The sequence below is a fragment of the Macaca fascicularis genome, chromosome 7, assembly GCF_037993035.2.
Source record: "Macaca fascicularis isolate 582-1 chromosome 7, T2T-MFA8v1.1".
In the NCBI taxonomy this organism is placed as follows: domain Eukaryota; kingdom Metazoa; phylum Chordata; class Mammalia; order Primates; family Cercopithecidae; genus Macaca; species Macaca fascicularis.
In genome coordinates, this window is record NC_088381.1 from 96,639,835 (window position 1) to 96,784,013 (window position 144,179).

At 36.0% G+C, this 144,179-nt stretch overlaps 1 long non-coding RNA gene across 2 annotated transcripts; it reads left to right on the top strand.

Moving 5' to 3' along the window:
* Positions 1-10,781: 10,781 nt before the first annotated feature.
* LOC102139533 (uncharacterized) lies at positions 10,782-79,430 on the top strand. 2 transcript variants are annotated; one of them, XR_012416300.1, is made up of 5 exons: positions 10,782-11,140; positions 12,637-12,720; positions 59,939-60,028; positions 73,778-73,878; positions 79,309-79,430. It is a non-coding gene; the product is annotated as an uncharacterized lncRNA (long non-coding RNA). The 2 variants fall into 2 exon arrangements; XR_006699495.3 differs by lacking the exons at positions 73,778-73,878; positions 79,309-79,430 and adding an exon at positions 61,092-61,637.
* Positions 79,431-144,179: the final 64,749 nt, after the last annotated feature.

Genomic DNA, 144,179 nt, shown 5'->3' on the forward strand with positions numbered 1-144,179 from the left:
GATGAACCGAGAGAACCTTATAGTATCAGAAACTAAGAAAGTGCTCAAGACACACACACACAGACACACACACACACACACACACACACACACACACACTCACAGAGTCAGTCAGTCAATGATGGGGGTAAGTTAAAAGGAAACATAAGAGTTCCCCATGGCCAAAGCTGGAATGATTTCAGCGACAAAAACAAATAAAATAGCATTGGATTATAGCCAAAAGTATAAGATAAATATCCAGGAGTCCATATTGATATAAATAAATGAGTAAACAAACAAATGAAGAATAAACAAATCTCCTGTGCTAATAATTTATGCAGATACTCTACCTTCAAGGAGATGGAACACAACCCTTTCTCAGTCCTTAAGTGTGAACTGTGCATAGCGACTTCCTTCCAAGGGGTACAGTATGTAAACGGGAGCAAAAGAGTAACTTTATAGCCAAGAAACCTGACAAACAGCCAAGTGATCAAGATTAACAGCCACGTGATCAACATTAACATTAACAGGGACAACTCATGTTGATAATACCTACTCTTGATATGATGTAATGAAAAAGGCAGTTCTATGCTCTTCCTCTCCAAAACACATAACTCCAGTACAACTGTAAGAAATATATAAAGCAAATCCCCAAAGGCAGACATTGAAAAAATACCTAACCAGTACTGCTCCAAACTGTCAGGGTCATTGAAAACAAGGAGTCTGAGTAATTGCTGCAGCCAAGAGGCGCCTGAGAACATGTGACAAATTTCTTCGATGGACTCTCAGTCCCAAAAAGATCATTTGATGAAAACTAAGGAAACGTGAATAAAATATGGATTTTAGTTAATAATAATATATCACCATTTATTTATTAATTGTGATAAATGTATCCTACTAATAAGATGCTTATAGTAGGAGAAACAGTATGAAGTATATGGGGAGTCTCTGTATTACAACTCTTTAGTAAATTTTTAAACTATTCTAAAATAAATAGTTTATTTAAACAATTCCTTATTAAGCACTCTACTTGCTACAATTCCTGCATTCTACAATGCCAGACTGAGTTTTCCAATTTTTATTTTCAGTAAACTTCTATTACTACAGGTCTGGCTCAGTCAGAATCAACTCTCACTGGCTTAAGAATAATGTGAGAGCAACTTAAGCTGACAGAAGCAATTGCTTCAGGTTGTCTTTGCAAAAATCCCTGGTGTTATGTATCTGCCCTGTCTGTCCTATTTGTCTACCTCAGCTGCTATATAACTTCTTATTGCTTATTTAGTTGTCATAGAATATTTGCCAAGATCTACATCTACAGCTCAAATAGTGACTATTTGCAGACTTTAAATGCATCATAAGTTTTATTTAAGTAGGAGTGTATGTGTGTGTGTTTGTGTGTGTATGCACAGATGCACACACATGAGCATTTTGCCAATACTTTATTTTAATTTTTGTTTTTATAGATTCAGGAAGTGCTTATGCAGATTTTTTATAAGGATATATTATAGAATGGTGAGGTTTGAGTTTCTGGTATACTCATCACCCAAATAGTGAATACTGTATCCAACAGTAATTTTTCAACCCTCACCTTCTTTCCGCCCTTCCTCCTTTTGGAGTCACCAGTGTCTATTATTTTCCTCTGTATGTCCATGTGTACCCTTTGTTTAGTTTCCACTTATAAGTAAGAACGTGAGGTATTTGATTATCTGGTTCCAAGATATTTCCAGTGCTTTATTTATTTAAAGTAGGTCTCTCTCCAACCTCGCTCCATGACAAACCCCCACCAACAATTTGAAATATTTTGTTCTATTTTTTATCATCTCAACTTTGCCAAATAGATTTGTATCACTCTATGTTTTCATATAAAACTTTATGCTATAGTTTATTAAATTTTTGATATGAAAGAGAAGAAATTTAATGCAAGTACTGTCTGCCCCAAATATTGTTTCACTTCAAATTATATTTTTTAGTTTTATTATGTTATTATTATTATCACAGTATTATTTACTACACTGACTGTTGCTATTTGTCACATATTTGTAAATGACTTGATACCAATATATTTTTAATTTTTTCATTTGGAAATAACTTCAAATTTACAGCAGTATTGCAAGAATATTACAGAAAATTCCTAGATATTCTTTACCAAGCCTTACTGATTTAAGAAATTTTAATAATTGCATCAAAAAGAATACATTGGTTAAGAATTAATTTAATCAAGGAGGTGAAAGATCTGAACACTGAAAACTATAAGATATTGAAGAAGACGTAAATAAAATGGAAAGCTATCCTATGTTAATGGCGTGGAAGAACTACTATTGTTAAATGTCCTTACTACCCAAAGTGATCTACAGATTCAATGTAATCCTTATCAAAATTTCAATGCCACTTTTCATAGATATAGAGAAAACAATTCTAAAATTCTAATGAAACCACAAAAGGCCCCAAATAGCCAAAGCAATCTTGAGAAAGAATAAAAAAGCTGGAGACGTTATACTTCCTGAATTCAAACTACATTACAAAACTATACTAATCAAAACAGTATGGTACTTCCCTCAAACAGATACACAGACCAATTAAATTGAATTGACAGCTCAGAAATAAACTGACACGTATATGATCAACTAATTCTTGCCACAGTTCAAAGAATACACAATGGAGAAAGAATAGTCTCTTCAAGTAATAGTGTTGGGAAAACTGGATATCCACAAGAGTGAAACTGGACTCTCTCATCTTACACTATCCACAAAAAGGAGCTCAAAATGGATTACAGATTTGCATATAAGACCTGAAACTACAAACTTCTAGAAGAAAACATAAGGACAAAGTTTCTTGACATTGGTCTTGGTAATAATTTTTTTGGACAGGACAACAAAAGCACATGCAATAAAGGCAAAAATAGGTGAGATTACATCAAATTAAAAAGCTTTTGCACAGCAAGTGAAACAAACAATGGGATGAAAAGGACACCTACAGAATGGAAAATAATATTTGCAAACCATGTATATAACAAAGAGTTAATATTAAAAAATACAAGGAGCTTATACAATTCAATAGCACAAAAACAACTCATTTAGAAAATGAGTGAAGAGCATGAATATACATCTTCTCAAAGAAAAAATACAAGTGACAAACAGGTATATGAAAAGGTTCTCAACATCAATGAGCATTAGGGAAATGCATATCACCTCACACTTGTTAGGATGGCTATTATAAACAAGACAAGAGATCAAAAGTGTTGGTGATGGTGTAGAGATGGTATGTTTCCCTTGTACACTTTGATGAAAACATATATTGGCATAGTCATTGTGGAAAACACTATGGCAATACCTCTAAAATTTAAAATAAAACTATCATATGGTCCAGCAATTTCACTACTGAGTATATATCCAGATAAACTGAAATCAGTATCTCAAAAAGATATCTGACTCCTGTGTTCATTGCAGCAATATTTACAATTGCCAACATATGCAAGCTACCTAAATGTCTATTGATGGATAAATGGAAAAATATATTATGGTACATATTGTATATACAATTGAACATTATTGAGCCATTAAAAAGGAAATCTTGCCATTTGTGACACCATAGATGAAACTGGAGGACATTATGCTGTGTGAAATAAACCAGTCAGAGAAAGACAAATTGTATTTTCTCATTTATATATTGAATTTAAAAAACTCAAACTCACAGAAGCAGAGAATAGAATGGTGGTTGCCAGAATTTGTTTGGGTCAGAGGTGGAAAAAGTGAAGATATTGGTCCAAGTGTACAAACTTTCAGTAATAAAAGGGATCTAATGTATTGTGTGATAATTATAATTAATAATACTGTATTGTTTACATAAAATATGCTAAGACAGTATATCTTGAGTGTTCATACACAAGGTAACTGTGAGATGATGAATGTATTTATTAGTTTGACTGTGGTAATCATTTCATAATATATAGGTATATCAAATTATCACATTATACATCTTAAATATATGCAGTCTTGTCAATTATACCTCAATAAAACTGGAAAAAAAGAAAAATACATTTTAACATTTTAGTACATTTATTAAACTATTAAATATAATCTTAGAACATGTATTAGTATTTGTACAATGAGTAACACTGCTTTCTCTATCTGTAGAGATATATGTGTATGTATAATTTGTATTTATATGTGATTTAGTTTTCTTTTTTGTTTTTATAACTTTTATTTGAAACATTGTTGATCTTTACTTAAAACTTTTGTTTTCCAATTTAAGAAAATATTCTCTTTTAAGCTATGTATAGTTACAGCAATTTGGTAAAGTATAGTTTTGTGAAAAAAGGTGGAAGCGTTTTTTGTCCTGATTGCTTCAAAATTTGAAAACCATTTATGAATATTCTTGTGGCAAGATTGTTTATCTGTGTAAGTCCAACAAATAGTTGTGATTTAATTTTCTAACTAATTTGAGAGTCAGTTGCATATATTAACCCTTTTTCTCCACTTAAAACTTCAGTAGTTACAGTTGATATCCTGAGAAAAAGATATTCTCTTATGTAATCAAGGTGTAGCTATCAAATTCAGAAAATTTAACTTTGATAGAAAATTCCTATGACTTTTAACAAAATGTTCCCAATAATGTATTTTGTAGTTTTTTTTAAATTCAAGTACAGTATCTAATCCAGAATTATGTATTACATTTAATTATCATTTCTTTATTTTAAGCTGGAAACTTTCTCAAACTTACACAAATCTTTCATAACATGGATTTATCTATTTATTTATTTATTTATTTAGAGATGGAGTCTTACTTTGTCACCAGGCTAGAGTGCAGTGGTGCGATCTCAGCTCACTGCAACCTCCGACTCCCTGGTTCAAGCGATCCTCCTGCCACAGCCTCCTGAGTAGCTGTGAGTACAGGTACGCGCCACCACGTCCAGCTAATTTTTGTATTTTTAGTAGAGACAGGGTTTCACCATTTTGGCCAGAATGGTCTCAATCTCCTGACCTTGTGATCTGCCCTCCTTGGCCTCCCAAAGTGCTGGGATTACAGAGCCACCGCGACTGGCAACATTGACTTATTTGAAGAGTGCAGGTCAGTTATTTTATAGCGTGTTCCTCAGTTTAGATACTTTCTATGATTAGACTCAGGTTAAACACACTTGGCTTGACTAACGCAAAAGTGATATTATTTTTATGGCATCATGTCCATAAATATGTCCATCATGTCCATAAAATATTATTGATATTAATTTTGATCCCTTGGTCCAGATGTTGTCCAGTCCTCTACTTTCTGGTTACTCTTTCCCCTCATGCAGCTAATATGCATTCTGTAGAGAAACATTTAAAAACCATGTAAATAACCTGCTTTTCATTAAACTTTTACCCCTAGGTTCAGCATCCATGATGATTCTTGTCTGACCCAATTTTAACTGTGATACTTGAAAAATAATGATTTTCTAACTCTATCAATCACTCTCTTCATATTTCTTAGTCAAAGCTTACTATAATGAAGATCCATTTCTTCCTCTTTCCTTCCTTCTATCTTTCTTCAGTATAGACTTATGGATTCCTATTTTAATCTTTGGGTTACACTCTATTACCACCTTATTTGTTTTGATGCTCAAATTTTCCTGGATTTATTCAAAGGAAAACCCTATAGGCTGGCTTCTATGGGTTGTTGACATCACTTTTTAAGCACTATCCCCCTGACACAACAAGATTATCCAGACTCATTTTGTACTTCCCCTGACCCTCCCCTGGTATCTTTAGTGGAAAATAGCATTTAGAAAACAAGATCTGGGCAGAAATCATGTTCATTATTGGTGTGTTATTACTTCTCGATCTCTCCAACAAACAGAGCTATGATATTTATATACATGCGTGTATGTATATATCTAAGTAAAGTAAAAGTTCATACTAATGCTTTCAATTGCAAACCAAACCTACAAGATTTTTCTGTATTTCTATCTCCCTGCCTCCACAGTGGAAACCCTCACTCGCAATGACATCAACTCATTGTTCAATCATCTGTACAACATGAATAACAAACCTACTAACAAGAGTTCAAGATTTCTTAACAGTTCTTTTTTTTTTTTTTTTTAACATGGATTGAGAGTATATAATCAAAATACTTGTGATCAAAAGTTACTTGTATTAGTTCTTTTATTTTTTTTTTCAGTGTATTTAATATTTTTTATTTGGAATTACAGTTGGGTTCATTTGTTTTTGTTTGCATTAGTTTTAGATCTTTTACCCATTCTTGTTAAATATTGATTTAGTTTAAGTTTTTGAATATGAAGAATACTTCCAAAATGAAAATGATTCAAAAAGACATAGTCAGAACAGTGTTACTTCCTTTCATATCCCTTCCATCTGCTTCTTTACACAACTAAACACAACAGATTTTAATGTTTTCTTTATATTATACTTACGCTGTTCAAACTTTATCTTATACTTACTCTATATGGTTTCTTTGACATGACTGAACCCTGACTGATACGCTTTCATAGCAGAGTATCTTCAAATAATATTATACTATTTCCCACCTACCCTTTCTTGTGCCATTTTTGTCTCACATTTTATTTCTACATAAAATTTCAATCAATTTTGTTTCAATATTTGCCTTACATACTCAAGTTTAAAGAAATTAAATAAATCTTTAAAAAGAAAAGACATTCATCAAAATATTTACCCTTTCAAGTACTCACCATTCTTTTACATAGGTACAAGTTTCCATTTGGCGTGTGTGTGTGTGTGTGTATATATAGATATGTATATATTTGCTCTCTGAAATTATTTTTTTTAATTTTTATTTTTTGATACGGAATCTCGCTGTGTCACCCAGGCTGGGGTGCAGTGGCCGGATCTCGGCTCACTGCAAGCTTCGCCTCCTGGGTTCACGCCATTCTCCTGCCTCAGCCTCCCGAGTAGCTGGGACTACAGGCGCCCGCCACCTCGCCCGGCTAGTTTTTTTGTATTTTTTAGTAGAGACGGGGTTTCACCGTGTTAGCCAGGATGGTCTCGATCTTCTGACCTCGTGATGCGCCCGTCTCGGCCTCCCAAAGTGCTGGGATTACAGGCTTGAGTCACCGTGCCCGGCTGAAATCTTTTATTAACTGAAAAAAATATACATTAACTCTTTGCCTGAAGAAATATCCATTTTCCCGTTAATTTTGAAGGATTTTTTTTTTTTTCTGGGGATATAGAATTCTAAATTGAAATGATTGTTTTTTCTTTCAGCAATTTAAAATGTTTCACTGCCTTCTGTTTTGAATAGTTTCTGACTGGAAGTCTGCATTCGTGTTTATCTTTGTTCTTTTGTATGCAATGTGTCTATTTTCCTCTGGGTGCTTTTAAGATTTTCTTTTTATTACCGGTTTTAACAACTTCCTCCTGTTGTACTTTGTATGTTTTTCTTTGTGTTTATCCTACTGGAGTTTATTAATTTTGTTCCCGGAAGATTTCTTATTTTTATTAAATTTGTAAATATTTTGGCTATTATTTCTTCCAATATGTTTTTCTGACCCTCAGTGTCTCACCTCTTCCATGAATTCCAATTATACTCATGTTACAGCAGTTAATATCATTTCCCAAGTCATTGGGACTTCAGTACCTATTCTTTTTTAGACTTTTTTCTTTCTGGTCTGTATTTAGGATAGTTTCTACCACTGTCTTCAAGTTCATTGATATTTTTCCTATCATGTCTAATCCACTGTTAATTTCATCCAGTGAATTTATTCTTTAATACATTTATTTCTCTAGAAGTTTGACACTTTTTGTCCCACATTCTATGTTTTTCTTCATTGTGTTCATGTTACTCTTTAAATGCTTGAGCGGTTTTTTGGTAGTTTTTTTTAGAAGTTGGTGTCTGCTAATTTCCTCATTTCTGTCACTTGTAATCTATTTGTAGTGACTGATTTTTCTCCTAGGTGTGGATTTAATTTTCTTGCTTTTCCACGTCTATAACAGTAGTTGATTGAATGCTGGACATTACGAATTTCATGCTGTTGAGTGTCATATTTTTTGTCTTCCTTCAAAATATGTTGCACTTTGTTCTGGCAGGCAGTTAAGTTACTTCCAGTCCAGTTTTGTCCATTCTAGCCTTTCTCTGAGGTTAAAGAACAATCTTTACCGTATGTTACTATAGTCCTCTTGGTATTTCTATAGAAAGTTCCGAGTATTCAGTGAATAATCTATACTCTGGCTTCTGGGAACTTGAACTTTTCCCAGACCTGCGTAAAGCTGAAATTTGTTGACACACAGCCTCCTTTTTGCCTTGGCCTATATATGCATGACTTAGTGTTTAACAGGTGACTCAGAGATGATTGTAAAGATTTCCTGATTTACTTATTTATGTGTTCTCTCCTTTCCTGTACTCTTCCATACAAAATCTCAGCCTCGAAAACTCTAAGCACTCTGATCTCTGTCTACACAACTCAGCGTGACCACCTAGTTCTGCTTGGAATCTACCTCCTGACAATGTGGTTCAGAAAGTTCTTCTGTGGAGAAATCCAGTTTGATTATAAGACTCACCTAATTTTTTCTTCTTCTCTTACTGACTATAATCATATAGTACTTGTAGGATGTCTGCAAACCCTTTATTTGCATTTTTTTCTAGTTTTCTAGTTGGTTATAGTGCACAATTAAGTCTTGCTCCATTCACCCTATCATGACAGAAGCATAAACCCCTTGTACTGTACTGAATTCTGTCATAATCAGTGACAGCATTTTTTCTTCTAATTCCTTTCCAAATCCTGCCAGTTTGCAATTTATTTTCTTTTATTGTTTTGCTGTCTATTCTTTGAGTTCTGTCTTTCTGCTTTGTGTCTTCCTTCACAGTGGAGTTTGCTTTATAAAATATTTTAAAATGCTTGCTAAAATATTTGCTATGATTTTACTTTCTCTGTATCACTTTTTCCTGTTGAGTATTCTTCTCTTTTGTTGCCTATACTTTACTTTCTTCCTCCTTTAATGTCTTGCTATTTTTCAGTATCTATTGTTGAATGATTTTGTATTTCTTAAACTATGTGCAAGAGATTTTTGTGCTGGAGAACAGTGGGAATCGATATATAAGTTTTCTGGCTTTCACAACATAAAGTCTCCTTTCTACTCAAATACCACAGAAAAATGCCTTTAGAACATGTGCAGTGTCTGTGTCATTATTTGTATATTATTGCTTCCTCTATTCGTGGAACCAGACTGGGGCCAGTAATGCTGTTGTTGCCAGCCTATCTTACCCCAATTCATGCACCTATAGCAAAATTAATATGATAGATTTTTTGCTTTTTTGCATTTCTGGGCCTATCCCTCCTCTTCAGGAAGTGTATCTTTTGCCAGAAAATTTTGAGATTTGTTATTATAAACCACCCTCTTTGCTTATATTCCTCTCTACAGTTTTTAATTTTTGCTTTATCCCATATAGCTTTTGTGATCTCTTTCATCAATTTGGAAGCTATAGATTGTAAATGTCTTCCAATTTGCCAAAAATTGGAGTTCTGCATGATTATTAAAAACTTTTTCCTATTGAGTTTCAATTATTTTTGAGAAAAGAAATGCAGAATCCTGATTTCTGCAGCTATATTATTACCAGAAGTAACATTATTTTATTGATTCTTTAATGCCTTTAGAGTGTCATGCTTTAATGCCTTTATACAGTTGCAACTTGGAGGATTTTTACCTCCGTGGAACTTATAACTTGAATATACTATAGGTACTGGATGATCAGTGCTGTGAGATTAAAACTATAGAGTCAAATATCCCAGATAGAGATTTGTAATCATTTGTATAATCAGGATGAGTACATTGTCAAAAATGAGGGAGAATGTCAAGGATACTGATTAAAGAGGAAGCAGACGTGTCAGAGTTGAGTGACTGCTTAGAGACTGAGAAACATGCAGAGAAACCAGTTATTCGGATCGAGCAATTAATCCAGGGCAGGTAAGAGACCGAGACACTATGCTAAAGACGAGAGAATCTTGGCCAGACGCGGTGGCTCACGCCTGTAATCCCAGCACTTTGGGAGGCTGAGGTGGGCGTATCATCTGAGGTCGGGAGTTGGAGAACAGACATGACCAACATGGAGAAACCCTGTCTCTACTAAAAATACAAAATTAGCCGGGCGTGGTGGTGCATGCCTGTAATCCCAGTTACTCAGGGGGCTATTGCAGGAGAATCGCTTGAACCCGGGAGGTGGAAGTTGCAGTGAGCCGAAGTCGCACCACTGCATTCCAGCCTGGGGGATAAGAGTGAAACTCGGGAAAAAAAAAAAAAAAAAAAAAGACAAGAGAATCTTAAAACCAAGAGAACGCCTGGTCTCTCTCTCTCTCTCTCCATATATATATATGTGTGTGTATACATATATGTGTGTATATATATATTCTTTTTCTTTGAACAGCTATCTCGCTCTGTCACTAGGCTAAAGTGCAGTGGCACGATCTCATCTCACTGCAACTTCCGCCTGCCCGGTTTAAGCGATTCTCCTGCCTCTGCCTCCCGAGTAGTTGGGACTATAGCCCTGGACCACCACACCCGGCTAATTTTTCTTTTTATATTTTTAGTAGAAACGGGGTTTCATCATGTTAGCCAGGATGGTCTCGATCTCCTGACCTTGTGATCCGCCCGCTTCAGCCTCCCAAAGTGCTGGGATTAGAGGTGTGAGCCACCGTGCCTGGCTGAAAGCCTGATACATCTTTCTACCATGGCAAGAACTAGCAGCACTTTACCCAGTATGAGACCAACACAGGTCAGCCTTTATATATATACACACACATATGTGTATACACACACACACACACACACACATTAATATATATCTGACATTCCTTTTTTTTTTTTTTTTTTTTTCAGAGGGAGTCGCTCTCTCGCCCAGGCTGGAGTGCAATATCGCGATCTCGGCTCCCTGCAAGCTCCGCCTCCCGGGTTCACGCCATTTTCCTGCCTTAGCCTCCGGAGTAACTGGGATTACAAGAGCCTGCCACCACGACTGGCTAATGTTTTTGCATTGTTAGTAGAGACAGGATTTCACCGTGTTGGCCTGGCTGTTCTCGAACTCCTGACGGCGTGATTCCCCCGCCTCGGCCTCCCAAAGTGGTGGGATTACAAGCGGGAGCCACCGCGCCCGGTCAACACTCTTGGCAACAGTCTTGTGCTAAGAACTTGGGGGACTTCAGAAAGTTCCTGTGTCCATGGTAGGAAAACATTTTTAAAAGAACCTTTTTATTTATCTTTTCATATATTTATTTCACTCTATCGTAACAATAAGCTGTATACTTAATAGGTACATGTCAGTTGCTTTTTGGTCTAATTGTCAGACTAATACAGTCATATCAGATTCTTACCTTTATGATATTGCTCAGGAAGATTAGCTGAAGTTCAAGGCAGGAACAACTTAAGTAGGACAGATCTTTGAAAGATTTTTTCAAAACCCGTAGGAACAATAACTCAAGTAAGGTAAATCTTTATAAAATTCTAGAAGATGTGTGTCCATAATTTAGGAGGCCAAAGACACTTTTAAAAGAAGGAAATGAAACTCTATAAAGTTTGGAAGCCTCAGGAAGAAAGTCTATAATTTCAATGTGATTTCTTAATAATAGTATTTTAGAGAACCAGTTTACAGCTACCTTTAGACAACACAAAAGAAGCTCACAAGTAATCTCCCAGGAGGTGATATTGAATAGATTGGGACACCAAGGAAGATACTTAACTTTAACGAGTTTAAGTATTATACATATTTACTTTCAAGGTGTTCATTTCTTTAAAACAATGTGATGAAAATGTAGCATAATAGGAATATATGCCCTATTTTAGAAGTATGGCAAAGCAGGCTGTTCAATGCAAAATTGTGAGTGAGATAATTTGAAGCTAAGAAAACATAAATACAGTATGAGCCCACATACCATGAAAAGTTAACAAATAGGGAAGGGAAACAGCGGGGAAAACCCCAGAGCATTTAATCTTATTTTATGGTGGCATTCATGTACTGAAAAGAGTGAAAGAACAGCCCCCACACTTCCAGAAATGAGTCAGTTTCATGTCTCAAGCTGATTATAAACCATTCAAGGGCGGCAGCCTCCCACAGCTGACTTTAACTGTGATTAGAATAGAGGATGGTCGTTAGTTTGGGCATGCCATATGTGCCCTGAAGTCTCAAAGCCTGATCATCAGGTAAACTTGAAGTTTCTCTAGGACCAGCTTACAAATAACTTTTCATATATGTATCCTGAAAAAGACAGCTCATCAACAGGCCGGTCACATATGCTTAAACCATACTCCAAACCATTTGGCATGCACTAGAGCAATTTTACAAGTTTAGAAACTCCATCTTAATTTTAAACCACTTCAGTTCTCCAATCCTTTTCCCATCACAAAGAAAAGTATTCCATCTGATGAACGTAGGTCATACTGTTTCGTACAAATCCCCAGACTCTTGTGAGAATCAGAATTTTTATCAAACAGTATGGATTCAGGACTACTTATGGTCTGAAAGAGGACAAAAAAAGTCCTAGTTAATGTTATTGTCTTTGATTACAAAGCCCCGAGCGGAGGTGCTTGTAAAAATGATTTTTTCTTATTTTTTTCTTCTTTAATAACACAAGGGATTTAATACTTAGAGATATCCTTTTAATTCTTCCATTTGAACAGAAGTTTATTTATAATACCTGTAATTTAAAATTTCTGTTTGCAGGGTGAAAAGATTTTCTACATCTTTCCTTGACTAGAAGCAGAAGTCCTGAAACAAGTTATTCCCAGTTATGTTGCACATTTTCAGGTATTTAGATGCAGCTATGAAATAACTTTTTTTATTCTGTGATCAACTTTGATTAAAATAATTGTGATAGTATCAGAACCACAAGACAGTGTGTTCTCTCTCAGCTGGCAGACAATTAAAAACAATAGATATGGGATATTTTTATATTAGGTATATCCCAGTATATACAACAGTTTACTAAAATTATAAATTGTAGATTTAAAACATTGCAGGCTGTGATTAAAGAAAAAAATTTCTTCTTCACGAAGTTATCATCTTATTTAAAACAAAATGTGGAAACATTTCCCAGTATGACTTCCTATTAACAAACAAATACACTTATTTGTGGAAAATTAGTTGAAAAAATGCAATGTTGAATTTAAGATAAATAGAAGTTAATATTTTAAATAATTATCTTTTTCCTGAGCTCAATTTAACCTGTTAAACCTCATTTAAAACTGATACATTTAAAATAATTGTAATGGAGGATTTGGAAAGAAAAATCCTTTTCCTCCCACACTTACAAAGAAATGCAAACCAAATTAAAAGAGCATGTAACCCAAAGTTGCATAGTGATATATTCAAAAGGAAATTTCAAAATTTGAAGATGTGGATCATAATACCGGAGTATATGTGTTCATTTTTCACAGTATCTCCTTAGCTTTGCTCTCAGAGAGACAGATTTTAAAAGTAAGCTGAATTATTAAGGCTCCAGGATGTTTCCCACTCCTACCTCCACTATCATGACAATAATGAAATCTACTCCAATACAAATTCACATTCCGTTTTTTCCTGGAATGTTTATGGCAAAATTAAATTTTAACTTATTTTTCATGTGAAGTAAAAAGTAAGAATGGTCACTATGCCACTTCATTTTTCTTCCAAAGAAAAACAAATACAGAACATAATTAATCCAGGACAAGTAATCCAGGATTAACATAAGTGGCACTCCACATTTCTGAAATGTCCTCCAAACTAAAGGTTTATAATGAGTGAGACAAGAAATTATAATTCACTCTATCAAAAATCTGAAGAGGGAGGGAATATTTTTGCTATGCACAAGCTGAATCAAGTTAATGAGGCATCTAACATTGCAAAAAGAACGTTGTCTATAAATAAATTCAGTCTGATTGGGATGTATTAGTTGTCTGATAATATTCTGTAGCCTACAGATGCTTTGGGTGGAATGTAGATTTCTTAAAAGAGAAAGGCCAACGGAATTACTTCAGCAAAACTCCAGGTCATTTTCTTTAAATGGCATTAAAAGAACATGTCCCTTTAAAACATAACTTTGCAATCACAATAATATTTTCAAAGTAATACATTTAGCATAAAACAAAATAGGCTCATCAGCTGAAATCCACCGGCACTTTAGAATCTGGAAAACGTATCTTCTCGCTCACTCATAATTTTTTTCCACTGAACTCTCTCTCTTAAGGTACTACTCATGGGCAACATACCTAAACTCTAGAGAAGCGGAAGAACATGCACTTAGAGTCTCTGCTGTTGCTCAGCCTAGACCTAAACCTAGTACATGTACTCACGCTTATTGTTTATGGGAGGGCTAGACTTTCATTAATGAGTACAAGTTATTTCTGACTAGTTACCAGATGTTCCTACAGAGTGGTGAGAATCTAATGATTCCTTTGAAATTTAAAGTTCAGGTTAATGGAACTTGTTTTTTTAATAGGATTGTAGAGTCTAGAAGTGGAATACATTTTATATTGTCTATTCTGTTACCTCCTCCTTAGAGAACTGTTAATTTGCTCATTTACTCAAATTTATAATAACTCTGAAGATACGTCTCCTTTAAATCCTTTTCCATATATTGAGCATAAAATTACTTTCATTTTTATCCTTCTGAAATTATTTTTAAAATGTAAACTGTATGAATCTTTACTGAAAAAAGCTCAAAGAGTAGAGAAAGGTATGAAGTGAAATTAGAAGTACTCCCTTTTCTACACACCTAACCCATCTCCTAAAATTTTCAACTATTAACACTTTCTTGTGTATTATTTCAGAAATATTTTCAGAATTCTGTGGATTGTCAAGGAGCTTATTCTCATGATCATTTCCTCACATCCTGTTTTCCCTTAATTAGTTTCCATGCCTCATTTTCCCAGGCTTCCTTGTGTTTTAGAATGAGTCCTTGTCGTAAAGGTCGGCTGGTTATCTCTCCATCTACATGGAATCAGGGGATGTATGTATCAACTCTTGAAATTCTCCCTTAATTTTACTGACAGATTTTACAGGTTTTTGACTTGCAGTTCTGGGAGTTTTATGGACTTTATGGATGGTATTGTTTTTCTATCATTTTATTATTTTTGTTTGTTTTATATTAGTGTCAGATGGGAGTAGAATAATATCTTCATACTGACATCTTACACTTAATAATTACCTTTATTTTCTTGGATAAAAGTTTGCCAAATTACACATTTTTGTTGTTCAGAAGTTCTCTCTAGCTATACTCAACTCACTTACTCTTTTCTCTCTTAAATGCTTTCCAAATGAAACCCCAGATCTTAGGGTTGAAAGACATTTTTAAAGTATACAATCTAGCTTTCAACCGATGAAGAAATCCTTCCTATGATATTCTCCATAACTGTTTTCTATTCTCTGTTGGACAACATCAAGTGATGAGAAATGCACTGCTTCATGACATGTGCATTTTATTGTCAGCTTCTCAATAACTACCTCTTAGTGCTCCTAGGACCACCTTCTTGAGGCTTACTTGGTGAGTCTAATTTGTCTTCTGGCACCACTGTGAATTTGAAGGCTTACGTCTTCTCTGATCGTATGTTTTCTACATGTCAGGGTAAAACATTTCTATTTATTTTAAACATTTGTCAAATGTAATGGCTGTCTATCCCTTCATGATTTCAATTCATTCAACAAGTCCTTCATTGAGTAGCTACTATTTGAAGGGTCTATGCTAGGTGTTAGGTCTATAATGACCATAAAATGATTCGAACCCTGGAGAAGTCCATCTTGGTCACTAACAGTTCCCACCTTCCGGTCTAATGCAAGGGGCTCAGTAGAGTGTAAAGCAGCATAACATGTTTATTTAAATATTATGAGAATAAATAGGATTGTGGCCAAATACATTTATTGTCAGGCCGACTATTTCAATGGCTTCTGTTTCTATTTAGAACAAAAATCCAAATTTCTTTTGGTGATCTATTAATTCCTGTTTGATAAGGCCTTTGTCACCTTCTATAACCTCATCTCTTACTGTTCTTATGCCACCACTACACTTCAGGACTATTAGCCTTTTGTAAATTCTTCTAACAAGCCAGCTTTTTCTTGACTTGAGGCTTTTGCATGTGCTTTTTCTTTGGCCTAGAAGACCCTGAATTTGCTGAGAGTTTAATGCATATTTGTTGAATGAATGAAGGAATCAATCAATTTAAACATAATTTTCTCCCTTTAAATCCAGGACTTCACAGAACTTTTAGTATGTAACTAGACAAGCTAAATTTCTAAGAGAATGATATAGTATGTAATGACTCCCAAATTTATTTGACCATAGTTTTTTTCATGCAAATCTCTAAGGGCAATTTATCATGTAGAGACTTTAGGAATTATGGCAGAGTGAAAAATCACATTTGAATCCTGGCTGCCACCAACTAATTGATGTAATCTCCGGCAAGACACTTAATCTCTCACAATCTCCTGTTTGTGCCTCTGACAGAGATCAGCAGAATCCTCTTTTATTTTTCCAGGTTTCTGGAAAAAATAATAAATAAAATAAGTGCCAGATAGAAATTAAAACATTTTATTTCTAATGAATGTCAGTGAGAGGACAGAGCTTAGCGTGAAAGATAAATGAACCTGCAAACTGGACCCCAGAGACAGGTATTGATGGACTATTTCAGGCTGCGCACAATTTTTTCATTTATGAAGTATTCTATCTGTGGCTGGAGAATATTGCCCACGGGAAACTCCAGCCCAAGTGAAACGTTTTACACCATTGCAAGGAAAGAAACTTACTAATGGGGAAGAGACATCCTATTCTGTTTTCTCATGTGTACAATGTTGAAACTACCCTATCATACCTGTTCTGAAGACTAGGTAATTTATGTAGAGGACCTGGAATACTTAACAGAGGCTACTTTGTAAGCATCAGTTCCCTTTCCTTCTGATTTTACACATTCAAATACCTCTCTAGGTACAAATTGAAGAACTCGAAGCCTTCAAACTAAGTCCCACTCATCAAATACTGAAGTGTTACAGAAAGTAGGTTAGAAGCCATTAGTAAATTTAAGTGTAGTGTCCAGAATTTTGTAGTTTTCCATATATCTGGCATCTGATCTCTCTAATGTACACCCTAGGCACCAAAGTTCCAACTAATAAACAGCTTTTTCTCACCTTCCTTGGGTTTACCCAATTTAGACAATTAAGCTTCTGTTTTATATCTTGTTTAGCACATGATTTCCATTCTAAAATTATTTGTCCTGGTAGATTTGTTATTTAATGTGATCTTGATCTTGTTAATCTCCATATCTGTGGATAGTTAGAAAATAGTTTTGAGGAGGAGATGACATAATTCAACTGTGATGTTGAATTATGATGAACTGGAAAAGTGGTAGCTGGTAGATGCTGATGGTGAGTAGTAGGTCTCTATTCAGAAGTTATCTCTTCAGAAAGGCATTTATGAACATCCTATCTATAAAAGCTCTACATCTTAAATCACAGTCTACCTGCATGCTCTGTTTTCTTTTCTTTTTAAGAAGATATTCTCTGCCGGGTGTGGTGGCTCATACCTGTAATCTCAGCACTTTGGGAGGCCAAGGCGGGTGGATCACCTGAGGTCAGGAGTTCGAGACCAGCCTGGCCAACATAGTGAAACCCCATATCTACCAAAAATACAAAAATTAGCTGGGCCTGGTGGTGGGAGCCTGTAATCCCAGCTACTAGAGAAGCTGAGGCAGGAGAATCGCTTGAACTTGGGAGGCGGAGGTTGCAGTGAGCCGAGATGGCACCAATGTACTTCAGCCTGGGCGACAAGAGTGAAACTCCGTCTAAAAAAACACAAATAAAAAGAAGATAATCTCAAGAAACATATTTTATTTGCTTTAATTTTTATATCATAATCTGAGAATATATTATGGATTTCTTTGCTTATTTATTATCTCCTATTATACAATATAATGTCGTGAGGCCAGAGGCTTTGTCCTGCCTAATGTGTTATTTACAGACTGAATAAAAACACCTGAGTCCTGATAAGTGCTCATACGATTGGCTCGATAAAAGAATAATAAATGAATTGGAAAGGGGAGACAGTGAAGGATATAGGAGATGTACCTGATAGCAACTTAATGCCTCTCAGCTCAAAATTCACCCTTCAATACCTTTTCTACACCAATCGATAGAATTCCTGTCAGCATTTCTCTTTTACATTCAGCACAATGTTAAGCTTCCTCAGCGGAGGACCCTAGATGGACATTGCAGGAAGAAGGGACTTCCCCTGTTGGACCGAGAGGTTGTACCATCATTTTAGGTGGGAGAACATCCAATGGCTCTTTGCAATAGCCATGTGTCTATGAAGTATAGTTCCTCAGCAGTCTCATTGCCCAATCTAGGCTTGGCAATCACTCTCCTGTAGCCTTATCAACACATTGCTCCAGGCCTCACGCCCACATGGCACCCTCTCACTCTGTATGTCCTCATACCTGACTGATTCATCTGTGCCTCATGAATGATTCCTGGTTGTCTAGTAACTATAGATCAGTTCTGTCTTTGGGAAATCAGAAAACTTCCGTGCCTTCCATTGGGATGCTTCTATGCCTTTTCCAGTAAAGTGTGAAGTGTATTTTTGTGGATAGAGCTCCTTTCCATGCTTTTCCTTATTTTGGTCCTCTCCGTCAGGCCTAGGGAGACTTACGATATTTTTAAAAATCTTATAGTTACTCGTTTGTCATACCTCAGTAATTATTTATATTAAACTTATGTTTAAATCACTGCAGGCATTTTTTTTTCCTGAGACAGGGTCTGGCTCTGTCATCCAGGCTGGTATGCAGTGGCCTCAGTCATAGCTCACTGCAGCCTCCAACTCCTAGACTCAAGGGATCCTCCTGCCTCAGTTTCCCAAGTAGCTGGGACCACAGGCATGCACCACAGCATCCAGCTAAATTATTATTATTATTATTATTATTGTAGTAATAGAGTCGCACTATGTTGTCCAGCCTGGCTTGAATCCCTGGACTCAAGCAATCCTCCCACATTAGGCTCCCAAAGTGCTTGGATTACAGATGTGAGCCAATATGCCTGGCTGTTGTTATAATCTCCTGAATAGATCCAAACTGATTCACATTTGGTATCAGAAGTGGTTGGGTTGCAAGAGGTAGACCTTTGAGAATGGCATTTTGAGATTGTTTGGCCATGCCCTTGAGCTTTAGTATGGTGCTGAGCTTCCTTTGCCAATGGGAAGTGGGTGCAATGGCATCACACTTAAGCTACTAGCTGTGGATTGAGATAAAACACCAACTGAAGCTTATGCTTTGTGAATTCAAGTGGTTATTAAACATGACCGAATGGCAGGACTGAATCCGATAATGACAGGAATGTGGGATGAAATTTTGTTTTGTGTGCACTTGAGTGCTTATAGAGTGAAAACACCAATCCCAAATCCATTATTTTTCAGCTTAAATCACAGCCTGAGAACTAGAATGCTTTAATGATATTTCTAAAAGCATCTTATTTCTTATAGCCACAGGACTGATATTGGTGACACCAAACACAAAATTTAATTGTGTGCAAAATTACATTGTTAAATTATAACGATAGGTAAATCTACACTACTGCTAACTTTCTCATGTAAAAGTTAGAACATCTACAGGAAAAGAATAGGATTCCAACATTTGCAATGGGGACATTTGGTTGGAACCAAATGAAACTGACAATCTTGAATCCACATACCATCCCGAGCCTCTCTTTTCAGTGAAAGTGGCTTGTCCTCCGGTGTCCAAGGAGACTAACTTTTTCCTGCTTGAAACATCATGTGATAACCACACTTAGATGCCTTGGGAGGGGATGCTTATTCTCGCTCAGGCATTAACAGTAGTGAGAGGAGTACCTACAGCCTTGAAAAGCTTTGTGCTCGGTGTTGTTTTTAGACCCGATATGACTGGAAGGAATTTTAACATTGGGATGGGCTCCCTAATTTTTTTTTTTTTTTTTTTTTTTTTTTTTTTCTGAGACGGAGTCTCGCTCTGCCGCCCAGGCTGGAATGCAGTGGCCGGATCTCAGCTCACTGCAAGCTCCGCCTCCCGGGTTTACGCCATTCTCCTGCCTCAGCCTCCCGAGTAGCTGGGACTACAGGCGCCTGCCACCTCGCCCGGCTAGTTTTTTGTATTTTTTAGTAGAGACGGGGTTTCACCGTGTTAGCCAGGATGGTCTCGATCTCCTGACCTCGTGATCCGCCCGTCTCGGCCTCCCAAAGTGCTGGGATTACAGGCTTGAGCCACCGCGCCCGGCCGGGCTCCCTAATTTTAATGGGGATGATGTGGGCCCAGAATAGCAAAGCCTAAGGGGCCACACAATTGTCAAAGACAAGGTGTGGATGTCAACTCATAAAGGGAAGCAGAGACTTAAAAAAAAATTAAAATGTCTTTGCCCATAGAGATCTTTGGTAGTGACTAATTGATCACAGAGTTCCTAGGAAACAAATAGATAGGCATCCTATCAGACTATTTCTTGAGCTATGTAATGGGAAAGGTTCTAAGTCTGGTATCCAAACATCTGATTTGAGTCATAGTTTCTCACCCAGTTTCAAGAAAGAAGTCAGTTAACGGATTCAGAAGCCCTTAATTGAAAGATAAGCCTGCTCCCTTTGAGGAAGGACCCTGCACCACTGCTACAAGTACATACTGTAAATATCCCTCCGAGTTTTCTCCAAAGGGACCAGCAGCAAAAATCCCTTTAGAAAACTCAAAGGTTACATATTTGAAGAACCAGAGGACAGAGTTTAGGGCAACCATGGCCACTGGAAAGTAAGGAGAGAATGTACTAGAAAGAAGGCAGCTGGAGAGGGTAACCCCAAATCAAATTTTGCATAAAATTTGCATAAATCTTTGGCTGATCCAAGCACAGGGCAAATTCCAAGCAAAAGGAGACATGACTAAAGGAAGAAATAGACAATTTCATAATCATAGGTAGAGATTTTAACTCTCTCTCAGCAATTGATAAAAAGATAAAAATTAGTGAAGACCTAGAAAATTGGAACAACTCTATCAATTGCCTTTATCTAATTGCTACAAAACAGGGGTGTCATACACATTCTTACTACTGTACAGAATATGTTCACCAAGGCAGACCCAATGCTGGGATATAAAAAAAAGTGTTAATAAACTGAAAAGGATAAAAATCTTACCAAGTATGTAAATAAGGAACTATGTAAGCAATGTGCCTAGAACATTTTGGTACTTAATTTTAAAAAATCTGTTGATTGAGTGAATTTATGCATGAATAGATCAAGGATCTTGGTTATGTTAATTAACCTTTTGGCACAATATAAAGACACAATATAAACTGTGGGAGATTTGGTAATAGCAGCCATGTAGTGGATGGTATGAAGTGATGCCAAGATCCCCCTTCTGGAATGAAGGCCTTACTCCCTCTGCTGCTATAAACGCTGCCAAGAAAAAAAAAAAAAATCCCTCAAGAGATCACCTCCACTGTAGAGAGTAGTCTTGTTCAAATTCTGATAAACTCAATGACTATTTGAAGTGACTATTTGGGTTTAAAGATCCTAACCCTTCACCCTGTCTCAGAATAATTCAGATGGGTCATTCAGCTTCAGAACTCCCTGTAGTTTTCACTGAGGCTTCCATTTAGACTCCATTAGAATTCAGTTTCTCCTACTGATCAATTCTGCTTGCTTCAATTGCCTTCTGCAGTGTGGTTACCAAGAGTACTCCTAATAAACCTCTTGTACAATAATCTCCATCTCTTTCTTTCTTTCTTTCTTTTTTTTTTTGAGACAGAGTCTTGCTGTCACCCACACTGGAGTGCAGTGGTGCGATCTTGGCTCACTGCATGCTCTGCCTCCTGGGTTCACGCCATTCTCTTGGCTCAGCCTCCTGAGTAGCTGGGACTACAGGTACCCGCCACCACGCCCAGTTAATTTTTTTTGTATTTTTAGTAGAGATGGGGTTTCACCGTGTTACCCAGGGTGGTCTTGATCTCCTGACCTTGTGATCCACCTGCCTCGGCCTCCCAAAGTGCTGGGATTATAGGCGTGAGCCACTGCGCCTGGCCACTATTCTCCATCTCTTTCTAGAGACAACTTGCAACAAACCCTTACAGAGAAAACTGCTAATTGACAGAATTAGTGTATCTTCTTGTGAATTATTTTCCATTTTCCTGGCCATTGTGTTTTTGTTGTTATCGTTGTAGATTCTTTGCTTCTGCTCTAGATCCTTGAAGTTTCCAAAGAATCTTCTTAACAAGCCTTGGTGTATTGGTTTTCGATCATTGCCATAACACATTACCACACATTTAATGGATTAAAACAGTATGCATTTATCACCTCACAGTTCCATAGGTCAGAGGTCTAGTGGGCTCAACCAATTTCTTGGAATTCACAAAGCTGAAATCAAGGTGGAAGTCACTCCTTAGCTGGAGACTCTTCCCACTAAGAATCCACTTCCAAGCTCATTTGGGATGTTGGCATAATTCAGTTCTTTGCGTTTCTAGTAACGAAGTCCTATTTCCTTTGTGACTATCAGCAGGAAGTCTCTTCTTAAGGCTACCAGCATTCCTTGTCATGTTGCCTTCTCCATCTTCATATTCTGATTTGTCCTGTTGCATTTCCTCTGACTTTAGCCAGAGCAAGTTCTTTACTTTTAAGGACTCATGTGATTAGATTCGACCTACTGGAGTAATTTAGGATAATCTCTCTATGTCGAAGTCTGTAACCTTAATTACATCTGAAAACAATCTCTTTTGCATGTAAATTAACATTTTCACAGGTTCTGGAGATTGGGGCATTGATATCTTCCTGGGACCGTTATTTGTCCTGCCACTTGGACTAGGTGCTTATAAGCCACCTCTAAAATAATGTATAACTTGCAATTTGATCAGTGATTTACATAATGTGTACGTTTTTTCTATTTGCAAAGGCATATGGCAAGGGAGTAAAGCCAAACTTTTAACCACATGGCAAAAATTATTGTATTTTGCAACAGACTAAAAGCTTAATAGTATACAGACTTTGGGTTGGTGGAGTTACTTGAGGATTTACTCCAGCAAAACAAAAAAAGAATGAAAGAGAAACATAAAAATGTGAAAGAAACAACAGACCTATTCCAGAAATGTAATGAAGAAAAGCCACAAAGTTTGACAACTATATATTAAATTTACAGTCAGTCCAAATTAGAATGGTAGTCAGATTGATATGAGAAGCACATTTTCAAAAAGATGTACTACACCAAATAATATGAGTACAAAACTCTGGATGATTTTAGTAATAAAGTGAAGACACATATTTCCTTTGACAATTTCAAAAAAGAAGAAAATGAATTGGAAACTCCAGTAAACTGTAGAAAAGACAAAATGCTCTGTAAGAAGTAATTATCTAAACGAGAGGTGAAGCCAGCTGGACTTCCTGGGTTGGGTGGGGACTTGGAGAACTTTTCTGTCTAGCTAAAGGATTGTAAACACACCAATCAGCGCTCTGTGTCTAGCTAAAGGATTGTAAACTCACCAATCAGCAGTCTGTAAAAACACATCCATCAGCACTCTGTAAAACTCTGTGTCTAGCTAAAGGTTTGTGAACACACCAATCAGCACTCTGTAAAAACGCACCAATCAGCGCTCTGTGTCTAGCTAAAGGTTTGTAGATGTGCCAATCAGCACTCTGTAAAAATGCACCAATCAACACTCTGTGTCTAGCTAAAGGTTTGTAGAGGCAGGAATCAGCACTCTGCAAAATGCAACAATCAGCCCTCTGTAAAATGGACCAATCAGTGCTCTGTAAAATGGACCAATCAGCAGGACGTAGGTGGGGCCAAATAAGGGAATAAAGGCTGGCCACCCGAGCCAACAGCACGACCTGCTCAGGTCCCCTTCCACGCTGTGGAAGCTTTGTTCTTTTGCTCTTCACAATAAATCTTGCCACTGCTCGCTCTTTGGGTCCGCACTGCCTTTATGAGCTGTAACACTCCTAACACTCACAGCGAGGGTCTGCAGCTTCACTCCTGAGGTTAGTGAGACCATGAACCCACTGAGAGGAACAAACAACTCTGGACTAAGAGCCGTAACACTCACTGCAAAGGTCTGTGGCTTCACTCTGGAAGTCAGTGAGACCATGAACCCACTGGAAGGAAGAAACTCCGGACACATCTGAACGTCTGAAGGAACAAACTCCGGACATACCATCTTTAAGAACTGTAACACTCACTGCAAGGGTCCGCAGCTTCATTCTTGAAGTCAGCAAGACCAAGAACCCACCGGAAGGAACCAATTCTGGGGACATCAATATGCAGCAAAATACAATATATTATGATTTTGAGCAATTGATGAATATGTAGAAAAATTATTCAATCCTGATGTTTGAAATATGCTACTTTGAGTAGTAGCCTCATAGTGACCTAAATGTATTTCTATAGATAAAATTGAACTATGTGGTACTATAGTGAATAATGTGTTACGATATATTAGCATGCACAATTGTATATATGAAGTTTAGAACACTTCTACATTTTAATATATGTAATATGATTATACTTATATATGTGTAATCTGATTTTAAAACATAATAAATGATAAATGTTATTGTTTGTTGTCTTTCTAGGAAGATTGTGAGTTTTTTTTTTCTTTTGGAGTCCAACTCCATCACCCAGACTGGAGTGCAGTGGCATGGTCTTGGCTTAATGCAACCTCTGCCTCCTAGGTTCAAGTGAGTCTCATGACTCACCCTCCCTACTCTATTAGCTAGGATTACAGGTGTGTGCTACCACACCCATCTAATTTTTTGGTATTTTTAGTAGAGATGGGGTTTCACCATGTTGGTCAGTCTGGTCTCAAACTCCTGGCTTCATGTGATCCATCTGCCTCGGCCTCCCAAAGTGCTGGGATTAGAGGCATGGGCCACCACATCTGGCCGATTGTGAGAATTTAATTAGGCCACTGATATTGATAAAATTTAATAAAATTGATAAACTAAAAGTAAATTAGAGTTTGTTCAATGTCAGAATCAATAATACAGAGGATGAAAACACATGGCATAAGTTAAGGAATTTACTAATTCTGGTAGGGGCTTTGCTTTGAAAGCTTCACATTTCTAGATTGAAACTCCAATTAGAGGAAAGAAATATTTTGGTTAGTATGAAAAAGTGTTGATAAAATTAAAATAACATTATTGTGTGATTTAAAATGCTCACAGAATTATCAGTATCTGATTTAGGAATGAAAGGAAACTGCTTGTGCATGAACTCTCCTTGAGTGATCATAAAGCCACTTGGCACGTGAGTGTATGGGATTAGGAAGGTTAAGAAAAGGGCAATCTCATTTGCTTCAGTTGAGGTTGAAGCTGGAAACTGATTATGTTGGTGAATGAGATAAACACTGGTATTTGAAAAAAAGAAAAATAAATTCATTTAAAAACTAAACCCTTGAATTATTTTTAAAGTATTCATGGCACTAACCATTTTTCCTTTTTTTTTCTTCTTTTCTTTTGGCTTATAACTTCTCTAAAATAAGAAGCAATAATTTCAAATGAAAAAGTTGCTGTTTGCAATAGAGGAAATATAGCACAGTCTGTTGGTACAATGGTATGTACTGTTGACATAAATCAGTGCAACTTCATTCTTTGAAACAAAAAGCCCTGATGGTATTTCTCAATACAGGTTAAGAATTCTTAATTTAAAATCTGAAATCTGGCCCACATAGCATATTATGGATTTACCAGCCTCCATAATAGTGTGAACCAATTCCTTATAATACTCTTACACACATACACACAAACACACACATATACCCTGTTGTTCCTGTTTCTCTGGAGAACTCTGTTTAATAAGGAAGGTCATATAGGTTCTTGACTAGAAGACAATGCAGAGCAATTTTTGCCCATTATGATCATCACCTTCTTGAGGTTGGCAATTGATGTTTTTCTTCCTCAAGTTTTCCTTTTATTATTTTTAATGCTCCAGGCATCAGCCTTCCAAAACCTCTATGATAAATACAAGAGTAATGTTCTGAGGTCAAAAAAAAAAAAAAAAAACCCTTCCTTCCCCTCCCTCCCTCCCTCCCTCCCTCCCTCCCTCCCTTCCTTCCTTCCTTCCTTCCTCCCTCCCTTCCTCCCTTCCTCCCTCCATCCCTTCTTTCCTTCTTCCCTTTCTAACTTCCTTCTGATTTAGTTGTTTTAGTTTGTTTTTATTTAGCACTCTGAGATGACAAGGTCTTATTAATTTTCTATTACCCTTTTTTTTCTACAGAAAGAAATCATTTTAGTGGGTATTGATAGCTTATATATAATAATGTATATAGACAAAATATATTCTAAGTATGTGCCTCCTTTTACTTCCTGCCTCATACATCTTTGTTTTCTTCTTCAAAACTTTAGGACAAATGCCTTGGACTCATTCATGATTTTGAATTACCTGAATTCAAAATAGACTGAAACAAATTTTTGTGTTTTTATTTGTGTGATGAGATACTGCTTTGCCTGGGGTGCATATAGACAGGAGGATGAGGGAATATGAAGAATGTGGGCAAAGAAGAAAGGAACAGAGAAGAGTTAGGAAGAGATAGACAAGCAGGCAATTATAAACAAAAACAAGTTTGAAATCTATGAAGCAAAAAAAGGGTATGTGAGTTAGAGATGAAGAGAGACAGTTTATTTTTCTAAGAGAGGGTATCCCTTTTGTAGACATGTGCAGGCTATCCAGAATTGCCATGAGTATCCACTTGAATAAAGCCCCATCCCAGACCTCCTTCCCAATACCATAGACTTTTTCATAGATGCCTTTGAAGTTTTTTCTATACTATATAACCACCTCAAAATGACTTTATCCATTAAAGCGTTTATCCTTCAGTGTTGAAAGAAAAAATATGAATAATGATTAAAATTTTAATTTAGTCAAATTTTATGATGTGTAAATTCTTTGAGGTTTTTTGCATACCATTAGATTGCCCCCAAATAACTTGATATTTAAAGTGTATATCGAGGTCCGTTCCAAGATGGCCAAATAGGAACAGCTCCGGTCTGCAGCTCCCAGCGTGATTGACACAGGAGACGGGTGATTTCTGCATTTCCAACTGAGCCTCTCCTGGTGATACCCATGCAAAGCGGGTCTGCAGTGGACCTCCAGCAAACTGCAACAGAACTGCAGCTGAGGGACCTGACTGTTAGAAGGAAAACTAACAAATAGAAAGGAATAGCATCAACATAACAAAAAGGACATCCACACCAAAACCCCATCTCTAGGTCACCAACATCAAAGACCAAAAGTAGATAAAACCACAAAGATGGGGAGAAACAAGACAAGAAAAGCTGACAATTCTAAAAACCAGAGCACCTCTTCTCCAAAGGATCCCAGCTCCTCACCAGCAACAGAACAAAGCTGGATGTAGAATGACTTTGACAAGTTGACAGAAGTAGTCTTCAGAAGGTCGGTAATAACAAACTTCTCTGAGCTAAAGGAGCATGTTCTAACCCATCACAAGGAAGCTAAAAACCTTGAAAAAAGGTTAGATGAATGGCTAACTAGAATAAACAGTGTAGAGAAGACCTTAAATGACCTGATGGGGCTGAAAACTATGGCACGAGAACTTCATGACGCATACACAAGCTGATTCATATAGCTGATTCAATCAAGTGGAAGAAAGGGTATCAGTGATTGAAGATCAAATTAATGAAATAAAGCAAGAAGAGAAGTTTAGAGAAAAATGAGTAAAAAGAAACAAAGTCTCCAAGAAATATGGGACTATGTGAAAAGACCAACTCTACGTTTGATTGGTATACCTGAAAGTGTTGGGGAGAATGGAACCAAGATGGAAAACATTCTTCAGGATATTATCGAGGAGAACTTCCCCAACCTAGCAAGGCAGGCCAACATTCAAATTCAGGAAATACAGAGAACACCACAAATATACTCAAGAAGAGCAATCCCAAGACACATAATTGTCATATTCACCAAGGTTGAAATGAAGGTGAAAATGTTAAGGGCAGCCAGAGAGAAAGGCCGGGTTACTCACAAAGGGAAGCCCATCAGACTAACAGAGGATCTCATAGCAGAAACCCTACAAGTCAGAAGAGAGTGGGGGTCAACATTCAACATTCTTAAAGAAAAGAATGTTCAAACCAGAATATCATATCCATCCAAACTAAGCTTCGTAAGTGAAGGAGAAATAAAATCCTTTACAGACAAGCAAACGCTGAGAGATTTTGTCACCACTAGACCTGCCTTACAAGAGCTCCTGAAGGCAGTGCTAAACGTGGAAAGGAACAACTGGTACCAGCCACTGCAAAAATATGCCAAATTGTAAAGACCTTTGCTGCTAGGAAGAAACTGTGTCAATTAATGGGTAAAATAACCAGCTAACATCATAATGACAGGATCAAATTCACACATAACAATATAAACTTTAAATGTAAATGGGCTAAATGCCCCAATTAAAAGGCACAGACGGGCAAATTGGATACAGTTAAGACCCATCAGTATGCTGTATTCAGGAGACCCATCTCATGTACAGAGACACACATAGTCTCAAAATAAAGGGATGGAGGAAGATCTACCAAGAAAATGGAAAGCAAAAAAAAAAAAAAAAAAAAAAAAAAGCAAGGGTTGCAATCCTAGTCTCTGATAAAACTGACTTTAAACCAACAAAGATCAAAAGAGACAAAGAAGGCCATTATATAATGGCAAAGGCATCAATTCAACAAAAAGAGATAACTATCCTAAATATATATGCAACCAATACAGGAGCCCCCTGATTCATAAAGCAAGTCCTTAGAGACTTACAAATAGACTTAGACTCCCACACAATAATAATGGGAGACTTTAACACCCCACTATCAATATTAGACAGATCAACAAGACAGAATGTTAACAAGGATATCCAGGACTTGAGCTCAGCGTGGCACCAAGCAGACCTAATAGACATCTACAGAACTCTCCACCCCAAACCAACAGAATATACATTCTTCTCAGCACCACATCGTGCTTATTCCAAAATTGACCATATAATTGGAAGTAAAGCACTCCTCAGCAAAAGTAAAAGAACAGAAATCACAACAAACTGTTTCTCAGACCACAGTGCAATCAAATTAGAACTCAGGATTAAGAAACTCACTCAAAACCGCACAACTACATGGAAACTGAACAACCTGCTCCTGAATGACTACTGGGTACATAATGAAATGAAGGCAGAAATAAAGATGTTCTTTGAAACCAATGAGAACAAAGAAAGACACACCATGCCAGAATCTCTGGGACACATTTAAAGCAGTGTGTAGAGGGAAATTTATAGCACTAAATGCCCACAAGAGAAAGCAGGAAAGATCTAAAATTGACATCCTAACATCACAATTAAAAGAACTAAAGAAGCAAGAGCACACAAATTCAAAAGCTAGCAGAAGGCTAAAAATAACTAAGATCAGAGCAGAGCTGAAGGAGATAGAGACACAGAAATCCCTTCAAAAACTCAGTGAATCCAGGAGCTGGTTTTTTGAAAAGCTTAACAAAATTGATAGACCACTAGCGAGACTAATAAAGAAGAAAAGAGAAGAGAATCAAATAGACTCAATAAAAAATGATAAAGGGGATATTACCACTGATCCCACATAAATTCAAACTACCATCAGAGAATACTATAAACACCTCTACACAAATAAACTAGAAAATCGAGAAGAAATGGATACATTCCTGGACACATACACCCTCCCAAGCCTAAATCAGGAAGAAGTTGAATCTCTGAATACACCAATAACAGGCTCTGAAATTGAGGCAGTAATTAATAGCCTACCAATCAAAAAAAGTCCAGGACCAGACAGATTTACAGCCAAATTCTACCAGAGGTACAAAGAGGAGCTGGTACCATTCCTTCTGAAACTATTCTAATCAATAGAAAAAGAAGGAATCCTCCCTAACTCATTTTATCAGGCCAGAATCATTCTGATACCAAAGCCTGGCAGAGACACAACAAAAAAAGAATTTTAGACCAATATCCCTGAAGAATATCGATGCAAAAATCCTCAATAAAATACTAGCAAACTGTATCCAGCAGCACATCAAAAAATTTACCAACCAAGATCAAGTGGACTTCATCCCTGGGAGGGAAGGCTGGTTCAACATATGCAAATCAAAAACGTAATCCATCACATAAACAGAACCAACAACAAAAACCACATGATTATCTCAAGAGATGCAGAAAAGGCCTTCAACAAAATTCAACAGCCATTCATGCTAAAAACTCTCAATAAACTAGATACTGATGGAATATATCTCAAAAGATTAAGAGCTGTTTATGATAAACCCACACCTGATATCATACTGAATGGGCAAAACATTCCCTTTGAAACCAACACAAGACAAGGATGCCCTCTCTCACCACTCCTATTCAACTTAGTGTTGGAGGTTCTGGCCAATCCTAAGCAAAAAGAACAAAGCTGGAGGCATCACACTACCTGACTTCAAACTGTACTACAAGGCTACTGTAATCAAAACAGCATGGTGCTGGTACCGAAACAGAGATACAGACCAATGGAACAGTATTTGGGAACTGATAAATGTCCATGAAATCTTCCATAAGTGTCAGCTGACTGAGAAATAAAGAGAGACAGTACAAAGAGAGGAATTTTACATCTGGGCTGCTGGGGGTGTCATCACATATCGGTAGTACTGTGATGCCCACCTGAGCCTCAAACCAGCAAGTTTTTATTAAGGGTTTCAAAAAGAGGAGTCGGTGTAAGAACAGGGAATAGGTACAAAGATCACATACTTCAAAGGGCAAAAAGCAGAACTACTTATAAGGGTCTAACAAAGATCACATGCTTCTGAAGGAACAGGACAAAGGGCAAAAGCAGAACTACTGATAAGGGTTTATGTTCAGTGGTGCATGTATTGTCTTGATAAACATCTTAAAAAACAGAAAACAGGGTTGGAGAGCAGAGAACTGGTCTGACCACAAGTTTACCAGGGTGGAGTTTCTCCACCCTAGTAAGCCTGAGGCTTACTGCAGGAGACCAGGGCTTATCTCAGTCGTTATCTCAACCACATAAGACAGACATTCCCAGAGCGGCCATTTATAGATGCCCCCCCCCCCAGGAATGCATTCCTTTCCCAGGGTATTAATATTAATATTCTTTGCTAGGAAAAGAATTTAGTGATATTTCTTCCACTTACATGTTCGTTTATAGGCTCTCTACAAGAAGAAAAATATGGCTCTTTTTGCCTGAGCTCACAGGAAGTCAGACCTTATGGTTGTCTTCCCTTGCTCCCTAAAAATCATGTTATTCTGTTCTTTTTCAAGGTGCACTGATTTCATATTGTTCAAACACACATGTTTTACAATCAATTTGTACAGTTAACAAAATTACCATAATAGTCCTGAGGTGACATGCATCCTCAGCTTACAAAGATAACAGGATTCAGAGATTAAAGTAAAGACAGGCATAAGAAATTATAAAAGTATTATTTGGGAACTGATAAATGTCCATGAAATCTTCACAATTTGTGTTCCTCTGCCGCGGCTCCAGCTGGTCCCTCCATTTGGGGTCCCTGACTTCCCGTAACAGAATAGAACAGAGGCCTCAGAAATAACACCACACATCTACAACCATCTAATCTTTGACAAACCTGACAAAAACAAGAAATGGGGAAAGGATTCCCTATTTAATAAATGGTGCTGGGAAAACTAGCTAACCATATGTAGAAACCTGAAACTGGATCCCTTCTTTACGCCTTATACAAAAATGAATTCAAGATGGATTAAAGACTTAAATGTTAAACCTAAAATCATAAAACCCCTAGAAGAAAATCTAGGCAGTACCATTCAGGACATAGGCATGGGCAAAGACTTCATGACTAAAACACCAAAAGCAATGGCAACAAAAGCCAAAATAATCAAAAGGGATCTAATTAAACCAAAGAGCTTCTGCACAGCAAAAGAAACTACCATCAGAGTGAACAGGCAACCTATGGAATGGGAGAAATTTTTTGCAATCTACCCATCTGACAAAGCGCTAATATCCAGAATCTACAGAGAACTTAAACAAATTTGCAAGAAGAAAACAGCCCCATCAAAAAGTGAGCAAAGGATATGACAGACACTTCTCAAAAGAAGACATTTATGCAGCCAACAGACACGTGAAAAAATGCTCATCATCACTGGTCGTCAGAGAAATGCAAATCAAAACCACAATGAGATACGATCTCATGCCAGTTAGAATGGTGATCATTAAAAAGTCAGGAGACAACAGATGCTGGAGAAGATGTGTAAAAATAGGAACACTTTTACATTGTTGATGGGAGTGTAAATTAGTTCAACCATTGTGGAAGACAGTGCAGTGATTCCCCAAGGATGTAGAATCAGAAATACCATTTGATTCAGTGATTCCATTACTGGGTATATACCCAAAGGATTATAAATCATGCTACTATAAAGACACATGCACATGTATGTTTATTGCATCACTATTCATGACAGCAAAGACTTGGAACCAACCCAAATGTCCATCAATGAAAGACTGGATTAAGAAAATTAGGCACATATATACCATGAAATACTATGCAGCCATAAAAAGTTTGATTTCATGTCCTCTGCAGGGATATGGTTGAAGCCGGAAACCATCATTCTCAGCAAACTATCACAAGGACAGAAAACCACACACCACATGTTCTCACTCATAGGTGGGAATTGAACAATGAGAACACTTGGACACAGGGTGGGGAACATCACACACTGGGGCCTATCGGGAGGTGGGGGCTGGGGGAGGGGTAGAATTAGGAGAAATACCTAATGTAAATGATGAGTTGATCGGTGTGGCCAATATAGCACATGTATACCTATGTAACAGACCTACATGTTGTGCACTTGTACCTTTGAACTTAAAGTGTAATTTTAAAAATGTTGAAAAAAAAGAATACCTGTTTTGAAAACAAACATAAAAAATGTTTATCATTTAAAATGTTAAAAGGTAAAAAAAGAGAATGATTAAAAATTGAAGTTACTCAGATTGTAGGAATTACTATTTAAAAATGTATTAGTGCTTTGGATACTTTATGTATTCTTAAGACCACACATTGAAGCATATTTCTCCCTTTAATACTTACACACATGCACAGAGACTATTTTGTATAAGAACAAAAAGAGTGTAAATTTTTCTTTGCTTTGAACATGGTCATTTATATCAATCCAACTAAATACGGTGGTGTCATGAGAGTTATGTAGTATACTGCATGGGTGGAAGTGCATTCGGCTGGAAGCCTGCAGATTCTCTGGTGAGAGTCACGTGGCTGGGCAGACCTCTGCCTCATGCTATGTTGATCTGGTGAAACTAGCTGGATTCTCTTTCCGCTCTTCTTAACTTACTGTGGTGTTCTCAGGGCTTCTTTAACATTCCCGTATGCCCATGGTCAACTGATCATTGCTTAGGAAGGTCTTTGGTTTATTCCCTATTCTAGTACTTGATCTTATTCTGTCAGCATAGAAAGACTACATTTCTCTTTGGTTTTGTTGGTACTTGCTGGGAATCTCAGTTGCTGTGATATGAGGAGAGTTCCTGAAAATATTTCTGCTTCAGCAGAAGTATTGGAGGGAGGGTTAAATATGTTCTGTTTTTTTAGTATTTTAAAATATGCCTCTGGCCCTCGAGCAGGTGAAACTGTGATGATGACTATTTTCTCTCTGACATCCAGAACTTCTGCTGTGACAATGTTGATAGAAGCTCAACAAATCTTTTTAAATATTTTAATGTGTTGACCCATTTTTTCCCATGATGTCTCCCACAGCCCAGATGAGATGGAGAGATTCCAATATCCCATTCTGGATAGTAGTGATGATGAGGAAATGAGGGGAAAATGGAATGTAGAAGTTTTAGCATATATATATGTGTGTGTGTGTGTGTGTGTGTATATATATATATGTATATATACTCTCTTCCTCCTGTTCCAGGCATGTAAGATGTACCTGTATATATATACACACATACATAGTGTAGTGTATGAGGTTACTCCAGTCACAGAGTTTGAATACCAAAGGCATGAGATTCAACCCTGGGATCAGATTGACCTGTTGATAACAAGTAGCACATAGCTTACAAAGGTTTTATGCAGCTTCTTAATACTCTCTGCCTCATCATTGGTGTGGGACTCAAGGATTTTTTTCGGGGTTCAAAATGTTTGAATCCTGAAACAGTGTGGTTTTTATCTTGTCCTGGCATCATGTTCAATTTTCTTCAAGCATCTTTCTCTTTTTTTGATATATCTTTGGACAAGCATCTGTAGGATAATATTTTCAGAGGAATTTTTGCAGTTGGTTTGGTCTCATCACTTCCTTTCTGCATGATTTCAAGAATTGTAAGGCATACATCAGAGGTTCCACCTGAGGTGATAGTTTCACCATAACCATGGATACAGACAGGGTTTCCTAAATCTCAGAATTCTCATTTCTATAGATGCTAATCCAAGACAGGTTTGTTTAATACTAACCTTTTTCATCAAGTCCCGCTTTCTGATGATTGCAACAACCACTCTGTGGGGTCCATGATCTACAGAAGGGGTCTCAAACCCCTGGGCATGGACTGGTAGTGCCGGGCTATGGTCTGTTAGGAATCAGGCCACACAGCAGGAGGTGAGCGGTGGGCAAGTGAATATTACCACCTGAGCTTCACCTCCTGTCAGATCAGTGACAACATTAGATTCTCCTAGGAGTGCAAACCCTATTGTGAACGGCACATGCGAGGGATCTAGGTTGTGTGCTCCTTATGAGAATCTAACTAATGCCTGATGATCTGAGGTGGGACGGTTTCATCCTGAAACCATCCCCTACACCCTGTGCCCAAAAGGTTGGGGACCAGTGATCTACTGGGCAAAGAAATCTGTTTGGAATAAAGTCCTCCAGGAATATGATCTTGCTTCAGGTGTGGCCTTCATACTAGAAAGGAGCGTTTTACCCAAGATGTAAGAAATCTTGACAGACTAGTTCCAAAACTGATAAAATCTTTGCTTTTCAAGGTATACTTTTTATTTTTTATCTGTTGCATATATTATAATACCAATGACAATTTCTGTATTGGTACAGATTTGATTGACATTGTTTATTGCATTGAAAGCCATTGCAAGAGTCCATGCAACATGTCCTAATTCAAGTAAAGAAAATTTGTTTGTTTGTTTCTTTTTTGTTTTGTTTTTTTGAGACGGAGTCTCACTCTGTCACCCAGGCTGGAGTGCAATGGCGTGATCTCGGATCACTGCAACCCCCGCCTCCTGGGTTCAAGTGATTCTCCTGCCTCAGCCTCCCGAGTAGCTGGGACTACAGGCACCCGCCACCATGCCCGGCTAATTTTTTGTATTTTTAGTAGAAATGTCTTTTCACTGTGTTAACCAGGATGATCTCGATCTCCTGACCTCATGATCTGCCTGCCTCAGCCTCCCAAAGTGCTGGAACCATAAGCGTGAGCCACCCTGCCTGTCCTTGAGGATTTTAAAAACAACTTTAGTAGCCAGTCTTGCTGGTGACTGACTGTATTTCCAGCTACTCAGGAAGCGGAAGTGGAAGGATCGCTTGAACCCAGGAGTTCTGTGCTGGCCTTTATAACATTAAAAAACAAGACAAAAAACCTCCCAACATGATTGAGTTATAACTGATAAACAATTGACACATATTTACCATGGTTGATGTTGATTTAAGGTTTTTTTTTTTTTAGATGGAGTCTCAGTCTCTCGCTGCCCCAGGCTGGAGTGGAGTGCAGTGGAGCGATCTCGGCTCACTGCAGCCTCCGCCTCCTGGGTTCAAGCGATTCTCCTGCCTCAGCCTCCCAAGTAACTGCGACTACAGACACCCACCACCATGCCCAGCTAATTTTTGTATTTTTAGTAGAGACGGAGTTTCACCATGTTGACCAGGATGGTCTCGATCTCTTGACCTCGGGATCTGCTGGCCTCGGCCTCCCAGAGTGCTGGGATTACAAGCGTGAGCCACCACTCCTGGCCGATTTAATAAGTTTTAACATTGGTCTGCATCCATGAAACTATCACCACGGTCAGAATAATAAACATATCCAACACCATGTGAGGGAGGAAACATCACTCTAAACATTTCCTCATGCCATTTTTGAATCTAATTGTTTGTTCTTTAACTTTTCAGAGATGGAATAATCAACCTCTATAATTTCTCATGTAAGTCTACATTATCCAAGAAAGTCTTAATAGATCAAATGGCACAATTCTGATGGAGGTAGGTAGATTTAGCAGAACTCATTCTGCCAACAGCATCTTCCTTTACTTAACTTGGACTCTATCTTCTCTTTTGCCCTTTCTTCTTTCTTGTTCTCATTCTTGTTCTTAATTTTGTTGTTCTTCACTTTCTCACCCTTCTCTTCCACTGTTTCTTCTTCCTCTTCTTCTCCCCTCTTCTTCTTTTTCCACTTTTTCTTTCTCTATCTTCTCCGCCCACCTCCCATCCTGGCCTTTTGCCTGTCCACCGTCCATTCACTACACCTTCAGCCTGGCTATCTCCAGAACAACAAACCAAACCTCTTTCTATATTGACATAGTTTGGATTTGTGTCCCTGCCCAATTTTCATATCAAATTTTAATCTCCAGTGTTGGAGGAGGGGCCCGGTGAGGGGTGACTGGATCATGAGGCCAGATTTCCCCCTTGCTGTTCTTGTGATAGTGAGTTCTCATGAGATCTGGTTGTTTAAAAGTGTGTAGCACCCCCGCACCCCGCCTTCATTCTCTCTTCCTCCTGCTCCAGACGTGTAAGATGTACCTGTTTTCCCTTTGCCTTCTGCCATGATTGAAAGCTTCCTGAGGCCTCCCCAGCAATGCTTCCTGTATAGCCTGCAGAACAGTGAGCCAATTAAACCTCTTTGCTTTGTAAATTACCCATTCCCAGGTATTTCTTTATAGCAGTGGCAGAATTGACTAATACATATATTTTATACTGTAAGAACAGTAGGTGCTCAAATCTGTTTTCAAAAGATAAATTAAAAGTACCATGCTTCCCAGAAACAAGCACTCCTAATACTATTTTGAACAAATCGCGTCATTCTCTACACACAGTTCTGCAACAAACCTTGCTTGTTTCACAATATCTTGTACACTTATGTTTGTCACAATAAATACAGCTATGTCATTTCTAATTTTAAAATAGCTGAATAATGTTAATCAATTTTGTGTCAAATAGCTTTTTGCATTAAACAAAGCTGCTACTAATATATTAAACATATATCTTTGTATGCATATATCTATTGTATCCAATTCAAACCCCTCTTGAATTAAAGTTGAAATATTATATATTTCTTATCGATATGGCAGATTTTCTCTCAAAAATGTTGTACAAATGTGTACTCTAACAATATTTGTAAAGAATATGCAGTATTCCCTCATTTCAAAAAATATTGAACTTCATATGGTGGGTGCATCATAATAATTTCCATTAAGATAAAATATTTTGAATAGAAGAAAATGTTTCAATTATTTACAAAAGCAAGCCAGGCAGCTACTTCACTTTAACAAGCATTACATTTTTGAAAAGGCAGATGAGACCTTGGCAAACATTTCTACTCGGAGGTCTTAAAACATACCTAAATGCAGCCGGACGCGGTGGCTCCCACCTGTAATCCCAGCACTTCAGGAGGCCAAGGCGGGCGGATAGTGAGGTCAGGAGATTGAGACCATCCTGGCTAACACGGTGAAACCCTGTCTCTACTAAACATACATAAAAACAAACAAACAAAAAAATTAGCCGGGCGTGGTGGGGAGGCGCTTATAGTCCCAGCTACTCAGGAGGCTGAGGCAGGAGAATGGCCTGAACCCAGGAGGCGGAGCTTGCAGTGAGCCGAGATCGCGCCACTGCACTCCAGCCTGGGCCACAGAGCGAGACTCTGTCTGAAAAATAATAATAATAACAATAATAAAATACCTAAATGCTTTGGTTTTTCATTGTTTTGGTTTGTTTCATTTTGTTTTTTGTTTAGAAAAAAAGGAAATTGTGTTGTGGGCAAGTTTTATAAATGAATTTTAGCGAACAGAAAATGTTTAGCTTATGGAAAAAAGGTTTTGGTTGGTAGCGACAGTTGAACCAAAAGTCAACAGTAGGAATTTGATTGTGAACCATCACACAAAGGAAACAATAATCTTTGCAGGTGGGTTTGAATTTTCCAAACCTTGTAGCAAATATTCAGAAGTTCGTATTAGAAAGAAAAGGAAGCTGAAAGCCACTGTAGCTTTCAGCTGTGTTTCCTTTCTTAAGTTGCATTTCAATATATTGCCTGATTACAAGCAGCATTTCAAAATATGACAGAAGAAACATTTGAAAAGTCAATCGAAAGTGTTTTATCTGTTAAAATAACATATTAATAAAGTATATTATGTATGTAAGATAAATTAATATAAACATTAGGATAATATGATTTTCCTCTATGTTCCTCAGAATACAGGTGTAAACTAGGCAGTATTTCTGCAAGATTTCCTTCTAAATTACACATTTAATAAATAAATTTTGCCCTCAAATACACTCTATGCAAATACAGACCATAACAAGTGCCCAGTATAGACTTCATCTCCAGTTTCAAGGTAGAGAAATTTCTTGGAATTACCTTCTACACATTCCTTTAAATGAAAATACTACAGGAGTAAGTTTGCTTTATTTGAGGCCTCCCCACATTTCGGAATTGTATTCCTGTCCTGAATCTAGGTAGAACTATTATTTACAATTTATAGGGGCTATTTGATTAAATGTATTCACACCTTCAAACATGTTCACAGCCATTTACTGTGGGCTGAATTGTGTACCCTCAAAAATTTCATATGTTGAAGTCCTAACCCCTACTACCTCAGAATGGGGAAGAGGCTGCTATGTACTGGAGCATCTTCCAGGAAGTCTTGCTGTGGACATGAGAGAGCTAGTTCAGAATGCAATCTTGATCATTATCCCAGTGGCCATGTCACAGAGGCGATATGCAGAACTTGCCCAACCCCATGGTGGTGAAGGGATTAAACAAGTCACTGTGTCACTGGGACCCTTTCAGTGCTGGCTGGAGTGAAGACACAGATGCCTTTACTGAAACTAGGGTCATAAGAATTGTGTGGACCACCACTGTCTGTGTCTTCCTGTTTTGCTAGGGAGTTATCGGGGTTGGGTTCTGCCTGCCTCTGCAATGGCTTTGACTTGTCCAGCTCCATCCTGTTTGGCAGTGACCAGCTTCATCAAGTTCTGGCTGCACACATTAGCCACTCCTTGATGCTTTTCTTGAGCTCATCGCAGGACAAACAGGCAAGATTGCAGTCAGGATGCCAGAAGAGTGAGGCAGCATGGTACTGCCGGTGTTGAATGAACTCTCGCATTTAGCACATGGCTGTCAGCTGGATCAGATTGTCTGTGTTCTGGCAGTGCATCACCAGGATGCTGATCGTCTCATCTTAACACGAGGTTCTTTCTGATTTCTTTCAAGAATTATCCAAACACCACCTCAAACAGTTTTGGAATTTCTTTGTCTTTGTTTCCCAGAATTTGGAAGAGTTCATCTAGTATCTCTGTTAGGTAATCCAGCAGGTTAAAATCTGGCACAGGCTCCAGAACCAGGATCCAAGAGATGATGAACTGCCAGGCCTACTGGTTGTTGGACCAAATCCTCTCTGGCAACAAAAGATTGGAGCCTACTATGTCAAACTTGTTTTTCTCAATCACAATGTTCTTTTAAAAAGGAAGTGTAGGAGCTCAGATTTGCTTTTCATATTGTGTGTGATCAGCAGCCAACTTAGCCCATCAAAAAGAATGTTGAGTGTGGCTGCATGGTGCCTGGGGCGACCTTGATGAAGTTGTAGATGTACTAAGCTCCAGTTTAGTAGTGCAGTCCGCTGTCTATGTCATTGAAGCAGGTCAGCATCAGATCAATCAACTTCTTCATGTAGAACCCTGAGTTCCTATTCAGTGGCATAGAGCTGGTGATCAAAACAATGGGCCCCTTCTAGCTGTGGGGATGCTAAGACAGGGCAAACTCCTGGGGCAGAGGTGATCTGCCCTGTGTTCTGGGCCATGAACTCCTAGACGACCTTTTAGATCTCCAGTGCTGCTACCTTCTTCTTTTCGTACAGCTTGTCAATGAGGACTCACATGATGTTGGGTGTGATTGGTGTGAAGTCTTTCTCCGAGTTCATGGTGTCAGCTCACAGCACACCCGCAATCCCTCTCAGCAACAGCTTCCATCTTCCTCTGTGAGTCCCCAGTCTCTCTTCCTTTTTTTTTTTTAGACGAAGTTTCACTCTGTCACCAGGCTGGAGTGCAGTGGTACGATCTTGGCTCACTGCAACCTCTGCCTCCCGAGACAAGCGATTCTTCTGCCTCAGCCTCCTGAGTAGATGGGACTACAGGTGTGCACCACCATGCCCAGCTAATTTTTGTATTTTTAGTAGAGACGGGGTTTCACCACGTTGGCCAGGATGGTCTCGATCTATTGACCTTGTGATCTGCCCGCCTCAGCCTCCTAAAGTGCTGGGATTACAGGCGTGAGCCCCCGCGCCTGGCGCCACTCTTCCTTTTTTTATAAAAGTTGTTTCATCAGAATTCATATGTCCCTATTTGGTTTCTCCTGCCTTGAGCTTTATAACAATGAAATAATTATGTATATCATCTGCTATTTGTTTTTAAAAATTCAACATTATGTTACTCCGGGTTGTTTATGTTGATTTGTGTAGTTCATTTATTTTCACTACAAATACATTGTGTGAACCTAACAAAATTTTTTTATCCGTACACCTGTTGATGAACTGGTGAATTCATATTTTTCATAAATTTTTGAGAAATCTCAGCTGTTATCTCTGCAAATTGCCTCTCATCCATTCTGTCTTTTTCTAGGATTTCAATTAGATAAGTGATGTAGTCTCATTCTATCCATATTTGAAATCTTTCATTCATATTTTTCATAGTTTTCTCTGTACTGCATTTTAGATAATTTCTTCTGATCTATCCTTGCACTCACTAATTCTCACTTTAGCTTTATCTAATGTGCTATTAAACATATTTGGGTTTTTAACTATTAAATTGTATTTTCTATTTCTAAAATTTCTATTTGCCCCCCCTTTCAAATCTATGCTCATGTTTTTATTACTCTCCTGCAATATTGTAATTGCGTCTTCTATTTTCTTAAACATTTCATTTGTAGAAATTTCAGATTTTGATTCTCGTAATGTCAATATCTGAAATATTTTGAAATAAATCAGTTACTTGTTTTTTCTGTAGACTCACTCATGATGGCTTGTGTTTTTTTTTTTTTTTGCATGTCTGGGGATCTTTGATTGAGAGCTCATGTCTGTTTGATCTTAATTTGTGAGAATCTTGGATACCTCTATGCAACCATAACATGTTGTGAGTGTTCAGCTTCTCCTATTAGAGCAGATTGTATTCATGTCTCTCTGCTGTTGAAACCTAAGACTCTTCACAGTACCAACCTCCTCTTTCCTTCATTAAATAAACATTTCATTATTTAGGAGAAGATTACTGACCTGAGACTACTCTAGGTTATTCCTAGACTTCTTTTATAATATAAGAGTCTAAGTTTCGGGTCCCCTTCCTTGAAGTTAAATCAAGATTGTTTCCTGATGCAAGGAAAAGTATCAGTCTGAAACTACTTAAACTTTTCTCTAGAGCCTCTGGCTAATACAAGAGCCCTGGGTTCAGTACTGCTTCCTTAAGACTTGCTCAAGACTTTCCTGATAAAAATGCTAATATTGGCATTTACCTTCAGAAAGCTCCTCAGTTCTCATTTGAACCCAATCCAAGTTTAGCAAACAGATTTTTTTTTCCCACAGAAGAATGGCCTTGGTAATTTCCCTTACGTATACTGTGACCTTGCAATATATAGAAAACTTAAGTTTTTATGATGGATCTGGTTGCTTTGTAGAAGGAAGGTTCTTTGGGCTATTTTGGGGCCATGATACTGTACATGGACTTGGATTTTGCATTTTAAGTAAGTTCTTCTCCATATCTTACATATGCATACCAAAATATGAGAATCAGTGGTATAGACTAGGCATGAAAATGAATGGCCTCTTCCAGCAATGGTGAATGTTCCAGTCTGACAGAGCCCCAGCCTGTGTAGGAGTACATTAAATTGAAAATGTTGATTAGATTCAGAGGCTTGATGGACTTTAAATGTAATCCTAAGGAATTTGAAATTTTTCTGGCTATGGAAAGTAACTGAAGTGTTGTAAACAGAGTAATTATATTTAAAATTTGTGTTCTAGAAAGATAAGTTGGCTTAAAGAAAATAGAGACTAAAGGCATAGAAACCAGTTTGAAGTGTTTCTTAACTTTGGCTTCATGTTAAAATTACCTTGCAAACTTTAAAAAATACTGATTTCAGGGCGCGGAACTAAATCAGTGATTGTATTGTGCAACAATGGTTGTCAACCACTGAGCTAAAAGTCTACATGAGATTTGATGAGGAACATGGCAGCGAGAACCGAGAAGTGAGGCACACTGAGGAAGCATGAACAGGACTTTGTGACTGATTACACATGAGAGGGCAGGAGAAGTTAAAGATGGCTCCAAGCTCATACACTAAAGCTGTTATCAAGCAAGGTGTGGTGGCTCACACTTGTAATCTCAGCACTTTCGGAGGCCAAAGCAGGTGGATTACTGGATCACGAGGTCAGGAGATGGAGACCATTCTGGCTAACATGGTGAAACCTCATATCTACTAAAAATACAAAAAAATTAGCCAGGTGTGGTGGCACATGCCTGTAATCCCAGCTACTCGGGAGGCTGAGGCAGGAGAGTTGTATGAACTTGGGAGGCGGAGGTTGCAGTGAGCCGAGATCGTCCACTGCATTCCAGCCTGGGCAACAGAGCAAGATTCCATCTCAAAAAAATAAAAAAAAAATTAAAGAAAAGATAAAAAGATTTTCTTATGCCTGGACTATGTTTAACACTTCAATCATGACTTGATTATCTTGGGGAGAACTTTGTAATTCCCCTTCTCTCTCAAGAAATATAGTCCTACTCAGTTTATCTGTTTTTCATTGTGTGAGTTTAGCTAGCATTTCCAGTCTGATGTTTTAAGATTAGTGAGAGAAGACATACTTGTTTTGTTCCTATCTTTGGAAGAAAACAACTCATTTCTTACCACTGTGCTGTTAGCCATAGTTTTTTTTGTGTGCATCTGTCTACGTTCCTTATAAAGTGGAGGAAGTTACCCCTCTATTTCTGTTTTGCTAAGACTTAAAAAAATCATGAATGGGTGTTGGCCTTCAAAAAATGCTTTTTCTACATGTATTTAAAATTTTTGAAATAGTGTGGGTTATAAGTGTAGTTTTTTCTAACATGAGTGTATTGTGTAGTGCTGCAGTCTAGGCTATTAGTGTAACTGTCACCTGGATAGTATACATTGTACCCATTAGGCAATTTCTCATCCTTCATCTTCCTCTCACCTTTCTGAGTCTCCAGTGCCTATAATTCCACTTTTCATGTCCGTATGTACACATTATTGAGTTCCCTTATATGTGGGAACATGTTCTGAATGTATTAATAAGATTATAATAGGCTTTTTCTTCTCTAGCTTATTAAGGTAGATTACAGTAATTGATTTTCAAATGTTGAACCAGCCTTGCATACATGAAAGAAATCCCACTTGTTTGTAGTGTATGATTCTCTTTACATATTATTGGATTTGATTTGTTAATATTTGACAATTTTTGTATTTATGTTCATGAGAGTTAATGCTCTATAGTTTTCCTTTCTTGCAATGCCTTTGTCTTGTTTTGGTGTTAGAATAATGCTGGTCTCATAGAGTGAGTTAGGAAGTTTCCTCTACTTGTATTTTTTTTGGGAAGAGATTTTAGAGAACTGGCATTATTTCTTCCTTAAATGTTCGGTAGAATTCACTGATGAAACCAGCTGAACCTGATGATTTTTGTTAAGGAAGGTTACTAATTGTTGATTCAATTTCTTTAATAGATATAGAACATTCCATTTATTTATTTTTTTCCTTCTGTAAATTTTGATAGATTCTGTCTGTCCAGGAATTGGTTCATTTTATCTAAGTTATCAAATTTGTGGGCTCAGAGTTGCTCATAATATTTCTTTATATCTGTATCCATGGTATAAGTAATGATGGTCCATTCTTTTTTTCTTGCTTAGCCTGGCTAGAAATTTATCAATTTTGTTTATATTTTTCAAAGAACCAAACAAAAATTTTGTTTTGCTGATTTTCTGTATTAATTTTGTTTTTAAATTTTTGTTGATTTATGCTCTAATTTTTGTTGTTTCCTTCTACCTGCTTTGGATTTAATTTGCTCCTCTTTTTCTAGTTTTATTATGTGGAAGCTTAGGTTATTGATTTTAGATATTTCTTCTCTTCCAATGCATGCATTCAGTGCCACAAATTTCCTTCTAAGCATTGCTTTTGCTGAAATCCAAGAATTTCTGTTAGTTGTATTTTTATTTTCATATTTGATTTAATTTTACTATATTCATGTATGCTAAGAAAGTTCAGTCATTTACAAATTGTATTTCTAGAGCTGATCTGATTTTATTATGTGGTCCTGCCTTTGCTGGGTGTTGAATTTTTAAAAAACTCCTATATTTTATTCAAATATATAAGTGTAGTCTACTCCAATAATTTAATTCATTTTTATAGGTATATGCTTTGTTTCTGGTTGGTGGAATCTGGTAAATACTATTTGTGTGTGTGTGTGTGTGTGATCTTGGAGACAAGCCTTCCTCCTTATGATGGAGTCTAGGATTATTACTACAAGTATAGCCAGGCCTTTCTGACTTGGAATTATTTGGATCTTCATTAGATTTGGCCCGGATTCACTGGTCTAATCTTTGTGGACTAGGTCCTGCTGAGTCTCAAGCGGTGTCATTCTTGGGCATTCCTTCAGCCTATGTTATTGAATCCTGCCACTAGTATAACTTAAAATCTAGTCTCTTAGCTTGATCAGGACTTAGTGTTTCTCCTTGACTGCACCAAGTTTCATTTCAGTTTTTGCTAGTCCTGTGGACCTTTCCAATTCTGTGTCAAAGTCTCCATTCTTCTCCTGGCCTATGATAGCTGCACCATAATCTGTGTTGTGGAGTTACTTTGAGTCTCACCACATAGGCCCACTTGTAGGTGTCTAAGTATCAATTTAGCTGTTTTCTTTGTCCCTAAAGGGTTAAACGAAAGGAAAGGTTAAAGGAAACCCTGAGTACTTTCTATGTTATGCAGCAGCTCAGAACAGCTCTGAGGTATTAGCTCAGGTCTTTACTTCTATGTAATGCTAGCAAGATTTCTTTGTTGGAGCCATCTTAATACTGGCATACTTCCATTTCTTTTTAGACAAGACACTGGATAGAAACTCCAGATAGTTAAGGTGGCTAATGACATCTATATAACCTATACTTCAGTATTTTGTATAATGATGCTACAGAGTATGTAATATTTTTAAATGTCCTACTGTATGTTTCTCAGTTTATGTAGTATTTCTAATCTTGCCCAGAGAGGAAAGAAGAGGACACATGTCTGAGTACCTGCTTTCTCCTGCACTTTCTTCTTCATCTCACAATTCATTTGTGTGGGAAGAGGATGATTTATTCATAATCCTCCTATGAAGATCTCCTTATATTAACTTATATGGCCAAGTAGGCAGGCCTGTCTTTTAAAAAGCCAAGAGAGAAAATTGAAAAATTGATAAAACCTTCTCTTTCTCTTACTGTATTCATTTCAAACCTACTTTAAAACTTGAAAATAGCTTTTAAACACATTTTGAAATTAAAATTTTATTTTAGATATCATCAGCTGAAGCTCTTTCTCTATGCATTTCTGTTATTAAAGCTTTTATTTCTCATTGCTATTTTTCTGTTTATCTCTCTTTTCTCCTTCCTGCAGATGGCTGCCTTGATTCTACTGGAAAGAGATCATCTGCAGAAAAGTACAAAAGAAAAGAGCATATTAAAATATATTTTTAAAAAAACAACCCCGTAGTTTAAGCAGGCAAAATACTAAAATTTGTGTTCTCTGGATGTCATTGGTCCCCTAAACATTCTATAGAGAGAGTGAGAGGAAAAGAGAAGTTTTGGACATGTCATCATATATTTTTATGTGGTGAACTAATGATTTTATTCTGTAGCATAGACTTAGATTATCTCACTGTGACCCACCATGTTTTATGTTAGAAAACAAAGGAAATAATGACATAGACGAATGGGCTGCAAGATTAAGAGCAGCATTAGGTTTTTCTTTCTTTTTTTTATTATATTTTAAGTTCTGGGGTACATGTGCAGAACGTGCAGTTTTGTTACATAGGTATACATGTGCCATGGTGGTTTGCCGCACCCATCAACTCATCACCTACATTAGGTATTTCTCCTAATGCTATCCCTCCCCTAGGCCCCACTCCAACCCACAACAGATCCCAGTGTGTGATGTTACCCTCCCTGTGTCCATGTGTTCTCATTGTTCAGCTCCCACTTAATGAGTGAGGACATGTGGTGTTTGGTTTTCTGTATTTGTGTTAGTTTGCTGAGAATGATGGTTTCCGGCTTCATCCATGTCCCTGCAAAGGACATGAACTCATCCTTTTTTATGGCTGCATAGTATTCCATGTGTGTATGTGCCACATTTTCCTTATCCAGTCTATCATTGATAGGCATTTAAGTTGGTTCCAAGTCTTTGCTATCGTGAACAGTGCTTCAATAAACATATGTGTGCATGTGTCTTTATAGTAGAACAATTTATAATCCTTTGGGTATATACCCAGTGGACCCATAATGGGATTGCGGGGTCAAATGGTATTTTTAGTTCTAGATCCTTGAGAAATTGCCACACGGTCTTCCACAATGGTTGAACTAATTTACACTCCCACCAACAGTGTAACGCGTTCGTATTTCTCCACATCCTCTCCAGCATCTGTTGTTTCCTGACTTTTTAATGATCGCCATTCTAACTGGCATGAGATGGTATCTCATTGTGGTTTTGATTTGCATTTCTCTAATGACTACTGATGATGAGCTTTTTTCATGTTTGTTGGCTGCATAAATGTCTTCTTTTGAAAAGTGTCTGTTCATATCCTTTGCCTGCTTTTTGATGGGGTTGTGTTTTGTTGTTGTTGTTTTTTTTCTTGTAAATTTAAGTTCTTTGTGGATTCTGGAAATTAGCCTCCACTTTTTCTCCCATTCCGTAGGTTGCCTGTTCACTCTGATGGTAGTTTCTTTTGCCGTGCAGAAGCTCTTTAGTTTAATTACGTACCATTTGTCAATTTTGGCTTTTGTTGCCATTGCTTTTGGTGTTTTACACATGAAGTCTTTGCCCATGCCTGTGGTCTGAATGGTATTACCTAGGTTTTCTTCTATGACTTTTTTATGGTTTTAGGTCTTATGTTTAAGTCTTTAATCCATCTTAAGTTAATTTTTGTATAAGGGGTAAGGAAGGGGTCCAGTTTCAGTTTTCTGCATATGGCTAGTCAGTTTTGCTAACACCATTTATTAAACACCATCTCTAAACGATTTCTCTTAAAAAACAGAAACAAACAAACAAAAAAACTCAGAAAGGGAAAGAAAGCCACTTGTCAATCAATTTATATGGAACATGGGAGCAGACATAGTGGTTACAAACACATTATGGAGACAGAAGATTTGGGTTTGAATCTTAGCTTTGCCACTCACAAAATGTGTCACCTTAGACAAGTTATTTTCTCTGTTTGTACTTCAGTTTTCTCATCTGAAAAATTGAGACAAGTTGAGAAAATTAAATGAGCTTAATTTATGTGACACACTTAGAACACAGCCTGGCACATAAGTGTGTATGCACACACACAGACACACACACACTCGTATACACAGACAGAGCATCTTCAACTTACAATGGTTGACTTAATTTTCCAAAGTTACGACGGTACAAAAGCAATATTCATGCAGTAGAAACTTTACTTTGAGCACCCACATAACCATTTTGTTTTTCACTTTCAGTACAGTAGTCAATAAATTACATGAGATATTCAGCATTTTACGATAAAATAAACATTTTATAATAATAAATATTTCTTATAAAATAAATTAAATGTTGAATATCTCCTGTAATATAAAAGGCTTTGTGTTAGATTATTTTGCCCGACTATTGGCTATTGTAAGTTTTCTGAGCACATTTAAGGTAGGCTAGGCCAAGCTTTCAGGTTTTGTAGGTCAGGTGTATTAAATGTATTTTTGCCTTAAGTATTTTCAACTTACAATTGGGTTTATTGGGATATAACTCCATCATAAGTTGAGGAACATCTCTCTCTCTCTCTCTCTCTCTCTCTCTGTGTGTGTGTGTGTGTGTGTGTCCATGTTTGCAATGATTATTACTATTGCTGTCATAACGTAACAAGGGATTTGAGGGATTACTAATTGTGACAGCTAAATGCTAAAACAAGCTAAAGGGATTTTTTAAAATGATGCTATTAAAAATTGTGAGACATCTCTTTAATCTTTTGTTGTATAAATTTGGTTTATTTTAACTAGTAGGAAGAATTCAGACTAAAATCCCTCTGGGTACGACGCTCATATTTTCTTTATTTCAGTTACTTAAGGCATCCTGTTTACAGCACTGTGGATAGTATAATTTAAAGAATAGAGCACAACAACTCCGCACAGGTTTGTAGTTTGCAATCCTAGATTTTAACTCTACTATTTACCTAATCTTTGAAATCTCACTGAGGCCCACATTTCTCATCTATAAAATTGGAATAGCAAAAGACTCTACTTCCTAGAACCTTTTTAAAAATTAAGTGATTTAACATTCATAAAGCTCCAAGGAAGTACATGTTCATTTTATCTACAACACTAATTCTGCTAATAGCAGAAATTTTAATAGAGTTTATCAGAGACAACCTGTCAAATGTTAGTTTTCAAAATATTGCTCTCCAAAGTCAGAGTTTGAAGAAAGCTGCAGAAATTGAATGGAAAATTATTAGATCCATATTTACAAATTCAGTAAAACAGCTGCCATACAGTTATATAGTTTGTTTCCATAATGTAGTCTTCACATGGCCCATTTTACCTGCGTGTTAAGGAAATGCCCTTAGAGACCAGATCAACTTTTCGTATTTAGCTTCCTAAAGCAGGAGCTTAGCCCAGCTGGCATTCTGGGACTCCTTCCATCTTTGGTTTGACTTGATGATTCAGGGAAGTACATGCTGTTCTTGCATCAGAAGTAGCAGTGTTAATTTTTTTTTATGCCAGATACTTTAGCAGGAGCTCAGGCTGAGTTCCCTAGATGATAGCTTATTGCAAAGTCATCGAAGCAGCTGGTGGAAATGTCCACGCTGAGCCCTTTGAGACCTGTGCCTTTGCAAAACATTCTGAGTTTTTCTGTATTTCAGAGGAGCAAGTAACATGGTAGAAAACTACCAGCGAATCTTCTTTCGTTTTCACTGGCTTGTAGGAACTCCACGGATAGCTCTGTAGCATCCTAGATTAAAATTGACTATATAGTTTTTCATCTCAGGAGCACTGTTGAGAATGCCAGGGGCCATGGTTGATAATTAAGTTGGGACAATAGATTTAAACCGAGACTGTCTTGAGACAATCAGATTATATGGTCACTCTACTAGACTACAGTTCCTGATCTGATTATTCCTTTATATAGACCTTCTATTTCAAACTTCAGTAGCCCTGTTCCTCTACCTTCTGTTTTCTGTGCAAGAATGCATGTCCCAATAGCCTATAATTAGTTATTGCTTTCCTGCTACGGCCTTAGTTTTGCTATTGCAAAAGAGTATTAACAGTTCATGGTTCTCATCAGCTAGTCAAAAGAGTTCCCTCATTTTAAAAACAGTGCTATGAACATCTTCCAGTAGCAATCCTAAGCATTTATTTATTCCACAAGTATTTACTGAGTGCTTATTATGAGGCAAGAGCTGCTTTACGTGCAGGGAAACAATAGTGCAAATGACTGATAGTGTGCTCGCTTTATGGAGCTTACATTCTAGTGGGTAGACATAATCTACAATATAGAATAAAACACATTTTGGCTAGTGAAAATTATGATGTCGACAATAACACAGGGATGATGACTTGGGGGAAGGAAACCACTTGAGATGGGCTGGTCTCTGAAGGCCTGAGAAAGAAGGAACCAGTTATATAGGTATAATTGTCTGGGAGAAGAGTGTTGTAGGAAGGGCAAACAGTAAGTGCAAAGGTACTCGGGTAGGAGTGATCTCAATGTACTAAATAAATAGAAGAGAACGTGTGGAACAGTGCTGAGGGGTCAGATCTTGTATGACTATGTAGGCCATGATATGGAATCTGAAGGTTTTAACTCGAATTGCAGTAGAAATCTGTCTAACAGTTTTAAGCATGTGAGTATCAGAATCTGATTTACAGTCTCTAAGAAAATCACTCTAGTTGTCAGGGGGAGAATACATTGTAAGGGATAAGAGTATAGGGTGATTAGGTGAGATACTGTTGTAGTAACCCTAGCAAAAGGCTTGAACTAGGTTGGTAGCAGTGCAGAGGATAACAAGTGGTCACATTCAAGACGTATTTTGCAAATAATGCTTACAGGAACTGCTGCTGATTGGATGTGAGTATTGAGGAAAGGAAGAAATGAGGACTCAAATTTTTAGTTCGAGTGACTGCAGTGGCAGCTAAGATGGGGAAGGATGTATGACTGTGCATGCGCATGCATGTCTGCCGGAGGGAAGTCCAGGCCTCTTAGAATATATTTCCACTTCTACACCCATCTTTATAGTCTCAGAGGAGATGTTTCCATCCTAGTCTCTTACAAAACTTAATATAAAAGAGGAGAATTGGCTGGCCGGGGTGGCTCACGCCTGTAATCCCAGGATTTTGGGAGGCTGAGGCGGGCGCATCATGAAGTCAGGAGTTTGAGATCAGCCTGGCCAACATAGTAAAACCCCGTCTCTACTAAAAATACAAATATTATCTGGGCATAGTGGTATGGGCCTGTAGTCCCGGCTACTTGGGAGGCGGAGGCAGGAGAATCACTTGAACTTGGGAGGTGGAGGTTGCAGTGAGCCAAGATCTCGCCACTGCACTCCAGCCTGGGCAACAACAACAACAAAAAAGGAATCTACTACCCATGTGTTTTTTCCCATTCAAGCATTTTCACCTTTTTTCTGTTTCAAAGATGTCTGATTTCTTTATCTCTACAATTGTACTACAGTCTTTGTGATTCAAACTGGTTGATTGTTAACTAAACAAAAATTTAAGTAATCTGTCTCTGTCTCTGTTTCTTTCTCTCTCTTATAAACACACACACACACACACACACACACACACACACACGCACAGACATATCCTTTGATTCTTCCATATGTCTTCATTCACAAGTATTGAGGATTGTTTCCTCAGATCATCTCTCAGGTTTGCCATTTTCAGAGTCAATACACAACTATTTGAATCAAAAATACCTCTGTTGTTTAATTCAATAGTCTAAAACCAATCTTGTGCCCAATCATTTTTTTCCAAAGCTTATATACAAGTATTAACATAAACTCTGTCCATTATTCTGTTCATAATGCTTCTTTAGCACTTTCTTGCTTACTTTCAGTGCTTTCTAAATAAGAACTTCTCAACCCTACTCTGGTAAACACAATCTCATATTCATTCTCATCTTCCTTACTAGGTAAGTCTAATTTGTTAGGTGTGGCAATATGACCGTGAAAAACAACAAGGGCAGTATTTCCTGCAGTTAGGTGGCACAGTATGGTTCAAGGAGGTATAAAAGGAAGTCACAGGGTGCCTTTCATAAAAGCTCCTCAAAAGGGAATGAGAAAATAACACAGTCATATCTTGCTCTTTCCTTTTCTTTTTGCCTGGAATTCAGTCCCAGCACTGTATTGTGGGTTGAAGACATATTGTGATTATGAGTTCTAGAGCTTCACATTATGAATCATGGAGCAGAAAGAGGGAAGGAACCTGGGACATTGATGATATTTTGGAATTCTTGATTCATAGCTCTCAGGGCTGAAACTGTTTCTAGCTGCTGTGTGTGCTTTAAACATCATCTGTCATCTGGTGATCCGCTCCTGCTCATTTCATAAATGGATTCTTACTCTTCTATATGGAATCATTAGAGTAGGCAAACAAGTTTTTTTCATTCTCTGAGAATACTACCTGTGTTTCTGCTTGTGAGCCTTGACATATGCCATTGTTGTTTGCCTGTACGTTTCCATCGCTAGATGGAGGAATTCAGGAGGGCAGGCACAGTGTGTGTATCTTTTGTGTATCAAAGAAGCCCTGAGCCTCTGAGGATAGTGCCTTGCACATTGGAGACATTCAAAATTTGTTGAATGACGTTTAATTCCCTTCTGGTGAGCTTATTTAGTCCCTATCCTTCCCATCAAATAGTAATTACTTCAAAATCTGGCTTAAAACTTTTTTTTTTTTTTTTCCTGGAGAGTTTTCCATGATTAATCCCACCTGATTCTAATTGTGCTTCCACTTGGCATTTTATTGGTACTCATATAACTCCGGTTAGTAAAAGCGTTCAGCTAAGTCTTGATGTATATTCTCATTCTCCAATACGTACTAAAATGCTTTGTGGGCAGGTATCTGGCACTGCACCCACCTTTTATGGACAATTTCTATATAATATCTACATAGTATCCTATTATGAAATAGGAGCATAATAAATATTGTTGATTACATAAAACTGAGAGAAAGTTACTTGGGCAAATCTCCTACCTGATGTTATAATGTTCTTCCCAAAGGAATAGCTTCCTGTAAGAAGACTCAATTAGATAAACACATTTTTAATTTATAAACAAATAGTTCAACAAAAGTAACAATCTGTGATTTGGACATAATGGGATAGTTTCATTCTAAGTAAGTACCATATCCATGGTATTATTATTTGTTATTACGAGATAAATGTATACGTAGGCTGGGTGCGGTGGCTCACACCTGTAATCCCAGCACTTTGGGAGGCCAAGGTGGGCGGATCACGAGGTCAGGAGTTTGAGACCAGCCTGGCCAACACAGTGAAAGCCTGTCTCTCCTAAAAATACAAGAAATTAGCCAGGCATGGTGGTGGGCGCCTGTAATCCCAGCTAGTTGGGAGGCTGAGGCAGGAGAATCACTTGAACCTGGGAGGTGGAGGTTGCAGTAAGCTGAGATCACACCATTGCACTCCAGCCCGGGCAATGGTGCGATATTTCATTTAAAAAAAAATGTATAAGTATACCCATGTAAATATTGCCAAGGCGGGTGGATCACCTGAGGTCAGCAGTTCGAGACCAGCCTGACCAACATGGTGAAACCCTGTCTCTACTAAAAATACAAACTTAGCCAGGCATGGTGGCCAACGCCTGTAATCCCAGCTACTTGGGAAGCTGAGGCAGGAGAATCGCTTGAACCCGGGAGGCGAAGGTTGCAATAAGCTGAGATCATGCCATTGCACTCCAGCTGGATGACAAGAACTAAACTCCCACCTCAAAAAATAAAAAATAAAAATAAATAAATAAATAAATAAATAAATAAATAAATAAATCCCAAGGCTCATCACCTATACTGATGACATTTATATTAATTGGAATGTATATTCTTTGGATGAAGACTAAAATAACTGTATAGCATCATGTATTTGATATTGAATAAAAGAACTTTAAAAACAGTGGAAGAATGAGAACAAGCTGAAAAAGCAAAAATAGTTCATTTTGTTCAGGGTATGTGCAAAATACACTATGATCGGCTATAGTCTTTATTCACAGACAATTAATCATTAACTTATTTTAACTTTCTGAAGTTACTTGAACTAAGGGCAGCTACAGCTTTTAGTACATTACAGTACATATCCAATTCACTGGTTTGAATGTGTTTCAATGAAAAGGTGTAGTACAATGCAGAATAAAGGAAATTGAGGGAACAAAGCATCATTTCCACTTAACAAAAATCTAAAGGTTAAACAGATGAGAACTAAAGACTTGAATTCATTTCCCAGAACAGTGCTTTATTACCAAAATAAACTTGAGACCACCACTTAACTGCAAAGTGAAGTCAACAAAGATGTTTGATAGTCATTAATCATCCTAAATAAACAGTAGTTTTAAGTGTTTGATTGACACTGTTAGCATAAATTGTGTCCTTCTTTTAAAAATATGCCTCTGATTTTTATCATACACCTACATAATATAATTTAATACCTACCACTCTAGAATTTAACATCTGAGAGCAGACATTGATAGGAAACATTTTCTAGCCCTAAGAAGAGTCGAAAGTAACCATGAGGATGTTTTGTGGATGCTCTAGTTTGAATGTGAAAAAAAATGTTATTTTGTCCTTTAAGAGGCTCTTAGCAATTTGAAACATTTGGTTATTTTTAACTGACTAAAGCTACATAGAGGTAGCTTCAAAGTTTGTTTAAACAAACTGTATCTGCCTTGGTCTCTTTCTTAGTATACGTTTCTGTGGTAAATATAATGCCATGCTGCATACTTACTCAAATCAAATAGTTACATGATTGAAACTTTTTATTTTCACATGCAATCTTTAAGGAATGATATGAATTGCTTAATACTGTCTCATAAATCTATAGCAATCACATATTTTATAGCATTCTTTTTATATCCATATTCATGTTCACGAATGTTTCATAGGATTCTAAACTTTACATATTTACCACACAAAAGGCCTAGACTTTTATCCTTTCCCCCCTAAAATATCTAACCTTATATATATAGGAGTAATGTGACATTGCTTACTATTCTGTTTTTTATTCTTATTCATCTTATATTTCATTAAAGGCACAATATAGTATGTGCAAGAATTTGTGACTGCAATGTGATACTAATCTGAAAAGCTATCAACATCATTGCCATAAGTGCCAAGAATTAGTATAATCTGCTAAGATGCCATATATTGGCTATTTATGTCCTGAAAGTTTCAGTTAATTTATTTTAGTGCATATTTACTGAACACTCAATATGTGTTTAACGTGGGTTAAAAGTTAAACAAGACACCCTGTCCTCAGGATGCTACCATCTAGCCAGTAAAACATAAATCTCCACAAGTCTACCAGCTCCTGAAATCACAAGACTTTGGCAAGAAATATCAAGGTGTAAAGTCTAAAGAGTATCGAATTCTTATTTTGACTTAGCCATCAATTATTTGTCCATGAAGTTTTCCTCAATTTTATTCTATGTGATATTTGTTCTCAAAAACCTTAAAATATTAATCAAGATGTATAAGGTTCTTGTACTTAGTACACTGAATATTTTAAGAATAGGGGTCAACATCAGGCCGGGCGCGGTTACTCACACCGTAATCCCAGCACTTTGGGAGGCCGAGGCGGGCAGATCACAAGGTCAGAATTTTGAGACCAGTCTGACCACCATGGTGACAGCCCGTCTCTACTAAAAATCCAAAAATTGGCCAGACGTGGTGGCGCGTGCCTGTAATCACAGCTACTAAAGAGGCTGAGGCAGGACAATCTCTTGAACCCGGGAGGCGGAGGTAGCAGTGAGCCGAGATCGTGCATTTGCATTCCAGCCTGGGCACCAGAGTGACACTCCCTCTCAAAAGAAAATAAAAAAAGAATAGGGGTCAACATCAAATAACATATATTGAGCTCACTGGAAAAAAATGCTATTGATTCACAAATTATGCATATCATTATGTTTACAAGTCATTATTATATGCCTTATGTTACTATTTTAATGATGCAAGTTAACTAATATATGCAATAATAATGCAAATCACTGCTACCCACAGTAGAGGACTAGAAGACTGTCTACCATTTGGCAAAAATTATTTTTATTAAATCAAGGTAGTGGGGAAATCCTCACTAAAAAGTTAACAAAGACTTTAAGCTCTAAAAAAAAAATAGAAACATAATTAGGCTGCCATTATTTATGTAAATGTGGTATGATAGGAAAGCTCAAGGAATGAAAAAACAGCAGGGAATGCAACTTAACCAACCTTAAAATATCTATGATATATTGTTTTTAATGAATAACATGGCTTTTATTGTATGATCAGAATTGAGCGCAAATGTTGTGGCTATTCAGTAAAAATAAGTGGCTGCCATTGCAACATACACATTTCATGGAGTATGTGTTACTTCATAATTAAAAGTGCCATAAAGCACTTACAGCACTAACATTATTTTAAGGGGACACATTGGAAGGAGATGGCCATATTAACAATTATTTTGTTATAGTCCTATCATGCAAATATCTTTTTCCTTAAGTTTATTTGAAATTCCATAGTTAACTTTGTTGATGGAAAACATGAGGCAAAAGGTTCTGTTTGTGGAAATAGAACGGAGTGTACATGAGGGGCAGAGTGTGTTTTGCTTGGCAGTTCTTTTGCTACCATTTTGTTTTTGTTTTTACTGCTTGAGGGCAGCAAATTGGCAGGTGCAAATAAGACTCTAGCTTGTTTCATACTGTATTTACAATCAGTTATTATGAGTTAAAATGTCTGTGGTGCATAGGGAATTAGGCACACAACTTCTGTTAAGAGTAAAGGAAGCTTAATGCCTAATTTCCAATGGGGCAAACATGTACTTCTTCAGCCTACTCTTGCAATAATTTCCAGTATTTATAAAGAATATATTATGGATTATTAGGGATTTTTCTGTTTGTGTCTTATTTTGTAATTACATAAAGTTTGAAATTTTGAATGTACACATTTATATACATATTTGTATCTAAAATTCTAATACAGCATATAATTCCCCATAATAACAAAAACTGGAAGATAATGAATAAACATTACTCCACAATTAACTTGAGAGAAGAAGGAAGAGGGAGAGGAGAAGGAAAGAGAAAGAGGTTTCTCAATGTTAAATATTATTTGTTTTATGGTATCTGGATAGCATATTGCACTTTAATTTTTGAAAATAGCAAATAGATATTTGCCTATCTAATTTGATGTGAAACAGAATTGTTTTATAATATACTTTGCACTTCACTGTGATTTACATGTAGCACATGGCAAATCATGTGTCAGACACATAGCAACCACTAGCAAATAAAGCTTAATGTCACATGATGACACAGAAAACAAAGGTTATAATATTTGTGCAAATATTGCTTTTTAGCAAGGAATTTTCATGCCAATCAAAGGAGAGTAAGAATACTTTTATAAAACATTTAGAGTGAGTATTTCCACAAAACACTAATCTGTAGCAACTTTTTTGAGAGCTCCTGGAACAGGGCTCCCCGTTTCTGTATTTTCTCTGTGCATTCAGACAAAGAACCAAGACAATCTTGACTTAGAGGAAGAAGAGTGGAAAAGAATTATAGGAGGGGAGTATGAAATAAATAATAAATAAACAAGCGACTGTTGAATAAAACAATTAGTTTTGCCGCAGGCTTCTGCAGCAGCTTATGAATTCTTACCAGCCTTAGTTTACAGCTGTAACTTTAGGATATAATAGGAGATTGAATCTTATACAGGCAATGAAACAGATGATCAAATTCACAAGGGATTGTGTCAGGCTTTTTCCAGTACTAAAGAAACATATTAATCCTTGTCACTGTTTTCAGAAACGCTGTGACAGAAATAAACCTGTACTGTAACTTGGCCCTTTTAATGAGCTTCTGGAGTGTGGGCTTTCCACTCAGCACCTGAAAAACACAACAAAACACCTTTTATATTAAAGATGTGAGGTTTGCTGCTGGCTAAATTTGTACACAGAAGTCTATAAACCAGTGCTCAGCCAGCTGGGAAGCAAGAAAGCAAATTCAGATTCTGCCATGAACTTCACAGACCAATTATCTACTTGGAATCATGGGAGTTTAACAAACAAATACCAGCCCCTGCTGAGCCTTTTCAGGCCAGCAGCTTATGGGTGATTCAGTTGCATCCGAGGCTTTTAGACTGATCAATTCTTAATCACAAAGCGCAAAAATTATTCTCAGACTCATGTCAGTTTCTTTGGACACCTTTGTTAACAATCTGCTTCAAATCATTTTTTTTAAAAGAAACTGCAGACACTGTTTTTATTGACTCCCCACTTGTAAAATGTTTATAGCTTGTTAATTTATATTTACCCCTTTACTTTTGCCTGCAAATCAACATCACTTAGCACAGTTTGGTTACACTTTGTCCAAAGGAAATTACAGAAGCCTGCTATGGGGCTAAAATGAAGGAAAGCTGCGGAAAATCAATACACTGCTGATTAAACAGATCGTAGCAAATTCACGGCTGTATGCTACAGCATGGAGACATCAGTGTGATGCCTATCTAGCAGTTAATGTGCTTTCAGTCAGGTGAAGAAAATTTCAGAATAAGGCAAGATCACCCAGAAAAACAAGAACTACCTTACACAAGAATGCATGTGTTTATATGAAACCTACGTTTTGTATAAGGTAGCATTCCACATGAGGAATTAACGGGATACATTTATTTTAAGAAATAAAATGGTGTTATATCTTTATTATGTCGTTTACCCTGAGTATTGTGAAAGAAAACAACAACATTGCAAAATCATTTCTATTTGGTACCACAAGTCAAGTTGTTTTATCTTTTTATGGAATCTTAGGTTTATCAACATTTTCTTGTATAATTTCTATTTGACAATTTGGGAATAGTCAAAATGACTGAAAGAATGTTTGTAGAGGATATCCAAAAGTAATCATGATAGCCAATGAAAATAATCTAAGAAACTCAGAAAGAATCATTTTATTTCCCATTTTAGAGTAGAAAAATGAACATGAAATAAATCAGGTATAAAAAGAAAACGTAGTTCATGCATAATTAATTTTTTAAAAAATGTGCTGGGAATGCATAATATTAACACAGCACAGTTATAAAGACAAACATTTGTTTTCTGAATCACAGACAAAGACAAGCATTTGGGTTACAAGGAAGATTTGAGGTATCCTGGCTAAAGCAAAGGTACTCTGAGTTAAAGCATAAACTCTCATTTCCATGCTACCCAGTTCTTAGGTTCTTCAAACTTAATGCTTTGAGAACGGTAGGAAAATGAACATGTCCTGAAGCTGGTTAAGAGGTGGTACCTCCTTCAGTCCAACTTGAAGGACTGCATTGCATTGTACTGAGTGTGAAATAAGGAAAAACAACAAAAAAGTTTAAACACAATTTTTTAAAAAAATACAATAAGAGTAATTTTTATCTCAACATCTCATTAAGCTTTTTACTTGACAAAAATATTTATCCATTTATGTGTTATCTCTTTACCAAGAGTTTTGTGTTTTGTTTTGTTTTTTAACTTAATACACTGAAGGAAAGTTTGCAGCTATATTTATCATTGTTCATTCAAGATAACTATGACTTTGATATGTTATGGTATTCTGGCAGATAAGTTTTCGTAGTAAATTCTTCTACTAAAAAAAAATACTTGAGAAAATTATGTTCTATACACAAGAGCCAACTTAAGTCTCAATCTCTGTTGTTTTTAATTCTCTCTTTTTCCAAATATCAAAGTCTTTCAAATGGTAACATGGTTAAGTTCTTTGCCAAATTTCATGTGTTAAAACGAAGGTGTTTTTGAGTCATCAAAGCTTATAAAAAGACCTTTAACAAGTAAACAGCTTTTCTCCTTTTTTTTTTTTTAAACTGGAAGATGTGGTATAAGAAAACACATTCATGGACACCATATGTGAACCAAGTTTCATACCAAGATTTTGAGATTTTTGAGAATTCCTAGAAAATGAGGGATTTAAATTTATAGTCTTAAGAGGTCCAGTCAGTAACACTTTTCATATGTATCTATCTGTATGTGTATATATGAATATAGGTACTGTATATGTATATATAAATCTCAAGGTGTTATGCGTTGATTATTCTATATAAAATACTTGTTAATCTTGTTTAGGAAGAAAAACTGGACTAGGTCTTCAATAGTTCAGGAACCTGAAAAATAATCATTATTTCAGTATTTTAAAAATAATATCATCACTTTCTTGTATTATGATAAACTATCAAGTTTTTTCACATGTAAGATTAAAAAAAAGAGATCACTCATACTTAATAAAATAGTGTTTTGTAACACTAGAAGGGTAAAGCAATGGATATCAATGGAAATTAAAAAATGGTTTAGAAAATGTAGAAAAATATCTGTATTTTAAATTCTTATATGTTTGCTAAGTTAATTGTGTTCTTGTGGATGTACTTTCAGATTTTTTTCTTTGTGGCATCAAAGAAAACCTAAATTGAAGTGACATATTGGAATAGAAGGAGATAATGGAAGAAGGAAAGGCTGAATAATGTGAGTATAAACTTCCAAGCAAAAATTATTTTTTAAGTCTTACAATAGATGTACATATTTTTATATTTTTATAGTTTAATAACTTAACATTGGTTGTTTGTAAACATACTTTACTGAAAATCTATACACTCTATAATTCTGAGAGTTGGCAGGGGTTTGAATACTCTTTGGTAGAAACCCACTTTTTCTTATTAATACATGGTAATTTATCACCATTAAGTATATGATCCCTCTGGGAAAAAAAGCTGATGCACATTGCTCTCTAGACTATAATTTCAATGTTCATGATATTAATCTTTAATTAAATTATAGTTATTTTAGAAATGTATATCCTTAATTAAATTATACCATGCATATAAAGAAGAAATGACTATGTCACGATTAAAACATGTTTAAAAATATACTACTGAATTTTGAATGCTGTCTGTCATCTCCAAAGTATGACTAACTAGGCTTCAGAAATGACTACAAAGTCAACTGAAAAATTGCCAAGTAAGACTGGCTCTTTAAAGAACTGTGCATTAAAATTTTGGACAGTTTCTCAATTAAATCTAAATATACTTCTTATATTATATACAGTATTACATTTTTAAATTAATTGCCATACTCCCATTTGTTAAAGAATTTCACTCCATGGGAAAAGCAAAGTCTCACTAGACGTGAATTTTACACTGCGCTAGATCAATCCCAATACCAGTAAATGGATATTATTAAACAGCATGGGGTAGTGCAAACTGGGAAAGAAAACTTGTAGTGTGCTGCCTTTGAGCAGACCTGGCTTGCATGCTGTGACAGGGCAATTGTCGACATGCTTTTTCATGCCAATCTGCAGCTTTTTCAACTCTAGATGCTATGGCAACCAGGGTTTAACAGACTAAGCAGCTAACAAGCTTCCCTGATGGAATTGTCTGGTTGTGTGATTGCCTTGTCTTAGGGAAAATATAAAATAGAATGAAGACGCTTGTGGACATTTGTCAAACTGATTATAATTTGGACAGTTGAATCATAATTGTCTGTTGTGTACCGTACAGTAGTGACATGCTATTTTCCACGTTCCTTGCAGAGCACACCATTGCATTCCCGCATAGGCTATGCTTCCCTTGGGAACAATGGGTCCTGGTTGCTGTGGGTTTGGTGCAACATGGCAGTCCACATCGCACACTAGATCATCTGGGAAAGAAAAAACAAGGAATAGTTCTAGTTTTTTTCTCTTTGAAAAGTCTTGTGTTTGATTTGAGCTATATTGGTATGAAATATAATGAATACAAGTTGATGTGAAAAGATATTTCTCTTTTATAAAATGTTCATGTTCATAGGGTAAGTTGTAAATCAAAATATGCAGGTGAATTAATTTGTTATTTATGATTGGGCATAATTTTAGTTCTTTGGGAATATTGATTTTTTAAATTTGCAACCACTTAAACATGTATTTGTGTCACCAATCATATGCATAATTTAAAACACTGAGAAAATAATCAAGCTTCTCTGATGGAATGGTCTCGTTTTAATATTGCCTTGTCCTATTGAAAATGAATAGAAGATACTCTCTTTATCATTTTAAATGATTAAAAGCCTACTAATAAAATTTAGGACTCTTTAAGCAGTCAAAGGCATTGTGTTTTCAAGATCATTTTATACCAAACTTTTAGTTTTTGCTTAGAAGGGATATATCTTTTAAAAAATTAAAATAATAAAAAAAATTCCAATGAAAAGTGAATTATTATTTTTAAAAATCTGGATTCCATTTTACAGGCAGACATTTAAAAAATGAACTATTTTGCAGGACAACCTCACTAATTATAGAATATAGATTTTATAGGTTGTCATGAAACATATTATTTTGTACTTTCAAAAACATCTGTGTTATGTCTCGAAGATAAAACTTGATATTTTTAGAAGGCTCAGAACTGGTGGAAGGTTGTTAAGTTGATGGTAAGAAGATTTTAGCTAGTGCTTGGCCTCACGGAAAGGGTACACATGATTCCGTTAGCACACTCATCTGGACCACATCTCACCAACCACAGAGTTCTGCTTTTTTTTTTTTTTATTTTGAAATACTTATTTCAAATACTTATTTAAATTTTGAAGCACTTCAAATTGGTGTCCTTGATTTGAGACAGTAGAATAGACCATCGTCCACATTGCCTTTTTAAAAAAAATCATCAAAATCATATACGATGATTTATGTCTAGATGGTGCGATTCCTAAAGCAGGCCCATTTCTAGTTTGAGAGATCTATTTATTTTCAAAAACAGGTCTCAAAGTGAGAACAATGTCTTCTATGATGAGTGGCAAACACGGCAAGGGTAAGAAATGAATTGGGAACATTGTGCTCACTGCATAAAGAACATCTTCTAGACTAGGATGTAAAAAACCTATTGCAGAGTTATAGTGTACCAAAATTAATAACCTAGGAATCACCGCCAAGAAAACTTTATTCGATATTAACATTAATAATTTTTCACAAAATAGCTTTTAGTCACTGGGCTACCAGGTCTTCGCTTCTAATTCTATTTTAATTGTGAAATTAGCCTTCTTTATTGGGTACCTCTATGCCTGTCACTTTCCTGTTGTTAGCTCGTGTTACACCAGAGAAACCTTTGCTCCTTCTATTTCCTTGAAGAATATAACTTTTCCCCTACCCTTCAGGGAGCTTAACTGAGTCATATGCTATTTTAATATCATTTGAAGTTAAGGAAAAGCACATATTTTCAATGATAATGTGGAGTCTCAGTTTTCTTCTGAGTGTCAAGACTACAGATTAGGAGAACAGAGATGAGGGATTCTGCCTTTGAATTCATTGAAACTCCTTTTTATTCAATGGACTCAAGCTTAGAATGTGATAAATAGTAACTACTTTGGAGTTTAAAGAGCTATACCTGAAAGCAAAGGAATACTTTAAGTCACCATAGAACAGAGGTGAAAGTCAGGGTTCTTTATATTAGTTCAATGACGATTTTCCAGAGTATAAGAAAATTATAGTTGAAGGTGCAAGTATTTTCCTTCTTGTTTAAGAACTGAAAGCAAATAAGAAAGGGTATTTATTCCATTACTAAAGAAAATTTCAGCAAAAATGGGAGGCCGCCATGCCTTTGTGAAACATTTTGCTTTACACCCATTATTTGAAGTTATTATTTATCATCTAAAATAGTCAAATACTGATAACCCCATGTTACAGCTTAGAATAAAAGAGAAACCATGAGTTTATGGGATTACTCAAGAAGTTGTCAAATTATTAAAAGAGGCAAACATGAGTCTTAACCTTTCCTTTTTAAAAAACTTCCCATATTTATAATTTTTTTATTTGTCAAGACATGTAATACTTTATTATTTCTGTCACATTAAAATCAATTCTCCATTTTGAAGGGCTCCATAAAGCTACACCATCCATAGCATCTCCCGCAGTGGCTTTTCAGTGAAAACATCTCATCATACCCTTATTGAGATGGAATTAAAGTACTACATTACTTCATTTACAATGGAACTGTTATATGGAAGTCATAACATTTTAGTACAAATTAGTTTCTAGCATTATCATCTTGATAATATTACCAAAGTTCTACTTGGAATTGGACAGAGGGCTATGTCTGAATCCCCACTTGGCCATAGACTTCTGCACAAAATTCATATCATGAGGGATCTGGGGGAATCTTCCTGAGAAAGAAGAGAATGGCATCCATAATGGTGGTGTGCCATCGCCCTCAAATGGCTTACGAGTCTCTGATTTCTGTGAGGTGAGCAGAGATAAAGTGAAACCCCTTCCTGGAAACAACTGAAGCTCTTCCTTGAGAACGCCAGAAGATGAACTTTGAGGAAAAGATGAAGTGTAAAATTAAATAAGCTCTTGCAACAATTTGAGTATTTGTGTACGTGTGACCATCTTATGGTCACAGGCAGGTGCAAAGGTGTTGTTTAGAGTTTGACTGATTTTTCCCTAAGCTGTAGTCGGACTGGGCTGATATTTAGATTACTGGACCTCCATCAACCAGAAGAGACTACTACTACATTGCCAAAAGTTGTGACTTTAAAAATTTCCCTGCTTAAGTTCCATATTTACTCAGTGACAATGCATATTTTAAGCTGATTTTGTTTTTGTGTAAAGTTCTCAGTTGAACCAAGCTTTCTAAAAAAAAAAAAAAAAGTATGAAAAAAAAGTGTTATTTTCCCCTAGTTTAGAGTAATTGCTCCTAGGATGTCTCCAAGTTTTCATGGCTACATAGTGCTCCTCAGCCTCCTGGCAGGTTCTCTTAAGAACAGAAGCTTCAACCCCTGTGGAAGGTTGCACAGATCACTGGAACTAAGTGATGGGGCAACGAATCGAAAATCCAGGCAAGGCATAGCACATTTGGAGTGATCCTGCCAGAGATGACAGGAGGGTGGGGAACACTGAAGGGAGAAAACTAGAGACACAGGGTGTGTGATCCCTCTGGGCAAGGCCACAGTAGTTACTATAAGTCTTTCTTTTTCCCCCCCGAAGGCTTTCTATTCTATTCAAATTGGCCGCAGCATGAATAACAGAGTAACAATTACACATCCACATACAGGTTCAGAGATATTGAAGTCCGTTTTTGACATCTAGCTCTGAAATTTACCTACCCACAACATTGGGCTTCTTCCTGACATTCTTCTTCCTTTTAAGTGTCTAGGGGTTGAAAATAAAATCTTTTCTTACAGCCAGGGGTTGTGGCATGTCCCCATTGTTCTAGCTACTTGGGAGGATGAGGGGAGGATCCGCTGAGCCCAGGAGTTTGAGGCTGCACTGAGCGATGATCATGCCACTGCACTCCAGCCCGAGTGACAGGGCAAGACCTCGTGTCTAATACACTAAAATAACTCAGAAAGAATAACACATAAAAAGCACAGGAAATTACTTTAAAATATGTATAATTTTAATAATGGTATTTTCTTTTAACTTTCAGAACTCTTTTTTCTCCAAAGAACAAAAACAAAAAGAATGTAGCAATAATGGTAATAGTAATAGTAATAATCATGTTAGTGAAAAAAGCAAATGTCTGTTTAATACTATATTCCAGGTTCGCATTTGTTTTGCTGTTTTAATTTATTTAATCTTCTCAACAACCCTGAAAGATAAGTACTATTATTTGTATTATACAGATGGTAAGACTGAGGCACAGAAAACTTACTGATTTGCTTGATTTTACACTTCTAAGAAGTTTAGAACCAGTAGTTTAACCCAGGCTATCTTACTTCCAAATAAAAACTCTTTGGCCGGGTGCGGTGGCTCACGCCTGTAATCCCAGCACTTTGGGAGACCAAGGTGGGTGGATCATCTGAGGTCAGGAGTTCAAGACCAGCCTGGGCAACATGGTGAAACCCCGTCTCTACTAAAAATACAAAAAAATTAGCTGGGTGTGGTGGCACATTCCTGTAATCCCAGCTACTGGGGAGGCTGAGGCAGGAGAATCGCATCTCTATTTGCAAATAAGGAGACTGAGGTGTAAAGAAACTTTCACAAAAAAGTAGTAAGTAACTAGAAATGAGATTCTAACCAAGGTGTACCTAAATCCGTATCTTTCTCTGAAGGTTTATTTCAAAACCTAACTTATTTTCTACTGTAGAAATCAAAAATTGTGAAAATAAAAATTTAAATCTTTCTACAATATTATTTGTGGGAAAAAATGGAATAAGTTATGCTATTCGTGGTCTTATGGAGGTTGCATAAATTCAGTCTTTGAAGAAGTTATTTGAGAATGTGTGTGGTCTTTTTCAGCACTTCAACTCATAGTGCTCCATATCTACCTCGTATTAAGGGTGACAATGTATACATAACACATTTTTTAAAAAGTAATTTCTTTCACTATGGACTGATTTTGCTTTGGAGTCCAAGTACTGTTAATGAACAAAAGAAGTTTTAGTTTTTCAGCTATAGATAGTTCATCTCTTCCAGTGTAAAACAGTTGTGGAGAGTGTAAAGTATTTACTATATTCTTTGATACTTATTTCTTCAGAAGATGGAGCCTGATTCTCTTCCCTTGAGGTAGGCTTAGTGACTTGCTTCGAACAAAAGGAATGTGGTGAAATTGACAATGTGTATCTTCTGAAATTAAAACAGAAAAGCACTGTAGTTTCCTCTTTGCGCTTTCTCTGTATCATTCACTTTGAAGAAAGCCAAGTGCCATGTCATGAGCATACTCAAAAAGCCCTATAGAGAGGCCCATGTGGCAAGGAACTGAGGCCTCTACCCAATAACTAGTGAGGAAGTGAGGCCTCCTGCCAACAGCCATGTGAATGAGTTTTAAAGCAGATGTTGAAGCCTCAATTAAGCCTTCAGATGATAGAAGCCCTGGCTAAAATCTTACCTGCCATTCCATGTAAAACCCAGAGCCAGAACCACTAAGCTAAGCCGTTCCTGAATTCCTGACCTATAGATATTTGAGAAAATAAATGTTGTTGTTATAAGTCACTGAGTTTGGAGGTAATTTGTTGCACAGGAACACGTAATTAATACAGTAGTCTTTGTCAGCTAATATCCAGTCAATTCCAAAATCGAAATCCCTAACAGGGTTAGTTCTTCCAATATTCCTCAGAGGGTCTTTCTTTTCTCACCTCCTTTTCAAGTTGGTATATGGCTACAGAGGAAAGCTTATGATGGAGGTGTTTTGAACTGTCTTCTGGTTATTCTTCATGGAATGAGAGGACCCGCATTCCACTTGGACTCTTTTCTTTTTTCACTGAAGTCCACTGAGGGATTGCTCTCATTTGAACATCATCCTGGAATCTGCACCTGTTGATTATTAACGTGGCCATTGCTTCCGGTCATAAAATACTTGCAACCTATAGTCTTTGCTGTGGCCCCACTTCTCCTTTTATCGACTTGTGTTTCCAGCAGTTGTGCATGTGGAACTTTGGATGTCATTCATAACAGGTATGGGCCCCAAGGAATCCGATGCTCCACCACCACCACAGATTATTATTAATTTGTGGCTCTTGAGGCACCATACTCTTCGGTGCTGTGTTTTATGTGGAGTTTCTCTAAGGTCTTTATAGTTTTCCTTGGCTACCTGAGGACCAAGGAACAAATTCGTTCACTGGGAATCTCTCAAAATTTTCTTTATTATAATTACAAAATATTGGAAGCAGCCTAAATATCCATATATAGAAAAGTCATTAAATAAGCTATGGCACACAATTGAGTGCTATGTATATTTTCAGAATATATTGTTATATGAAAAAAGCAAAATCCAAAACCATCTATACTATGTGAGTGTTCATCTAAGAAAGAAGGAGGTAGAACATAATATGTATTGCTCATTTGTGGAAAAGAACTATAAGAAGGATAAAAAAGAAACCAATGAAGTTAGTCACATATCAGGGGCGGATGGGAAAGAGGTGAACGTAAGGGGAAATGGAAACACGGTACAGGGTTGGAGGAGAAACAACATTTTGTGAATGTATGTCTGTATAGCTCTTATTTTAAAACCATGGTATTACCTCACATACTACTCCCCCTTGTACTCTCCCCCAGTTTAACATTACAGGGTTCATTTTAGTCTCTTCCCATTCTCATTTGTAACCTCATTCTCTGACAGTCAGAAACAGGGCTCTTGTTATTTACATTATATTTACTTACTTGTTTGAGTGATAGAGGAATCTCAAAAGCCCACAAGAACAAAATTTAAAGAGCTCCCAATGGTAATAGCTGGACCAATTTGGAACAACTTAAATAATGCTAGATTTGGATTATGACTCATAGAATAAAATAAAGATCATTACTTCATATAGATATAAATATATAAATGAAAAAGTAAATTAGTGGGAGAGAAGGCACAGGCCCCTTTTGTAGTAGAATATAAATTAATAATGTGGAAGGAATACTGAAAATAAAATCACTACTGAGCAAATACCACAGAAATACATATCATATCTATCTGTCTGTATATATATTGTTCAAACCATCAGCAGATGGTAAAATTTATGAGTGACGAGAAACAGGATATTTACACAGTTTCAAAGTATTTTCTCACAAGATATTTATTAATTGTGAAGGGAAAATATTAGCATTACAATAGAGAAACCTGGTAGACAATATTTAGTCAAGTGATTAGCATTAACATTACTAGCAATGAGATATTATGACATCATATGTCTCATGATATGATGTACTGAGAATGGCATTACATCACTTCAGTTTTATTTTTGCCAAAAAAGAATAACCACAATCTAATTATGAGAAAACATCAGATTGACACAAATCGAGGGATATTCTAAAAAATATCTGGTATGAACTCTTCAAAAGTGTCAGAAGCATGAAAGACAAAACAACACTAAGGAACTGACACAGATCAAGGGCCCTAAAGGGACATGATAACTAAATGCAATATGAAATCTTGGATCAGATCTTAGATCATAAGAAAGGATATGAGTGGAAAACTGGCACAATTCTAATATGGTCTATATATTAGTTGATGATATGGTATCATTGTTAATCTCCTAGTTTTATTTATTCAATTTTCAGAGAGGGTCTCACTCTATATCCCAGGCTAGACTGCAGTGACACAGTCATGGCTCACTGCAGCCTTGACCTCCCAGGTTTGAGTGATCCTCCCATCTTAGTCTCCTAAGTAACTGGGACCACAGGCACATGCCCCCATGCCTGGCTAATTTTTGTATTTTTAGTAGAGAAGGGTATCACCATGTTGCCCAGGCTGGTCTCAAACTCCTGGGCTTAAGTGATCTGCCCGCCTTAGCCTCTCAAAGTGCTAGGAGTACAGGTGTGAGCCACCACACCTAGCTTAATCCCCTGGTTTTAATAATTGCGCTACAGTTACAAAAGATGTGAGCATTATGGGAAGCAGGTGAAGGAGGTACAAGAATTATCTGTAGTGTTTTGCAACTCTTCTGTAAGTCCAAAATTGTTCTTAGAAAATTGAAACACATGCACACATGTTTATTGCAGCGCTATTCACAATAGCAAAGACTTGGAACCAACCCAAATGTCCATCAGTGATAGACTGGATTAAGAAAATGTGGCATGTATACACCATGGAATACTATGCAGCCACAAAAAAGGATGAGTTCATGTCCTTTGCAGGGGCATGGATGAAGCTGAAAACCATCATTCCCAGCAAACTATCGCAAGGTCAAAAAACCAAACACCGCATGTTCTCACCCATAGATGGGAATTGAACAATGAGAACACTTGGACACAGAGTAGGGAACATCACACACTGGGGCCTGTTGTGGGGTAGGGGAAGAGGGGAGGGATAGCATTAGGGGATATACATAATGTAAATGACAAGTTAATGGGTGCAGCACACCAACATGGCACATGTATACATATGTAACAAACCTGCACGTTGTGCACATGTACCCTAGAACTTAAAGTATAATTTTAAAAAATTGAAAAAAAAAAACTTGGCAAAAGTGGAACTCGAATGAATTTGCCTGTCTAAAATAACTCAAATGTTTTAAGAATACAATTCAATTTGTATCAAGGTTAGTTAGTTCCAATGAAAAAATATATTGTATCAATTGAAGTCATTAATAATTTCAAACTAGTGTTCTGAATATAATCAAATAAATACTCTATGCACCCCTCACCCCGCCACACACACACACACACACACACACACACACACACACACACACACACACTGCATAATGTATCATTCTCAGCTTTCCATTCTTTGGAGAAGGGAGAATGTTAAGAAAGGACACTGATGATTGACCTCATGCCATTCCGTTAATTCTGTCTGTCCTTTGTAGTTTCTTCCCCTATGGGTGAAAGAGATTTCTATTTCCCCATCTGGAAGGAACTGATACTGTTTGTACCCTTCTCCCTCCTCAAGCAGCATAACTTTAACCTTTACTGGGAATAAAATACCAGAAGTGGGGAAGGGCAAAACATTCAGATGATTACTAACTCAAGATGCACAGGCACTTAAAAATATTATTCCTGGAACACTTACAGACAGCTGAAGATATTTTAATACCTGACTATCCTCTCAACTTTGTTCCCAGAAGTTTAACTTTTTTTTTTTCCTGCTTACATTGGAGGCAAGTTTGATATGTTATACATCATTTGTATCCCCATAACATAGTAACAAACACCAACTAGTCAATGCATATTATGGTGATGATTTGAAGTACATTCACCACAAATCATTGAGTATAGTATTAAAGAAATGTGGGGCAATAGCAGAGACATGGAATCAATCCAGGTGCCCATCAGTGGTGGAGTGAATTAAGGAATTGTGGTACATAGACTGGGTGCTGTGGCTCACGCCTGTAATCCCAGCACTTTGGGAGGCTGAGATGGGTGGATCACTTCAGGTCAGGAGTTCAAGACTAACCTGGCTAACATGGTGAAACCCCATGTCTACTAAAAATACAAACAAAAAAACCCCCCAAAAAACAAAATTAGCTGGGCGTGGGGCACGCGCTTGTAATGCCAGCTTCTCCAGAGACTGAGGCGGGAGAATCGCTGGAACCCAGGAGGCGGAGGTTGCAGTGAGCCGAGATCATGCCACTGCACTCCAGCCTGGGTGACTGAGTGAGACGCCATCTAAACAAACAAACAAACAAACAACAAAACCCCAAGAAATTGTGGTACATATACACCCTGGAATACTATGCAGCCATAAAAAAAGAATAAAATCACGTCTTTTGCAGCAACATGGATGCAGCTAGAGACCATTATCCTAAGCAAACTAATGGAAAAACAGAAAATCAAATATCATCTCTTCTCACTTATAAGTGGGAGCTTAACATTGGGTACCCATAGACGTAAAGATGGAAACAATAGAAACTGGGGAATACAAGACAGGGGAGGGAAGGATGTGGGGCAAGGCTTGAAAAACCACATATTGAGTATTATGCCCCTACCTGGGTGATGGGTTCAATTGTACTCCAAACTTCAGCATCACGCAATATATCTTTGAAACAAATCTGCACATGTACCCTCTCAATCTAAAATAAAAGTTGGAAAAAAATGTGGAGGAGTGATCTATGAATAGCAAAGTCTGTGATTCTCCTTCCTGCCAGAAAGGTTTGTCAATCGTATGAAAAAGTTTGTCTATAGGTAACTTTAAGTTTGCCACTTTTCCTTTCAGTACCAAAAATGTTTTCAGCTATAGAAAATCCTCGCAAACAACATCTACTTGAAGCTTATACATATCATAAATAACTATAGGATCTATGGAAAATGAAAACCTGTGTTGGAATTTGAGAGCATCTGATTGAAAATGCTATTCATGACCTAAACCTTCATGCTTCAAAAAATTCTTGAAGAAAACCCAATTTCCAGTGGTGCATGGTGGCTCACACCTGTAATCCCAGCACTTTGGGAGACCGAAGTGGGCAGATGACTTGAGACCAGAAATTTGCAAACAGCCTGGCCAACATGGTGAAACCCTGTCTCTACTAAAAATACAAAAATGATCTAGGCATGGTGGCGCACACCTGTAATCCCCACTACTTGGGAGGCTGAGGCAGGAGAATTGCTTGAACCCCAGAGGCGGAGGTTGCAGTGAGCTGAGATTGTGCCACTGCACTCCAGCCCGGGTGACAGAGTGAGACTCTGTCAAAAACAAAAACAAACAGACAAACAAAAAATTCACTATTTCTAGCATGAGAATCCTATCTCCCGCATATGAAATGTGAACAATTTAAAGACATTAAAAAAAACTGATATGGGATCCAAAGATGAGTAACAAATGGTGTAATATATATGAAGATTTAATAATAGAATATAGCTCATACAATATTAGAGCTAGTTGAAAAATCAAAGCCTCAGAGTCAAAGGTATTTTGGCTGGTATAGGAAAGTAAATTCTGAAAATGTTTACCTAGAAAATATAAGGATATAATTTTCTAATTTTTATGTGCACTTAATTATATTTTTAAAACTATTATTTCTGTTTATGTGCTGACATGCTAAGAATGAACTTGTATTTTTTTTTACAGGATTATGTTTCAATCTTATTGAAAATTCTATATTCGTACTGAACAAAAATGGTAAACTGATTCAATTCAGTAGAAAAAGGAGAATACTTCATCTTGAAGGTGTCAGCTGCTTTTACAAACAGCCTTGAGTAGATTGCTATTTTTAAATTTTCTTGTATTCACTGTTTATCTGTGGATGAGCAATTGCATTTTTTTTTCAATTTTCATTATTTTAGAGTTGCAGATTACGGTCAAAATACCACTTTGGGCCCATTTAATTGAGGATAAATAGTTACAATTGGGATAGTTATTCTATTTCAAAAGACAAAACAATTAACTTGTTAATTTCTTGTGAAATTCTTTTGCCAAATTATGTTTGGTCATTCTAGAGAAAAGAAAAAACAAAAGGCATTACTGGGTATTCGCCACGTACAATAATAACAATGCCAAACCCAGAACCATTATTATCTGCTCCGTTAACTAAAAGACACAATCCCTGTATCTTTTATCTGGTAGCCAACTGAATGCTCATTGAATAGTATCTTCTTATTAAGTATTGAAATATAAATTTTCTATTACTATGTTTATAAACTCCAACTTAGGAAAAGATGTGTTGTCACAGTTTTGAAGTAACAATCTAAAGTGGAGTTATGATTAAATTAAAAGGGGACACGTTTGGGTGAAAGCAGAGTTGGAAAAAACGACGATTCGGCATATCGCTAGCATACACAACAAGTGTGTCTCTTGATCAAAGAACTTATATTAAAAATGGAAACAAATATTAAAAATATGGCTTATATAACGTAATGTTAATAGCTAATATGTACTAAGAGCTTACTCTGTGACAGCCTCTTAAGCCCTTTTCATACATTATCTTACTTTTTTTTCCATTTAGGACTAATATAACATGAAGCTGCTTTCAAAGAGTTCTCTGAAACAAACCCATTCGTTTCATATTTTTTTCTTACTGTTAATATAAGTAGTCATATATTTATCTTTTCAATGTAATTCTTTTATATGATGGATGTTTTTAAAGTTATACACTCTATTGGGAATCAGATTCTGATATTCCGTGAATCTGCTTAAGACTGAATTCATCCTTATATTCCTAAAATTTTTGTTTGAAAAGTACATGTATTTGCATGTTCAAGGTAAATAAGTTTCCAAAATAAACTTTACCTAGCATATTAAAAAAACAAATGAAAGCTTAATGGATAAACCAAAATAAAACAACATCGATATCTTCATTTGCAATAATAGCAAGAACAGTGGAAATGTGCTTTATATTCCTGAAACTCCTTTAACTTTTACAAGGTTTAGTCATCCTGCTTCAAACTTTAAGAGTTTATGTTTTTTCTTCCGTTAAAGTATGCCCCTGATTCACAGACGAAATAAACTCCCTGTGGCTGAGGTGCTCAAAGTTAAAACAGAACCATATGGCTATGGCCGGGTGAGCCAGCAATCACATAATCTATGTGCTCAGGAAGATGTAAAAGTATCACAGAATCTCCCTTCTACAGTCAATCCAAACTAGTTTCTGTTGGTGCTGCTAGAAACTCCTTCCCCTCATTTGAAACATGTATAGGACGGAGACTTCTGGTTTTGGGTCTGGAAACCAACCAATCAAGGTTCACCTGCTCCAGCTATTCGGGGCTCAGTTTTATCAACTAATCAGCGCTCAGCTGTACTGCCTAATCAGAAGTCAGTTGTGCCAACCAATCAGAACTAAGCAAGCTTCAACCCTTCATTTGCATAAAGGGACCTGATTAGGAACCTGGGTGGGAGCTTTTGCTCTAACATCCCATGGCTCTCTTAATTCTCTAAAATGCATTTTTGTTTTCCCTAGAAAGCTGTGTCTCCTGGTTTGCAAATTGTTCACTGGAAAAACTCTTTCCTACAAATTCCTGTTGAGAGAACTTTTGGTCACACTTCGCTTATGATGTTTATGTAAGCTTCTGTTTCATTGTTATTATATATCTTATATACTTTATAAATGCATATGCAGCTGTAAGCAACAATTATTGGTTTTAACTTTACAGCTTTCTTCTGTCGTAAGATACACAATTGTACAATTTATAATTTGAAAATAGTTTTGTGATATTATAAATATCAAAACTTGTCTTTCAAATAAGATTATTTCCCTGTACTATCTCCTTAACTCAGTAAATTATTTCCTAGTTTGTAGATACCCCAAAGTGTACCGAGTTAAGTAGATTTCTGAGTTACTCTGATAAAGAATAGACTTAATAGGAGATAAAGCAAATTATGGTAAAAATTATAACCAGCTTGTGTGGAGTACTTAATATGTACCAGGCACTGGTCAAAGCACTTAAGATTAAACCTAATCTTCTGTGGTAGTTAATATCATCGTCATCCCCATCTTGTAAATAAGGAAAAGAATTTAGAAAGGTCAAGTTATTTCCCAAGGCCAGAAACAGCGAAAACATTAAAGCAGCCTTCAAAACTAGGTATTCTGGCTTTAGAGTACACGTTGAAATATTAACATGTGCTGAATACAGTCAAGATAAAAGTCATCCTAGGGCTCAGATAAGATATGCTAGTCAAGTTACTACCTATAGAAAGTCTTAGCTTGTGTTAACTGTGATGTGAGGGGCAACTTAAAACTGTGGGTAGATTCTAACAGGGTTGAATATTTATTTCTAAGGAGGTGTCATCATCCCAAATAGAGATACTTTTCCTTTCAGTAGACAAAAGCATTGAAGCAGCTATTCAAAATGACAGTTTCAGTGAAATGGAACTTGGATAGGCTGGGAGGAGTGACTTAGCAAACTCCAGAGATGCAGGATCATGTTTATTTAGTGCATAGGATATTTCAGAAATCAAAATCTGCATTATTCTTCAGATTTGGGTCAGCCTGCTTTTAGACCAGACCAATCAAACCAATGGGGAATCTTTGGAGGACATTTTCAATAAATTAATTTTGGACAAATTTCTTGAAAATAGTATAGTGTCTAGAGTTGTATTTTAAAAAGTATAACACTATGATAGTACTTGCCTCATGTAATTTTCCTGCTCAAATTGGCATATTTGGCTCTTTAAGGTTTCTTGCCTAAAACCAGTTGATGTGCATCTGAATAATACAAACACTTCAAAATGTAATTTGTTTACATTAATATTTCATGCAATGCAGGTGTGTATAAAAAGTTACCAAAGAAAACTAAGTTAGCAATGTGTTTTAAGGATTAGGGATTGAAGAACATGGTAAATATCCATGGAAAGTTCCTAGTTATATGCACTTAAAAATTACTGTAGAGGCCAGGCTCGGTGGCTCACGCCTGTAATCCCAGCACTTTGGGAGGCCGAGACGGGTGGATCATGAGGTCAGGAGATCGAGACCATCCTGGCTAACACGGTGAAACCCCGTCTCTATTAAAAATACAAAAAATTAGCTGGGCGTGGTGGCGGGCGCCTGTAGTCCCCGCTACTCGGGAGGCTGTGGCAGGAGAATGGCGGGAACCCGGGAGGTGGAGCTTGCAGTGAGCCGAGATTGCGCCACTGCACTCCAGCCTGGCCGACAGAGCGAGACTCCGTCTCAAAAAAAAAGAAAAAGAAAAAAAAAATATTACAGTAGAATCCCCCAGTAGGGTAGTCTAAACTCCAGGTATTGGCTTTGGGCTTAATTAGGATATAAATTCAAGTTTATTGCCCTGCAGCCCAAATGTCTGATCTACTTTCCTTTTGAGAGCAGGACTAGAAAGAAACTTCTCATTTGGTTAAATTTAGAAGGTAGCAAATTTATTAGTAATGAACCATGCACATATTAATAGTGAGAGGAAGGAAGTGGCAACCTACCTAAGGCCTATCTGAGAAAGAGATAATACAAACACGCTTCAAGGACTAAACGCTGAAGGGTCTGAAATACCTTAAAGCCCAACGATAAAGGTAATATTACGTCTGGCTACTTCTTTGTGAAAATTGGGGCTTACCAATATCCACACTGTCCCCCAGTAAGTCAGTTTTTCTTTGTTTCTTTTAGTAGGAATTCATTACCACTGCCATTAAATACATTCCTACTAAAAATTAGAGAGACAGACACATATTTTGAGATTGAGATTTTAAAGTGTTTGCATTTAATGACATTTTAAAATTATAGTTTTATTTACATTTTAAACCTGTCAGTGTCGATTTATTTCTTTGTGTTTTAAAAATTCAGTTATGTTTCCCAAACCTGCAATATTTTATACCAGTTACTAATAAACATGTTAGAAAAGGCAACAGTAAATCAATATTTAATTATTTAAATAGGACTGTTATTAATTTGATACTATATAAAGGCAGAAAGAAATAAATACCTAATATTACCTTCATTTTCTGTATTTTCATTACAGATGTGAGTCAATTTTATATTTTAATAAGGATATCTTGAAGTTTGTGACATGTAAGTTTATGATAGAATAGTTTTTTTTTCTTTTTAATAGAAAATGTGTTTCTTAGTTAATTTTTGTCAAGAAGTGGCTGTTTGATTTTCTAAATCAGAAGCTGGTGGGTTCTTCTGGAGTATTCTCTGTGCAAACACTGATTAAAAAAAAGTTTGAAATCTAAAATCTAAATTAAAAATAGTTAACGCAGGATTGAAAATAGTTAATATTAATCAATTCAGAGAAACTCAATTAGTCAACAAATGTCTGTGGTGCACACACTATGTTTCAGAAATGAAGCAATGTGTTAGAGACGTGTCCCTGCCTTCATGGAGCTGGCCTTGTAGAATGTCTGTCTATTTGACTTATTTTATCACAGGCATTTCTTCCAGTAGTGGTAAAACAAGGAATTTTATGTCTTATAATATACAACTATTCAATAAATGTCCTGCATTGCATAATGTAAAAGTAGTTGAGACTTTTCAAATTACACTTTTCTCAAGGCATATTGGTGCCATGGAAGATTGAAATTACCTAAGCCTATTACAGAACATTTTACAATATTGAGACAATGGCAGTATTAAAATATACAAATAACATTCTATAAGGATTAAATGTGTGAACTTAATTTACAGCCTTTGAAAATTCAACTTGTTCTTGATTTTCTGAAGTAGCATGGTGTACAATGGTCCCATGTGACATTAATGTGCTCAGTGATAGAGAAGAAGATGATAAATGTGTACTAAGAGAATTTGAGGTGTATTTTGATGATGTGGTCAATTACTTGACCTTTATGAACATTCATGGAATAATTGGTTTTATTTAATAAGTCCATTTATGAAAATTGCCACTGATGCACATTGGTTCTTATCAGAAGAATTTTTTCTTTGAGAGATGACACATGTTATGTATCAAACTACCAATTAATGTAATTTGTTTAGAGCTGTTTTTCTATGTGTACCATCAAGGCATTCGCTATCAAAGGTGAATGGTAAAGTATTAAGCCAAAAATGTGTTGTGTGGCTATCTCAACAACTTAAACAAAAGGAGTAAGAGAGAACATATGTGTTACATTTACCCAGATATTTCCTTTAACTGAAGCTTTTAAACTAAGATTGATAGAAAACAGTGTTTAGGAAGAAATAATGCATACTGATTTATATAAAATGCTATTCACTGTATTTTTCTTTTTGTATTAGCTTTAATGAATAGATATGCCTTTTTATTTTGTGGTACCCCACCATTAAATGATACCATCATTTTTTTTTTTCTGCCTAAATAAATTCAAATTCTTGTCACCTACTAGCTGTACAGGAAGATTTGAAACATTATTCCTAATTGAGATTTTTACTGAATATCTTTTAAAGATAAATTTGTTTTATTCTTTTACCCACTATTTAAAAGGATTTTCACATTTTTATCTTCTAAAGGAATTGTCAATGAGAAACTAAAACTGCATAGACTATACATTAAAATCACTTTAGTTTTTAAGCTGTCATGAACTGTTTCAAAAAATGCTAAGTTGCTATTGTTTAATGTCTGTCATTTTATAATGCTTTAGAAGTTATCTATCCTGTAAAATTATTAACTGATGCTAAAATTGCCTTGTAAGTATTAGGACAATAGCAATTTTGTAACAGCTGGGACACTGCCAATGTAAGATAAGTACATTTTGCTCTGTAGATTCATAAAGTGCTTTGAAATGGCTTGTAACTGATGGATGGATGCATTTTCTAAGTGTAGAAAGCAATATTTTGTAGAAGGAAATGGCTTGAAAGCTGACACACATGCATGCAAATGCCATTCTCTTCAGTAAGTAATTTGCTTTTTCTTTCAAAAGCATAAATGGCATAGTTAGACACATTATTTTGTATATTGCACATAACAATACAAGATGCACAAAAACAGCAAGTACAAAACATTTCATATTGATAGAAGAACCCATGGCTGTGGTATATGATTAGCATAAATGTATACACACTGAAGTAATGCCTTCAGGATTAAAAAGTGAAACTGAAAAAAAAATGGGAAAGTTCTACTAAACTTCAAGAAATGACAACATATATTATGTTTTCCCTCTTTTAATTTAATTTTACTTCTTGATTGGAATACTGTGAATCTCATTTTAACTGGATATATTTTCCTTAAAGCACTATATATTAATTATGTTGCCAGTGTAAGCTTACAAAGCAATCACGTTGTTGTGCATACCTGCTTAGTATGGCTAACAGTTTTCTTTCTTCTTCTTCTTTTTTTTTTTTTTTTTTTTAATAAAAGTCAACAGCATCTTTCCTACATAAAAAGTGTTTGTATAGGACCGGCTTTTATCCAGTCAAAATTGTTCTGTAACCTAAATTGGATGTTTCAAATCTTTTAAAACATATAGTTGCCAATGTATTTTCAGTATCTAGGAAAAACTGGCTGAGGGTGTGACCAATAAATATTTGTATTAGAAATTTCTCAAAGCATTTGCAAGAAAGACCAAGTTTGAATTGAATGTTTTTCAGAGACACTTGATTTAAAACCATTCTTGGGCCAGGCGTGGTAGGTCACGCCTGTAATCCCAGCACTTTGGGAGGCTGAGGCGGGCAGATCACGAGGTCAGGAGGTTGAGACCAGCCTGGCCAATATGGTGAAACCCCATCTCCACTAAAAATACAAAATTAGCTGGGCTTGGTGGCGAATGCCTGTAATCTCAGCTACTCGGGAGGCTGAGGCAGGAGAGTTACTTGAACCCAGGAGGCGGAGGTGGCAGCGAGCCAAGTTGCGCCACTGCACTCCAGCCTGGGCGACAGAGCGAGACTCTGACTCAAAAACAAACAAACAAACAAAAAACACTCTTAGCACCTCTGTACTTGTTGAAGAACACAGACTTTACACCCAGGTTGGTGAGGTTTGAATCCTGATATAAACATGTCTTAGCTGTGTGAACTTAGGCCAGTCTTCTGTTCCCGTTTCCTGTATCAATATAGAGTTGTCTCTATTATTGAATCCTCAGATTCTTCTTGATTTTGACACCTTCTGTGTGAAGCACTTAGACAAACTTCACTCATTAATGGGAATTGAGTAGAAAGAGAAAATCATACCTTCAAACTTAAGTAAAGCATATTAGGAGTAAAGTAAGTATACTTGTATGATTATGAAATAACTACATTATTTAATGCTTAAAAACTTTATGTTTTATTTTATTTATACAATTTCTTATTTTACTTGGCTATACTTTTCACTTGTGGTGGAAGAGTCTGAGATTATACATATAGTTTTAGTTAAAGCTGTTCTACTTGGTGTTTATGATATCACTAGTGCTAATTAGAATAGTTTTCTTTCAAATCCCCTGTGAGAAATCCTCTGCGACAAAGGCATTCTTCTGACTAACTTCATAGCAAATGGGGATCATATAAATTTCATTACTGTAAACCCAAAGCTCCTCATAAAGTATCAAAGGCATTAGTGACGTATCTGATTACAGTCTTGGAGATGGGGTCGCATCCTATTTTTTCTGTCATCGGTATGGATTTACTCAGGAATAATGTGCTTTTCTGCTGGTCATCTTTTTTCTCTTGAGGAAATTTCCCCAATAGTGAAAGATGACATTTTTCTCACAGTAGCTTTTTAGACTTTTCATCTCTAAAGCCTGCTACTTACAGGCCAAACTTCTCGGGTATTTATATACCGTAACCAACCATAGGCAGGCTTTTGGCACACTTATCCTATTATTGATACTTTTTATCCTCTATCATTTTCTGAACAAATCTACTAGAACAAGATAAATTTGTTCACACCTTTCTTTTTTTTTTTCTTTTGACTTTGAGTCCATGGACTGGAAGTGCCTTTGGAATAAACTGCAAGAACACAATATAAACCTTAAGTCCATGCTTATATACAACCTTTTACCGTAGTGTAAGCAGGCTTTGGTAAGAAGCTTAATGGCAGATGTCCCAGTGGGATAAACTAATTTCACATTCTTCCATCCCTTCTCTTTAAGTCATGTCATACAAATTAATGTTTCTTTTGTATCAGTTGGATAAATAACTCTCTTCTATGGACAACAGGAAGATAAACATTTTTCTATATGCTGTGCATAAGATCTTAATTATAACATATTTGTAGAACTCATAACTTGCAAACTGCTCTGTATTTACTTCCAACAATTAAAAAAAAAGATTTTAGGAAATACAGTGCCGCAAACAAGAATGGTAAATGACCTCCAACATTAAATAATTTGTTACCAACCTGGTAATTTTACTCAAAAATATATCTTGAAAATGTTTCTTATTAATGCACATAACATGGTTCTACTTCATTCTTTTGGATTGGTGCACGGTGTTTCATAATATGGAGAGGTGATCATTTATTTGCCATACCCATGTTGATGAACAGTTAGTGCAGTTTTGTGCTACAATGCTTGTTAAATTAGTTCATTCTCATCCCGCTATGAAGAAATACCTGAGACAGAATAATTTATTTAAAAAAGAGGTTTAATTGACTCACTGCTCCACATGGCTGGGGAGGCCTCAGGAAACTTACAATCATGGTGGAAAGCGAAGCAAATATGTCCTACTTATGGTGGCAGGAGAGAGAAGTGACAAGTAAAACGGGGAAAAAAACCTTTAACCCATCAGATCTTATGAGAACTCACTCACTATTACAGGAACAGCATGGAGGTAACCACCCCCATGATTCAATTACCTCTCACCAGTTCCTTCCCGTGACATGTGGGGATTATGGGAACTGCAATTCAAGAATAGATTTGGGTGGGGACACAGCTGAACCATTTCAATGCTACAATGAACATCCTCATATACATCCTCTTGTATATAAGTATGGTCTTTTCTTTAGGGAGAATAAAAAAGTTTGCTGAGTCATATAGAGTCTCCCAAATGGAACTTTCAATTTATGCTCTCACACTTAGTGTAATACTGTACTCATTTCCCCATCTTTTAGCCGAACTGAACAAAATCAATGTTTTAATTCCTGCCAACCTGATTTTAGGTTAAGAGAGGTCCTCTTTATGGTTTTATTTCATATTTTCCTGTTTACTATGGGTCTGATCATCTTTCATATATTTATTTGTCATTTATGTTGACTTTTTTGCTAATTTCCTGTTCACAAAAATTTGCATAAGTTCTGTATTGATTATCTTTTTCCTTACTATTTATAGGGTGGCCTATTAAAAATTTTTGAGTGCTGGCATGATGCTGCAAGTGAAAGATTCCACACCTGACTTTATGTGACAGGTCATACTGAAAACTCAGTCAACACATTTTTCATACACAAAATTATTAAGAAGAAGAATATTGTATACATTTACCTTCATGCTAAGACTATGTGGTGTATATTAAACATAGATGGATTTTGTGTTTACCTTGAATTCCATTCCTAAAATATCTCATTATGCATATGCAAATATTCCAAAATCTGAAACAAATAAAAATCTGAACCACTTCTGGGCCCAAACATTTCAGATAAAGGATATTCAACCTGTATTCCATTGTAGATCTTTATTATTTGATTAAATGTCCTTTCAACTTTGGTAAAAATAGGTCCTGTTAAATCATATAGACAGACTTTAATTCACAAGATAGAATTGAATTCTGTGCCTTTTGAAACTTATCTAAAACATATTTCCATGAAAAATATGTTTGAACATTTAAATGTTTAATATTTACACCCTCCAACCATTTACAAACACTTTAAATTTTGTCTTTTAATTATGCCAGTCTTTTAGAGAGATTTCTGTGTGGATTGAAATCTTTTGGCCACAGTCATCTGAATTGAGCTCAATGATTTTTTTAAAAGTCCCGCAAAAGGTCTTACTTTGATATTATAATTGTAACACCTGTAGAAAGATTATAGTTTGGTTTATTCTATCACAATTTTAAAGTTTATGATCACCAGCATGGGAACTGGTTCCCAAATCTTTCTACCAGAAATAAATATACATTTTCTAAATAATTTCTTGTTAAAAAGTATCCACTGTATAGTTTCTTTCTTTGCATTGGCTGTCACAAAGCTCAGACCAAAATTAATAGCACATCAGAAAATAGGTTCAAAGAAATTATTAACATCCCAAATATATTTCAAGTTTCATAAACTTTATATTTTGTATGTTTATTTCCCCTATGATCTAATCTCCTTCCTTGCTTTTAAAATTATGTATATATACAATGATATATAATTATAGTTATATGTAATTATAAATTATGTAAGTTTTTACTAATTAATTTTACATATACGTAAACAATCTGCTTTTAAACAGATGTTATGCTGAAATTTTCTATTGTGCTAAAGATTTAAAGCTTTGAGCTCATATCTAAATTTTATCTGAGATAAAGCATATAAAAATAGAAAATACCTTCAACTGCCAAATATAAAACATATAAAACAAATGGTAGTTTTCTTGTTCATTTCCCTAGTATACTTATTTATAAAACATTAAGACTATTCAAGTGTAGTAGTGAGAAGGAGGAAAGAGTAGAGCAAAGAATTTAATCTGTAACTAACTGTGAACAATCAACTGAGATAAATCACTACCTCTGGACCAGCCTGTAGTTACTTTTCAATGCCATATTAATAAGAGATTATAAAATGTCCAAGGTTTGTGTTCATCAAAGCTATAAAACTGACTAAAAATTTTATTATGGAGCTTTCTTCCACAAAATACACTGGACCAGTTACCATTTTTTAAATTAATATTTTTGTAAAAGTATAAAAATCAACATATTCATAAATAATGTTTAAGGTAATGATTTACAGTGATGAGAAATAATTAGATTTTAAAACTGGTTACTGTAGGTAGTTGTGCATTGAATTGTTTCCCACAAAATGATATGTTCATGTCCTGAACCCCAGCACTTATAAATGTGACCTTAAATGGGCATAAGGTCTTTGCAGATGTAATCAAAATGAAGTCTTACTGGATTGGAATGAGCCCTAATACAATGACTGGTCTCCTTATAAGAAGAGGAAATTTGTCATAGACACAAGGAGAACACCATGTGACTACAGAGGCAAAGACAGGAGTGATGCTTCTGTAATCTAAGGAATGCTAAGAGTTGCACCAGAAGCTAGAAAGAGGCAAGGCAGGATTGTTCCCTAACGTCTTTGAAGAGGGCATGCGTCAACATCTTGATTTTGGACTTTTAGCCTCCAGAATTGGTAGACAATACATTTCTGTTGCTATGAGTGATCCAGGTTTGTAGTAATTTGCTGTGGCAGTACTAGAAAACTAATATAGTGGTCATTATATCTGGACAGAATTATATTAGACTCTAATTAAGAGACACTGTATCAGGGACCAGTAATATCTTGTCTTCCCCATGTTGTTCCTATGTAAGTTAGATCAGAAAAGATGCATATTTGTGAACGATGAGAGTAAAATGTTGAATTTTGAAATCCATAAATGTCAATTAAAAATTTAAAAATAAAGAAGCTTGAGGAAGAATACTTACAGCAGAATTAAATGTCAAAAGAGCTTCAATAAACAATAGATTAAAATAAATATGAAAACATTAGGTCAGAAACATATCTGATCGCTAAAAATCAGGGCTAATTGTTGTATTTTAAACAGTGACTAAGTGCTAGTGCTAATAAGGATTTTGTCCATAACGCAACAAAAATAATTTACCTTATTTGTAGCTCTGCATTGATATTTTAAAATTGACAAAGCTGCTCTTTACTTTCAATTGACTTGTTAAGAGATTATTACATTTTTCACTGAATCATTAAGGCCCAAAAAGCTGTCATGGGCCATTCTCTAATTAAGTGTTATAAATGCAATTCTGTTACTTAAGTAAGGAACTGCATTGCTTTATGACTGACAACGTCAATATTCAAACAACCTTAATTACTTCTGAAAGATTGATGCTATTGGGCTTTTAAAGAAATTAATTTAAGGAAGCATGAGTCTCTCACTGGCTACTAGAGTTGTTTGTAGCTATCAATGAGATAATACATAGTAGAGGATTAATTAGTTTCTATTTTCCAGGTATAGAGGTTACTGCAATCTTTTGTAATAGTGTACAACTACTTTGGATAGGTGATTTTGTCACTTTCTAACCATAGAATTTTTATGTTCAAGATGGCTTTTATTTCCCTAACAATTTATGTGAGATGTGCCACAATTGTACTTTGCCTCGAGAACTTTTAACTTTTTCTTCACAATGCATCTCAGCCATAAAACTCATTAATCAAATTAGATGGAAGAAGACAAGTTTCCCATGGCTTGATCTTAACTTGTATTCATGATGATTAATCATTGCACAACAGGGGTGAAGTCATTGGAAACATGTCATTCTCATAGTCCACCATCTAAGTTCAAAGAGAGGAGAAATAGCAAAGTAATGGTCAGGCAAGAAGACCTTTAAAAATGGTTCAATAGTAAGAAGATATTAAATTTTTATTAGAATGCATCAATAAATACTGTGAATTTTTCTTTCTTTCTTGGGATTTTTAACTATTTTATTTCCTGCTGAGATATTTATCATTTTTAGATGCTTTCAGAAAAGTTTTACATACATACATCCAGTTTATTCATGTGGTTTTTGCATAATTTCCCTGGAAAGAATTTTACTATAAAACTGGTTAAGATCTATTTTATCTTAGTACCTTACATTTGTGTATCACTTGCAAATTTCAAAAGCTAATCATTCTATTCCCAAATTTGATAACTTTTTTTCTTTTTCATTTTGTGAGGAGGTCTGAGAGGAAGATCTGTAGTTGAGAAATAATTTTGAATAGATATTAGATTGATCCCAGTTTGAATTACTTAATATCTCTGACACAATAATGTATCAAATCAAAAGCTACAGAAGATATATTTAGTATCTGTGCATTTTACTATATGTAAATTTAATTTTAAAAAATCTACACATGAAGATATGCTAATTCTCTGTTCTTACTAAACTTCTGATTTGCAAGGATGAGAGACTAAAATTTATAAATATTATCAATTACATATTCCCATCAAATACTTTAGAAATGAAGATTTGATTTCCTTGCAGGGATGGTATGTCATTCTGAAATAATAAATTGAGACATTTGCTCACAAAATAGAAATTACTGCAATTATTTTCATGAAGAGATCATGAAAGAGAATCACAAAGAGACCTTTGTGATATGGTACCTCGTATCTCCCTAATTTCATTTTTAAATGTTCTCTCTTTCTGTGCTTCCATATTATCAAACTACATTCTTACATTTATTTATTGTTTTATTTCTTCTACATGTGTCACATGCATTAACATCACAAAGTAACTGTCTATGCAATAGCCTTGTCTTCAAATACGCAACTTTTAGGAACTCTCTGTTCTCACTTCTCCACTGAAATTGCAGCCCAATGTTCTCCATGTTGTTAGATTCAGGGGTCACTTCCCAGTCTGTACTTTCTCTCTCAGCAGAATTTAATGTGGATAATCTACACTTTGAAACAAAAAAAGTCATCCCTCTGTGATACTACTTTGGTCTGATTTTTCTTTTGTCCACTCTTTATCATTATTTTTTGCTAGCTCCTCCACCACTTTTTAAGTGTTTGGTGACTTTGATTTCTCAACTGTTTGATAGTTTCATCCTGGGATTTCTCTTCTCTATCCTTGCACTTTGGAGAAGATATCCGGCATTCGGATTCCAGTCTTACCACTTACTAGCTGTGTAACTGTGGGCAAGTTTCTTAACACTTTTGTGTTTCAGTTTTATCATCTGTAAAATAAGGGTAATAATAGCACATACTTTATAGAGTTACTGTATTAAATATGAACAAAATGCCGAGAAGAATGCCTGTGACTTAACTGTGGTTTATAAGTGTTAACTATGCTTATTATAAAAATCTCCCCCTGAGTATTTTCTCTAATGTAATGGCTTTAATCCTATATCTCTGTGCTGATAAAAATCAAATTTATATTTATTTCAAATATCACACATAGATTTCAAACAAATATTTTAATCCCAAATTTGATATATCCATATGCATAGGTAAAATGCATATCAAACTTTATATGTACAAAATGAAAATCTTCATATCTTCCCTTCAAATTAATGTCACTCCCTGTTTTGACTCTACCATCAATTTGGTAGCTCCAGTAAAAAATCTTTGGAGCAATCCTTCATTCTTTATTTTCTCTTAATTTCACTTTCTGTCCATCAGTGATTCCTGTTTCTTCTATTCCCCAGAAAATAGCTCAAACCCATTTGTTTCTCTGAATACACATTGCTATCAGCCTAGTGAAAGTGACTATTCCTTCTTTTTTAAAAAATTTACCAACAATTAAAAACCTTTTTTTTTAACCAACTATTGTCATACATATAACACATACAGACATATGGACACACAGAAGATACTTCTTACCTGGAGTTATATACTAGCAATATTTTCTGCTTTCACTCTTGACCTTCTGCAGTGTATCTCTATAAATCAGCTGAAATATGATAAATAAATTGGAAGTGGTAGATACTTAAAGTGGCTGAATAAGTCTGCTCTGAATAGGTATATTTTCTTTTATTTTAAATTGACAGATAAAATTATATGTATTTATTATGTACAACATGATTGTTTTGAAGTAAATATACATTGTAGAATGACTGAATATAGCAAATTTAACATATGAATTACTTCACATAGATACTATTTCTTTGTGGTGAGATAACTTAATACCCACTGTCAGCATTTTTCAATAATACAATATATCATTATTAATTATAGTCACCATGTTGTACAACAGATTTCTTGGACTTATTTCTCTTGTCTAACTGAAATTTTGTATCCTCTGACAAACATCTTCTCAGCTCTCTCCTCTGCCACGGCCCTAGCTTCTGATAGCCACTATTCCACTCTCTACTTCTATGAGGTCAACTTTTTTAGATTCCACATATGAGTGAAGTCGTGTGGTATTTGTCTTTCTGTGCCTGTCTATTTTGCTTAACACAATGTCCTCTAGACTCATCCAGGTGTTCACAAATGACAACATTTCCTTTCCCTTTATGGCTGAATAGTATTCCATTGTGTACATATGTATACACCACTTTTCTGTATCTATTCATTGGTTGATGGGGACAAGCTGATTCCATATTTTGGCTACTGTAAATAACTATAATAAACATGGAAATGCAGATATCTCTGACAAGAATTCATTTTCTTTGGCTATATACACAGTAGTGGGATACTTATGTCATATTGTAGTCATATTTTTAATTTTTTGAGGAACCTCCATACTGTTTTCCATAATGGCTGCTCTAATTTACATTTCCATCCAATGGGAATGTCCTTTTCTCTACCTTTTCACCAACACTTGTTATATTTTGTATTTTATATGATAGTCATTCTAGCAGGTATTAAGTAATATCTCATTGTGGTTTAAGTTTTTATTTCTCTGATTAGTGATGTTGACCATTTTTTCATATAATTTTTGGCCATTTATATGTCTTCTGTTGAGAAATGTCTATTCAGGTCATTTGCCCATTTTGAAAATAAGCTTATGTCTTTTCTTGCTATTGAGTAGAGTTCCTTATATGTTTTGGATATTAACTCCTTTTAAGATGTATAGTTTGAAAATATTTTGTTATATTGTATAAGTTGTCTCTTCATTCTGTTGATCATTTCCTTTGTTGTGCAGGTTTTTAATTGGATGTAATTCCATTTGTCTATTTTTTCTTTTGTTGTCTGTGCTTTTGGGGTCATATTCAAAAACCGCCCAGACCAATGTCATTGACGTTTTCCCCTAAGTTTTCTTCTAGAAGTTTAATAGTTTTGTGTCTTAAATGTCAGCCTTTATTCTATTTTGAGTTGATTTTTCTAGAGATAAGGTTATAATTTCATTTTTCTGCATGTGGATATTCAGTTTCTCCAACACTATTGAAGAGATTCTCCTTTCCTCATTGTGTGTTTTTGAAACATTTGTTGAAAATCAGTTGAGTCTAAATGCATGGATTCATTTCTGGTCTCCTTTGAATTCGTATATTTTAAATAGAACCTTGTAGACTGAGAAGGTCCTACTCTGGTGAAGACTGTGTACAAAGAATTCCAGGAGAACATCAGTGGGATGGGAAAGCTCTTGCCTGTTTCACAAAACTGAAAGACAGCCAATGTGCATTGAGTTTTTATGAGAAATAACTATGTTTGGAAAATTAGGCAGGAAATAGATCTTTCTGGATCTTAGTCTGGTAAGTAGTACTGATTTTTTTTTTACTAGCTACAATTTTTAAGAAGAGATATGACACAAAACAATTTGTGTTTATAAAACATAACTGCTTCTTTAGTTTAATTAGATCCCGTTTGTCTATTTTGGCTTTTATTGCCATTGCTTTTGGTGTTTTAGTCATGAAGTCTTTGCCCATGCCTGTGTCCTGAATGGTATTGCCTAGGTTTTCTTCTAGCGTTTTTATGGTTTTAGGTCTTACATTTAAGTCTTTAATCCATCTTGCGTTAATTTTTGTATAAGGTACAATGAAAGGATGCAGTTTCAGCTTTCTACATATGGCTACCCAGTTGTCCCAACATCATTTATTAAATAGGGAATACTTTCCCCATTGCTTGCTTTTGTCAGATTTGTCCAAGATCAGATCATTGTAGATGTGTGGTGTTATTTCTAAGGCCTCTGTTCTGTTACATTTGTCTATCTTTCTGTTGTAGTACCAGTACCATTGCTGTTTTGATTACTGCAGCCTTGTAGTATAGTTTGAAGTCACATAGAGTGATGTCTCCAGCTTTGTTCTTTTTGCTTAGGATTGTCTTGGCTATATGGGCTTTTACTTGGTTCCATATAAAATTTAAAATAGTTGGCCGGGCGCGGTGGCTCAAGCCTGTAATCCCAGCACTTTGGGAGGCCGAGACGGGTGGATCACGAGGTCAGGAGATCGAGACCATCCTGGTGAACACAGTGAAACCCCGTCTCTACTAAAACTACAAAAAACTAGCCAGGCGAGATGGCGGGCGCCTGTAGTCCCAGCTACTCGGGAGGCTGAGGCAGGAGAATGGCGTGAACCCGGGAGGCGGAGCTTGCAGTGAGCTGAGATCAGGCCACTGCACTCCAGCCTGGGCGACAGAGCAAGACTCCGTCTCAAAAAAAAAAAAAAAAAAAAAAAAAAATAGTTTTCTCTAATTCTGTCAAGGAAGTCAATAGTAGCTTGATGGGGATAGCATTGAATCTGTAAATTACTTTGGACAGATTGGCCATTTTCACGATATTGATTCTTCCTATCCATGAGCATCAAATGTTTTCCATTTGTTTGTGTCCTCTTTTATTTCGCTGAGCAGTGGTTTGTAGTTCTCCTTGAAGAGGTCCTTCACATCCCTTGTAAGTTGTATTCCTAGGTATTTTATTCTCTTTGTAGCAGTTGTGAATGGGAGTTCACTCATGATTTGGTTCTCTGATTGTCTATTATTGGTGTAGAGGAGTGCTTGTGATTTTTGCACATTGATTTTGTATCCTGAGACTTTGCTGAAGTTACTTATCAGCTTAAGGAGATTTGGCGCTGAGACAACAAGGTTTTATAAATATACAATAATGTCATCTGTGAACAGAGACAATTTGATTTCTTCTTTTCCTATTTGAATACCCTTTATTTCTTTCTCTTTCCTGATTGCCCTGGCCAGAATTTCCAATACTATGTTGAATACGAGTGGTGAGAGAGGGCTTCTGCACAGCAAAAGAAACTATCATCAGAGTGAACAGGCAACTTACAGAATGGGAGAAAATTTTTGCAATCTATCCATCTGACAAAGGGCTAATATCCAGAATCTGCAAGGAACTTAAACAAATTAACAAGAAAAAAACAACCCCATAATAAAGTAGCTATGAACAGACATTTCTCAAAAGAAGATATTTATGTGGCCAACAAACATATGAAAAAAAGCTCATCATCACTGGTCATTAGAGAAATGCAAATCAAAACCACAATGAGATACCATCTCATGCCAGTTCGAATGGCGATCATTAAAAAGTCAGGAAACAGGCCAGGCGTGGTGGCTCATGCCTATAATCCCAGCACTTTGGGAGGCCGAGGTCAGCAGATCACGAGGTCATGAAATTGAGAACATCCTACCTAACACGGTGAAACTCCATCTCTACTAAAAATGCAAAAAATTAGCCGGGCGTGGTGATGGGTGCCTGTAGTCCTAGCTACTTGGGAGGCTGAGGCAGGAGAATGGTGTGAACCCGGAAGGAACTTGCAGTGAGCTGAGATCACGTCACTGCACTCCAGCCTGGGCGACAGAGTGAGACTCTGTCCCCCGTCCCCCCTCCCCCACCAAAAGAAAAAGAAAAAGAAAAAAAAGTTGGGAAACAACAGATGCTGGAGAGGATGTAGAGAAATACGAATGCTTTTACACAGTTGGTGGGAGTGTAAATTAGTTCAACCATTGTGGAAGACAGCGTGGCAATTCCTCAAGGATCTAGAACTAGAAATGCCATTTGACCCAGCAGTCTCATTACCAGGTATATACCCAAAGGATTATAAATCATTCTGCTATAAAGACACATGCACACATATGTTTATTGCAGCACCATTCACAATAGCAAAGACTTGGAACCAACCCAAATGCCCGTCAATGATAGACTGGATAAAGAAAATGTGGCACATATACACCATGGAATACTATGCAGCCATAAAAAAAGGATGAGTTCATGTCCTTTGCAGGGACATTGATGAAGCTGGGAACCATCATTTTCAGCAAACCAATACAGGAAGAGAAAACCAAACACCACATGTTCTCAATCATAAGTGGGAGTTGAACAATGAGAACACATGGACACAGGGAGGGGAACATCACGCTCCAGGACCTATAGAAGGGTGGGGTACTAGGGGAGGAATAGCATCAGTAAAAATACCTAATGTACATGACGAGTGGATGGGTGCAGCAATCCACCACGGCACATTTATACCTATGTAACAAACCTGCACGTTCTGCACATGTATCCCAGAACTTAAAGTATTTAAAAAGAAAAAAAAAACCGCTTCTTTGTGGAAGGACTGGAAGAAAACAAGAGTGCAAACAAGAAAACCTTTTTTTTTCATAGTTTTTTTTTTAAATTATTATTATACTTTAAGTTCTAGGGTACATGCGCATAACGTGCAGGTTTGTTACATATGTATACTTGTGCCATGTTGGTGTGCTATTGAAGTAGATTGGAAAAGGTAGTAGCAGTAGAGACATATTTTGGAGATAAAATGAGTTATCAAAATGATTTGCCGATATGTGGCCTCAAAGAATGGGTAAATGATGATTGCCAAGTCCCTGATTTGAGCCACTGTGTGGACATTGATGCCAGTTAATGAAATGAATGGTTGGAAGTTATATATTTCTTGATACTAGAATACAAAAAAGACATTTGAATTAGAAATAGCAATTTGAGGCCAGGCGTGGTGGCTTATGCCTGTAATCCCAGCACTTTGGGAGGCCAAGGTGGGTGGATCACAAGGTCAGGAGATCAAGACCATCGTGCCTAACACGGTGAAACCCATGTCTACTAAAAATACAAAAAAAAAAAAAAAAGGCCGGGCGCGGTGGCTCACGCCTGTAATCCCAGCACTTTGGGAGGCCGAGGCGGGCGGATCACAAGGTCAGAAGATCGAGACCATGGTGAAACCCCGTCTCTACTGAAAATAGAAAAAATTAGCCGGGCGCAGTGGCGGGCGCCTGTAGTCCCAGCTACTCGGGAGGCTGAGGCAGGAGAATGGCGTGAACCCGGGAGGCGGAGCTTGCAGTGAGCTGAGATCCCGCCACTGCGCTCCAGCCTGGGCGACAGAGCGAGACTCCGTCTCAAAAAAAAAAAAAAAAAAAAAATTGCCGGGTATGATGGCATGTGCCTGTAATCCCAGCCACTCAGGGAATCCGGGAGGTGGAGGTTGCAGTGAGCCGAGATCGCGCCACTGCACTCCAGTCTGGCGACAGAGCGAGACTCTGTCTAAAAACAAACAAACAAACAAGCACAATTTGGCAATAATCGACATTTAGATGGCATTTATGACTAAGGGAATAATTGATGTGTCCTAGAAAGAATATAGAAAAATAAGAGAGGAGGACCCAGGATTTGATATTGAAGAACTCCAGTTTTTAAAAGTAGATAGGAAGAAAGAGGCTAAGAAAAATGTCACCACACTTGACGTCTTATTTTTCTACATCTACATTTTGTACAGTAACACCTCCATAATTTTTTTGGCAAACTCTTATTCCTCCTTTGTAGCATAATTCAAATATTATCTCCACTGTCATGCTTTCTCTGCCTCTATGAGAGAATTAATGGTTTTCTTGTATGTAAACCTGTTACCTATACTATAAATAATGATAATTATTTAAGCAACATTTATCATATGATTATTAAATAACAAATTCACTTTAATAGGTGGTTGATGCATTATCTCATCCTTCATTACAACAACTCTGTGAGGGAAAAATTATACTATTTACAGATGAGAATCCTAAAGTAACTTAACAACTAGTTACTGATGGAGCTGGGAGTTGAGTTCAGATTGTTAGCAGTGGAAGTCTATTTATGTAATAACTACATTGTTTTATACAAACCTAGTATTTTATTTTCACACTGTACCATATTTCCTTACATAAGTAAGTATAAACATAACAAATAAAAAACAGGAATCCAAACAGAAATTTAAATTATACTTAGTTGTTTTTTTCTTTGTCTTTTTCCTTTACTAAGCTGTGAGCAATTCATGGCTTATTGAGTTTTGTCGGTTCCATACCAGCATGATGACACTAGATTAATATTTGCTGTATGATTAAATAAATATAGATTCTCAATTTTAAGAGTGAATTCTTATAAAATTTTAAGTTCTTCTGCTTAATCTCTTATTTGCATATCTATATACTTGCTTGCTCAATGTTAGACGTGGAATCCAAATTTGGTAAATGGAATTTGGGATATAAGCTTTCAGTAAGTTTATTAGATCTGAGCTATCTTCTGTGCATCTTCTCTATACCGAAATTACTTTTTCCAAGATACAGTACTAAAATATCATGCTGGTTGTTTATTAAATTATTTTATGTAATTTATTCTCAGTTGTTGTTTCATGCAATTTGTTCAAGCCTATCTTTTTTTTTTTTTTTTCTGGATTCCCCACCATTTTGAAGTAGTCTTCTGTTACTAAGAATTTAATTTCATGCTGCTCTCAAGTATCTTGAATGGAGACCAAAATGTGTGTGAATTCTGGAATGGTAAAATACTAATTTTGTGTAATTTATGAAAGATAACTGTGTTAAATATTCTTTGCTGTAAAAATTCAATAAAAAAGGATAAATAAATATTCTTTTAAAATAACATTAATTCAGCAAACTACCTTTTATTGTTAAAATTATGAAAGACTATAGTTTAAAATGGACTAGAATTGTGACTGAATTAAAAGACAAATTGTATCTGTTTTAACAATGACTGGGTTCAGCTTCAGAAAGGTTGACATCATTAAATGTTTTACTTTGTCAGGCAATTTCCAATGATAGTGTTTCTGTTATTAAGAAGCTTTCATTGCCTTGACACACTTTCCAAAATGCATGCTAAGTGTTTTCCTCTATAAATTAAGTCAAAACACTTCAAAACCAAATGTTTCCATGTAATGTAATATTACACAATCACAAGGAATTAATCAATTATTGCAAACTTACAAAGTAGCAGCTTTTTCTACGTTATTTGAAGGAGAGTTTTGCACCCCAGGGATACTAAGATCTAAGCTGGGATTCCCACTTAGCAGAAGATTTTGGTGTACAGGGATAAGTCATTGAAGGCAATTTTGTATTATTTCAAGTGGGCTTTGATGTGGAAATAAATTTTAAATTGAGAAATCTCATTTTACCACGTATGTCATTTGATACCAGTCCAATTTCCACATAATTTTTTACCCAAAGAAATGAATGGATACCTTCATCATAACAACCATTTTCTAAGGATACTTTGTATCTGGCAAGAAGGGAGTTGCTCTTAATTTTATGTATTCTCTAAATATCTATACCCCAGATAGTTCTATCATCTGGAATACAGCAAGTCATTTATTTATTTTATATTTTGTGTTTTAACATGATTAATTTTTTTTTTATTTCACGCTTTTGACCCTTTGCTTACCTTTAAACTAGCTCTCCTACCGGGCACACAAAAGAACAAATGTATTTACATTATCTAATTATTACTTGTAATCCTCTTCCTTCATTTTGTTTGTTTGTTTGTTTGTTTGTTTTTGAGACAGAGTCTCGCTCTGTCGCCCACGCTGGAGTGCAGTGGCGCAATCTTGGCTCACTGCAACCTCCGCCTCCCAGATTCAAACGATTCTGCTACCTCAGCCTCCCTCCTGAGAAGCTGGGATTACAGGCGCTTGCTACCATGCCCAGCTAATTTTTGTATTTTTGTAGTAGAGACAAGGTTTTACCATGTTGGCCAGGCTGATCTCCAACTCCTGACCTCAAATGATCCACCCACCTCGGCCTCCCAAAGTGCTGGGATTACAGGCATGAGCCACTGTACCCAACCTTCCTTCATTTCTTTTCACTTTTCTGAAATCTGCCTCACATCCTCACAATGTACTCCAGTCTTCCCATTCGTTGAGTACACTGGTCTATGTTTGCATACCTGGAATCTTTATTATAGTCAATCATGTAATGAAACCTTAACATTATACAATCTATGATCTCTTTAAAGAACATCTCCAGACCTATTATTATTATCATTACTGACCTGGAAAATTATCCACTTTTTTATGTCATATACTTTGTGCCCAAGCTGGATAACTGTGTGTATAAATATTGTTAACTATGCACATAAAGCCCACTATAAATGTATGTCACTAATTTTGATTAGATCCACATCGGAACAATTATTTGTATTTCTCAGAAAATGTTCTACTTCCCATTAAATTTTCCATCACAATGACTTCAAAAATTTTTACAGCCTGAAAAAACCCAAACTTATGTTTGTTCTCATCATACATAGATAACGAAGTATCCATTTCCTATGTGTAAAATCAAAAGCATTTAAATTATATTCTTCCATGTGCTATTCTCTGTTTGTTAAAATATGTCTGTGTATTTCACTATTATTTCACACTTAGATTCTTTCTCAGAGGAAGGGGTCTTCCTCCTACCCTGTGAGCTAGATCATATCCCCATGCTCCTGTTATGTTCCCTCTTCTTTTCCTTGTGAATTATTACCTTTCCTTGCACCATCAATCTCACTCCGTTAGATTATCTTCACTTGTCTGCAAAGGGACTTATAGCATAAAAATACTTCTATTTCTTCAATTTCCCTCTCTTTTTACTTACTACACAAATATCAAGGAGACAACTTTCCATTTTTAGATTTCTCTTTTCCACACACAATTGCCTTTCTTTTCCCATCACTCTTCAGATGCTGCTTTCTTGAAAATGACTAATGACTCTCTGCAGTGTTTGACCCTTTTCCAGCTGAGTCTTCTCCATGCCATGCCTTTCCTTGGCTTTCTAATATCACCTTCTTTGACCTCTCTGATAATTATTTTTCCATCTTCTCTTTTAATCTTCCCTTAATTGTCCTTTAAAAGAGGCAAACCATGTGAACATAGATAAACTAAATAAAACAGGCAAACTTTAACAGAGAAAAACCATGAATCTGTTCTCAACCTATCTCTACTTTTTTCATCGTTTTTGTCTTTCTTGATACATGACCTTTATGTATATGTGTCAATCATTTCTTCATAAGTAATGTCCAAATCACTAGGTCCAGGTCTAAATGCCAGGCATGACTCTTCAACTACTTGCTGAATGCATTACATATAGGTTTCAAAACTTCTAACCTATTAAAACATTTAAGGTTTTCTATTATCTGCCTGTAATGTGAATGCTATCTCCATTTTATAGTAAGTAACCCCTTTATGCAGTTGACACTCTTAAATTTAACAATTTTTGCCTCTAAGTATGTCTTGTCTTTACTTTCTATTTGCTCCTGTATTTACTTCCCTCTGCGATACACTTTAGTATTCCTAGCTTTTCATAGGTGAGTGCACATCATATGTTTCTTACCTTGAATTCTTCCTTAACAGGATGGGATATTCCTTTCCTCTAAACTCTCAAATGTTTTCTTAGCCTTTTCATGCTTCTTATCTGTGAAGAGTGGTCAGATCTCAAGGTTTAAGTGAAGAGTATCAGTTTCACCTCTGAATTCTACTGCTATTGTGTTGTTTGTGTTTGGAACTCAGCCTCTGGAACAATGATTCCTAAAGTTTAGAAAAAGAGTTTTCTTACCCAAGTTTATATGCTTCCAAAGCATCCAACATAGTGCCTTTTTCTTTCCCACAGAAACATTTAATATAAATATTCAGAAAACATAAATATTCAGTTTGCTACACATGAAATGCTTAGCCTTTAGTTTAGAAAAACTGCAATTGTTTTTTCTCTCCTCATTCCTACTTGATGCTCATTTTGTATGTATCTCTCCAAATTTGATGTTGTGACTATTCTTTTCCCTCCTACTAATGGAAATGCTATTAAAAATACATCAACACCTATCACCCTTTCCCATAAAACATCCTGAATGTAAGTATGTAGTTAATTGTGTTATCCAGTTTTTCAAATGGAAAATAATCCAAACAGAATGTTAACTAGTTGATTATCAATGGCTGAGTCCTGGAAAGGTATGGGCCTCATCCACACGATGTGTAATAGAACACCATATTGATGGAGACATGTTATTTTTAGGTGAGTACAGTTTCACAAGTTTTAATTTAAAGAGTTTTGGTGCAGGATGTCTTAAAATCAATAAATGCTTGTAAATTGTGGAGCTGCTAGTTTGGCTACAGAATCAAAAAGGTAATGGGAAAATGACTATAAGAGAGCAAGAATCATAAAGTTTATTATAAACCCAAACAAAGTGATGAAATAAGAAAAGACTCTCCAAAATGAAAATATATTAAAATTTTCATTGACACAGACCTAGTAATAAAGCTTAGAGCATGACTATTTAGGTCTTATACTGACAGGAACATACATCTTCAAAGAAATTGTGTAGAAGATGCTTTAAAAATTGTAACTTATTCTGTAGATGATACCTGTATTAGGGTTTTCTAAAAGGACAGAGCTAATAGGATAGATAATAGGGAGTTTATTAGGGTGAATTGACTCACATGATCACAAGGCGAAGTTCCACAAGGCTGTCTGCAAACCGAGGAGATGGGAATCCAGCCTGAGTCCCAAAACCTGAAAGGTAGAGAGGCCAACAATGCAGCCTTTAGTCTGTGGCCAAAGGCTCGAAAGGCCCTGGTAAACCACTGGTGTAAATCCAAAAGTCCAAAAAGCTGAAGAACTTGGAGTCTGATGTTTGAGGGCAGGAAGCATCCAGCACAAGGGAAATATGAAGGCCAGAAGACTCAGCAAGTGAAGTCCTTCCACACTCTTCTTTCTGGTTTATTCTAGCCCCGCTGGCAACTGATTAGATGGTGCCCACCAAGATTGAGGGTGGGTCTGCCTTTCCACTGACTCAAGTGTTAATCTCCTTTGGCAACACCCTGGCAGACACACCCATGAACAATACTTTGCATCCTTCAATCCAATCAAGTTGACACTCAATATTAACCATCGCAATACCTTATAAGTTGCTGTGGGTTGCATGAGAGAAAATGCCAAGTGGTGTACATTAAGAATGAAAAATAAAACCATTTTAATCTTAAAACCATAAGTCATAAAGAAGAACTGATTTCTATGAACTTACTGTTGTACTTGCCAGTGAGTAGGAGCATTGCAATTATTCCAAACTTTGTTTGGTATAATTGCTGAAATTACTTATGCATCGATGGAGAAGCTTTTCAAAAAGTCAGTGTACCCTTGCTGTGACCAAACTAAACTATTTCTTATTTTTGTAATTCAATTGTTTCTGAGGTTAGGATCATTTTTACAATAATAACAAAAATATTTATATTTTTTCTGATTATCTTTAAAAGTGAGGTACATGTACATTATAAAACATAGTTTTCTTTGGGCTGTTATGTTAAACAACGATGAATTCATTGCAGTGGTGTTATTTTTAGGAACTTTATTTCAGGAATTATATTTCTTAACTAAAATATATTTGTAGGGCCAATTTCTTTCACTAACCATTCCTTTTTAACATTTAAGGACACTCTACCTATTGCTATTTTGTAGACATTAACATGGATCCCATAGAGTCATTTAAGCAGGAATATGTCAAGTGGCTTTAAAAGTCCTTTTTCCCATGGATAAGAGGTTTTTCTTTAAAAATGCAGTGATTCAGAAGGCTATCTCCACTCACCATCTCACCCTATGTGTGTAATAAGACTTATGTGAGATAGGTATCCTAATATGTTAGCCCAGGGCAGTAATTAAATGATGTTCTCTGGGGTAAGGCTGTGTGACTTCAATTCGCAGCTCTGCCATGTACTAGTTGTTTGGTTTTGAGAACACTTTTTAGCTTCTTTACGTTTCACTTTTTAAATCTGTATATTTGTGGTAATGGTACCTTTCTCACAGTGTTGTCGTGAGGACTGAGTGAGTTATTGAATGTGTCTGGCCCAGTCTAGCCACTTAATATGTATTAACTGTGTTTACCATTATCAAATGAGAAATGTATAAAATATTTTATTAATTCACTAATTCAAGATATATTTGTATTCTTGTTAACATAGTTACTGTTCTAGACACTGTCACTGCCCTTAAGATGCCAAGAGTTCACAAAAAATGGTCAAGACAAACAATTATAAAAAAGACTAATAAAGTGCTAAATAAAAGTTGCACTCAGGGTAGTATAGCAGAACAAAGGAATTTTGACTACAAAAGCATATACATTAATAGTAACAAGAATTGGACTGCAAGATCAGAATTTGACACCACTGACATCAATAAATTTTAACAAAAAGAACCAAACATTTTAAAGAAGAGTGTATCTGACAGTTTATGCATTTTTTTTTGTTCTCAGAAAATAGAATAAAAGGCTAAAAAAATTCTACTACTTAAGTAATAATGGCCCTCATTATTGATTTATGTAATCCTTACATTAAAGGAAAAAGGCTTTAAAATTTTTAGAAATAGTAAGCATGCATTTTAGATTCAAATCATACACTAATTTCATCTCCTATACATGTAGTATTCCACACTATGGCAGGTGGATAACAATTATTCTGCCAAGTTCCTACCGACGGATACCTGGCATTATGATGCAGATTTGCTTTCACTTCTTACAAACACCCTCAAATCCCACAGGACAGAAATAAATTTTCGGCGGTCATTATTGTACTCTCACATTCCTTATTTAAAGAAGTGGCAACAAAAGACATAAATATCAGAGTGATTAACTGTTTTATGTTTTTAATTATTCTTATTTGTTTCTCCTTTCTTGGGAAAATAATGTGCCTGTTGTTTCTTTTCTTTTCTCTCTTTTTTTTTTTTTTTTTTTTTTTTTTGAGACCGAGTTTACTCTGTTGCCCAGGCTGGAGTGCAGTGGTGTGATCTTGGTTCACTGCAACCTCCGCCTCCCAGGTTCAAGCGATTCTTCTAACTCCTGAGTAGCTAGGATTACAGCCGCACACCACTAGCTTGGCTAATTTTTGTATTTTTAGTAGAGACAGGGTTTCAATATATTGGTCAGCCTGGTCTCAAACTCCTGACCTCGAGATCCACCCGCCTAGGACTCCCAAAGTGTTGGCATTACAGGTGTGAGCCACCATGCCCGGCCTCCTGTTGTTTCTTAAAAACCAAGATGGCACATGTATACCATGGAATACTATGCAGCCATAAGAAAGGATGAGTTCATGTCCTTTGCAGGGTCATGGATGAAGCTGGAAACCATCCTTCCCAGCAAACTATCACAAGGACAGAAAACCAAACACTGCATGTTCTCACTCATAAATGGGTATTGAAAAATGAGATCACCTGGACACAGGGCGGGGAACATCACACAACAGGGCCTGTCGGGGGCGGGGGTGGGGGACTGGGGGAGGGATAGCATTAGGAGAAATACCTAATGTAAATGATGAGTTGATGGGTGAAGCAAACCAACATGGCACATGTATACCTACGTATCAAACCTGCACATTGTGCACATGTACCCTAGAACTTAAAGTATAATAAAAAAATTTTTTTAGAAACCACAATTTCAGTAGCCTCCCCCCAAATAAAAGCCAAGATGACTACTGTTCCATGGATGGTACATACACATGCTAAATGGTCCAAAAGTTCGAATGGTGTGCATGGATATTTGCAATGTTTTTATTAAATCTATGTTAGGAGTTTATCTAGTTGAAAGTTTTGTTTCCTTCAAACACTACATTTGATTAGGAATGCAACCTAATAACATCTCAGTCCAAAATGGGATACATAATTTTTATTTTCGGGTTTATTGTGAGAAATGATTCCAAACTTTGCCCTAGAAAACAAGCTTTCCCTTAAGATCTCACTGGTTATTGGCTATATGATTTAATTTTTTAAATGTAGGTTTGACTTCAAATTTATTTCAACACACACAAAATTTTTTAAATAGAATTAATTTTTTGAGAAGAATCCTCTCAAAAGGCTCAGGAGATAGATGCCATGACATTTTACAAAAATTAAACCTCTGACTACTTAAGAAACTTAATCTAAGATATGTATAAGTTGAACTTTTAAGAAGAAAACTCACTGTCTAACATGTTCTAGAATTCCATCCATGATATACTTGATTTTTTGGATTTTTGTTTGTTTAATTTTGTTTTGTAAACATTGCATTTTTGGCACTTACAATGAGAACATAAAACCAATTGACGTGGTTTATATATAACTATGAATATATAGTTGACCTTGCATAGGAAAATCTTTTAGGAATGAGGGCAGTTATTATACTTTCCTAAGATGGGAGACAGATTTCTTCAATAAAAAACAAAATCAACATTGCATTGGAAGTTGAGATCCCTGGACTGTAGTTACAATTTTACTACAGTATTACTAGGTTCTACTAGCTGAAGAAACTCGCTCTAACTGTGTTAGTTTCCTTATTTGTACACATAATTAACTTACCTATTCTGTTATCTTTGGAGATGGTTTTAGAAGAAAAGGCACATGCTGTATGTTTCATGGGATAATAATGTAAAAATAACAACATATTTTTATGGTATCTGGAAAAAAATTTTAAAAAGGTAGCAAGATGATTATCTAGCCAACAGTTAATAATGTGATATTTGTAAGAAAAAGTCTCAGTGGTGAGCACTTACTTCCTCAATCATATCTTGAAGATAGAGGTGGTAAAAATTATAGCAGGGTTTAAAAATTAGCTATTAACAATGAGAAACTGAGACAGCCAATCAAATCTAAAAAGAAAACTTCTCGTTAATTTTAAATGAGAAGAAAGATGTTTGATTTAGTTCCTGTATTTAGTTTACAGAAGTTTTTGTGGGTTGATGAAACGGGTCTTTCAGTTATAATGGTTGTGGATTTTTGTTGTTGTTGTTGTTTCATTTTATTTTGTTTCACCAAGAGCTAAGTAAATGGAATTCATTTTGCTTACTTTTTAAGTTGGGGTAAAATCCAATTAAAAATTACACTTTAAAGCTTTAAATGAATAATGTCAGTCTTTTCCAGCTTTGTCTAGATCATTAAATTAAATATGTAAGGGGATTTAGGAATAAAATATCAAAATCAGCCATTTGCCTACTATAAATCATGTGAAAATAAGTTATTACTTTACATTATCTAAGAGCAAGAAGCAAGAAATGAATTTCAGAAAGATGCAGGTTTCTGCCTCTTGACTAATCTTATCTCCCAAATACAACAAACACTTAAAATGACTAAAACAAAACAAAACAAAAAAACAAACCTATAACCCAGCCCCAGAAAATTAACCTTAATAATTGAAAAGCCTGACAAACAATCTCAAGTCCAGCTACAATATTATTTAATCATAAGGGGAAGATTCTGGTACCCTGTAGAAGTTCCTTCCAAAGGTGGTGTCTATGATATTACCTGAAGACGGGGAAAAAAAAATTACTGCCCTTAAATAAAAGTGGCATTTAAGGCCAGGCGCGGTGCCTCACGCCTGTAATCCCAGCACTTTGGAAGGCCAAGGCAGGCAGATTGCCTAAGGTCGGGAGTTCGAGACCAGCCTGACCAACACAGAGAAACCCCGTCTCTACTAAAAATACAAAAGTTAGCCAGGCATGGTGGTGGGTGCCTATAACCCCAGCTACTTGGGAGGCTGAGGCAGGAGAATCACCTGAACCCAGGAGGCGGAGCTTGCGGTGAGCAGAGATCCTGTCATTGCACTCCAGCCTGGACAACAAGAATAAAACTCCGTCTCAAAAAACAAAACAAAACAAAAAAAAAACAAAAAAATCCATTTGGAAGACGTGTGTTACACTTGCATACCCTATAAGTGGCTTAAAGAAATGTTAAAGTGTAGAACAAAACTAATTCTGTAGAGTAAAAAATTAGTGGTGCTATAATCTTAGTACCAAGAAGATCTTGAATTATAGTAAAATAAGAGATGATTGCAATATTAGAAAAAATGATGAAGTAGAAAAACAACGAGAAATTTCTTAGAAAATGTAACAGTAATTTGAAAATAGTAATATGAAGAAAAATGAAAATTTTCTTGAAATGAAAGACCCTCTAGACCAAAGGACAGCAAACTTTTTCTTTAAAGAGCCAGATAGTAAATATGTTAGGACTTGTCAGGTAGTCTCTGTCATGACTTCTAACTTCTTAACTCTGCCAATATAATATGAAACCAGCCATAGACAACATGTTAAAAAATGATCAGCCATAGCTCTGTTCCAATAAAACTTTATTATAAAAAGAGGCACACGCTAGATTTGGGCTCAGTCTATATTTTGTGGACTTGCTTTACACAACTATTTCTCAAGTATTATAGGTTTGAAAACAGTAGTGATAATCCTTACAAATTCCAAAAAAATAAAACTTGTTATTTTACAGATGTAAGAGATAAATTGCGTCTTTAAACCTTACTTGACAATTTTGGAAAAAAAGAATGTTGTGAGAGAAAATCTTAAAGTTAAGAAAACTGGAACTATTCAGCAAAATGTATTTAGAAATACTACTGGTATTTCTAAATACTAAATTTAGAATAAAAATTAACTTGACAATTTGACATTAAAGTTTCACAGCTTAAAGATCACTAGAAGAGACAGTGAAAACCTAGAAATAAATGAAAAAATATCTATAAGAGACAAGGAAATGATAACATTAATAAAAAGTATGATTAATACAATAAAATAAAATTAATTTTAACTTAAGCTAAAGATTAGGTACTTACATGAATACAAAAACCTCAAAAAGAGATTTTCAGGTGAATATGACACACTCAAGTGTCTAGATTTCTTATCTCTCTGGGGACAGAATTTAATGTTTTTTAAGATAATGGAAATGAATGTAAACTATTTGGAACTGATGTAAAGTATATTAATGGTAGAAGTATTTGAAAAATACTAGATTATTTTAAAATGAACTTTTGCACCACAGAAACCACAGAAATTGTATAAGCAAAAAGCAAAGCAAAAACAGTAACAACACAAAACAATAACTATGAGAGAAGAGTAACATAAATGTATCCATTATCCCACTAAATATAAATAGTTCTCTTGGAGGAGAAAAATGATTGATTGAATGGCAAACAAGCTCTAGCAATCTTTTGCCTTTAAGTGATACTATTAAAACCTAATGGACAAATATTTTTGAATCATCTAAGGTACTTTAGCCTATGGAAATACAAAGAGGTTACTATAATCCTTTTTGGTACAGTAGCTTTCATTGTTTTGAATATTAAAATAGATATTAAAAGATATAAATAATTTGACAATATATTAACAGATCATCAAATAATGAAAGCCTAGTAATATTGAACTATATATTCCAGATAGTAGCAACATAAGACATAAAAGTAAAAAAAAAACAACTAGAAAGGACAGAAGTGTAATGTTGATATATTTAATCCAAAATCACAATGGTAGTTTGTGCAGATGTAAGCATTAGTAAAGTATTACAGAAGGCAGCAAACAGACCCCCAAAAAAACACACACACAAAAGTAAATAATGGAATATGGCAATAAAAATACTAACTTTTATATCTAAAGACTTTAGACTTGAACGCTAAAGAGAAAATGGAAATAGAAATAATCAAATGAGACAAAATACTAGAAGATAAGAAAAGGAGAAGGAGGAAGAAGGAGAGAAAGAGGAGACGGGAAAAGTTGGAAGAAATACAAACTTTTTAACACCAAGAAGTAGGTTGTGGATGACAAAATTGATGAACTGACTTGTTTAGTGAAAATAAAAATGAAATAAAGTGTAATGATTAAGAGTTGATTCTCTCCCTCTCTTTTTATTTTGTTGTTGTTGTTTTGTTTTTTGAGTCGGAGTTTCGCTCTTATCTCCCATATTAAAGTACAATGGCATGATCTCAGCTCACTGCAACCTCTGCCTCCCGGGTTCAAATGATTCTCCTGCCTCAGTCTCCCGAGTAACTGGGATTACAGGTGCCGGTCACCATGCCTGGCTAATTTTTTTATTTGTAGTAGAGGCGGTGTTTCACCATGTTGGCCGGGCTGGTCTCAAACTTCTGATCTCAGGTGATCCACCCGCCTCAGCCTCCCAAAGTGCTGGGATTACAGGCTAGAGCCACGGGGCCCGGCCCAAGAGTTGATTCTTATTAGGCAACTTATCTTCTCCAAGCTTAAGTTTTACGAATCTTGAAACAAATATGATAATAATAATGTGATCCCTATCAAAATTCCAACATGTTATTACAAAAGTTAAAAAAAAAAAAAATCCTAAAATTCATGTGAAATCTCAGGGTACTCTGAGCAGCCAAAACAATCTTGAAAAAGAAATCAGAGTGGTCTCAAACCTCCTGATCTCAAAACTTATACAAAGATACAGTAATCAAACCAGTGAGGCACTTGAAAGAGACAGACACATAGACCAGTAAAACAGATCAGAGAGTCCAGAGATAAACCCTCACATGTATGAACAAATGGTTTTTGACAAGGATGTCGAGATCATTCACTGGGAAAAGGACAGGCAAAAGAATGAAATTTGGCCCTTACTTTGTACCACATACAAAAATTACTTAAAATGCATAAAAGCTCTACATATAAAAGCTAAAACTTAAAACTGTTAGGAGAAAACATAAAGAAAAAGCTTCATGATGCTGAATTTAGCAATCCTTTATTAGATATTACACCAAACTCACAGGCAACAAAACAATTAACAGATAAATTGATCTACACCAAAATTAGAAGCTTGTGTACCGAAGGATACAGTCAACAGAGTGAACAGGCAACCCACAGAATCAGAGCAAATATTTGAAAATTATATGACTAAAAAGGAGTTAATATTCAGAATATATCAAGAACTCCAGAAGTGCCTATGGCTCACAAAAATCATAAAGTATCCCTGTTAGTAAGTCTAAATTGGGTATTCTTAAGAATCTTCACAAATGATTTTTGAAGAAGGTGGACCCCAGGACACATTTGAGAAATTGCACTCATTTTTTTTGTTTGTTTTACTTTTGACTCAAATAGATTTATTTTAAAATTGTTACTTAATTTTCTAAAGAAAAAATTATTAAGAACATTATTTCTTTATATAGAAAATGATCCTAATTCAGAGAAAGAATGTATAACTTATCTTTGTTACAGTTAGGAATAAGATGAGTAAAACACATTAGAAGATCAAGCCAAAGAAAGTGACAAGTAACTTTATTTGTAAATTGAGATATTAAAACTTTAAGTAACATTTTAGCTCATATCACAGAGCCAAAAAAATTAAATTATGTATATTTCCATTATGACTGAATAGAATTTAGCATAGCCAAGAAATGCTGGTATTAGATAGGAGAATTATTAATATAGTTCACATTAGTAGGAAAGATAATTCAAATATATATAATTATTTCAATAAATGATGAGAAGATGATTTTTACCTGTTCTTAATTAAAACACTAAACATTGTGTTTGGCATATTTCATTCTTAGCATGACAGAGTGTATATTTAAAACCTTTAGATAACATTATACTTAATTGAGAAACACGATGGTTATTCTCTTTAAAAATAAGAATAAGTTAAGAATGTATTTTCTACTCAGTCTTATTTTATAATATATCAGAGCATACTGGGATGTAAGCTATTCATAAAGGAAAATAATTAAGATACAAATATAGGGAAGTAAAAAATATAGAAAAGCTTTCTACAAATAAAATTATTACATACTTAAACATGGAAAAAATCATTTCAAAAATTTCCAAGGCAATACAATGATAATTAAAACCTCTATAAACACCTCAGTATTATGGTTTGTATGGAAGTGAACAGTGCCTGGAAATAGAACTACTAGAAGTTAGTAGTTCCACTTTTTTCTGCCCACCCATTTCCAATTTATGGTGTGTTTGTATGATGTACTTTGAACCAGATCATGAAGCAAAGATGTAGCTAATGCATAGGCATCTCCAGATTATCAACACAAAATTAATCATCTGTTCGTATGCCTTGTGGAAGAAAGGCAAGATTTGTCCCTGAGTGTTTACTCAATTACATACAACTATGGTTGGAATGTTTCCCCTCTAAAACTCATGTTAAAATTTAATTGCCCTTGTAACAGTATTAAGAGGTGAGAACTTTGAGAGGTGACTAAGCAATGAGAGCTCCATCCTCATGGGTAAGGATAAGTTTGGATAAGTTTGGACTCCTCTTGCCCTCTCTTGCCCTTCTGCCTTCTGCTATCGGGTGGTGCAGCAAGAATGTGCTCACCAGATGCTGGCTCCTCAATCTTTGACTTCCCAGCCTCTGGAACTATAAGCCAACAAGTTTATTTTCATTATAAATTACCCAGTCTCAGTTGCTCTGTTATAGCAGCAAAATGGACTAAGACACACATACTCATAAAAGATACATGTGCATACACTCACAAGTACATACATACACTAATTAGGAAGGCACTGATGTTAAATAGTCTATGGCAGAATTTTGGCAAACTTAGGCAAAAGGGCAGATAGTAAATATCTTGCTTTGTGGTTCAACAGGCCAAAATGAAGATATGTAGGTACTTATAAACAAAAGAGAAAAAAAAATTCCACAATTTTTACTGATAATTTCAAAATATAATTATAACTATGTACTTTTTAATAAATTGGATCTATGGATAGTATTTTGCTGAATTTTGGTTCAAAATAAGTATTTCTCATCAAAATCAATTTCATATATTTGACTGTCAAAGTTGATCTGTAAGAAAACGTTACATATTTTATCTTTTAAAATATCTTTTTGCACAGATAAGTATTGCCAAATACTGATAGCAGTCCATGAGTTATGGCACAAATTAAACATTTTTCATTTATAAGGCTTTTGCAGAATTGTTAGATTATTCTCTTGATATTTGCCCTTCAGCATTTCATTACATTGCAGATTAGTCTCTTCCAGTTAGAAGTTAGGTAGATACTCTTTAGTTGCACAGGTAAACGGAATTTAAAATATAGAAATTTCCTTTGCACTTGCATGGAAGCCTGAAAAACACTGCTGGAAATATTGTCTGAGTTCATAAAATACAACCACTAATTTGTTTTTTTTTTTCTGAGAATGGATGTCTTACATCTTGTTTTAATGTGTGATATTGTGGGAAATGTATAAAGCAGCTTCATTTACTTGTTGTCCAAACAGTTGTCTTAAAATTAACTTTACTATAGTGTATTTCTCATATACTAACCACTGTTTTCCTTGTAATTTTAGCTTGAATTTATTGATAAGCACTACCAATTCTGCAGCAAAAGCTTATTTCCAAAGTCATTCCATATTTAATAATATTGGTTGAGTATGCTTCTTGTTAAAAAAAATTCAATCTTGACCCTGAGGTTAACAAAATCACAATAAAACTTTACCACTACTAAGCCATGGAATTGTTGTAAACATTGACATACAAGTATTTGTGTGGACACGGGTTTTTAAAAACATTTGGGTGAATACTTAGGAGTGCAATTGCTGGATTATATGGGAGGTCTATGTTTAATTTAAAAGAAACTGCCAAACTGCCTTGTAAAGTGGCTGTATTATTTTGCATTCTCCCAGTAGTGAATGAAAGTTACGATTGCTCCACATCCTAGTCAGCATTTCTTACTGTTCACTTTTGGAATTTTAGGCATTCTAATAGGTGTATAGTGGTATTTCATTGCGGTTTTGATTTGCATTTCTTTAATGAAATTATGTTGATCCCTTTTTCATGTGTTTATTTGCCATCCATATATTATTTTTGAGTAAAGTGTCCGCTCAGTTGTTTTGCTATTTTAACTTGACTTTTATTGTTGAGTTTTAAATCATACCTACATATGCTGAGTGCAAGTCATTTATCAGGTATGTCATTTGCAAATATTTTATCCTGGCCCATGATTTGTGTTTTTATTCTCTTCTCAGTCTTTTACAGAGCAAAACTATTTAAGTTTGCAAAGTACTGCTTCCTTTTTTAAATTCAATCACATTTTTTTCTTTTATGAATTGTGCTTTGGGTATTTTATCTAAAATATCATCACCAAACCCAAGGTCATGCAGATTATTTTTCTAGAAATTTTAGTTTTACATTTTAAGTTAGGTCTATGATCCATTTTTAGTTAACTTTTGTTTAAGATATTAAGTATGTGTCTATAGTATTCTTTTTTGCTTATTCACATTCCATTTTTCTAGTAACATTTTTTGAAAAACTGTTCTTTCTCCCCTGAGTTACCTCCCCACTTTTGCCAGCAATCAGTTGACTATATTTGTGTGGACTCTTTTTACTGTTTTATTGTTAACATACATCTATACTTTTTTAATAACACACTGTTTTCATTACTGTAGCTTTATAATAAGTCTGGAAATCTGGTAATGTGAGTATTCCAACTTTCTTCCTTTTCAGAATTGTCTTGGCTATTTTAGATCTTTGCCTTTCCATATGGAGTTTAGAATGAGCTTGCTTACACCAACAAAAAAGCTTGTTTGGATTTTGATTCAGATTGCATTGAATCTATAGACCAAATTGGAGAGAATTGACATCTTAACGATATAAAGCCTTCCAATTTATGAACATTGTATGTATCTCCACTTATTTAGATATTGTGTGTTTCTTTCATCAGTGTCCTGTAGTTTTCTGTAGAGTAGATTTATTACTTAAGTACTTCCTTTTTTATTTGTGCTATTGTAGATGGTTGATGACTTTGAATTTCATACTCTAATTGTTCATTGCCAGAATATAAGAATAAAATTGATCTTTTATGTTAATCTCTATCCTGTGACCTTGCAATTTTCACTTATTCGTTCCAGGAGATTTTTGTAGTATCTATGAGATTTTCTACATATCTAATTATATCATTTGCAAATAAAGGCTGATTCACTTCTTTTCCTCCGATTTGTATGCCTGTTACTTCTTTATCTTGCATCTTGTTCTTGCTAGGAATTTCAGTACAATATTCATACCCTGTTTTTTAACTTACTATTTTTTTCTCCTCATGTCCTTAGTTTGTTGAACAATTGTTCTTGCCAAAAGGCTAATAGTCTTAAACAAATTTATCTTCTCCAGACATTTTTATTTGTCTGCTGCAATCAAATATGATTTAATTAACTCGCCATTGGTGAATGATGTTCCTTGCTTGGCTAACAAATGAACCTCTCAGAAACTGTAGTTTTATGCTCATTTCAATGTGAGTGAGTGTGTGTGTGTGTGCAGAAATGCTGCTGTGATAATGAATTCCATTTTGCATTTACTAATTTTTCTACCCATCATGGTGAATTGGGGCTACTACAATGAATACTTGCTTTGGCAATGTCAACTTATATTTTGTACTTTTAGCATAGTTATAGTGTAAATAAATTTTATTTTACCAAATTCAATAACAAATCCACACTCCACTATATCTTAAAAGCTTTTCTTTTTTTGTTCTGACATAATGGATATGCAAGGATAATAAGAATAATAGTAAAATATCACAGTATGCTGATACATGTGATACCTGAAATGCTATCGATTGCTAACTATAACACTGGGATTTGTAGTGTCCTGGACATCACTGTGAAACACTGAGAGAGTCACGTGCAGCCTCTGGAGCAATAACCCTACTTTTGTAGCTCAAAACAGCCTTAGATAAATATATACGTGAATGACCATTGCTATGTTTCAAGAAAACTTTATTTGTGGACACTGAAATATGAATTTCATATAATTTTCATATGTCATGAAGTATTAGGCCTCTTATTTTTTTCAAAACATTTAACAATGTAAACACTGTTCTTAGCTTGCAGACCCTGGAAAAACAAGTAGTAGAGAGGATTTGGCTCATGGACTCTAGTTTGCTGACCCCTGCTTTAGCGCTGTAAAAAATCTAGAGAACGTGGAGAGGGGGCATAGATCTTTTATAAAGAGACATCAACCAAGGGCTAGGCCAGTGTTCTGCCATATGTTCTGAGAAAGGGCAAGTCTCTGTATATATGTGTATATGTACACATATATAGAGATGACTATGTGTATACATATTTAAGTGAAGGAAATTGTATGTATTTGTGCCTATGTGTGTGTATTAATATGTGCATATATATGAGTGTATACATGTTTTTGTGCATATTTCTGTGTTTATGTGTGATTAAAGACTCAAAACTAAACAATGTATTTTTTCTCATAAGATGTATATGTAGATATTTGACTGTTGATAATGTAGAGATGCCAATTTTAGCTGTATCTTGGCTTCAAGAACTAGTTCAAAATTATACTTTGTTACTCAATTACAAAAGAGTCCAGATATGTCTCTTTCAGTAACACTGTTCCTTTTACCAGCTAACCAGAAACTGAATTGCCACATAACTACTCAGGTAATTACACTGCATTTAGTGCCAAAATTTAAACATCCATGCCACCAAGACATTTTTCCACTTTTTGCTTTTAATTTCATTTAAAATCTTGTATTAAAAGATACTGCTCTTCTTGGGAGTTATGCAACTTAATTTCTTATCCAGTCCAAATTTTATTTTTCGTTTCTAAGATGCTATTCAACATTTGAAGTGTTGGATACATTATGGATAAAGGGGGAAATATCAACTATAACTTTTTTTTTTTTTTTTTTTTTTTGCAGTCTGTTATGACTATTACACGGGGGTGGGGGTAGGGTGGACAGGTCAGCACACATTTTCTTGCCCATTCTATATGTGAAATTCATGGGATACTCAGAAAATACTGTGTGCCTCAATCTACTCAGCTGGAAAGTTGGATTTTAAAAAATGGCTTGCAGAGAGAATATGGAAGATATGGTGTGTGGCAATTGAAGAGGACGGTAGGAGATTCCCAACACATTACATGTCTCAAATGATGAGCACTTCAAGTAATATAACAAGGAGCAAAAGGTTATTATCAACCACTGTCTTATACAACAAGAGGGTTTCCTACTGTCTGTAGGGATGAGACAACATAAAGTACTGTTGGCTCCAAGATATTCAGAAGTAATTTTATCATAAAATTTACTTCTATCCTCTAAGCTTCCAGAAATACTTTAAAGGAAAGAAAGCCTTGGGCAAAGGAACAGTCACTGGATCTATCACGTATAAATTATTTTCCTAATTATACAATTTTTATTTTTTCAACATCGAATTATTCCATATATGTGGGCTGGTATTTTGCAAAAAAACTGACTTTCATTTGATATTTTATTATATTATTTCCAAGAAGTATTCTAAGGATTGCTTTTCACTTTTTTGAAGTTATAGCATTTTAAAAAGGTTGTACATCTAGCAATACCTAACAAAATAGAAAATCAACTTGGTAAGTAATGTATTACAACTTTCATTTTAAATACACATTTTGTCTAGTTCAAATAGGACATTTTTACCTATAATTAAATCTTAAAGAAACTCCTGCCTTCCAAACATATGTATATGTCTATTACCTCCAATGATAGGAAAACAAAATCAGCCTCACACAAATTAAAACTAGAGTGAACATATCTATCATTATTTCTAAATCCAGAGAAGTGGAACACAGGATGTAGAAACAGTATATTAGGTATTACATGGGAATTTTTTGTAATCCTGTAGTTATGACGTTGGTGAACTGTCTTTGAATGTACAATTTATGACTACTAGAATTGTTTTCATGCTAAAATTACTAATAATGTGAGTCCTTAATCTCCGTGGAAAATAGATTTTGAATTGCAACTTAAGGTAGATGTTTGCTTCTTTTCCTATTTAGACCTGAAAGTCCTTTCTGCTTTAGTTCAGGTGAGCAAAGCTAAATAAAGTTAATAATATTTTCCCTGCCCACCTATATTTCTTAATTACCTATGATTCTATGCACCTTGGTAGTATAAGAAGGTTGCACAACTCCACATTTTTGACATCTTGAGAAGAAAAGAAGTGGAAGCAGGAGATCTAGACAAAATCCATGCTAGATAACTCCTAAATTGGTCAGACATTTGGTGTTTTGAGTAAACTGTGGGTAAATTGCCCTCTTTAACCCCAGACTGGACCTTTGTAATCAGCCACTATTTCAGAAACTTACATGACCCAATTACTGTGTCTCTGAGTCTCTTTCTTTAAATACCTCAGTCCGACTTGAAAAAGTATTGGAGATTATAACAAAAATTAAATCAATATGTAAGTATTTAATTTATATTTGAGTACTTGATCTTAACTGAACCTAATTATGAGTTTTCTTTCTGTTTACAGATAAGGACATTTTCTCCTAAAACTGTTAGATTTTATCATCTGTATAACATATATCTTTTCATCTCTATACTATGAAAACATCCATATGGATATGCATCATTGCTTTTCAGGTGTCAAAATTTGTTGATAAATATATAGTTTATAAGAAGCAAATAAGTGGCAAATAACAAACTGTGATTATTAAAGTAATATGAAATTCAAATTCAAATAAAAATGCATGTGCGACTAATAAATAAAGCTGATAACTCAGGGTTCAAAGTAAGAATGAACTAGTCCTATTAATGAAGTCATTTAACTTAGCTATAAGACAATAAAAAGCAGGAACTTATTGAAAATTATAACTATATTTAATTTCTTGATAAATCAATCAACATCCTTTCTACTGAAATTATCTCTATTCCCAACACATTATTGTTTCCAGTTCACATTATGCTCAGGAAGGATGGATTTTCATCACATAGAATGGTTTAATTTGGTTAATTGTGTTTCTTTCTCAGTATACCATCTGTTTGAATCAGGCGTAAGTTGAAGATATCTGAAACTACTCTGGCTATTTAAAGCAGAAAAGGATTTAATACAGGAATTAAGTTCATACAAATTTATTGGAAGGCTGGGATAACAGGATCAAGTACCTCAGAAGTAACCCATCAGGAGAATTTATACCTGTTGTAATTAAGAATCTGTGGTACTGTCACTGCAACTATAGGCTCTAGAAATATATTGTTTAGGTATGCAACCCATAGATTAGAAAACTATGCACTGTTGACTCCAGAGCCACATTACATCTGTTATATTGGCACAGGAAAAAATGGATGCCTGGAGGCCTTTCAATATTCAGAAATTAATTATTGGGCACTGAGATCTGTGAAAATGCAGTTGTAGAAAAATCCAGGGTCTCTGTGATTATGCAGACCAAAAAAAATGGTAGACCTGTGGCTTTCAAATTACTCTCCTTTCAAATATCACATTACTATATTTTATTGTCCAAACCTAAACCACATGCTGTGTTCCATCTGCAAAGGAGACTTAGAAATGTAGATTTTAGCTTATCAGCCTCAAAAGTGTTGGAAAGCTTAGTAGATGGATGGTGGTGTGGACAGTGAGCACAAATGCACCAGAACTCCCACTATTCTGTTCGTCCATTTCCTGACCATTCATGCTTCTCTTCCTGTACGTACATTTCCAAACAATATTAGCTACAACAATCAATTTTCACCCAATCCAATGCAATGATTCTCTCATACAAATAAAAACTACTTATACTGTTCCCAAGACAAAAGAAGCCAAGCTTCTATCAGTCATAGACTCCTCTGGATGATGTCACTTCCTCTTCCAGTGCACTGATCTTCCCATCTGCATACTTAATAAAGTTATCAAAAAACAATACATACTATGAAATGGGAGAATATAATGTAAAAATGGAAATATGCCTACATAGAATAAAATACATAAAGAACAAGGAAGTAAATATGGCATTTGTTTATCCAAATGGTCATAAGATGATAACTGGTATTCAGAGCATCCTTCTTCAACTCTGAATTTCATGCTCCTGTTATCCTTAGCTGTATGACATTTGATGGTGGGTGGGTTAAAAGCAATATTCATTCTTCTTCTTTTTTTTTTTTTTCTTGAGACGGAGTCTCGCTCTGTCGCCCAGGCTGGAGTGCGGTGGCGCGATCTCGGCTCACTGCAAGCTCCACCTCCCGGGTTCACGCCATTCTCCTGCCTCAGCCTCCCGAGTAGCTGGGACTACAGGCGCCCGCCACCTCGCCCGGCTAGTTTTTTGTATTTTTAGTACAGACGGGGTTTCACCGTGTTAGCCAGGATGGTCCCGATCTCCTGACCTCGTGATCCACCCACCTGGGCCTCCCAAAGTGCCGAGATTACAGGCGTGAGCCACCGCGCCCGGCCGCCAGTCTTCATTCTTGATGTGTCTGAGCCACTCGTGGCCTTGGCTATCTTGAACTGCTGAAATTGTATAGGAATTTTTAACTCTGGACTTCGTAATTTGATGACACATCCCAACAAGTCCTGTAAAACTCAGATTCTTACACATTGCCTGACACACACTTTAATATTAATCCTGAAACCCCTTAAAACCAAGATCAATCTTCCTATCTAACAGAGTAACCTCTTTTTTTCTCCTCTTTTTTAAAAAAACTTTATGACTATAAGGACACCCAAATAGCCTGTTAGTAGTTTTAACTTCCAGTTGTAGGAACCATTGTGTTATCTTGTGGAAATATTACTTCCTTGGAAATTACAGCCTCTAAATAAAAAGAGGTCAGTGTTATGGGAAGAAGAAGGAAATTTTTGCAAAAGAACACACCCTCAATTTCTCACACCCTCATATTCTCATTACGGGAGAAAATGTACTAAAATGAATGCCCTCCATTTTGGCTTTCAATAGCTATTAAGTTGGTCAGTCATCACTGGGACCTCTGCTGATGCTGCCACAGAAAAGTCCACTGTTACCATGAACATGCCAATAAGCAGAAACAGCAGAATCAGTGGGAGGACACACCTACCATGCTCCCGTTTCCAAATCTTATGTTAGTTTCTCTTACTGCTTGAGAATGGATAACATCTCAACCCATCTGCAAAGGAATCTTGGAAATATAACATGTTGAAAGGAAGATGGAATGGATATTGTGTGCCACTTTCTCCAATCCCATATGCCATCTAACTTTACTGATGCAGCATTCATTTTTAACTCAGTTCATGGGTCATCCACTTGCCTTATTTATTTATTAATTTGTTATTGTTGTTATTTGTGATAATAACACTTAAGATCTACTCTCTCGGTAAATATTTAAGTAGGTAATACAATATTATTAACTATAGGCACTACATTGTACAGTACATCTGTAGAACTTATTTATCTTGTGCAACTGAAACTTTGTACCCTTTTCCTAATAGCGCTCTATTTCCCCGTTCCCTAATCCCTGGTAGTCACCTTTCTACTGTTTCTGTGAGTTTCACTATTTTAGACACCTCATATAAGTGGGATCATGCAGTATTTGTCCCTCTGTGTCTGACTTATTTCACTTACCATAATGTCCTTCAGGTTCATTCATGTTGTTGCAAATGTCAGAATTGCCTTTCTTTTTAAGACTTAGTCATATTTCTTGAATTTATATAGCACATTTTTGTTATCATTTTATCCATTTATGAACTTTTATGTTGCTTTCATATCTTGACTATGGTGAGTATGCTGAAATGAACATGGGAGTGCAGATATGTCTTTGAAATCCTGATTTCCATTCCTTTGGATATATAAACAGACATCAAATTGCTGGATTGTATGGAAGTTTTATTTTTGTTCTTTTGAGGAACCTCTACACCCTTTTCCATAGTGGCTATAGCAATTAACAGTCCACCATTAGTACAACAGTTTCTTTCTCTTCACATCCTCACTACCACTTGTTATTTTTTAAATCTTAGTCATTATAACAGGCATGAGGTTTTAATTTGATTTCACTGTGATATTAATTTGCGTTTCCCTGATGACTAATGATATTGAGCATTTTTTTTCATATACCTGTTGGCCATTTGTACATCTTCCTTGAGAAAATATATATTCAGTTCCTTTGCCCATTTTTTCCATGATTAAAAGTGGGATATGAAGTCTTCAACTATTATGGTATTGCTGTCTATTTCTCCTTCAGAGCTGTCAATGTTTATTTTATATAGTTAGATGCTCCGATTTGGGTGCATATATACTTATAATTTTCATAAGTTCCTGTCAAATTGAGTATTTTATTACATAACGACCTTCTTTGTCTTTTGTGACAGTTTTGGACTAATATCTCTATTTTGTCTTATATAAAAAGAGCCACTCCTGATCTCCTTTGGTTACTATTTGCATGGAGTATCTTTTTCTAGTGAAATTCCTTCACTCTCAGCCTATTTGTCTACCTAAATGAAAAGTGCATCTCTTGTATGGACTATACAGTTGGATCTAATTCTTTAATCCATTTATATATTCTATTTTTAATTGGTGAGTTTAATTCATTAACGTTTAAAGTAATTATTGATAGCTAAGGAATTATTATTGCCATGTTGTTGTTTTATGTCTATTTTGTAATTCTCTTATTCCTCTTATCCTCTCTTGTTGTCTTTGTTATTTGATAATTTTTTAAATTTACATACTTTCATTGTTTTCTATTTATTATTATTACTCTTTGGGATATGCTTTAAGTTTTTATTTGCAGTTACCATGAAGCTTGCATGAAACTTCTTATAATTACAATTGTATATTTTAAGCTGAAAACAACTTAACTTCAGTTACACAAAAAACTCTATACTTTCACATCCCTCACATACAATTCATGTTATTGATGGCAGAATTTCTTTGTTTTTATATTATTATTCATTAAAAGTTTTTGTGGTTATAGTCATGCTTAATACTTTTGTCTTTTATTTTTTATGCTAGGGTAAAGTGGTTGCATTATTCTGTATTCGTCTATATATTTACCATTACCATTGAGATTTATACTCTCATGGGTTTTCATGTTGCTGTTTAGTGTTCTTTCATTTCAACTGGAAAAACTCTCTTTAACACTTCTCTAAGTCATCTAGTGGTGATGAACTCTCTCAATTTTTGTTTGCCTGGAAAGTCTTTATTGCTTCTTCATTTTCAAAGGACAGTTTTGCCAGGTATAGTATTCTTAGTTGATAGTGTTTTGCTTTCTTTTACTGAATGTATCACTCTACTATCTTCAGGCCTGTGTGTCTCTATTGAAGAATCACTGATAGTCTTATGTAAGTTTTTTTGAATGTGGTGAGATGCTTTCTCTTGCTGCTTTCAAAATTGTCTCTTCATCTTTGGTAATTTCATTAATGTGTCTCAGTGTCGACATTTTTAAGTTTAACCTATTTGAGGACTTTGGGATTTCATTGTCTGAATGTCCATTTCCCTTCCTACTTTTAGCAGGTTTTCAGTCATTAATTCTCTAAATAAGCTTTCTATTCCTTTCTCTGTCTCTTCTCCTTTTGAAATTCTCATAATGTGTGTTTTGGTTCAACTGACAGTGCCCAGTAAGTTCTATAGAGTTTATTTCTTCTTTATTCTCTTTGCTCCTGTGACTGGATAATTTCAGGTGACCTGTCTTGGAGTTTATTGCCTATTCTGCTTGATTGAGTCTACTCTTGAAGTTCTTTATTGAATTATTCAGTTCAGTCTTTGTATTTTTTAGGTTCCGAATTTCTGTTTGGTTCTTTTGCACACTTTCTATATCTTTGCCAAACTTCGTGTATTGTTTTCCTGATTTTTATTGTTGTCTACCTGTATTTGTTGTAGCTCACGGAGCTTCTTTAATATTATTACTTTGAATTCTTTGTCAGGTAGTTTATAGATCTCTAATGTTTAGGATTTGTTACTGGGGCTTTATTTTGTCCCTTTGGTGATGTTTTGTTTCCCTGATTCTTTATTATCCTTGTAGCATTGCCTTCGTGTCTGTGCACTTGAAGAAGTAGTCACTTCTACCAGTCATTGTAGACCAGCCTTGGAAGGGAAAGCCCTTCACCAGTCAGTCTGACCATAGATTCTGGATGGGCAGGTTGGTGGGATCGACAGGAAGAGGGAATTGGAGTTGGAGTCCATGAGCAGGAATGTCTATTGTTGGGGTTCATAGGTGGTCCACTTTTGAATGCCAAAAATTATAAACTGCATTCCTGCTTAACATTAAAAATGGCATAAAATCCATTTTTTCCCCCAATGGTTCCCCAATTATTACACTGTTTTTTTCTTGATGTACTTTAGATCTTAATTTTGTACCTTCCAGACAAACAAGTTTTTTCTTAGATTTAATTTCTGGATTTGATACCCAAGGTTTCAATATCATCTTTATGTCAGGAATGAGTGATCTCAATTTATCTTGCTTTCATGGTCCTTACTTGCATCTCTTCACTGTTCTATCCCAAAAACCATTTATCTCTATTTTAATAGGTTTTCAAATGAAGTTTTTCTATGCTCACTCTCTGAGAGTCTGGCTACTAATTCAAGGGATTTATATTGCTAAATATTGTTGGCCAAACTTTATTTAGATAGATTTTGTTCTAACTAATACATATTATTAAATATTTCTAAAATTTTTACTCTTCGATATTTTTATTTATATTAACTTAGTCTCCTTTTTATAAGTATAATTACTGTTTTAAAAAATTCAACAAATGTTTACTCAGTGCTATCTTGTGCCCAGTAAATTACTTGGATCCACAGGGTTAGAAAACATAAGGCCTGATAAATGTAAAACAGCACTTTCCACATGAAAGTTCACAGGCTGATTATGATTTATTGTATTACAGAAAAGAAACTGAAGGTTCATCACAGATACACTAATCATATAAATGTAACTCATACATTTACAAGGTTATACATCACACTGCAGACTGAAATCTAAATTTAAAGAAATAAACTGGAGCTTGGTGAGTTCAATATTTTCTTTTACTTTCCATAAAACACTGAACCTTTTAAATGAAAGTAAATATTAAATAGGTAGGTATTTTAAAAAAACATTTCAGCTGCTAACAAAATTTTTGTATTTTATGTTGCCAGTTTCATTGTTTAATTCATTTGAATTGAATGATTATTCCACAAAAGAAAAAATAGTTTTGTTTTTTTTTTTTTTTGAGACGGAGTCTCGCTCTGTCGAGTGCAGTGGCGCGATCTCGGCTCACTGCAAGCTCCGCCTCCCGGGTTCACGCCATTCTCCTGCCTCAGCCTCCCGAGTAGCTGGGACTACAGGCGCCCACAACGTCGCCCGGCTAATTTTTTGTATTTTTAGTAGAGACGGGGTTTCACCGTGGTCTCGATCTCCTGACCTTGTGATCCGCCCGCCTCGGCCTCCCAAAGTGCTGGGATTACAGGCGTGAGCCACCGCGCCCGGCCGAAAAAATAGTTTTTAAAAGATTGTTTAAAAAGACATTTTGGGCAGTAATTTATCTTTTGTTTTTTCTTCCTGCTTAGTGGGCTTCAGGAAGTCAAATTCCTTCAAAAATGGGAGAAAATAACATAATATATCATAATATTACCATTTTCTTAATACTGCTTCTAAAATATTTAGTAATATTTACTCCAAAATAATTTGAGTGAAAGTTATTTTAACAAATACTACTTTATTTATATCGTGGTTGGTGTTTGTGGCTAATTTGGTACAAGACTTTAAGAAAGAAACTGTTGGTGGTTCATATAATCTAAAAAAAAATAGTATGTCTTTATATATGTGTGTTGTAGATGTGTGTATGTATGTATGTATGTGCCTGTGTGTGGGGTGTATAACCACTCACACATATGCAGATATAATCAGTAAAAATGTGTAGTTTATTTGGAGACAATGCTTTAGGAGGTACTAGTGGATTCATCCGTTGCTGCCTGCATCTATCTAGTCCTTCATGGGAGCAATATTTAGTAGCTTCCCTTCTTCCCCAAATTAAGTGAATAATTGTATGTCTGTTGAACTGATTTTTCTGATCTATCAGTCATATTTATTATTGATGTAATTTATCTAGATTGTAAAAACATTTATTTTAACTTTTGCAAGTAGACACACTTGGCATATAGCTAAATACTATGTATGTTTCAGACAAAGTAAAATCAGACATATGATAACATAGGAGCTCTAGATTTTCTTTTTTTGTTATTATACTTTAAGCTCTAGGGTACATGTGCACAACGTGCAGGTTTGTTACATAAGTATACATGTGCCATGTTGGTTTGCTGCACCCATTATCTCGTCATTTACATTAGATATATCTCCTAATGCTATCCCTCCCCCTGCCTCCCACCCCACTACAGACCCCCGTGTGTGATGTTCCCCACCCTGTGTCCAAGTGTTCTCATTGTTCAATTCCCACCTATGAGAGAGAACATATGGTGTTTGGTTTTCTGTCCTTGTGGTAGTTTGCTCAGAATGATGGTTTCCAACTTCATCCATGTCCCTGCAAAGGATATGAACTCATCCTTTTTTATGGCTGCATAGTATTCCATGCTATATATGTGCCACACTTTCTTAATTCAGTCTTTCATTGATGGACATTTGGGTTGGTTCCAAGTTTTTGCTATTGTGAATAGTGCTGCAATAAACATACGTGTGCGTGTGTCTCTATAATCCTTTGGGTATTATTTATAATCCTTTGGGTATACACCCAGTAATGGGATGGCTGGGTCAAATGGTATTTCTAGTTCTAGATCCTTGAGGAATCGCCACACTGTCTTCTGCAATGGTTGAACTAGTTTACAGTCCCACCAACAGTGTAAAAGTCTTCCTATTTCTCCACATACTCTCTAGCATTTGTTGTTTCCTGACTTTTTAGTGATCACCAATGTAACTGGTGTGAGATGGTATCTCATTGTGGTTTTGATTTGCATTTCTCTGAAAACCAGTGATGATGAGCATTTTTTCACGTGTCTGTTGGCTGCATAAATGTCTTCTTTTGAGAAGTGTGTGTTCATATCCTTTGTCCATTTTTTGATGGGGTTGTTTTTTTCTTGTAAATTTGTTTAAGTTCTTTGTAGATTCTGGATATTAGTCCTTTGTTATATGGGTAGATTGCAAAAACTTTCTCCCATTTTGTAGGTTGCCTGTTTACTCTGATGGTAGTTTCTTTTGCTGTGCAGAAGCTCTTTGGTTTAATTAGATCCCATTTGTCTATTTTGGCTTTTGTTGCCATTGCTTTTGATGTTTTAGTCATGAAGTCCTTGCCCATGCCTATGTTCTGAATGGTATTGCCTAGGTTTTCTTCTAGGGTTTTTATAGTTAAGTCTAACATTTAAGTCTTTAATCCATCTTGAATTAATTGTTGTATAATGTGTAAGGAAGGGATCCAGTTTCAACTTTCTATATATGGCTAGACAGTTTTGCCAGCACCATTTATTAAATGGAATCCTTTCCCCATTTCCTGTTTTTGTCAGGTTTGCCAAAGATCAGATGGTTGTAGATGTGTGGCGTTATTTCTGAGACCTCTGTTCTGTTCCATTGGTTTACCTCTCTGTTTTGGTACCAATACCATGCTGTCTTGGTTACAGTAGCCTTGTAGTATAGTTTGAAGTCAGGCACCGTTATGCCTCCAGCTTTGTTCTTTTGGCTTAGGATTGTCTTGGCAATGGGGGCTCTTTTTTGGTTATGTATGAACTTTAAAGTAGTTTTTTCCAGTTCTGTGAAGAAAGTCATTGGTAGCTTGATGGGAATGGCATTGCATCTATAAATTACCTTGGGCACTATGGCCATTTTCATGATATTGATTCTTCCTGTCCATGAGCATGGAATGTTCTTCCATTTGTTTGTGTCCTCTTTTATTTCATTGAGCAGTGGTTTGTAGTTCTTCTTGAAGATGTCCTTCCCATCCCTTGTAAGTTGGATTCCTAGGTATTTTATTCTCTTTGTAGCAATTGTGAATGGGAGTTCACTCATGATTTGGCTCTCTGTTTGTCTGTTATTGATGTACAGGAATGCTTGTGATTTTTGCACATTGATTTTGTATCCTGAGACTCTGCTGAAGTTGTTTATCAGCTTAAGGAGCTTTTGGGCTGAGATGATGGGGTTTTCTAAATATACAATCAGGTCATCTACAAACAAGGACAATTTGATTTCCTCTTTTCCTAATTGAATACCCTTTATTTCTTTCTCTTGCCTGATTGCCCTGGCCAGACCTTCTAATACTATGTTGAATAGGAGTGGCAAGAGAGGGCATCCCTGCCTTGTGCCAGTTTTCAAAGGGAATACTTCCAGTTTTTGCCCATTCAGTATGATATTGGCTGTGGGTTTGTCATAAATAGAGGAACTCTAGATTTTCAGACTTACTTTAAAATATTTTCAGTTATAAATAATAAGTATTTGAGTTCAATTTCATTAGGAGTCTTAAAACAAAATCAGGGTTGTATTAGCATATTCACACATAATTAACAACATAGAATTATAGACTTATATCTCTATATGTCTGCAATTGTCAATTATTGACAAAGGTAACAGGGTATGATTGGACCACTTCATGGTGTGAAGTGGTGATGTCTTTTTTTTAGGTCCTTGTACCTGTAAATCATAGCAGGCAATACATCTTTAAATTGAGGTAATGGGACTAACACACATTCACGCACACTTGGTTTAAGTATTCACACTATGTTCTATAGAGTGCTATAATATTCATCAATTAATATTACTTGGACTGAAAAGCTTTAAACATACTTTGTTTCCTTAAAGCTTCTTGGAAATGTTTAGAGTCACAGGCAAGAGTTAAGTTTTTAGAGATTTTATCTATCCGTGGATTTTTAAAACTCCTTTCAGATAGGCTCGAGTAACCTAGTAGATGGAGAGAGACAGCTCTTTTTGGAACCCTTTTGACCTCTACACTTTTGCTGAAGTTCAGAGAGTCCGGTCTCAGCTTAGGACCACATGTCTTTCTGTAACTCTTTCTTTTCTTTTTCTTTTCTTTCTTCCCTCCCTTCCTTCCTTCCTTCCTTCCTTCCTTCCTTCCTTCCTTCCTTCCTTCCTTCCTTCCTTTCTTCCTTCCTTCTCTTTCTTTCTTTCTTTCTCTCTCTCTCTTTCTCTCTTTCTTTCTTTCTTTCTTTCTTTCTTTCTTTCTTTCTTTCTTTCTTTCTTTCTTTCTTTCTTTCTTTCTTTCTTTCTTTCTTTCTTATCTTGATATGGAGTCTCGTTCCAGGCTTGAGTGCAGTGACATAATCTCTGCTCACTGCAACCTCCACCTCCTGGGTTCAAGCAATTCTCCTGCCTCAGCCTCCCAAGTAGCTGGGATTACAGGCGTGTGCCACCACACCTGGCTAATTTTTGTATTTTTATCGGAGACGGGGCTTCACCGTGTTAGCCAGGATGTTCTCAATCTCCCAACCTTACTATCCGCCCGCCTCGACCTCCAAAGTGCTGGGATTACAGGCATGAGTCACTGTGCTCTTTCTAGTAGTCTCTTCTGATTCTTGAGCAATGTGATCAAACTGTTGCTTAAACTCTGAAAGAGATGAAAAAATTATGATTAATTTACATATACTCATAAGATGTATTTATTCTATTAAAATATTTTTATCTTGTAGAGTTTCAGGATATTTTTCTATGTGTTGAACATTATTCATTTGCACTGGCATTCCATGACCTATTGGTAAAAATGCAGTGACTGGGCTGTACTTGCAGATCCATGAGTATCAGAATTTCTGGGAGTGGAACTTAGTGATTCTTTCATACTCCAAAGTTTGATAATTGCTAACAGAAAAATAAGAGGTGTTTAATTTTTACACAATGGGGTTCTTTCAATAGTAAGTGTAGCTATAGTTTGAAGCTGCACAGTTTGTTAGTCAAATTTTCTTGGATCTAGTCTCCTGGCCCAACTGATATTTTTCAGTCATAGTAGTGCTCTTTGGTTTCCCTAGTCCAGGGATTATCCTAGTCCAGCAGTCCAAGGGTCACTCACAAAACGAGTCCTTCAATAAGTGAATCTTATGGTATGATACAGATCTGATATCTGATTGTTGGGCTATATTATTTAATTAAGATTAGAGTCAGGTTTGTCTTTTCCTGACAAAAGAGATACAATATGCTGACTAATTATGTTTGCAAAGAAAATAGAGACCAAAATATACAACGAATTAAGGAGAATATTGAATATTCTTAATGTCAGAGTTAGAAACTAAAACCCCTTTTGACAGATGACTGACATGGAGATGCGTTATAATTAGGACTTCATTTTAAGAACATATCGAACCATACTAAAAATTATTGGGAAGATAATTTATACTTGGTTAGATAGTGAATAGAATTAACTAACTGTATTATAATGAGAAAAAAAGTCCCTTTCTAATAGGAAATTATTATTTTTTTCTTCTTTATAAGATCAAGATTCAATTAATGATGAAATTCTGGTTCTCAAATAATAGAATGGCAAATCTCCATTAAATAACCCTAATGAAAAATAATCAATATATTGACTTGATAATTAGATATTATCTATAATTATACAGAAAAGGTCTTTAACAATAAATGGACATCTGTTTGATAGATAAAATAAATTGCTAAGCATAGGTGTCACTTCAAGACATTTATGCCATCAATATAGAATTACAATGGCATTTTATTTTAATGCTGTGGTAATTAATGCTAAGTTATGATGATAAAAGTACAAATGGCAATGAATAGCGAATGAGGTAATACAACAAATAGCAAATGAATCGATCCTGACAGAGAACTTATCAGATTGATAAAATTAAAATATTTTTGGTTACTTTGAAGTATTCCTCAAATTTGAAAATTTTATAGTAGTCTACAGAGTTTGAGGTAGATGTGCCATACAATTCTTGTTTCTTTTGAAGTGACTGTGTTTTGTAGTGTATCTCTAAAACACATTCTAAGTCCAACCAAAATCCATGAGAATCAGACTATTTTATTTATTTATTTATTTATTTATTTATTTATTTATTTTGGTGACTCACAGCTTCTTTGCCTTTACTGAATTTACCTCCTCAATTATCAGTCTTCCAGAATATACAGAATAAGTAGAAGTTATTGTTGATCTGATCACAGGTCCAAAAATAACATTATGCCATATCCATTTTCCTAGTCAGTTCTATATTTTGCCTCTTTGATTTTAAAACTATTCTAGTCTTTATATCTCTACTCATATACAGATTATATTATTTTCTTCTTGCTGTATTTATCTATCTAAATTCACATTGTTTATTTCTTCATTTTTTATTTAAAAAACATTTTCTTCAAAGGTCCTATTTGTTGAAATTGTATTTTTCTTTTTAGAATGCCAGCTTATTTTATTAATTTATTTTTCCATGCAGCATTCATTAATTTAGCAGGTACCCTACACGTACCAGGTCTAAGAACTAGAGATTCCAAGTTTTCTACACTCATAGTTCCTCAAACAATGTTTGTTGGATTCTTCTCTCCACTCAGATACAACCTAAGATAGATATAAATCTTTTGCCTTGAACTCAAAAATATAGCATTTAATCTAACACATAAGTAACATTTTTATGAGAATTGAAGTCCTGTTGGTTTTTTTCCTGTACAACATGTGCACATTTGCCTCATATGACATTTGCAGATAGCTGTGACACATTCCGTCTCTATTAGCAATGTATGTGATTGAATCACTGAAAATTCCTCAGGCTCCAATCAAACATCTACTGCATACTCTGATGATGCCCCTGAGATAGTCCTCTGTTTTAGATGCCATCCCCCCACCCTTTTCCAGAGGCTCAACCACCCTGAGAGGTACTGTCACCTGCTCATTCCTCTATCATACAAGGAAGTACCTAGCCAGTACCAGGTTGAGGTATAACTGACTGGTTTGAAGTGGGAAGGTTCAATGAGGAGCAGGTGAAAGGATAAGGAAGAATATTACCTCTTCTCTTATGATCAAAGTTCATAAAGTCACCAGGTAGACAATAGAAATAACATCTTGAGTACTGACATATGTTAGTACAATTAACTGAAACCAATTGACAAACCAAGGAGGTGGGCGGGGACTGAGATCTAACATGTAACTTTAAAAGAACTCAGGAGTGGAAAAAACAGGAAAGCCAAATGTGAGAATGACAGGACAGAGAAATGAAAAACACAATTGTAAATCTGATGCCAACATCTAGAGTTTCTTCTCATATATACATTTCTGGGACACTGCTAGAGTGAGCCAGGCTTATTGAAAGACTAATATCCTAAGGACCATGACCATTTGACACGTTTTATTGTGATCACAGACACAATTTTAAGCATTTCATGTTCTACTATTAGTTATTGATTAATAAAATTTGGTTACACTCTCTCCTTTTCCAATCTATCTCTTGACTGCAAGGTATTTAGGTATGCAATTAGCAAGAAAAGTTCTAGCCAATAAAGGCATACATTGATTCAGTACGTTTCAAAATGGTGATTTCCATGCTCTTTCCATATTGCAAAGCATTTTTTATAGTTACATGAGTGGGAAGTACAAAATTGCAAAAAAGCCCCAAATTGTTAAGACATTTCCTCTTTTATTATCTGCATTTTCATTAAAAAACATTAAATGCTTGCTCCTTTTTGAATAATTCATATTCATTTTGTATTATTAAACTTTTGCTACTCAGATTGATCATCATTCACAAAAGCAAATTTATATAATGGCTTGGTTGGTGATATAGCATAATTTCAAAGCCACTTTTCATAAGACTTTAAAAAGAGTTAGCCAAGTTCCCTTTCAAAATATAGTTCTCCATGTATAGACTATGTTGATGTTAAATGAAGATGATAGGGCAGTTTTTAATGTAATATCTTAGTGTTAGACAAAACAATGTTTTATGTAATTAGTGTTATATATTAATAACTGCTGCTCATGATGTATCTTTTTATTATTAGTGTCATTGCAAGAGCAGTTTAGACAAGGCTACAAATCTACAAGATGACATCAGTTAATACAGTGAAGACAGCTGGAAATGCAGAGCATTCATACAGGAGACAATGTATTGTAATGGAGATTTCCATTTCATTTCTCAGCAGAGAGCAGCCACTGTCTTTTGTGTTTGGATAGACATATGGATATATGAAAAATTATAGAATAGGATAGAAGACATAGTAATCTAATGAGTGTTCTGAGTGAATGTTCTAACCTATGAAATTATCAGTCCAAAAGTACATGTTCAGAACTTATGTGCAACATTATCTTGCATTATATTAGTAAGTACATTAAAGGAAATAGTAGGAAGAATAAAATTAAGAGAAGAAAAAAGTTTTTTTTTTTTTTCTTTTTACTTAAAGAGCTTCTTTTCAGGAATGGTATGAGTTTTTCCCCAAGCCACCTTAATTTTAAAGTGGCTATAAGAACCCAGAGAGTGGTACTAAAAGTAACTAAAAGTCTCTTAAGAGGTACTTGCTTTTCAAAGCTATTGCTGAGATTCATGTAAATTAAATGCGTGCAAAGAAAAATGTGTAGAGAATTATTTTAACGCTCTTGACTGTTTCCTCCAATTTGAATCCGTTGGATTTCTTTTTTCTCTCCCAAAGTCCACTTAAAGAAAGAAATGTTCAATATTAAATTAAGAAACATTAAAGAAATACATATTTCACTGAATGTATTCTTCACTTCATTAATAAAGCATAAAGTCCTATTCTATATTGCAACAGTAAATATTCTTTCAACTTTTTGATAGTATAGCTCATGTAAACAATCTTCTTATTCTTTAGGGGTTTAGAGGAGGGCATCATACTGTAGGTTTCTGTGTAATATAATTAGAGAACGTTAATTACTCAAGGGTATTTGCAGTCTTTGGCATACTTGTGAATATGTAATTGTGTTGTATTGCACTAACAAATTTGTTATTGATAGAAGAACTGTCCAACTAGCTGGACAACAGGAAATGTTATAAAAAAATGTAAGTGCAAAATTAGTGGGTGAAAATAATATAAAGTCAATATCATTTAATAAATATTTGTTACCCCTTTGACTATCAGCTCAAATCACAGATAAATTGGATTTTTCTGATGCTATGGGGTAACCATACACTTCCTGACAACAGAGGGGGAAAGAGTTTCTCTATACTTGAATATCAGGTTTGGAAGCCAATACTGCCCCATCATGTCTAAGGATTAACCTACAAATATCACACATTGTATAGCTCTCCTTTGCACATTTACTTTCAGGCTTAGCCATTCTTTTAGTTATGCATTCACTAATTCAATCAGCAGATATATTTTGAGTTTTATAAACCAGGCCTAGGGTAAGTCACTGGAGATGTCAGACAGGTTCCTTTCCCAATAGAACTTCCATTCCAGTGGTACAAGACAGTCAAAACCAAAGTAAATAAATAAACAAGATAATTTTAGAAAGCCACAGTCCAAAAGTAAAAAAAAAGATTAGCTATACAAAAGAAAATGCTCAATTTAGGGGAAGGGATGCAGTAGAGCTTCTTTAGATAAGATAGTAAGGAAAGGCACTTAAAAATTTATGGGTACATAGTAGTTGTCTATATTTATGGGATACATAAGATATTTTGATACAGGCAAACAATGCATAATAATCATATCAGGGTAAATGGAGTATCCATCGCCTCAAACATTTATAATTTGTGTTACAAACATTCAAATTATACTTCTCTAGTTATTATAAAATATACAATAAATTATTGTTGACTGTAATCACCCTGTTGTGCTATCAAATACTAGATCTCATTCATTCCATCTAACTATATTTTTGTACCCATTAACCATCCCTACTTCCTTCCCACTCGCCAATACCCTTCCCAGCCTCTAGTAACCATCGTTCTACTCTCTATGTCCATGAGTTCAATTGTTTTAAATTGCAGCTACCATGAATTAGTGAGCACACGCTAAGTTTTTCTTTCTGTGCCTGGCTTATTTCACTTAATTTAATGTCCTCCAGTTCTGTCTATGTTGTTGCAAATGAGAGAATCCCATTCTTTTTTGTGGCTGAATAGTAATCCATTGTTTGTATGTTCCCCATTTTTTTTATTTGTCTGTTGATGGACACCCAGGTTTAGGAAAGCATTTCTTAAGAGGTGGCATTTGAGGTGTTAAAGTCTCCCATTATTATTGTGTGGGAGTCTAAGTCTCTTTGTAAGTCTCTAAGAACTTGCTTTAAAAAAAAAAAGAGAGAGGTGGCATTTAAGCTGAGAACTGAATGATAACTAAAAGCTGACCATGAGAAAGCCAAAGGAAAGGATATTTGTGGCAGAGGTAACTGTGGGTGCAAAGTCACTAGACAGCAATACGTTGGGTCTATTCAAGGAAGTGAAAGGTCAATGAGAGTGGAACCAAGACTACAGAGTGGAGAGAAGTATGAAAACGGGAGGGAGAGGCAAGCAGGGAAGACATCATCTGCAGCCTTGCAGACTTGTAGGTAAAAGTTTGGATTCCATTTTAAGGCAGTGGGAAGCTTTTATATAGCTGTTAGCTGGGGAGTGAGGTAATCTGAATTATGACTGTTTTTATTTCGTTAATGAATTATGGAGCTGGGTCATGAACCTAGAGTTGGGGAAGAATGTTAATGGTTTGAGAAGAGAGAAAAGGATACCAAACGGCTGTTTTGATCTGTGGAGAATGAACATACTCAGGCAATACTGACGTCTAGTTGAGATTTCTAGTTGAGGATCGAGTTACTGTCATTTCATGTCATATGATTCAGATTGTAAAAATAATGTTCTCTATCCCTCTGCTGACTCTTATATTCTGTATCAATCACTTGTACTACTTTACATTTAAATCTTTTAGTGTAGTCATCTATTTTCTCAAAATTTTACAAGTTCCTTGAAGACCCATATATGATGTACTTCATCATATGTCTTGCTGTCCCTTAAATTCCCTTAAAACAGCAGGTACTCAGTAATTCCTTTAAAGAATGACTTATTGTCCATCTGACCTAGGCTGTATGTAACACATTCCAGGTACAAAATAAACAAGATCAGGGCCAAAATCTAAATTTGGAGTCACCTGGATTTTTCTCCCAAAAGACATTGATAAATATGTATGCACAGATTGGTATCCTGGTCTTGGACTGAATACTTGTCATTACATTTTCAAATGAAACCCTAGCAAATCAATTTCATGAGATGTTCCTGCTTTGAAAAACCTCAGCTTAATAACATGCTTTGTGTTCAAACCAGAAGTTTTAAAACCCCAGCTGTATTGTAAAAATAGACACTTACCTTACCCCTTTCTGATGTTTAACCTGAACAAATTGCTGGACAGAAGATATGTTAATAACATTAGCTCAAAGAGCATGCTTGGCAGTGCCAATTCTTTAATTCTTATGTTAACTTCAACACCTTCCCCTGCCTCCAGCATTTCACTCAGAGATGAAGAAAATGAGAGGGTCAGGTTGTCATTGTGTTTGAGAGTATTCATGGTTTCCTTCCATTGTCAGCCTTTATTAACACAGTATTGTTCTTTCAAAGAGTACAAAAAACCATTTTCCTGGACAGTATTTTCTTGAAACTTTTCAAAAAATTTAATTTAATTTTTAAGTTTCAGAATACATGTACAAAAGGTGCATATTTGTTACACAGGTAAATGTGTGCCATGGTGGTTTGCTGCACCTGTCAACTCATCACCTAGGTATTAAGCCTCGCATGCATTAGCTATTTATACCGATGCTCTCCCTTCCCCCTTCCACCCAACAACAGGCACCAGTGTGTGTTGTTCCCCTCCCTGTGTCCACGTGTTCTCATTGTTCAGCTCCTACTTATAAGCGAGAATATGTGGTGTTTGGTTTTCTGTTCCTGCGTTAATTTGCTGAGGATAATGGCTTCCAGTTCTATCCATGTCCCTGCAAAGGACATGATCTCATTCCACTTTATGGTTGCAGAGTATTCCATGGTGTATATATACCACCCTTCCTTCTTTCTTTCCTTCCTTTCTTCTTTCTTTCCTCCCTTCCTTCCTTCCTTCCTTCCTTCCTTCCTTCCTTCCTTCCTTCCTTCCTTCCTTCCTTTATTAATGTTTTATTCGAGACAAAGTCTTGCTCTGTAACCGAGGTTCAAGTGCAGTGGCGTGATCTCAGCTCACTGCCACCTCCGCCTCCCAGGTTCAAGCGATTCTCCTGCCTCAGCCTCCTGAGTAGCTTGGATTACTAATGGGCATGCGCCACCACGCCCAGCTAATTTTTGTGTTTTCAGCAGAGACAGGGTTTCACCATGTTGGCCAGGCTGGTCTCAAACTCCTGACCTCAGGTGATCCACCCACCTTGGCCTCCCGAAGTGGTGGGATTACAGGCATTAGCCACCACCCGCAGCCCCATATATTCTTTATCCAGCCTATCACTGATGGGCATTTAGGTTGGTTCCATGGTTTGCTACTGTGAATAGCACTGCAATGAACAATTGCATGCATGTTTGTTTATAATAAAATGATTTATATTTCTTTGGTTATGTACCAGTAATGGGACTGCTGGGTCAAATGGTATTTCTGCCTCTATGTTTTGAGGAATTGCCACACAGTCTTCCACAATGGTAGAACTAATTTACACTCCCACCAACTGTGTAAAAGCATTTCGGGGCCGGGTGTGGTGGCTCATGCCTGTAATCCCAGCACTTTGGGAGGCTGAGGTGGGCAGATCACGAGGTCAGGAGATCGAGACCATCCTGGCTAACATGGTGAGACCCTGGTCTCTACTAAAAACACACAAAATTAGCCGGGCATGGTGGCGGGCACCTGTAGTCCCAGCTACTCAGGAGGCTGAGGCAGGAGAATCACTTGAACCCGGGAGGCAGAGGCTGCAGTGAGCCGAGATGGCGCCACTGCACTACAGCCTGGGTGACAGAGCAAGACTCTGCCTCAAAAAAAAAAAAAAAAAAAAAAAAAAAAAAAAAAAAATTTCTACTTTTCCACAGCCTCACCAGCATCTTTTGTTTCTTGACTTTTTAATCATTGCCATTTTCACTGGCATGAGATGGTATCTCGTTGTGGTTTTGTATTGCATTTCTCTAATGATCAGTGATGATGAGCTTTTTTTTCATGTTTGTTGGCTGCACAACTGTCTTCTTTTGAGAAGTGTCTGTTCATGTCCTCTGCCTGCCTTTTAATGGGGTTGTTTGTTTTTTTCTTGTAAGTTTGTTTAAGTTGCGTGTAGATTCTGGATATTAGAACTTTGTCAGATGGATAGATTGCAAAACTTTCCTTCCATTCTGTAGGATGTCTGTTCACTTTGATGAGCATGTCTTTTGCTATTCAGAAGCTCTTTAGTTTAATTAGATCCCATTTGTCAATTTTTGCTTTTGATGTTTTCATCATGAAATTTTTCCCTGTGCCTATGCCCTGAATGGTATTACCTTGATTTTCTTCTAGGGGTTTTATAGTTTTGGATTTTACATTTAAGTATTTAATTCATCTCAAGTTAATTTTTGAATAAGGTGTAAATTAGGAGTTCAGTTTCAATTTTCTGCATATGGCTAGCCAGGTTTCCCAGCACCATTTATTAAATAGGGAATCCTTTCTCCATTGCTTGTTTTCATCATGTTTGTCAAAGATCAGATGGCTGTAGACATGTGGTCTTATTTTTGAGATCTCTATTCTGTTCCATTTGTTTAGATGTCTGTTTTTGTACCAGTACCATACTGTTTTGGTTATAGTAGACTTGCAGTATAGTTTGAAGTCAGGTACTGTGATGCCTCCAGCTTTGTTCTTATTGCTTAGGTTTGTCTTAGCTGTACAGACCCTTTTTTTGGTTCCATGTGAATTTTAAAGTAGTTTTCTTTTTTCTAATTGTGTGATGTCAATGGTAGTTTAATGGAAATAGCATTGAATCTATGAATTACTTCGAGCAGTATGGCCATTTTTACAATATTGATTCTTCCTGTCCATGAGCCTGGAATGTTTTACCATTTATTTGTGTCCTCTCTGATCTCCTTGAACAGTGGTTTGTAGTTCTGCTTGAAGAGATCCTTCACTTCCCTTGTTAACGGTCTTCCTCTTTGCAAATGAAATGATCCTATATCTAGAAAACCCCATTGTCTCAGCCCAAAAGCTTCTTAAACTGATAAGCAACTTCAGCAAAGTCTTGGGATACAAAATCAATGTGCAAAAATCATAAGCATTGCTATAAATCAATAGACAAGCAGAGAGCCAAATCATGAGTGAACTCCCATTTACAATTGCTACAAAGAGAGGGTTTTCTTGAAACTTGATATGATGTCAGAGCATCATTGAAAACTTATGGCAGAAAGGAAAGGACCCCTGTTAAGTCACCTATGTTCATCAGCCCCTGTCCAATGTTGAAGGATTCTGGTATAAAGAAAATAGGCTCAATTACTCTGGAAAACTGCAAATGGAAAATTATAAGTAATTTTTTCTTCCACATATCAAAAATCTTGCTACTCTGCAGTTAATTTTTCTTCTAAAATATTTTCTACTATATAGGCTACTATTCTCTCATCAATTTAGTTCAATATTTCTGATAATATCATTGCCAGAGAATACAATTAATTTCCCTTTACATAAGAATCATTATTTTATATATTTTTTGCTAATATTACACGCATGCCTCTTCTTCTTCAAATTATTTAGGCTACATGTTCAGTTGCCCTGCTTTCTTACATTCTATTTCCTTTCTCTCTGTCATCTTCTTTGTTTACTGATTAGGTTACATAGCTGCACCTATTAGCATTCTAGGTACAATTATGACTTTAATTTGAAAACACTCTGTTGCTTTAGTGAGAAAAAAATCACACATTAGTATTTGTGTGGTATTCTTCTTCCAAACAATCTCATGTTTTCCATTTTTGTGAATCCCAAACACATTCTTGCTACAGCTCCTCCCACTATATCATCGATCGATAATGAGAGGAACAAAAAGGCAAGGTAACTTAATGGAAGACCTGAAAATAGCCCCACAACTCACTTATGGAGTCATAGTAGTCAAGGGTGGGCTCTGGAAGAGGACAGACATGACTCTGACCTCTGGCTCTGCTACTTACATTTCTTGCAAACTTGGCCAGTGACTACATTTTTAGCATCTCTGTTTTCTCTTTTGTAGATTGTCTGCCCACATTATGGTCTAGTCAGACCATAATAATACAGAGCTTCTTCCAAAAACCCAATGTGTAATATGCCCAAGTATCTGGTAACTGTTTACGTCCTAGGTTCATATTTCTCCTTTGCCTTCTTCCTTATGCTCCATGACACATAAGATTTTTAAGATGCTGGTATAGTGCTGTTTGGTGCTTCCATGGGTTAGTTCATCCAGTTCTTTTGTCTGGTTTCTGTTTCTAATTTTCTTTGTCTATCTCTTATTTCTTCTTTAATACTCAATGATTTAAAAAAATCCTTCCTTCTCTAATGCCTTCCTATATGGGCTAATTGTCCATTCTTTCATGTTCTTATTTCGTGGAAGGCATCTTTTCCTAATTGCACTTAGCAGATTGTGTTAGTATGCCATCAGTATATAGCTGTCTCTCTCCTTGGAATGCAAACACCTGATGATTATGCAGCAAATTATATTCATCTTTATATATCTAGTGCCAAGTTTAGAGTGATCACTATGACTTTTGCTGACATTAGGGAAATTAGTAGAAATCCACCTCCTATTAATTGACAATTAATATTAAGATTAATATTAAGTTATTCAGAGATATCCTAAGTGTTTTTACCTTTTAGAGTGAAGAATAAGTCTGCATCACCATCTTCTTGAATGGGAAATCTCTGTGTCCCTAGAATTGGATATTCTGGAGGAGCTAGTGGAAAAAGTATTAGAGGATATGGGCAACTGCTCTTTTTTCCTGGAATGTACAGTCTACTTTGATCACGCTTTTAGCTGTACTTAAAACCTACATATTCTGTCTTATTATTTTCTAGCTCTGATTAGCTTCTCCCTGCCTTTTGCTCTCCAAGTATCTATTTTGTTCATGCTTCTCCTTTAGCCTTTACCACACTGCATTGTAATGATCTGTGTATATCTATCTTCTCTTCTGGAGTGTGTGTTTCCTAAGAGCAGGAGGGGGCATGTCTTACTGATTTACAGTTTGCAGCTGTTACTATGCCTGGCACATCATAAGCACTCAGTAAATATTGAATAAATGATTCAAATCAGCCAAGTGCTGTGTTTGGATGAGGTAACTCAATATTACCTGCTGGTCAGGAGGAATAAGAGTGTATCAAGATGCATTTTAAAGAGCAAGTAAACACAAGGTCTTCACTGTGCTGAGCATGTTTTCAGTGCCTTCTTAAATGTCAAAGTGTGCGTCGAGTTCACAATGTTCTTGAGATTTAAAGGAATAAAAATGTTCTGTGCATGTCTTACATATCCCGAGACTCTTATTTTTCCTAATTTGGATGTATTTTTTTTTTTGTACAGTAAATAGACTCCATTGATCTGTGTATAAGACAATCTTCTGTATATACTGGACCCTCCAGCTGCTAGTGGTGCATGCTTGGAGGTTCTTCCTGTTCTCACTTGCAATTTTTTTTTTTTTAAAGTAGAATTCACCTGAAGCCAGTTTTCACACTACGGAGTTAATTTCCATGCAAAAGTGAATGATGTCTCACATTAAATATTCCTTAGAGCATAAAGCTGACATTGAATATATAATTTTAAGCAGCTCAAGCAATATTCACTCAAAGGGTTGACACAAGAGCAAGTATCACAGGAAAATGTAGGTGAGAAGGGAAATGATAAGCACGTTAAGGCTTTTCCCATCACCTCAGTACAGTCATACCTTCATTTATCTTGCTTTTTATATGAGGTTTAAGTTTTATTTTTAAGAACTGGGTCAGATCCCTTAGGAAAAGCTAAATTTTTGCACAGAGATTAGGGATATTTGGAGATTCATTAACTCTTCAAGGCTCCCAGGAGAACAGTGTTGTAAAAAGGGCAACAATGCAGTTTACTAAATGGCATCTTTATTGTCTGAAAGCTAAATGATAGTTCTTAATTATAAAGGTTTAAAATTCAAAGTACTACATTTTGCGAAAGGCAAAGTTTACATTAATCATTAATTGGACATATTAATGAGGGGACGTATTTCTCAGTGGACTCTCAGACTTGTGGAATTCATGAGTGAGCAATTTTTAGCTTGTAGGACCAAGGAAATTCCATATTTGATAGCATAAAAGTGTTAGATATCCCACACCCAGCACAACTTTGGACTTAGTTCAGGCAAATGCATCATTTATTTAAAAAAAATAATTTGAGATTATTGACCTTTTGTTAAGCATATTCATTGAAGAATTTTTAGCATTTGGCTAATTTCACATGCAGTGAGTTATGTAAATGCAGAGTAGAATGCAAAGGAAACCATGAATACTATTAAATTCATACATAGCATGATATATACATATAGATTGTCCTTTGTATTTGAAGGTGATGCTGCTGTTGTTGTCTCTGCTATTTTCTGTGTGTTCAGATCTGGCTGTTTGATTGGCAATTCCTACTGTGTACAGTCTGCATATGTGTCGAATAACAACTGCAGCCATTGCCTGGAGGGCTTGATTGCTAGATTGTTCAATATTTATTAAGCACCCAAGAAGGCTAGGTGCTGCACTGAACAGTATAAGTGAAAGACTGCTGCTGCTGCTGTCCTCTAAAATTTCTATTCCAAGGTGACTAGTGGAAAGCATATGCTTTTCATCTTTTATGTAAGTTGACTTAAACTATGGAATTAGAAAACAGAACACCAGTTACCAGATGTTGTTCTTCAGTAATATGTAAGGTAGGTGGCTACTGTCTTTCCCATTCACCTAAGTAGGATACACTTTCTGAAAGTGTTCACATTACAAGGCCATGTTTGAATAACACCACTACAATGGTCTAATGGATGTGAAGGTCAGAAAAGGATGATGTGAAAATGTGATATTATTAAGGGAGAATGAAATGAGAAAACAACTCAGGGTTAGGAGAACTTTGGTTTTTTCCTAAGGATAGAGAAAAGAATCTAGTAATCATCTCAAGGTTTCAGCATAGTAAGATTTTTAGGTCAAATTGAGCAACTCCATCTTTGGCCATTATTCAAATTGAAATCGGATACAGTTTTTTTGTACTTTAATAATAATATTTATATTGACAATGGCATTGTAAAACAATGAAAATCAGTAAACTCATGTGAAAATATCTGTTTTTAAGGTTTGGCTGTATCCTGTTGTATTTTTAATGTCTTTGACACCAAGCATAGAGTTTCCTCTTAGTGACAATAGTTTTTAAAAATAATTGGAGTGATATACAGATGTGGACCAATATGGCTAAATAGGAACAGCTCCAGTCTGCAGGTCCCAGCAAGACCAACGCAGAAGGCAGGTGGTTTCTGCATTTCCAACTGAGGTATCCAGTTCATCTCATTGGGACTGGTTAGACAGTGGGTGAAGCCCATGGAGGGTGAGCCAAAGCAGGGTAGGGCATGCCTCCCCCAGGAAGTGAAAGGGGCTGAGGAACTCCCTCCCCCAGCCAAGGGAAGCTGTGAGTGACTGTGCCGTGAGGAATGGTGCATTCCAGCCCAGATACTATGCTTTTCTCATGGTCTTCATAATCCACAGACTAGGATATTCCTTCAGGTGCCTATACCACCAGGGCCCTGGATTTCAAGCACAAAACTAGATGGCCATTTGGGCAGACACTGAGCTAGCTGCAGGAGTTTTTTTTTTTTTTTTTTTTCATACCCCCATGGACCTGGAACGCCAGCAAGACAGAATCATTCACTGCCCTGGAAAGGAGTTTGTAGCCAGGGAGCCAAGTGGTCTAGCTCAGCAGATCCTACCCCCATGGATCCCAGAAAACAAACACCCATTGGCTTGAAATTCTTGCTGCCAGTACATCAGTCTGAAGGCAACCTAGAAATCTTGAGCTTGGTGGGGGGAAGGGTATCCACCATTACTGAGGCTTGACTAGGCAGTTTCCTCCTCACAGTATATAAAGAAAGCCACAGGGAAGTTCGAACTGGGTGGAGCCCACCACAGCTCTGCAAAGTCACTATAGGCAGACTGACTCTCTAGATTCCCCCTCTCTGGGCAGCCATCTCTGAAAGAAAGGGAGCAGCCCCAGTCAGGTGTCTCCCTGGGACAGAGCAGCTGGGTGAAGTGGTGGCTGTGGGAGCAGCTTCAGGAGATGTAAACATTTCTGCCTGCCAGCTCCGAAGACAGCAGCAGATCTCCTAGCACAGCTCTCAAGCTCTGCTAAGAGACAGACTGCCTCCTCAAGGTCCCTGGCCCCCATACCTCCTGACTGGGAGACACCTCCAGCAGAGGTTGACAGACACCTCATACAGGAGAGCTCCAGTTGGCATCTGGCAGGTGCCCCTCTGGCACAAAGTTTCCAGAGGTAGGAACAGGCAGCAATCTTTGCTGTTCTGCAGCCTCTGCTGATGACATCCAGGCAAACAGGGTCTGGAGTGGACCTCCAGCAAACTCCAGCAGACCTGCAGCAGAGCGGCCTATTATAAGGAAAACTAACAAACAGAAAGGAATAGCATCAACGTCAACAAAAAGGACCTCCACACAAAAAACCCCATCTGAAGGTCACCAGCATCAAAAACTAAAGATAGATAAATCCACGAAGATGAGAAAAAGCCAGTGCAAAAAGACTGAAAATTCCAAAATCCAGAATCCCTCTTCTCCTCCAAAGGATCATAACTCCTCACCAGCAAGGAAAGAAAATTGGATGGAGAATGAGTTTGACGAAATGACAGAAGTAGGCTTCAGAATGTGAGTAATAACAAACTCCTCTGAGCCAAAGTAGCATATTCTAACCCAATCCAAGCAGGCTAAGAACCTTGAAAAAAAAGTTAGAGGAATTGCTAACTAGAATAGCCAGTTTAGAAGAAGAACATAGATGACCTGATGGAGATGAAAAACACAGCATGAGAGCTTTGTGAAGCATACACAAATATCAACAGCTGAATCAACCAAGTGATAAAAGGACATCAGAAATTGAAGATCAACTTAACGAAATCAAGCATGAAGACAAGATTAGAGAAAAAAGATTGAAAAGGAACAAACAAAGCCTCCAAGAAATATGGGACGACGTGAAAAGACCAAACCTATGTTTGACTGGTGTACCTGAAAGTAACGGGGAGAATGGAACCAAGTTGGAAAAAACACTCTTCAGGTTATTATCCAGGATAACTTCCCCAACCTAGCAAGATAGGCCAACATTAAAATTCAGGAAATTCAGAGAACACCACAAAGATACTCCTGGAGAAGAGCAACCCCAAGACACATAATTGTCATATTCACCAAGGTTGAAATAAAGGAGAAAATGTTAAGGGCAACCAGAGAGAAAGGCCGCATTACCCAGAAAGGGAAGCCCATCAGACTAACAGTGGATCTCTGCAGAAACTCTATGAGCCATAAGAGAGTAACGGCCAATATTCAACATTCTTAAAGAAAAGAATTTTCAACCCAGAATTTCATATCCAGCCAAACTAAGCTTCATAAGCAAAGGAGAAATAAAATCCTTTACAGACAAGCAATTGCTGAGAGATTTTTGTCACCACCGGGCCTGCCCTATAAGAGCTCCCGAAGGAAGCATTAAATATGGAAAGGAAAAATCAGTACCTGCCACTGCAAAAACATACCAAATTGTAAAGACCATAGACACTATGAAGAAACCACATCATCTAACAGGCAAAATAACCAGCTAGCACCATAATGACGGGATCAAATTCACACATAACAATATTAACCTTAAATGTAAATGGGCTACATGCCCCAATTAAAAGACACAGACTGGCAAATTGGATAAAGAATCAAGACCCATTGGTGTTCTGTATTTAGGAGACCCATCTTATGTGCAGACAGACATAGGCTCAAAACAAAGGGTTGGAGGGATAGTTACCAAGAAATGGGAAGAAAAAAAAAGCAGGGGTTGCAATCCAAGTTTCTGATAAAACAGTTTCAACCAACAAAGGTCAAAAAAGACAAGGATATAGCATAGTGGTAAAAAGCACTTAGAGAAATACAAAGAGACTTAGACTCCCACACAATAATAGTGGGAGACTTTAACATCCACTGTCAATATTAGACAGGAATTTAACAAGGACAGAAATTAACAAGGATATTTAGGACTTGAACTCAGCTCAGGACCAAGCAGATGTAATAGACATTTACAGAACTCTCCACCACAAATCAACAGAAAATACATTCTTCTCAGCATCACATCACACTTATTGTAAAATTGACCATATAATTGGAAGCAAAAGACTCCTCAGCAAATGCAAAAGAACAGAAATCATAACAAACAGTCTCTCAGACCACAGTGCAATCAAATTAGAACTCAGGATTAAGAAACTCACTAAAAATCACACAACTATATGGAAACTGAAAAACATGCTCCTGAATGACTACTGGATAAATAACGAAATTAAGGCAGAAATAACTAAGTTCTTTGAAACCCATGAGAACAAAAACACAATGTACCAGAATCTCTGGGACACAGCTAAAGCAGTGTTTAGAGGGAAATTTATAGCACTAACTTCCCACAGGAGAGTGCAGGAAAGATCTAAAATCAGCACCCTAACATCACTTAAAATAACCAGAGAAACAAGAGCAAACAAATTCAAAAGCTAGCAGAAGACAAGAAACAACTAAGATCAGAGTAGAACTGAAGGAGATAGAGACATGAAAACCCCTTCAAAAAATCAATGAATTCATGAAAACCCCTTCAAAAAATCAATGAATTCATTCAAAAAATTCTTATTTTTTGAAAATATTAACAAAATAGACAGCTAGCCAGACTAATGAACAAGAAAGGAGAGAAAAATCAAATAAACACAATAAAAAATGATAAAGGAGAAAACACCGCTAATCTCACAGAAGTACAAACTAACATCGGAAAATACTATGAACACCTCTGTACAAATAAACTAGCAAATCTAGAAGTAGTGAATAAATTCCTAGAAACATACACCCTCCCAAGATTAACCAGGAAGAAGTCAAATCCCTGAATAGGCCAAAAACAAGTTCTGAAATTGAGGCAGTAATTAAGAGCCCACCAACCAAAAAAAGCCCAGGACCAGATGGATTCACAGCCAAATTCTACCAGAGGTACAAAGAGGAGCTGGTACCATTCCTTCTGAAACTATTCCAAACAATGGGAAAAGAGGGAATCCTCCCTAACTCGTTTTATGAGGCCAGCATCATCCGGATACAAAAACTGGCAGAGACACAATGAAAAAAGAAAATTTTAGACCAACATCCCAGGGGAACATACATCGATGTGATCATCCTCAATAAAATAATGGAAAACCAAATCTAGCAGCACATCAAAAAGCTTATCCAACACAATCAAGTTAGCTTCATCCCTGGGATGCAAGGCTGGTTCAACATATGCAAATCAGTAAACATAATCCATCACATAAAGAGAACCAGTGGCAAAAACCACATGATTATCTCAATAGATGCATAAAAGGCCTTCAATAAAATTCAACACCCCTTCATGATAAAAACTCTCAATAAACTAGGTATTGATGGAACATATCTTAAAATAATAAGAGCTATTTATGACAAACCCACAGCCAATATCATACCAAATGGGCAAAAGCTGGACACTTTTTCTTTGAAAACCAGCACAAGACAAGAATGCACTCTCTCACCACTCCTATTCAACATAGTATTGGAAGATCTGGTCAGGCAATCAGGCAAGAGAAAGAAATAAAGTGTTTTCAAATAGGAAGAGAGGAAGTCAAATTGTCCCTGTTTGCAGATGACATGATTGTATACTTAGAAAACCTTGTTGTCTCAGCGCAAAATCTCCTTAAGTTGATAAGCAACTTCAGCAAAGTCTCAGGATATAAAATCAATCTGCAAAAATCACAAGCATTCCTATACACCAATAATAGACACACAGAAAGCCATATCATGAGTGAACTCCTATTCACAATTGCTACAAAGATTATAAAATACCTAGGAATACAACTTACAAGGGATGTGAAAGACCACTTCAAGGACCACTACAAACCACTGCTCAATGAAGTAAAAGATGACACAAACAAATGGAAAAACATTCCATGCTCATGGAGAAGAGGAATCAATATCATAAAAATGGGCATACTGCCCAAAGTTATTTAAAGATTCAATGCTATCCCCATCAAGCTACCACTGACTTTCTTCACAGAATTAGTAAAAAACTACTTTAAATTTCATATGGAGCCAAAAAAGAGTTTGTATAGCCAAGACAATCCTAAGCAAAAAGAACAAAGCTGGAGGCATCATGCTACCTGACTTCAAACTATACTACAAGGATATAGTAACCAAAACAGCATGGTACTGGTACCAAAACAGATACATAGACCAATGGAAGAGAACAGAGGCCTCAGAAATAATGCCACATATCTACAACTATCTGATCTTTGACAAACCTGAGAAAAACAAGCAATGGGGAAAGGATTCCCTACTTAATAAATGTTGTTGGGAAAACTGGCTAGCCATATGCAGAAAACTGAAACTGGATCCCTTCCTTACGACTTATATAAAAATTAAGTCAAGATGGATTAAAGACTTAAATGTAAGACCTGAAACCATAAAAACCCTAGAAGAAAACCTAGGTAATACAATTCAGGGCATAGGCATGGGCAAATACTTCACAAATGAAACATCAAAAGCAATGGCAACAAAAGCCAAAATTGACACATGTGATCTAATTAAATTAATAGCTCCTGCACAACAAAAGAAACTATCATCAGAGTGAACAGGAAACCTACAGAATGGGAGAAAATTTTTGTAATCTATTCATGTGACAAAGGGCTAATATCCAGAATCTACAAGGAACACAAACAAATTTACAAGAAAAAAACAACTCCATCAAAAAGTGGACAAAGGATATGAACAGACACTTCTCAAAAGAAGACATTTATGCAGCCAACAAACATACGAAAAAAATGCTCATCACTGGTCATTAGAAAAATGCAAATCAAAACCACAATGAGATACCACCTCATGCCATTTAGAATGGTGAACATTAAAAAGTCCAGAAACAACAGATGCTGGAGAGGATGCAGAGATAATAGGAATGCTTTTACACTGTTGGTGGTAGTGTAAATTAGTTCAACCATTGTGGAAGACAGTGTGGCGATTCCTCAAGGATCTAAAACCAGAAATGCCATTTGACACAGCAATCCCATTATGGGGTATATATCCAAAGGATTATAAATCATTCTACTATAAGATCCATGCACATGTATGTTTATTGCAGCACTATTCACAATAGCAAAGACTTGGAACCAACAGAAATGCCCATCAATGATAGACTGGATAAAGAAAATGGGACACATATACACCATGGAATACTATGCAGCCATCAAAAAGGATGAGTTCATGTGCTTTATAGGGACATGGATGAAACAGGAAACCATCATTCTCAGCAATCTAACACAGGAACAGAAAACCAAACACTGCATGTTCTCACTCATAGTGGGAGATGAACAATGAGACCATATGGACACAGGGGGGGAACATCACACACGGGGCCCTGTCTGGGGGTGGGGTGCTGGGGGAGGGATTACATTAGGAGAAATACTTAATGTAGATGATGGGTTGATGGATGAGCAAACCACCATGGCACGTGTATTCCTGTGTAGCAAATCTGCGGGTTCTGCACATGTATTCCAGAACTTAAGGTATAATTAAAAAAATGAAAATAAAAACTTGAAATTAAGAAACTAATGGAAAGACTCGAGATTTGAAAAAAATTGGTTAAAGTCTAATACAGTGCAAATTATAGTCATTGTTAACCCAAGCATGTTATTCATTGTTGAAAACAATAAGCTCTATAATTTGTCCTTTAAAATTTCATATATAGAGACGTACAATGGAGGTTTTATGTGTTTG